Below are 121,896 nucleotides of genomic sequence, written 5' to 3'. Positions count from 1 at the left end.
AGTAATAATTATTTCAGTAAAATGCTTACTTTTCATCCAGTACTCCATTTATTTTCAAGATAAATGATATCTGTCCCTCAAAGAACTTCAGCCCGATCAGACAATTTGTGGCCTCTGTTTTCTCGGATATTATGTATCTGATCAAAGTCATTACAAACAAGAGGTTACCATGATGCTAGAAGCTCTGCGAGGCTGCACTTTGAGTTGAATGCTTACCTCAGCATGCTCACCATGACTATGCTAACATGCTGATGTTTAGTGTGTGTCATGCTCACTATCTAAGGTTAGCCTGTTAGCATGCTAACATTTTCTAACTAGCATTAAGTACAAAGTGCACTGCAGTCGATGCAGGTATTTGGTCTTAAGCCAAACTATTGGACAAATTAAATGTTAAAATGTCTGGTGATGAAAAGACAGAGGCTCAAGAGAGTTATCACGATTCCTCCTGAAGGAGAAAATGACCGTGGTCAATAAAAACCACAAATATGAACACTGTGGTGGAGTGAGATGAAACACCTGTTAATCACCAAAGTCAGGAGGCCATGAATATTGGTTCAAGTTTTTGTACCAAGCGTTTGAGATGTTGAGATGTTTCAGTTTCAACCAAAGTGGCTGACTGACAGTTTGCTATACCCACATCTCACACCACTAAGGGTAAAATCCTGTGATTCTCAGGATAATATACAGACCTTACCATTAACAGTTTTCTTAGGTCCTGTTTATAAGACAACGATTTTAACCGAAAACGGTAAACTTCAGTTGCGTTTTGGCTGATCGTTTACACGACAGTGGTGTTTTGGGTGCCTGAAAAGACAATCTTTTGAAAACAGGTTCCAGAGTGCAATTTTGTGGAAACAGCACCGCCTCCCTCGTCATGTAAACTTGCAATATGCAGTTCCTCTAAAAACACAGACTTTTCTCATATGTGCATTATGATTTCAGTCACTAGGCATGCACGAGAAAGTTGACCATCACAACAACAATGGCGGACTCCCGAGCTCTCTTTGTGCTGGTCACCCAATTGAATTTATCAACGCTTCTCCAGCAAAGTGTAGATTTACTGTAGCAACTCCACAACATTGTCTGTCCAGACAAATGTTTGTGTGGTTGGCATTTTGTTTGTTTATACATCGCCACTCTGTAGAAAGAAGCGCATGTGAGCAGGCGCATGTTGTTTCTTTATAAAGTCACACCGCCAACTACTGGCGGGGTATGTATACTTGAGCGTTTTTGGTCATATTTGCAGATCTGCGTGCACAGCGATTGATATCAAAACGTTGTTATCTGAACGTGGAACTTTTTTCAAAATGAAAAACGATTTAGTTTTCAGCAGATGGTTTTCATGTAATCATGGCCTTAGAGACAATTTCATTGGTAGATACAACGTAAACTGTCGACAGATGGGCCTGTTAAATATCCCCATATCAGAAAATGAACAAATTAAAACAAAGGAAATCAAGGAGGAGGTCCACTGTTAAGAGGGAAAACTTTATTGTGATTTTTACTCCGTTCAGTTGAAATGAAAGAACATGGAAAAGACTGAAATACTCTATGGAAGGCACAGCCACAATAATAGCCAGACAGATGACTGCCTCTTTCATTGTGTTAACACACAAGAGCAGCAGCAGCACCCAATCTAAGACAGACATTTCATTTCAACAAACATGTGCTTTTCACTTCTTGCAGTTATTGTGCAGATTTTGATTCACAGTTAGAATTCATGTATCTATGACTGCATATTTATTATGTATTTATGTGCATTTTAATGTGTTGTAACTAGATCTCCCTTTCACTCCTTTTAACTGAAAGGATTATCATTCTTAATAAGACGGCTCCTTCAGTCAAAGAGTACACTTCAAAGCTCCTTTCATTTGTTCCCTCCTGAAGTATCATTTAAAACCTTATACTAAACAGAGCAGTGGATTACAGTCTTTAAGGGAAACCTTTGACTACTCCCTGTAGATGCATCTGTCATTATACAGATTTTGTCTGCCTGCACATCTAAGAGTAGGAAACGAAACGTGGAGCAAGTAGCATACAGGCGAACAGCATATTAGATCTGCAGCCACGTCCCATTTCTTTCTTTACAGCCTCAACAAACTTTTACACTTTAAGTCTCCATGGTTACTATGTTTTTGAAGCATTCAGCGACAAAGAAAGCCTTATTTACAGCAGAAACATGTAAATCAGTAATCTGTTCAGTCAGTCAATCAGTTATCTAATGAGTGTTGTGCTTTATGGTGTGAAAGAGAGCAGGAGATGAAAGCAGCACGACAGAGGCAGCAGAACATTTAGCAGAAGAAGGTTAGATATTGTAAGTTATGAGTTATAGCATTCTATATGTTCGTTTACACCAGTAGTTACCACAGATAGGCACAACTAATAACAGTAAGCATCCTGACATTCATCAGGAACCGCTTGTGTAAATTTGACTGGAAGTGAAACAAATAACCACACTATGATTCATTCATTAAACAACACGTCATCAGTACATCCAAATCTCCAGTAAAAAGCCCAGTAAGAAGAGATAGTGGTTCAGAAAGAAAAAGAATAAAAAATAAAACACCTGTAGTGCTTTGGTGCCACGACTTCCAGTTTATCAGCTTCAGTTTCATTTGAACATCCATCCAGACAAATTCACAATTATACACACACACACGCACACACACACACACACAGGCACACATATGCAAAAAAACAGCTACCTACAGTATCTATCAATAGTTTGAAGCATTGTGTCAGATAGTGGAGAAGTCCGGCTTTGCTTTCTCAGTATTCCCAGAGGGTGGCGCTGTCCAGGGAGTCGGCGCTGGCCTTAAGCCCTCCAGCATGGTCTCCTTTAAGGTACTTCCCCCCCAGAGCGCAGATGGCCATCTTGTTGAGGTCACAGAACTCAAACAGAAACTGGACAGGTGTGGAGCTGCTGCACCCCACCGCCGTGTCGTCTCCAACACACCAATACTTCCCCTGGGAGTCTGGACAAACACAAACACACTTAATGACACCTGACTCTCATGCAGTACATATAACGCTGTGTTATGTGTTTATGTATTCAAAGTGACGAGTTATATAATCAAATGAATGCTCACTGCATTTAATTCCACAGTTTTCTGGTAATTTTAAGGGTGATATGAAAAGAAAACATTTCTTATTTTCATTTAAATGTTACAAGCCTCATTTTGCTTATTATCTACATCATGACATCACCATATCGTTATGGAGAGGAAAGTAAGCAGGTCATATTGATTCATTGTTCAGCTCTAAGTAAGAGTGCTGGTTGAAATGATAAAAGGTTTCAGATGATGGACAGATAGCCATAATATTTTTCCCATTAGATGTTTAAAGTAATGACTTTCTCTACAGCACAGTAAAATTAAAGGGCTGTGGTGAGTCTACACCAAGCCAAGAGCAGATAGGGATGTTGTTCACAATGTGAACAATGTAGATCTTAAATAGTTTCTTGCATTAAAAAACAGCTTCATACAGTCTCAGGTGTCTACGTGTTCACTGCGGTTGGAAAGCAGGCAAAAATATCTAAATACTGTACTGACATGAAACTTTTGACTACCTTCATTTAAGACACTTCGTGTAGGATTTGATCATTTCAGACTTTAGTGCCCTCAGTGGTAGAATAAAACTAGAATTACCACTTCGCAGTTCAATGTCTCTGCGTGCAAACCAGTCAAGTTTCTCTTACAGTTTACATTCATGTCTGTAAAAACATGTATGCTTTACACACAACCTCTTGCTGACAGCACAGATCGATACAATCAGCACAGTTTCATGGTGGGCACCCAAGATTAGATTCACCTATTCAGCATCTAATCAAATGTCTCCCCTTCTGTTCCTGAGTCATGATGTTAAATAATGGCCAGAAAAGTGTTTTATGCACATCATTATGATGTCACATTGAGGTTGACTTTTGACCTTTTAGATAAAAAATGTCAACACTTCATCATTTTATCCTGTCTGATAAGTGTGTGAAATTTTGTCAAAATTAGCTCAAGAATTCTTGAGTAATGGTCAAAAACATGTTTTGTAAGGTCACAGTGACCTTGACCTTTAACCTTTGACCACCAAATTCTAATCAGTTTAATGTTGAGTCCAAGTGGAAGTTTGTGCAAAATCTGAAGAAATTCCCTTAAGGTGCTCTTGCGATATTGCCAGACATGGTCACACTGACCTTGACCTTTGACCTCGACAATCTAATCAGTTCATCAGTAAAACAAAGTGAACTACGCCAGAAAAAATGAAAAATTCCCTCAAGGTGTTCTTGAGATTATGCAGTTAGAAGAATGAGACAGACAGGGTCACAGTGACCTTGACCATTGACCATTAAAATCTAATAAGTTCATTGTTGAGTCCAAATGGATGTTTGTACAAAATTTGACGACTTCCCTCAAGGGGTCCTTGAGATATCACCATTACAAGAATGGGATGGACAGGCAGATGACCTGAAAACATAATGCCTCTGGCCACAGCTGTCGTTCGCTAACATGTTCACTGGCCTCCATGCTGCTTTCTGCTGTTTACTAACCTGTGTAGTTTCTGGTAGTTGTAAATGTTGTGTTTACTACTTGTTTCTGTTGCCCCCAAGTGGCCAAAAAAAGTCACTGAACGCAGGTTTTGCGTCACTGCAGGATTTGAACATTACAGATTTTGGCACCCCCAAGTTCTTGTATACACTTTGGCAAACTGTCTCACTTTCCTACAGTTAAAACCTTCTGCCATTAGGATGCTAAAACATGCTATAAGCACATATTGTCTATACAACAGTCAACTGCCCACCTTTAAGGGAATAAGCGCCGTTGTGGAACTCCAGCTGGAAAACATCATATGATGCTCGATTGGAGTCCAGAGTCGCCATCCCAGCTTTACGAGCCCCAATGAAACCGTGCTCCCCACGAAGGACAATGATTGGACGGTTGATCAGCTTCATCAGGAACAGTTCAGCCTCCCCTGGAGAGACAGGATAAGGGTTGCATCAAACTGATCTGGGACTTGTTTCCCAGAAGCATCTTGAAGCTAAGATAATCATAACTCATCAACACACAAAGGTACTAAGATTATCTAAACTTGAAGGTGCTTTTGGGAAACAGGGTCCCTGGTCTGTTTTTCCTCCTCTTCAAGAATACAGTGTGCGCTAGGATTTCCTAATTGAGAAGAAGTACAGACACTTGTCTTAAAAAAACGGAACAATTCAGAACCCATTTTTTAAACTTAAAGTTAACACCTTTTGAATGCACTCAGAAAAGTGCATACACAAAAACTACTTGGTTACATTAACAAGTACCCTTAACTTTGTTACTTCCCACCCCTGCCTCACTTTTCATGTGTTCACGTCATTTCAGAAACATCAGAAACGTCACTGACCTGCATTGTCAACAGTAGCAGCTAGCTGCCCATTCCTCTTAGCGACCACATATTTGTTGTTAGCTGCACGAACACACACACGGCCGTCACGCCACTCCAGTTCAAAGAAACTGTTGGCTGATCTGTAAAACACGTTAACAAATTCTATGAGCAGACTGGGAAGGATGGGTATGTGTAGACTAGGGATGGGACGACTACACTAAAAAAGTTGACCTGTTGAATTTCTAATATCTGTATAATCATGACTATTGTGTCAAGCAGCACCTAAAGAGACGGCTGGGCAATCAGCAGTAAAAGAGACCTGCAAAAACAGGTTGCATAGACCCCAACCTCAAAAAACACGAGGTCTTAATCAATCATTGGCTTCATATCAAAAGATATAATGCCATTTACTTATCTGAAAAGCCTGGCTTTTTAAGATTGTTTGATTGTTTTTCAGTAAAAGGATGTGTACTAAAAATATGTGCCCTATCTGTAGCTCTTTTTACACAGAGATTGCGCTATAGGGCTGCGACAAAATCCTGTATTTTTGCTTCCTTTGCATTTTTACACAGAACCAAAAAACAGCGGCATCTTGCCACTCCAGTGTGTAATTTTAGAAAGCATGCTGGCATCGTGGAAGCAAAAGAAGCGCACTCGACATGTAAAACACCAGCATTGCCCTCTATTGTGACATAGAGGCCGTTGGCAGCACTTTATAAACAATAACAATGTCATGACCATGGCAATAACAATCATTTCCCGTTTGTGTTACATGGCAGTTAATCTTGTCCTCTACTTGAAGGGTAGGGAGCTCCCAGACCTCAATGTTTTCCCAATCAGTGGACATTTTCTGCTACTGTTCTTCTAATTTGAGTTAGCTGCCAACTGCTACAAACTCCTGTTTTTCTCCTGGCTGTGGGATGCACGCATAACACGTCATCAAAACGTCACAACCATGCTTCCCAGGATCCCATCCTGCCAGCTTTTCGCTGCCATTACTACCTCCAATGCTGGCTTAAAGACGAGACAACTCTGTCCCCTCATTCCACGATTGTACCTTTTACACAGCTTGGCGAGGTGTGAAATTCCCACCTTGAAGAGACAGTGTAAAAGGGGCTCCCATTATGTTTTAGTGCCATTTTAAAAGACGATTATCAGGATAATATTGTTTTTGGCCAGGATATTGCGGCAGGAAAATTTCATGTCGTCCGATACCAGTGTGGACAAAAGTGTGTGATATTCAACATGATGCAGTATACAGTACTGTGTGTTTGTGGTTACTTAGTGGAGGCAGTGCACTGCAGTCCTCCAGATGCTGTCAGAGTCCAGTACTTTCCAGCGGCGGTTCTGAAGGCACACTTCCTGTCCTCACGGCTCATCTCCAACTGGAAGACTTCCTGGTCCCCTTCCTCATCCTGATTGGCTGACAGGTCCATGCCTAGAAAAGTGGGGCAGTCTGTTGTCAGATTTCATTTGCCTCTCAAGGTTTTCCTCCTTCTCTGAAACTCTCCTTCCCTCTAATTCATGAAGTTGCCTCAACGGACTCTTAAAGGGACAGAACATGCTGAACTCTCAGTGCCCAGCTGTTTGAGGTGCGGTTACATGGGTTTGTTGTAATATGGCACACATGCAGGGAATGTGCCAGTCCTGAAAGGAGCGAACAAAAGCAAGATTTTCTGGATAAGAAAAAAAAGAGAATTGCAAGTATTGGACAAAAATGTCTTGCGACTGCATTCTTGTTTAATGACACTGTAGCTCTCTCATGGTGAATATCTGTAGGCTTGAATTCAAAACATACATGCTGTGAGTCCCAAAAAAGAGGACTTGAGACCTGACTCCCCAAAGACTTGACATGAAACTTGGGAGCAAAACCATTCAAGTCTCAAGTGTTAGCCTGCTAAAACTGCAGAATGGAAACAAGAACAGTTAAGCTTTGCATGGCCAAACGCTTTAAAGGCAACAATACTAGTGTTCTTGCATTGAGTAGGTCTCAGTTATGTAACAAGAACACTAGTAAAGCAGAATTAATTGATTTTCAGCCACTTGCAGAAGCGGAGAAAGCCGTAAATAACACTGACATATCATCCACTTATAAAGTTGATAGCTCCCTGTGTACACATTAAGCAGATACACAGCAACATAAGCAATTTTTCAGTCACCACAGTGTTTGGTGTTGGACAGGAATCTATGGTCAGTTTGGACAGGAATGTAGGGAGCTAGGAGAGCTTTGACAACGAAAACAGCTGCCTGCTTCATCTGAAGACAACGTTAATGAACATGATTATGGATCATAATATCAAAACAAAACTAAGAGCTGCAAGATGCTAAAATGCTCCGTAGGGCTGAAGGGATCAGCGGAGTCAGGCCACAACTCTCTGTGGGTTTGTCACTATAAGTAACACCTTTGCATCAAGGTAGATACAGTATGCACACAGGTCTTCATTTGACCCATTGTTAGATAAATGAAACCACTAATTAGTGCTGCTTTAACACAGCTTTGAAAGACACATTTTCAAATCAGAGACAGGAGATACTGTCATCGTGACGTGCAGGTTGCTTATCATCTCAGTTGCTGGAAAAACATGTTGGCATTGTTTCTGCAAACCACAAGTACATTACATTTGCCTATTTCATACATATCATATCACTCTCTAAAGTGACATAGTGTATGAGCTGACCTTGTCTTCACATGGAAGAGAGGATGATGGATTGCGTGTCACGTAGGCAAGATGCCAACCAAGCTGCGGACCAATGCAGACCACTGTTTGAGACCAACAAACAGCTAAACCGGTTGTGTTTTAACGAGTCATTGCTGTTTTTTTTTTCAGTGGCTTTTTAGGCACCAAACATAGGTGTTTTGTAGCGACCTCACACTGTTTTTCCAGCGGGGATAGTGGCACAAAATCTGGTTCATTTTATGGACACATCGCTACATTTGCTGCTAAAATAGGGGCACAAAAAAGCATTTTTTTAAAAAAGCTGAGACATTGCCGAGTGTCCTGCCGGAATAGTGGCATATAAAGCAGTTATTTTTACCAAGACATCATAGTGTTTCCTCATGGGATGGTGGCACAAGGCATTTTTTTTTCTTTACTGAGACATCGCTGCTTTTCTAGCAGGGATTCCATCCATCCATTTTCATCTGCTCATGTGGGGCTGGGTTGCAGGGGGCAGCAGGCCAAGCAAAGCACCCTAGACATCCCTCTCCCCAGCAACACTTTCCAGCTCCTCCTGGAGGACCCCAAGGTGTTCCCAGGCCAAATGAGATATGTAATCCCTCCAGTGTGTTCTGGGTCTGCCCCGGGGCCTCCTACCAGTGGGACGTGCCCGAAACACCTCCAGCAGGGGGCGTCCAGGAGGCATCCTGATCAGACGCCTGAACCACCTCAACTGACACCTTTCAACACCAAGGAGCAGCCACTCTACTCCAAGCTCCCTCTGAATGTTCAAGCTCCTTACCCTATCTCTAAGGCTGAGCCCAGCCACCCCACTGAGGAAACTCATTTCGACAATCCATGATCTCATTCTTTCAGTCACTACCCAGAGCTCATGACCATAGGTGAGGGTTGGGATGTGGATGGACCAGTAAATCGAAAGCTTCGCCTTCTGGCTGTGCTCCCTCTTTACCAAGACAGTCCTGCGCAACCCCACATCACTGCAGAAGCCGCACCAAACACCTGATCCATCTCACGCTTCATTCTACTCTCACTCATGAACAAGACCCTGAGATACTTGAACTCCCTCGCTTGAGGCAGGAACTCTCCCCCAACCTGGAGCTGACAATCCGGTTCCGGCAGGGAACCATGGCCTCAGATTTGGAGGTGCTGACTCTGATCCTGACCACTTCACACTCGGCTGCAAACCGCCCCAGTGCCTGCTAGAGGTCACGGTATGATGAAACCAACAGAACCAAATCATCTGCAAAAAGCAGAGATGCAATTCTGAGGTCCCCAAACCGGACTCCTCCCTCCACCCAGCTGTATCCTGTCCATGAATATCACAAACAGGATCGGTGACAAGGGACAACCCTGGCAAAGACCAACACCCACAGAGATGTTTAACTTGAATGCAGCTCTCACTTTGGTCATACAGGGACCGGATGGCTCGTAGCAGTGAGCCTGGTACCCCGTACTCTTGCAGTAACCCCTGCAAGACCCCCTAGGGACGCGGTCGTAAGCCTTCTCCAAGTCCACAAAGCACATGTAGACTGAATTGGCAAACTCCCACTACCCCTCCAGCAGGGGGGTCCTAACCATAACCAAATGGTTTTTGTGCCTAAACCTAACCACATGTTAACCACATCACTGTTGAAATGTAAAGTTTTAAAATACCTTCTACATAATAACAAGGAAATGCAACACATCAAGGGTTTGCAGAAACATACAATGCCACCATTTGGGTTGTGCTTATAAAGACTTGAAACTTGACAAGCCTCAAATGACTTAATGACAGCTGTTAATCTCTCTGCCATGGATAGAAGAAATCAGGGGAAAAAAGCTCTTGCTCTTCATTAAGAGACTTGACACAAAAACCTAATTTTTACTGTTGAGCGACCGGCTAACAAAATGTCTGTGCACGCCCACACTGAGCCTGCTGCCCCATCAGGAGATAGATGCAGAAGCACAGGCTAACCCCTAATATAATGTTTGAATGTCTACTACTTCAGTGAAAGACCAGGTCACGAGTCACTGCCCTACAACGACCTCATTCAAACATAATTATGTCTTCATTTGCAATCCATCTCTTCTGGAATGCGCACACACACACACACACACACACACAATTTCTGCATGCATTAAAGCATTTTGACTGCAGGGATGAACTGCTGTCAACGATCAGTCCCATGTGCATGGCAGCGTGCAGTCAGAGACAGAGTGGCGACCAGACAAAGAGGTTGCATGTGGCATGAAGCTCCACATTCAGCCTGAGTCACACCTCCCTCTGTTTTCTCTGCCTCTCCTCCATTTTATCCCTTTTGTCTCCAAAACAAATTCCTCCTTGTTTTCTGTCTTTATTCTCAGTCTATTCTGAGATAAAGAGAGATGGATAACTGTAGACTGGAGCTGACCCTGAAGCAGCAGCCACAATGCAGGGGTAGAATTACTGCAGAAAAATGTTAAGCTAGGCAGAGGCTGGCCAGCAAGGAGGGAGGGAGGGGGGGAGGAAAGGAGGGAGGAAGACAGGGGGAGAAAGTGAGAGCATGATAATGAAAAACACATGGTGTGAGGAAAAAGAAGTAACAGGAGTCTCTGATTCTCTCCTGTTCCTTCTCTCCTGTTCCTTCTCTTTGTCACACACACACACACACACACACAAACACACAGTAAAACCATGCAACAGCTGCATGTGGTGTGTGCCCAGTTATGCAGTGACTTCATCTGTACAGTGATATGTGATTTTTCTCTCTGGCTCTGTGTGGCTGCAGAGCCTCACCTTGCCTTGTGGAGACGTTTCTCTCGTTGCCTGCAGTCAGCACGACTTGCGCGTGGCTGCGCTCCAGGCCAAACAGTTCATCCTTGCCCACCTTGGTGCTCCTCCCAGACTTCATAGTGCCAGTTGGGCCCGTGGGGGCCAGGTAGCGGCCGTTGCAGTCACGGAATGCCACTTTTCCGGAGCGGAACTCCAGCATAAAGCCGGTGTCCTTGTCCGTTTTCGTGGACAGGCTGCCATCATTGCGGAGGAAGCGGTTGTCAGAAGTCTCGAGGTGGTAGCGCTGGTCACGGTAAACCAGTGTCACAAGGGAGTCCACCCCCCAGGGGACATCCCGGTCTATTGACACCTCGTCGTGCGCACTCAGGTGGGCGAAGCGTTTGCGCGCAAAGCTGTACAGGTTGACCTGCGGGTGCACAGCCAGATGCACGCTCCATCTCTCTGTCGGTGTGTCGGTTTGCGCAAAGCAAGTGATCCGGTCCTCGCTGCCGCTCAGGTACCGGCCATAGGGCTCGGACTGCAGAGACCACCGCCCGTCCTCGTGCGCGGTGATGACGAAGCGGCAGTCCCGGCCGCCGCGCGTCTCGCTGTCCGCGGTAACGTTGCCGTCTTTGTCCGTGGCGAGGTAGCGGCCCAGGTGGGAGCGGAGGAACACGGCGCTGCCGTCCTCCCCGGTCTGCTCCAGGGTCCAGGTCTGCTTCTTCTTCAGGCTGCTGGCCGAGGCGTTGATTTTAAAGCCGAAAGTCTCCGCCGTCAGATACTTGCCCTCGCTGTTGATGAGCCCCAGAGGGATCTGCAGCAGGTCCCCGTCGGCGCCGTTTGCGGACATGATTGCAGTGTGTCAAGAAGGGAAAAGAAAAGAGGAGATGCTCCTGTGCAGAGAGGACACGCGGACAGAGAGAGGAAGAGACAGAGTGAATGTGGGATGTGGGTGTCTGAGGGAGGGATAGAGAGATAGACAGAGAGAGAGAGCTGCTCTCTGCTGACTGATGATGATGATGATGATGATGATGATGAGTGTCCCCTGACTGCAAATCCAGACTGCCTTTGGAGCTGCAGGAGTTGCAGGACTGGGAGTCTTTTTTTTTTCTAAAGGCAGTACACGCCCCAGATACAGGCAAATGGAAAACCACCCACCCCTGTTCACACACACACACACACACACACGCACACACACACACACACACACACACACACACACACACATTTCAATATCATCCAAACTATTATCAATACATCCACGTGCCCCCCTACTTTCCCTCCCTCTAATTGAGATCTGCTCAGTTCCACATGGATAGAGCCATTCACCCACTGACAGAACACTGTTTGTCTTCAGGGCTGCGTGTGTGTGTGTGCTGGGCTATGAAGAAATCAAGTTAAAGTTTATTAGAACGAGATATCTGGCCAAAAGTCTTTCTGCTAACTTTTACTCTGTGGTGGAAGCAGTGCTCAGATCCTGTGCTGAAGTAGAAGTAGTGCCAAAAATACTGTAAAAGTCCTGCATCCAAAGGCCCACTCAAGTGAAAGTAGCAAAACTACTCAAAAGTACTGCAGAAAATCAGATTCTCCCTACAACTGACTGTCATATTGTTACAGCTGATACATTATGACATTATTATATTGTTAAAAGGCCCACGCATCAATGTGTAAGCAGCATTTCACTGTTGTAGCTAAGGTGGAGCTAGTTTTAACTACTTTCAGTCCAGTTATTCTCAGCCTGGGGCCCCATCTTAGTCAGACCTATCTCCACACCTGGCTGTAGCGCTGTGCCATCTCTGAAAAAAGTAGGGCTACTCCAAAGGTTCCACAAAATAAATCTGAAAAGGTCATGAGACGATGACCTATATGAAAGAAAAAAACAAAGTTGTTATGTGCAAGTATTTTAGTTTTCATTGCTCTTTTTGTGTGAAATGTTGAGTAATTTCACTTTTTTGAGCCAAAGATAGTTATTTAAATGATACCATGTGAGAAGTTTGCAGTCAGACTCATCAAGACGAACAACTCAGACATCTTAAATGGGACATGGGGCCTCTATAGGTACTGTTTTTTTCATTTGTAAAGGGTCACAAGCTCAAAAGGTTGGGATCCACTAGTTAAATCTTTAACAGTGTTTTGTATATTATAAACTTATCACGTTTTTTTAAATGTACAAATGTGACCTGAATAGTAACTAGTTCCTAAAGCTGTCGGATAAATGTAGTGAAAAGTACATTATTTCCCTCTGCACTGTAGTGGAGTAGAAGTGTAAAGTAGCATAATATGGAAATAGTCAAGTACAGGTAGTTCGAAATTAAATGTACTTCAACCACAGCTTTTACTTTTTATTTTGGTTTGTGGCTGTTTTCCTGGTTGAGATAGTTATAATTAAGGGGAATTTTGCTGTTATCATGGCAGATTATGAGACCATGCGCTCCTGGGCACAGATATGCAAAGGGCCCCACCACCTCTCCTACATAAAAGCAAGACACACAGACTTTGTGGTAATTTGTGTCTCATTGTAGTCGTTAAGCTGCTTTCACACCGCTGCGTGTTAACTCTCCACCTCCAGTCATTTCAAAGAGGGGACGGCAGTAGAGGGGATGAAGTTTCCAAAATGGCAGTAGGGGTATGAAGTGGTTGTTGGCCATGTGCACGGCACGCGCACTGATTTTGATCTGCTGCACTGACTTCAACATGATGAACCTCAGGCAGTTGCCGCCTAGCTTTGGTCGATCAAATAATGGGCATGATAGAAGCAGACAGAAGACAAGATGGAGGAGCCCTTAATGTTGGACAGCCAAAAGAAAAACTCGGTCTGGGATAACATTTCAACATTGTGTCTCTTTGTGGTCACTTTGAGTCTCTTCCTGGTTGGTAGGCCTACATGTCAAATTTACATTAAACATTTTGCAGGTGAAGGTTAGGGCCCCCCCTGACATTTTGGGCTCCTGGGTCTGTGCCTAGTAGGCTTGTTCAGTAATCCATCCTTGGTTGTAATCCTTTTTTAGTGCTTCCCACTTTGTGAGTTTGGAGAAGGCCCTTTCCCTTTCCAACATGACAGTGCCCTCACACACAAAGCCAGGTCCATAAAGACATAGTTTCTGCGTGACGTGTGCACAGACATCAACCCAATCCATCAACTTTTGAGTGAACAGTAAGAGACAGAGACACATCAAACTACTGAAGCTGTCTCTGCTGCAGGCAGTGAGGCCTCGTGTCTCCTTCTCTCTCCTGTTTCTGCATTTAATTGCCCCTGGTGACATCTTGTCATGGTAACTTTTGTGTGCTGTAGGGTGAGAGGGCATGTCTGTTATAACAATCTCCCTCTTTTTGTTTACACACACACACACAACCTATGTTTCTTCACTGCAGTATGAGTGCTGAAATGGAAGGATTGTGCTGTATTACTACTTGCAGCAGTGCAGGTAGCTACAGAAAAATACTGTGTTTTGGAATACACACACATAAGTTCAAAATGTAGCAGCTGTTTCCTGACCTTCAGCTGCTTCCTAACCTCGGTCCACCCATTTCCTCCTCCTCTGGACTGTGCCATGTCTCCTGCACATCCACCTTTATTTACACTGGACAGAGTGTTACTGGGTGTGTGCTTGTCTTTCCCTCACACCTAATACAATAATATTAGCAGGCTAATGCAAAGCCCCATAAAAAGCCAATTTATCCAGTTAAGCCTTCTGAGCCATGTTGTTTGTTTCTTCTCCTGCGGCAGTCTTTAAGTTTGAATCTGATTATGTTAATGAGGTGCTTTGACCGTGTTAAAGTGATTAGGCTGTTTTAAGTAACAGCCTTTTACAAAGTTAAAGTTAAATTTGGTGTCCTGTAATGTTTATTCTCCTCATCTATTTAGTTTCTTTATTCTTAAAGTTTAGAGGGTCAGACCTCCTTAGTGCAGCTAAAATAACTGCTGCACTGCTGAATGTAATTTGAGGAAGCATGACACACTTTTCCTCCCTGTTTTCAGTTAGTGGAAATTCCACCCAAACAGTGAAAGACAGGAAGGTTCATGAGTGGTTCACAGCATGCAAATTTGCACGTTTGCATGTTTCATGTCAATGATTATGCAAATGCTGTCCTGCAAAGCCAATACGACATTTGGACCGTGTGTTCAAGTGTGTGTGTGTGTGTGTGTGTGTGTGTGTGTGTGTGTGTGTACGCATGTTGTAGTGTCAATCAACTGAAAATTACTCAAGTAATTACTTGTTTAAGTCACATATTAAGTAATAACAACATACTTTATCTGATGAAAGCTTAGAGAATTTTGTTTTGCTTTCAAATCAGTGAAAAAACAAGTACTTTTGAGTTTTTTGACCATTATACAGACAAAATAACAAATATATAGATATATTCTTTGGGCTCTGGTAAGCCTGGGTGTTTGTCATTATATAAAAAATATATATAAATATATATATAATATGTATAAAGTAAAAAAAACAACTTCTTTTTGGTAAATTAAACCTATACACATCAGTTTGAGAGAGAATAATAGTGAGTGTGGAACTGACAATGGAAGCAGACCAGAGCTCTGAATAGGACTTGGGGCTGGGAGCAGGACTTGACCTCTGCCAGGACAATCTGGTGGCGCACAGGACATGAGGACTGGGCTGGAACAAGGTTCATGAGGGGCATGTGGAGCATGACCTGGGCTGCTTGTTGCTGGAGACCTTTCAGCTCAGACCACATCGCCCCCATCTGGGCAGTCAGAGAACATCAGCAAGGACATGGATCTGCATGCTACATGAAAAAGAACACTCAGCCTTCCTTTTATTATCATCAAACCTGAGTACAAACTGCAACTAAAACCTGTCATGTGCAGGCTTAGAAATGTACACGGTCATTCCTCAGGTTTCTCCCATTTCCAGTTGAAAAGACTTTGGGTGTTCTGTACAGCTTGACAGGAGGGTCCTTGACACAATCTGCCCTTCGCTGATATTGGCACTGTCCCCTGGACAAATGGAGAAAAGACAAGAAAGGTTCATTTCTCCACAGGGATTAAAACATATATTTACTTCCCCTGGATACAATCAATCATTCTCTCGTCAAAAATAATTATTAAAAACTATTAGAGAAGTTCTCTGCTGTAGTTTGAAGATCACCTATTCCACCTGTGTGAGGTTTTTAACACTTTTTTTCACAGCAGACATTATGACTGGTCACAGTAGGAAAAGCACAGGTGCTACTATTAACACTGATGATGGCCACCTTATAGCCGAGTATCAGTGAAAGCCAGCAGGCTACAATAGCATGTCTGAGTGTCCTCCATTAAAAAGGCTTGTTCATGTCAGTTTACACTGGTGTGATTTTACTCAGGGACACTGATGTCTGTGTTTGATACACTGAAGTGTTTTACATCATATTCTTGAATGGATGATACAGAAGCTGAAATGGAGGGAAATTATATTTAGTCATCTTTTGTCTTTTTTGGTCAAAGGTTATATTTGTAACAGTATGCATCCTTTACGTGTCTTGGGATTGTGTTATGTCAGGCTGTTTTGTTGTTCCTTGGTACAATAGGAATTTCCTCAGTCCTACTATTCATTTCTTATTTCACTAATCTTTTTCATGCAAGCTGTTGGGTTGTTGAGGTATTTTTCCTTTAAAATCTATGAAACTCTATGATTAAAATGGCGTCACAGTAGCTTTACAGTTTCATTATGTATTATATCTATAACCGAAATCTTTAAAAGAGCCGGTTATGATGAAAATTACATTTTTGGCCAACATTTGTATTTTGTATGATCGTTATAACTCAGTTAGTGCAATGATATTTCGATTCCCTTGCCCCATTTTGGATTTTAAAAGCTGGTTCAACAATAAATGTATAACATCCTTTCCTAAAAAAATGTTTTACAGTTGTTGTTTCCTCAACTCCTCCTTTGGATTTTAATTCTTGACTTTACAAAACATCTTCCCCACTGAGGAGCACAGGGCCGATTAGCGGTGTGTTTTTGAGACATTACACTTGGTGGCAGTGCGGATCTGTTATCCATGAGGTGAACTCTGGGTTGCACCTGCTCACATGACTTCTGACCCCAGTGACATATTTACTGATATTGAGGTAAAAATCCTTTGTTTGATACTTTTCCTTTTGAGCTTTTGAAATAAAGTGCTAACACTCTCCAGTATCAAACTGTAAAATGTATTTACAAAGCCCTGTGTCAGTCACCAGATGTGATTGCTGATGGTTTATCATTGTTTTCCTAACTTTGTGGACAATTTATGTTAGTGTTGTTTGTCTTATTGTCTCTTGGTTATTATTATTTGTAATTTTTTTTAATTCATTTTGAATTTATTCCATATTCTATTTTTCTCTCTTTTGCAAACAGGAATATGACCAAAAACCAAATGAATCAATTGGTTAAAAAAGCTATGTGGTGAAATCATGTTTGTTCTGTGTTATATCATCTCTGCAGATATGGTCAAAGGAAATGATAGGTTTTCTTTACTCTGGAGACAGCTTGTGTTTATAACCACATGTCCAGTAAATGACAAGATCCACAGCTGCAGCAGTGAGTGTGCCCGTCTGTTAATTCACAGAGTCAGGATGTAGTCTTGTCGACTCTGCTGTGCTCACAAAAAACATTTTGTTGAACCAGTTAATCCTTTTAGTAAGAAAACACGACTGTACTGTGTGTCTTAGATGAGATATCTGCAATGGGTTTATTTGCCCTGAACAAAAATATGCTGGTCTGCCTGGCTGTGTGTCTCTGGGGGTTCACCACCTGTATAAACAGCGTGTATGAGAATATGATACAATGACAAGAGGCCAGAGTGTTCCCTACAGAGTTTGAAGAAGAAGAGAGTGTAAGGAACAACGCAAAGGGAGAGAAGGGCAGTTTATTTTAGGAAGTTCACCTACATTTCTGGTCATCCGCATAATGTACATGACCAAATGTATCCAGTGTATGTGTGTATCATCTGTATGGTGTCTTTCGTTTGTCTTAATTTAACTCCCTGTTCCTGCATAAAGGGAGTTTCTACTTTATTCCAACAGGCTTGACAGCATCCACGCGGTGATAGCTTTTGTAAATAATCCCTTCTCCTATCCATTGTATTTTGCTGCTGTCTCTTACCTATAAGGGCACCAGGAGGATGATGGAGTTATAGAGAAAAAGGTAAAAGTGGGGAAATGAAGCAGGTTGCAAGATCTTGAAAGTAGGAAGAGAATAAAGGGGAGAGGATGTTCAACAGGACAGAAGACAAAGGAAAAAACAAATAAAGAACCCCACAAGAGGGAGCATTTACCCAAAAGCTTTTTTTCTGACAGGATACTGCTGGACATTTGTAACATTCCCCAAGTCTAGCTGAAAAAATACATAATATTCTAACTATTACAGTGTGTTGAATACGATACTGCATTTTAAGCATGTTTCAGAATATATTTAAATGTACAAAAATAAAAAAACAAGAAAAAAGTTGCAGGAAAAAGTAAGTTTTAAAGCTACTGGGAGGAAACTGTCTTTGACTTTGTGGGGGAAATCGCCATCTATGTATTAAAACTACATATTACATGCCTTTTTTATGGATTTCTTAAAATTATCCAAATATGTTCTGTATACGTAAAATGCTATGTCACATATTGTTCAGCATGGGAGTCCCATGTTGGCGGTGGTCAGGAGCTAACAAGCTCAACAGGGAACACTGGATCAGTCTCAAAAGTCTCTTCTACTTCCCCTTTGCTTTCCAGTCTTCTGTTATGCTATTGGAAGAAAACACTTTAAGTCCCGCCTTTTAGTATCTCTCAGCCAATGAGAAACGCGAGGGAATAAGGCGGAAGCAAAGATGGAGAGAAAAACTATTGACACTCAGCCCGGGGCTGTGGTTTCATTTATTAGCGCTGTCAAGCTAATCATAGCTGAAAATGTACAACCGGTTTGACTTTTCAAAATATATCTCTCATTGAAACAAGTGTTGCTATATTCTTTAGAATATTACAAGTATTTGCTTTATTTAAAACACATTTAATAAAAATGTGTAGGAAATACAAATGTTTGGTACTTTAGGTAATGTGATATAAGTTTGCGATCTTTTACCTCCTTTTGCTTTTATTTTGAAGCCACACTCACGTAGTTTCCGGTGCACCTCTGACGTTTTCTAGCTAGTTTGACGCAGCAGCTCATTAACAGCTGCCTGGTTGCTAGACGACTCAATCTGCAATGCTGACATGAAAACAGTAACCTCTGCATGGAAACAAAACAACATTTTAACGGTTTCCACCAGGATATGATCAACAGTTTTTACCACCGCATCACCGGCTCTTTACGACAGGAACCCGCAGTGTTGTGTACGAACATCCGAGTTGTAGTTTAGCTAACGTTTCTTTTGTTGCCCCATGTTTTTACTACTAACGTTAGCAAGAGGAGCAGCCTGAAGTGCGCCCTCTGACTTGGGGGAAAAAGATGAGAGGATTAACGTACACACAGAGAAAGTCAAGTTTTCCAACTTAACGTGACGGTTTGCCTTGTCAGCGATGTTTAACTCAACTGCTAAGATGTCTTTGGAGGCGAGTGACGTTCAAACTGATGAAGACTGTGAGGAGCTGGTGAGGCTTTAGCTTTGGTCTGGTCAATTGTACAACTGACTTTGTCCCTGAGTTTATATATTTGTCATTTAAGTAAGCGTTTAAAACTTATTTAAAGCCTTTAGTTGTGTCATTTATCACACGTGGGTGCCTACTGAGTCAACGCAACACAACACAACAGTTAATGGCAGTTGTTCCCAACACCTTTGGCTTGTGACCCCTGACATATCAGTGATGTCTAACAGTTACCTGTGGTGTGTTATTAGTTTGGATGTGTTGAGAGCCTTTTAGCCAAATCCTTTTTTTTTATACAAGTTGATTGTCTCATTTAAAATACTTTTGGAGGTCTGTGGGGCTGAAAGTGCTCATTATTTCACAAGAAAAGCAAACATTATAGAGAAATCAAACATGATTTTATTTTAACAGAATAGTTTGTGCAACAGAAATAGTTTTATTCAGGTCACTCTTAGGTTGGGCGCCATTGTTTTATGAAAAGTAATTTGACACAAATTAAACAAAGCTGATATTTTTGACAAACCTGCATTGTTTTTTATTATTACAGATTAATATAGTTTTTCTCCCCTCTTTTTCTGTGTTTCAAAATATGTCTCTCACTCCTGTGTCCCACCTAGGATGGTTTCTCGTTCTCTGCTGACTTTTTGGAAAAGGTAAACTAATCTTAGTAATGAATTTCATCTATGTTTGATTAATACACCTTTCTTTGCTTTAACACTTTGTATTTGCTCACCATCAGAGAACAAGAAAGAAGAGATCATCTGGCAAGCCTCCTCCTTCTCCAAGTAAGACCTGCTTAGCTGCTCTTGTTTTATTTTGTAGTAACTTTAACAAACCCACTTTCTGAATTCCATGATTGTTTATATGTAATATTCCTATGTGTAGGGTCTCCATACCTATCCAGTATGAATGTGAACCCCAGAAGAGCAGCAGTGGCGGCCTGGAGACTGCCGAGGGCCTCCCTTGGGGACACCAGAGGTGACACTCCTGGGGAGATTGGCTCAGCCCGCCTCACATCCCTCAGCAACGGCTTTGGTAGGCATCACACACGCACAGATGAAGTCAGCAGAGGGATGGTGGGAGTGGCTGCTGTGACAGAGATGGAAAAAAGATTGATAGAGCGAGAGAGACTCAGTTTATTCAGCTGATAATGGGTTTGCTGACATCATAGGAGTCCTGTTCAGTACTGATGTCTTAGGGAAACTGATGTTAAGCAACTCTGCAAGTGTTACGAAAATATTCCATTTGGCTCGATCTCTCTTTGATTTCATAAAGAGGAAATCTGTTCTTTTAAAGATGTATTAGCAGATTTTTTTCTGGCCAGAATAACTCTATAACAACCTAAAAACGTTGAGTCTAACATATTTTTTTTTTTACAAACTTGTTTTTTATACCATGTCTGCAAATACACTCAGTTGCCAGTTTATTACACCGGGCTATGACTAATCAAGTGTAATACAACAGTGCTGCAATAAATCCTCCATTAAGGCTGTAATGTTCACTTTTGTTGAAACTGTTCCAGAGAGATGTTGATATAGTGTTATGATAATTTTGGTGGCTGTAGTTTGTACTGCTGTTGAGCTGTATTACATTATACAGATACCCCTTTTTCACCAGCACAGTACTGGTTCCCCTCTGCTTTGCACATCTTGTTGTGAACCATTATGAAAATTTTGACCAAAAATAAATTTGTTCGGAACCTGAAAAGTTGCTTCCTAAAAAATAAACAAAAAATAGCAGGTTTTCCTTGTGACATGTGGACTTGTGGGTTTGTCATATTCTATCTTGAGTCTTGCACTTCGTAATCTTCTACGTCTTCTTATAATCAGTAGTTTGTCCTTTCATGTTTTTTGGATAGAAACAAATATCTGTAATAACGGAACAAACACTTGCAGGTCATCAATGCAATCTACCATCTTGCTGCGACTGTATACTTTCGCTGTGCATTGTGGAACACCCTCCTCTAATGACACATCCTTGATTGTAATGGCTCTGCTCTAAACTGGTGGAAATGTAGGCTGGTTCCTGAGATTACACCAAAGTTCCCATAATCTTGAACATAATCAGTTCACCCAGTTTGGTGGAAAAGGGGTAAGAGAGGTGTTTGTGTTATTCAACCTACCCTCATAGTAGAAACACCACAGTGCCTCCTGCTGGAAATAAGTTGTGAAGAGCTGACTTTGCATTGCTGCACAACTAATACAAAGAGCTAAAACGGGCTAAAGACTCTGTAGAGTTGCGGATTCTCTATGGTTTCAATAACTGCACTATGCATACTTTTTATCTGATCCCTTGTTATACAGAAACATTGGATTGGTGGAGTTTGAGGCAGTGCTCAAACTACAATGCTTTCTCAAAAGGTGTTAAATGCATGACTCAAATGGAGTCCTGACTTGTGTTGGGGGAAATATCTTTAACCTCTCTCTGTCTATCCCCAGATGTGTCCCAGACGCTGAGATCAGAGTGCGATGTCACACCAGAGTTTCTTAAGCAAACCTTGAGCATGAAGAAACACAAACATCTCCTCTCTGGACCCAATGGTGAGAGAATGTGTAGGTGTGTCAGAGTGAGAGATTAAGTGAGGATAAGATGAGACCGATGAAGTTGGAGCACAGATTTAGTGTTAAACCGAGGAGTTGTCTGAGGACAGGAGACAATATTATAAAAACAGACTGGATAGTGAGGGTGACATTTTGATATCACCACCACCAGGTGTTTCATAGCTGTAAGATGAGATTGCGGATAACTCTGTGTGAGTATGTGCCATCTCCCCATTTGTTCCTGTGTGTTGCAGGCTTCACTGTCAGCGCAGGTGACTACAGAGAGAAGGAGGACATGTACGATGAGATTATTCGCCTCAAGAAGGTAAAGATTTACTAAATTGATGTTGTGTATACAGCTTGCTCATGAGTTAATGTTATTAAAAAACACACTGATAGATAACATTGTGCATCAGGGAGATTTTCAGTTCAGCATCAAGCATCAGTGTAACATGATGTGTGCATCTCTGGTCTGTTGAAATAGCCTTGAGCAGGGCATTGAATGCCTAACAGGTCTAGTGTGGTGCTTTGTGGCTGACTCAGACTTTTATTCCTCTGCAGAAGACAGTTTTTCCCACGCAGATTAAAAGTTAATTTCGATTTGGCACCTCAGGATTTCTATATGCATACTCCTTTCCTTGTCTGTCTTGATGTGTGATCTATCACCGGTGTTGTTCTCTATAGAGTCTCCAGGCACAGAAGTCTGACAACCAACAAATGAAAGCCAAACTACGCCGCCTGGAGGAAGATAACGCCAAAAGAGAGAAACAGATAGAAGAACTGTTGGATCCCACCAAAGTACAATCACTAAATTTCTTCCATATTTTGGTCAAAGAAACATTAAACAACAAATACAGTTTAAAAATGTGTTTTTCTACAGGGATCTGAATATACTCGTAGTCTGGTGGATAAGAAAAAAGAAGGGAGTGTGGTGAGTGTGTCCTGTCTGTTGTCGAACATACCAAAGGATTTTTTTTTTTACATAGAATTTGTAAACTTTTATCTGTAAAGGTTCTCAATGGGCTGAAACAGAGAATCCTGAAGCTGGAGCAGCAGTGTAGGGAGAAAGAAAATGCCCTGAGGTAAAATACTCTCCTACTTTTGCTCAAGTTTATGTGTGAAGCAACATTAATGTTCAGGTTATTCGCTTTCTTGCCAGTAAGCTGCAAAGTGAGCTAAGGACCACCAACCTGGAAGAGCTGAAGATCACAGTAGCAACCTACTTTGACGAGGTAACATCTGCCTCTAGATCCAAAATGTCTGCTTCTTAGTGTTGCTTTTCTACCTGAATGTTAAAGTAAAGAATGATTTGGCATGTCACCTGTACACCTGAAACAACCACCATAGGAATGACAGAAAGAAGCTTACACTAAAAGTAGTGTCTGGATGAAGGAAGGGCTCCTCGACTGTTTTGTGTTTAGTTGCTGTGAAAGAGCTCATGTACGTCAATCTCACCTGGCTGGTAAAGTGTTGTTTGTGTGTCTCGTCTTTCAGATCCAGAGGCTGAGGATGCTTCTGGAAGCAGCAGAGAAAAGGTTTGCACCTGCTAATCAGTTCAGTGTCTATTTTTTATTTGTGCTCAGAAATAAGAATTTCAGAAACTGAAAACGTATTTCCTGTTTCGTCATATTATTTATCATAAGCAAGCACAGCTGTACAGTATACTGTAAGAATATGCAACAACTGTCTACATTAATGACATATGCAGCGCAACATAAATGACTGGCATTTTACTGAGACTTCATGTGGGTTCGCTGACAAATAAAATAATAAATACATTAAGGTTACTTGAGTACAACTGTGAGCACTGTAGTTAGTCGCTGGTGAATAATGGCTTATTAACTGCGGGTAATGTAGCTACGATGGCTGACAGTAGTGATGGTTGATTGATTAGCACTTGACACTTTTTTAACAAAATAGTATTTCTTTTCACAGTCGCAGTTGTTTTCATGCATGTCCTGGCTGAAGTGAAGTGTTATAATAGATAGAGTGTTACAAAAATTAGCTTCCCATCACAAACTGATGGGAACATTGACAGACTCTAAGTTAATGCAAATCTAGGGAGTGGAAATTGCATGGGCTGTTCACAAGCTCATGCACGAAATTTATGTTAGCTACACTTCTGACAGGAATTTAGCATAACTTTGTGAGGGGATAGCCATTCATAAGATCATCAATTTTATAACATCTTACAATCATAATAGACAGTGATATAGCCTTTTTTTAATCAATATTTTGGGGGATATTTGGAGTATATTTTAACATTGGGAGGAGGCATATCCCTCCCCAGAGGTGACACACCAAAAAATAAAAATAAATCCATACACAGAAATGCATTCTCGTCTGCTGCAAAGCCGTTCTCGTCTACTTGCAAAGGGAAAGAAGTCTTTTGCCTATCTTTAGTGGGTTTAAAAAACCTGCATATATGCTAATTTTGGTGGAAAATTTGGTGGAAACAGCATATATGATGGTATTACTGTAACCCTGTGGTTCTCAAACGTTTTATACTACGTTTAAGCTCTTCAGCTGCCACCACTGAAATACAGTTTCATTTTACCTTCACTTACTATGTTGCCAATATTATTACAAAATATAACAGGCATGGCCAAACTTACTTTAAATTACATTTCAAGCAACTCAAAATTTAATGTTGCAGTATTTTGATAGCATTGTATATATTAATATTAATATAATACATCTGAAAAAAATAAATAAAAATATTCTGGAGATTCCTCCATGTACCATAAGGATGAGCTCACGTACCACCAGTGGTGCACGTGCTGTAGTTTGAGAACCAGTGTTCTCTTCTAGTTGATTTTGGCTGTGACTTCAGGCCCTCTGCTGTTGTTTATCTCATGGGTACGTGAACATGATTGTAGGCTTTGTACTGGTTTCATTACGTTTATATAAGGCTGCCAAGTAAGCAAAAGAAATCTTATAACAATATTGTCCTTTTTTTGTCAATGTCATGTTGACATAGCAGTGTAAATATTGCAGAGTTCACGTGTTGCACGTGTGGTCGTTTCAAAAACCAAATCAGTCATTTTCCTTCCTTTTATCAACATTTAGAAGCCCTTGTCTGTGAATGGGGAGAGAAAACTGGATGTAAACAACAGCCACATTAATCAGTGGAAGGATAGGGTTGCAGGATTTCTTATGAATGTTAAAAAACTGCTGTACCTGCATTTTTTTTTTTTATCTTTCTCATGAAATCCCTCCCCCCCTTGTTCTGTCTACAGTAGTCGAGCAGAGAGTAAATGCTCCCAGAGGCAGCAGAAAGTTTTAAGCTCCACGGTTCACCGTCTGTCTGAGAACCTGAAGCAGCTCCAGCAGGAGAACACGGCGCTCAGAGAGGAGCTCAACACTGACAGTCCTGCAGGAGGACTCAAAGGTCTTTTTCTCACACACAGAAACCTCACTGACACCCAGTGCTTCCAAAACTGACAAGATTAAAAGACGTTACCTTTATATGTTCCTTTTATCAATTTATAGTTTTGCTTCTGCTGTATCTCCTCTAAATGTGCAAATGCATGTGTTTGGGAAGCACTGAGAACGGGACTGGATAAATAACACTTGGGTTATACTACAAGAGTTGTGTGTGACATAATGAACAGATGCTGATGAATAGTGTGTGTGTTTCTGTGTGTGTGTCCTAGGTTACAGAGAGTGGAGTAAACAGAGACTGTTGAGAAGGCTGTTGGAGGTGGAGAAGGTGAGAGAAAACTAACTAGTTGTCCATGTAAACACATGCAGTGGCCTGTGACAGACAGCAGGCTCATCATCACTCCTCTCTCCTCCAATCAGAGACTGGAGGACAGCAGAACACACGCCCAGTCAGCAAAACGCAGCAGGCAATTGGATCAGGAGGTCCAGGCCACACCCACGGAGATCCTGGGGTTTACCATGGCAACAGAGGCAGTGGTCTCCGTGGGAACAATCACTGAGGGAGGGGAGGAGGTTCCTGAGCTGAGAGAACGCCTCGGCCAATTGGAGAAGGAGAGGGCGGAGCTTCAAGAAATGCTGTCAAGTAGAGAGTGAGTGAGCAGCAACTCGAGAGAAGGTTTTTGACGTACAGTGTGTCAGATTTTTTCAAGCCATAATAAATGTTTATCTAATTCATGATGTACACCAGAGGGTTCACCAGACTAAAAGTGGGGTTTATTATGACATCAGTGACAGTTGCTCTGGGCATAAAACTGCTGAATTTGGCTCTTGAGACTGAATCTGTGTTGTGTTTTCAATTTCAGTAATGAATTGAGACAGCTGAGGACAGAAAGAGAAGAGCTGGAGACAGAGACAGAACGATGGAAAGCTGAGCAGGCAAATGAATGGGACAAAGAGAGACAGCAGCATAAGTATGCTCTATTTATGATGTACAATTAATATGATTAAATAATGTATATGATGACGATATAGTAAGACATGTTCTGCTTGTTTTCAAAATCAAAGACATCCATATACATGCACATATTTTCTGTATGCATCGTGGAATTTAAAAGAGCTGTCACCGTCTGCTGTTGGACTTACACGTGAAACAGTAGTTTTATGGGGAAATCTACGTACTTATGCCCATCGCACAGATCACAGCTGACGTCTCTGTCACACAGATGCTTTGTAGTTGCTTCAACAATGTCTCCGGGAACGCAGTTGGCATCATTATAAAGTTCCACTGGAGAATTGTCTGTATGCAAATAGTGTCTAAATATATAACAGCCAGATAGGAAACAGGAGATGTGGCAGTGTGGGAGATGGTCAAATCAATATTATAAGGAAACTGAATCATAAAGAAGTTTACAGATATAGTTTGCTCTTACAGACTAACATCTTCTCTGCCAGTGCTGTCAGCTGGAAAGAGTCACTTTCACAGTTTGTTTAACCTCAACGAGCTAGCTAACTAACAAGTCTACAGGCTGTTAGCAAAGAAACTGATATTAATGCCAACATGCAACTGCTAGCCAGTGCTAACGCTAACCTTTAGGCCGAGCCATGAAGTTGTTTACAGTAACTTCCAGGTAGAAAAGCTCTGCGTCATGTACATACAATTTAATTTAATGGCGCTTAGGTGGTGAGAAACAACTTCAGCAGACTTCACCTCATAATATGTGCTTACTTGGTAGGTTCCCTGTCGAAAACCACTTATAAAATGATATGTGTATTTAGCTCAAAACCAAAGTCATAGGTGTAGAAAGCCTCAGCTAACTGACTATGAGAGGATGTCCACTGGGCCTGCTAGTAGTGTTTTGTTGCTTGTTTATGTATCTTCTGTGTGCGTGTGTTTGTGTTTCCCAGACAGGAGTTGGAGCAGTTGAGGGCTAGGATCCAAACTCTGCAAGACAGCGGTAAACCTGCACAAGCAAAGCTCTCCTCTCCCTCTGCCACATCGCCAGGGGACCACGAGGACACTCAGCCTGTAGCAGGTCTGGAAGATGGAGTAGAGAGGGTCACGGGAGGTAAAGAGGAGAAGGAGGGGGAAGGAGATGAAGAGTTGAGTACAGATGCAGAGCTGAAAGACAGAGAGAAAGCAGCTTCGACCATCCAGGCGAGCTGGAGGAAGCACAGAAACAGGGTATGTAACACGCCACAATTATGTAAAAGAAGTTATTTATGTGTCAGAGAAATATTATGTAAAAAAAAAGATGTCCTGACACCAGATTTCTCTTATCTCCCCCTCTCTGCATTCTATCTTAAGGACATTGTGATGTTGCAGTCGGCATTAAGAGGCCACCTCCTCAGAGAGTCACAGCTCAAGGACCTGCTGAGAGACTCGCAGAATAAGGTTTCACCCACACACCAACACTTCCTTACAGACTCACAATCACTCTGGATCTGTAAAAACTAATCCTGTTACACCTCTGAGTCACTGTGCATCCGGATCTCTCTTAGTATCAATATTGCAAGTACTTTTTAAAACTAATGGCCACTGTAATAAAGAAAAATAATATTATCTTTAGTGTATATTAAAGTTATCATTCACACTTTTACAAGTGTGTAATTCTGGGATTGTTTTTTTTACAGTATTACACTACAGTTTGCGCTTTTCCTCACTAGGATCCTTGGTCTGTACTGTGTTGTCATTTGGTACCAAGAGTGAAGAAGTAATGTCAAATAAATCTTATTTCTATAATCTAATATCCCAAATCAGTGGGGAGAAAATGGAAGGAACTTCAGGAAGGGCAACAGAGAAGGAAACTCTCTACCAGAACAGGCAGATGTGCAATGGATTTTGTGCTTGCAGAATTGATCAACATAGCAAAACTACGGTGTGGACAACCAAGATGACAAAATTATAGATAGACTGTAAACATACAGACACATACACAGGCCAGTGTTGTCACAAATTTCATGAGAAAGTGATCTGACATTATAGATGTGATAGCAGAGACAGGGCAGAAACTATTGCCCCACATACTAGAATCAAGTCAAGGGTGTTACTGCAGTGAGTAGGTTGATGAACAGAGTGAAACTGAAAGTATCAAGACGCACCAGAATGGCTTTACTTAGAGGATCAAAAAAGTGTCATCAGAAATATCTGAGATAAAGTATCCATAATCCTCTCAAAGCTGGGAATAAGATGGCCTATAGAGTATCACAAGGGGGAATAACCTGAGTCTGTTGCCCTGGACAAAACAGTTCATATTTGACAGAGCTGGTTTTATTGCAAGAGCCTCAAATGAGTTGGATTCCATATCAAGTTTGAAGGTTAAATAGAAAAAAGATTTAGAGATTAAGGCAACTTCCCCACCTTGTATAGCAGCCCCAGCAACATGGGCATTGGCATTGTCAGGTGGCGAAGCCTTTTTAATGGAAAGAAAACATTTAGTTTCTGCCATGTTTCATATAAACCAATCATGTCCAGACTACGCTGAAGAATCGAATCATTTATCAGTGCGGCTTTGCTGGACAGTGATCTGATATTTGTAAAACCAAATACCGTAGTGCTGAGAAGTGGACAAATGTAAACAGACTACAGTGTGCAGAGATGTGACAGAAAGAGCTGTGATGGTGTTGCATCAGTATGCCTGTGAACAAGAGTTGCTGTTTTTGCCACCAAAATTTAAAGGTAGTACTTCAACAGAAAGTTTCACATCAACTGCAGCCATCATAGCTGTTTCTGAAAATACCTAATTGGCACTCCTTTGGTGATTCACCTGGTTCCTAGGCTACTCTGTCAGGGGCTTTGTGGGACACTTCACCACCACCAGTGGTAGGGGTGATATTTAGATTGTTCCAGGTTCCTAATGTCAAACTTACTCTGAACACCTGATCAAGTAAGGGCATCTATTCTCCAGTAGGATGAAGGTGAAGTCTGCCTAAAGGTCGGTGGCGGCATCAAAAGAAGGCCAGTTATCAACAAAACCAAATCCATGCCAACTACAATAAAGACTGAGCCAACATTATAAAGGCTTAGCACAGTGAGAGTGAGATAGTAAGTAGATACAAAGGCGAGTGGAGGTTAAGGACAGCAAGGAGATTAAAACAGAAAATTGGGAAGAGAGAAAGAAGAGAAGGTAGACAGCTGTTGACAGGACATGCATCACAGGAAACAGCAACGCAGTGTTGAATGGCTCAAACTCTCTCAAGCCCTGAGAGTAAAGGGTGTTGAAAATGAAGACTCATAAAGTTTCATGAATGCCCTTGTCCAGCCTTGGGCATTGTTGCTAGACATTATAGACAGAGTTGCAGTTTAGTCAAATTGCCACTAGATGTCTCTAAAATTCATTTTCCATGAGTCTCTCCCTCTGTCTAACCATGTTTTGTTTTTTTTGTTTTTTTGTCTCCCCTGCTGAACATCCGTCACCCCTCCTGTATTGTTTCTTCCTCCTCTTTGCTCTGTCTCTTCTTCATCTCCTCTTTTCAGGCTGTAGAAGCATCAAACTGCAATGATGCTGCATCTACCGCTGAAGGAGCGCTGGATGTGGTTGCCTTGACGATGATACAGTCTGCATTCAGGGGGCACCTGGCTCGCTGTAGTCATGCAATAGAGAGGTGACTCACAGTTTACTTGAAGGTGTTAAATTAAGTGATCCTGTGAAACATACAGTGCATTTGCAGCTTTATGTGTATGTGTGTGTGTTTGTGCATTAGCTCGGGGTTGTCTGTGCCTTCTCTAATGGGAAACAATTTACCCACGCTGGTACCAAGAAGACCACGCTCAACACACACACCCAGCAGAACAGGTGAGGTTCACACATACTTTTTTTCTGATCAGTTCCTTGTTGTATAAACGAACAAAAACACAGAACAAAGCCGGGAAAAAAAGTAATTTTGTCAGTCTAATTATAACGGTATAAAGCATCGCCCACAGAGACACTTAAAAAAAGAAGGAAAAAGTCTAAATACTTGTAGACAGAACTCTCTCCTGCTGCATTATCTTAGCCTTTCTTATATCCACGTAGCTAACCACCTATCTTCACTGAAGCTTTTTTAAAGTTAGCTTAAATTATTTCATGCTACTTTCCCAATATGTATAGAACACAACACACACTATTCAAACACTCACTCACAAATTATTACAGATGTGTTTATAGCTGCCAAATCAGATTTGACTGACATAATTCTGAATCGAGTACAGCCCTCCTTTAGTGTCACTTGTGTTTTGGATAATGATGTGGTGCATCTTTACGCTGGAGACAGAGAGAGTTATTTTACTTTAACAGTAAACATGCCATCAATACAACCACTCAGGAGTGTCCTTCAGGGTTTAGAATTGATGTTTGTCAAATATGCAGCAACACAGCATGGCCTTGCTCTCAATCCCAGAATCGCTCATCATGTCTGTCAGCAGCCCCATGGACCCGTGATGTTGTTACCTCACATGACCCCCTAAATATCTAGCCTTGTCCTAAGATTCCCCCTTACTGAAATGACCCTGTAAGACTCCACCAGCTTCTCCATCGCTTTCCCCTTCATCTCCTGACTTTCTAATAGGTTGACAGCGAAGGGGTGCAAAGAGCAGAGCAGCCATGTCAGCGTTTTTTCCCCAGCATACTCACAAGGCTGCCCCTGAGTTTGATGTGCAGCAGACTTCACTGACAGATTTCGGACTGCACCAGTTTTAGCTTCCTGATCTTGTCTTTTTCAAGGCTTTTTGCAAGGACATAGGGTTTCTCCTTTGTTGCAGTTTTGCTGAAAACATGCAATAATTTACACGGCACAGTGTCATTATATAAACTCAAGCATGACATGGCGAGGTCCACATATGCATCCTGGTAAAAGTACCATAGCTTCATCATCTGTATACACTGTATTTTTGAGGATGCATCTTAATGGCACCTTAATGACCGGTTACTGTATGCGTTGTGTTGTTGCACAGATGCTGCATCCCCCCATAAAGATGATAAAAAACAAACAGAGGAAGAAGACCCCTGGCTTGTCTCTAGCACGCACTCCTCCAGGATGACACCCACAACAGGTTAGAGATAGAGGACATGTTTTTGATTGTCAAAAGCATGTGAGATCTTTTGGTCAGCCCCAGTTTTGTGTGCGGATACAGTGTTGAAAACTACTTAATTTCACCTTTAATGACATGTTCATGTTGTTTTTAATTTATTGTTATGCGTTAATATCTCCTGCAGACCAAACAGAGCTACACTACACATCTGAGTCTGGCGGAGTCGCTGCAGCTGATTCTGACGACTCTGATGACATCATCGTGTCTCCGTCACGTCCTCTGAGAAGCAGAGAAGTCTTAATCTTATAGACCTTCTGGGTTGTTTGTGTGTGTGTGTGTGTGTGTGTGTGTGTGTGTGTGTGTGTGTGAAAGAGAGTGTGTGCAGGAAAAAAATGTGCCTGTTTCTACTCAGAGCCTGTATGTCAGAGACTTGCACAGTCACACAGTACCAAATCTTTACAGTATGGGTTCTTACTGAACCTGCGGGGATATTCCAATATTAGCCATCGTAACAGTGAACATACACTGCTGCCTGCAAAGCGCTTATTTTCTCTGCAGTAATAAGCAGAATATTCTCAGAAGCTGGGTGCAAGTTTATGACACCAAGTTAAGAAGCACATAAACACTTGTGTTGATCACGATCTTATAACGATACTGTCATAATACAACACGTTGATGCATCCCAGTGTTGACGTGAGGCCACTTTTAGCAAAGGAGAAAGCACTCACATGAGCATGAAATGAACATCCCCTTTAACTTCGAGCTATTATTCTTGTGGGTTATCATTTGTGCCAAAGTGCCTACTGCATGGTTATTCAAATTAAAGTTACAGTAATGAATTTATTTATTTCTCTTAACCTGACTGGCCCAAGTCCGCTGGATTTCACAGGCTTGAAATAATTAATGAATCCTATTTTGACATGCCTGATTTATAACACACAAACGACATCACACTAATCTGTCATGTGTGCTTAATAAATTATAGCTGATCCTGAGGTATGATTGAGGGATGATTCTCAGCCGATGCACTATTGAGTCAAACTGTGAATAAATTATAGATCAGTCTGCTGCAATACTAAACACTCAGTCAGTACAGTGGAGGATACGCAGGGAGTGTGTCTTAACGTTTGTGTTCTGCAATAGACAAATGATAACCTATAGGGAGGTCTACAGAGAATGGATGAGTGCTGTTTTCCCTACATGATGTGTGTAAATTAATTTCTGAGACAGTCAATAAAATGCTGTTTTTATAATGAAACCTCTCATGTCTGCAGTTCTTGTTAGAAAGCAGTGATGGAAAGTATCAAAGTACATTTACTTAAGTTCTGTACTTGAGAATTTCAACGATTAGTTTATGTTTTAGAATTCTACTCCACTATACTAACATAGGAAATATTCTACTCTTTTATCCAGTTATTCTCAAGAAAAGCAAAGATTAGACGAAAGATTTAAATACTCAGGAGGTGGCAGAACAGTCAAGTAAAATAAAGTTGGTTTCTTTAGAGTATAATCACCTGTAAATAAGAACCATTGTGCTTTTGTCACCTTAGAATAAGCTGTTTCTATCTACATTGGGAGCATGTCCTTGTTCACAGAGATCCTCGTGTTGCACTGCCATGTTTCTACAGTAGTCCAGAACAGCCAAACAAACACTAGCTCTAGATAGGCTAGATAGAGCCATTTGCATTTCTGCATCAGCCGCCATAGTTAACAGCACCTCTGCAACAAGAGGAGACCTTTGTGGATACTTCAGCTTCTGGTAAAAACCTCCTGAACATCTGGATTTAAGTTACAGGAAAAAATAGCTGTGACGTGTGGAAAAGCATTGAGAAAACACTGATTTGTAACATGAAACTGCTTTAGTAAAGTTTTTTACTAGTTTTAATCACCAGGTCTATTTGCTTTGGAGAGGAGGAGACCTCTGTAGATAATTTGCCTCCAACTATAAACCCCCTAAGCCATGAACACTGAAAGAATTCTAACTGGGATAAGTTTCAGCTGGTTGCAACTTGTAATCCTCAGCACTGAGATGCCACCAAATCCCCCTAAATCTTACACCCTTCTCCTTTGAATGGAAACTATTCCTATGGTCAAAGACAATCCAGAAATATTAGTAAAAATCAAAAACTCTCTCCCAGATCTGAAAACTAGAGCGCTAAACCTGAAATTTGTGATGTCATAAGGCATAAAGTCTGGAGCTGCTCCATAGACAGTGAATTGTGATAGACGTACGAGATGACAGTGAGCACCCAGGGGAATGTTCCGAGGATATGGGTACTTTTTCGGTTCACACCCGAGGACATTTCAATAGAATAAGGCTCATTTGGGTATAAAAAAGAAAACAAATATTCTGTAGGTCCACAAAATCAGCCTCCCTTTCACTGTCGATGGAGCAGCTACCCTATGACATGACAAGTTTGAGACTTAGAGTTGAGAGAGAGTACTGTGGTGGTGTTCCCATAAGAAACACTTGGCTATGTCTTTTATTTTTTACAACTCATTTTTGTCTGTTTTTCTTCTGTTGTGTTTTTTGTTGATTTCTATACATGACACAAATTTTCTTGAAGTATTGTATCCCTCTTTTCTTGATTGTAGGTGTTCCCCAGTTCTTCTGGGCTGTGGGTAATAAGCAAGCCACAACATTTGTATCTTCCTCTTTGTCTAATTATTACCAACACGGCATGACAGTACTAACACATCCCAACTTAGGGGGTACAGCAAGTTCTCTTCGCTGGTAATCATGAGGCACTCACTCTCTTGTTTGTCACCCATACCTGTCTCCACAAAACAAGGGCAGGTAGGAACCAATCAGCTCAGAACCAAGGGAACACACTGACTCCACTTAAACACCACACGTGAAAATAGAAATGAAACAATATAAAAAGAACTATAAATGACAATGAAATAATAATTTACCAGCAACTTAATGCTGAATCTATTACTACTTAAATATAAATAATGTACCCATTAATAAATAACACAGTAACTGAAGTAGTAAAAATAACCCCAAAATATAGTGTGTGCAGTAATTATGGTTACAGTATGTTATGCACAAGTGGGGGCAGGTGTCCTGTGTGTGTGTGTGTGTGTGTGTGTGTGTGGGTAGGGAGGTACAAGTTGTGATACAGTATAGATACCATATTGTACACATACCTCTGTGTAAGTTAAACATCAGTTAAATAATGAAATAAAAAAACAGTCAGGCTTCCCACTGTAACCTGTATTACCATCATTTTAACGATAGGGGGCGACCTCTTTGCACATTTGTTGTCCCTCATTTACACATACGGGCGTACACACGAATACACACTCTCTCTCTCTCTCTTTCTCTCTCTCACTCACACACACACACACACACACACACACGCTCTTGCAGAGCTGGAGCTGCCGCAAAGCCCCGTCCTCCAGGGCTTTTTAAACACCGTGTTTGCTTCACGCTCCAACAATATCATCCAACTGAAGAGCCGCAGCGCTAAATGCACTGAACCGACGGTCACCGTGGGAACAGCACCGACGAGCTCAACCCGTTATGGCATTAAGAAAGACAACGACGGCATAAACTATATAAAAAAAAGAAAGCTACTGGGTTGCGGGTCAACGAGTTTAACCCCTAATCTGCCGTGGCATTGTTGCACTCGTAGAAGGCAGTCAAACCAGGAGGGCGTCTCGGTGAAATGTGAGCGGACCGGGGTCGCTGACCGTTATTCCGTCGTTTTCAATGTGGTTGGGACTGCAGCCGACTCGGTCGTTGCAGCTAGCTCGGTACGGCCGCGTTGATGCAGCAGCGCACGGCTGTGGTGTTCAAATCCACCACCGGATCTGGGAAGACAATAGGTGAAATATACGCCGGCCTGGACTCCCAAGACTACGCTACACGAGAGTCTGCATCCGCTTTGGCTTCACAAGGTAGGTTGTAACACGGTCCCTATTCCCCGACACGGCGGAGGCTCTGATGTCCCACAGACATGCAGAGCCCCTGAAGCGGATTCTTGCCGTTTCTCCTCCTTGTTGCCTTGACGACTCTGTGAGAGACTGCGGTAGTTTCAACGGACAAAGCAGGATAAAGCTAGCAATTTATCGACACGATGTGTGAGAATAAATAAGGCTTGCGGCTTGAATATGTGAGGATACCCTCGACTGAGTTGACCTACATGCGGTGGTACAGTTAAGTCTGTGTAATAGAAAGAGTCGTGTTTGTGTGTGGGGTTTGATATAACGGCCATTTCACCGACCACAACACATTTATCTCACGAAGCCTGTGTTTTGCCGTATGGGCGTAAATTGGGTGATGCGAGGTAGCTGTCAGCCATGCTATTGTCTTGCTATAATTCATGTACAGCATGTCATATTACAGTATGACCTTAAAGGTTTAATATATGCGTACAATGGGCTGTTTAAAATGGCATTTTAGCACGAATATCATCATTATATTAATGCGTTTAATGGGTTGTTGTTGATGAGAGTGGGGATGACAGATTAGCTTTTTAATGATGCTAGTTTTGCCCATGTTATCGTGATACAGGCACAGTACATATAACAAAGCTGCCCATACAATAGGTTACACCAGGAGCTGTAAAGAAAAGCAGCCGCTAAATGGTAAAATAATCATATTGATCCAAGTCATTATGATGGACTCCAGTTGCACAGATTTTTAAAGACAACTGAAATGAAGTAATATGTCATATTGCAGCATTTTAGCCTATTTAATCACACGAAGTAGCATGTGCAGGTGTTTCATTGATAGATAAAGACATACAACTGCCAGATAATAGTGAAAAAAGGATGTGTTGCACAATTGATGAAAATTCACAGAAAAACAGGACATTATAATATGACAATGTGCAAGTGTATCTTCAGCAAAAGTCAAAAGAGCATGTGCAGTTTATTGGCATGTTGATATTGACTGGCATGTTTATCCCACCCTTGTCAGTGACTAATCACAGATAACTCATCAAATTGGCTTTATAATAATGTCAGTCATGAGTAATTTGCTCCAGTTGATAGATGCAGGTTGTGAAGTTTTGATGGTAAACAGTATTAAGGACTGTAGATACCGAGCCTTCATCTTGCCTAATATGTTTGGTGAGATGACATCAATACCAGCTGTTTCCTAGCTCCATCTATCATGGCAGTTGGTGTGATTTGAGCATGAAGTCATTTCTGTGCCCTGTTAACCCTTAACAGTCCTGAACTTCCCATTATGGTCCTGAATTTCTCTACAGTGTCCGTGTGAGGAATCAGGTTAGAGAGTGAAGTGACAGCCGGCAGGTAGTTGGATCAGGATGGCTGCCGTGGTGAACTACTCTCCGCCCTGGTGGGTGAATCTGCTCCACCGATTGCCTCATTTCAACATCGAATTCCAGCTTGTGAGCAGTGACTTCAGACCGGAGGACTCTGAGTACCAGAAGGTAAGACAAGTACAGGGGAATAATTACCTCCCACTCAGATTTCATCATCCAAGTCATCATGCAGCATCACCTTATCATCCCACCTCCTGCCACCTGCCCACACTGTAATTTCATAGCAGAGTGGCCAAATGGTGACTGAGGCTGTCACCCACAGAGTTGTGGGTTCCCTCACTGCATCGATCAATGCTTTGTGTGTGTGTGTGTGTGTGAGTGAGAGAGAGAGAGAGAGAGGGAGAGAGAAAGAGAGAGAGAGAGGGGGGAATGTCCTTGAATTAAGACACTGATCCCATACCTGCTCCATCATTGTTATGGATAAATATAAACAGGATTTATTGATTGATTAATCAATACTCAGGTGGTTCCCAGCCAGGGGGTTGGCACTCATAATTTCAATATAAATTACGCATAATTTCATTATAAATCTGCAAGCAACTACAAGACTAATAGCAAATAGGAAAGAAAAACACACAACATTTCTGCTAAACAAAATTATGCTTTTTTTTTACTGTTTTTTGGGGGAATGTTTCTCAGAGGTTTGCCTTTTCCTTTGAAAATACTGGACAGTTTCACCTCCTCTGGACTTTAGAAAGTATTAAAATGACACTTTGATGTACTGCTTGCAGCTCCTACTCGTCATCCTACCAAATCTGATGAGGGATAGTGAGGAGGCATTGCTTGCCTGGCTCTCCAATGGTCATGAGACAAAAAGTGGGAAGCACTGGTTCTGCCAGTGGACAGAAAATGATAGTGACGATGACAAGTTGGATAACTGATTAATAATAGTTCAAGCAATTTATAAAGCCAAAATGCCAGACATGTTCTGGTTCCAGTTTCTTAAATTTGAGATTTGTCCTGCTTTTATATCATTGTAAATTTACTACTACAGTATTGGCTTTGGACAAAACAGGTTATTTTAGGACACAAGCTTGGGCTTTGGGAACCTACAATGGACATTTCTTCTATTTCCTGACATTTTAATGGTTCACTGATTAATCAAATAATTGCAAAGATAATCAGAAAGAAAAACAATCATTACAAGTTGTTAAAAGCTGGAATTACTCAGTCGTTCTGTGATTGGGCTAGGTTATATGGAGGAAATCAAATATGATATTTTTGGCCAAATACCTTAATATCAATATGCAGCAATAGCCTATTGTAGGTGTTTGTATTGTATTGGTGCTTTTACAAAATATTTATTTTTGATACATGATCATGAGTAATGTAATGTAATGACTAAGTGGGTGAAGGCAAATAATAGAACAGCTGGAACAGCCAAAACAGTCCAAAATATGACATCACTTTACTGTAATGCAGCCTTTAAAACCAAGAAAAGACAAAGCTTATGATATTACAGTATCCAAATACTAAGGTGATATGTATATTGATATCATACTATCAATTTATTGTCAATATGTTGCCCTATTCTGTGATAAAACACTTACTGATTCTGCAGCGCTGCCTTAGAGAGCAGCTCTGTCTCAAAGAGGGGCTTTGGCCCAGTTTTGCTGCATTTCATTTGAATCTTCAAACAAGGTGACTTCCAGGTCTCTGCACCAGAAAACACAGACCCTGCGAACCCGCATAAAGCCGAGACACATCGTTTAGAATCCCACATTTCATGGGCTGCAGTCACCCCACAGTGTAGTTTGCTGACATGTTCGGGGGAGAGGAGGGAAGGCGTGCAAGTTCAAGAGCTGAGCGTGGGAAGGCACCCACGGCCATGAACAAGGGAGAGAGATGGGAACTGGAGAGGGAAGCAGGGAGAGAGGAGTGAGAAAGATAAAAAGAGACTGATTGGAGGCGAGCGGAGAGAGAGAAGGCTCGATGAGCCATGGGAGGTGCTTCTAAATTGCCAAATAGCCACTTCCTGCGAGCTATTCAGTGTTTCACTAAGGGCCTTTGTGAGTGTGTGTGTCAATGTGTGTGACCACTGGAATTTTAAGGACCCCCTTTTTAGACTAATTACATCCTGACATATTTTAGCAGACGGGGCTGTTTCTATGTCATTGAGCATCCTGCACCATGATCATGTGTTTGCACGTAATTTGTATGTACGGCAGTTGTGCATATCCTACAGTATGTGCTGTACGTATATGCCACATACAGTATGTTCACTTTCTGTGTCACTGCGTATTTAGCACTTAGTGTTGTTTGTCGAGGTGAGGTCACAGATCTCCCTCAGGGGCTGTGTGTGTGTGTGTGTGTGTGTGTGCGTGTTATTGTGTGTGTGTGGGTGAATATAGGGGTCCCATTCAGGGTGAAATCATTAATTCTGGCTAGACGGAGGGAGAGAGAGGGAGGGATAGAGGGTGAGAAGAACAAGAAGAGGGAGGTTGAATTGGATTGGGGGAGGGAGGGAGTTAGTGGGGAGGGAGGGAAGGGGGGTGAGAGTGGGAAGGGGAGGGCTGGAGTCTGTTGTGAAAGAATGCTCTCTTTCTTTCATTCTTTCTTTCTTTCTTTCACTCTTTCACTGAAGCCCGTCTTTAGATTGGCTCAGTATATCTGTCTCAAAGGCTTTCATGCATCCACTCATCCAGCTGAGAAACACACACACACACACACACACACACACACACACACTCACTCACTCACACACACATATAAACAAGGTCCTACACAGTGTCCTTCAGTGCACTGAGTCCGTCACCACAACACACACTCTCACACACCCCCACACAATAGAGAGAGATTCTTCTGTGTAGTGTTTTTCTTTCTGATGTGATTTGGCACAGGTTCATTTGTATTCAGCTCTTGAGCTCTCAAGCTGCTCAAAACTTTTTCTCACACAATGTCACTCACTCACTCACTCATGTTCTTGTTCGCTCCTGTGCAGAAGTTTTTGCTCTTAAACAAACACAATCAAAAAAACTGTTTAGCATTCACTCACAACGAGCAGTTGGTCTCTGATGACTTTGATTTTTATTTGGGATGCTGACTTTGTGGCTTTCTGCAAGAAAACTTTTTTATTTTTTTTTCCTGAGGAGCTGAAATTGGAGCTCTTATCCTGAGGTTCTGCAAGGCATTGGAATAGCTTGTGTGTCTATCTGTGTGTGTGTGTGTGTGTGTGTGTGTGTGCGTTCGTCTGTTTGTATTATGGTAGAATCGCAGAGTCAGCTACCAGCCGCAGTTAAAGCAGCTGCAGAACATTACAGAGGAATCATGTGACCTGTAATAACACATACTGTATTCCCAGCTGTGGAAAGTAAGACTGTAATTGGTATTTTGAAAAGTATGCTACAGTTTGCACAGTGGAAGACATTATCTCATCGCATTTTAAAGAAGGATCAAAGTGGATCGATGTCAAAAGGTACCACTCTTGAATCTCTTTTTTGTATTTAAAATTAGAAATATGTCACACAGGTCATCAAAGACTTTTGTCTGAGTACAGATTTTGAGGTTAAGTGTTCTGGTTGCCCTTTGACCTAGTAGCACAGGTGAATATTAGCAGAATGAACTTGAGGTCAGCCAATGCCTCGGGAAAGAAGTTGAGAGGATAGCAGGCGAGGCCCGACTGTAGAGTAACACACAGGCAGGGTTAGTGCAAGGACAACTTACTGAGGTGGAAGTGATTGATCCTGTCAGCTCAAACACACACGTACATTCACAGGCGTGCACGTACACACGCAAATGGACAGATTGAAAGTAGATCACTGTGCCTGGGCGTTTAACATTTAGCCCCTCCTCCAGCCTGCAAGCTGATCTCCAGTCGCATAGATGTGCGCGCACACACACACACACACACACACACACTTACATCTAAGTACACAGTACTACACACACATGCACAGTCAAGCTCACCATGCTTATTAGTAGCTAATTGATCCACGCTTAATCTGCTCTGATGGTTTGTCAGCCTGACAGTTAATCTAGCGGCCATCATACACAGTGGGGGTGCAGTGAAGTGGCTGCAGAGACCTGGTCCTCAATCAGATTACACGTTTAACATTAAACCCACACACCAGATATCAACAGTCCTGGATCAGCTGCTGTTGCTTTATATGCACATTAGCACTGACATGATAATGAGAATTTTTAGAGTCAATTTATTGTTAAAATAATTTGTCAGCACAAATGCCAGACCGTCATGGTTCCAGCTTCTCAAATGAGCATGCTTGTCTCTGTTTTGTCACAGTAAATTAAGTACTTTTGGGTTTTTGACTGGTTGTCGGATAAAAAACAAGCAATTTGAATACATCACCCTGGGTTTTGTGATATTGTGACAGGCATTTGCTTGATTTACTTGCAGAATGAAAAAAAAATAGTTTTGATTAAACAGTTTTTAGGGCTGCAACAATTACTTTTATCATTAATTTATTTAGTAATTATTTTCTCGACAATTAATGCACTTTTTTACATAAAATTTCAGAACATAAAAAAAGATTTCCCAAAGTCAAAAGTCAGATTGTTTCACCTGAGCAGGACTACAAGATCCAAAGACATTAAGTTGAATATCACATATGACAAAAAGTGCTTGATTAGTGACTGAAATAAGTCATTTATTATTAAAATAGTTGCCAAATAGTTTTCTGTTGATTGTATTATCAATTGACTAATTGTTTTAGCTCTACAGTTAAATTCATAATGAAATAACATACTTTCTTTATCATATCAGGTTCCTGTATATCTCTGTTTCTGTGTAATCCTGTTGTCATTTCTGTAGCATGATATATGGTGGATGGATGTCACGAAAACATCCATATAGCATGAGGTTTCATTCTTAAAGCTTAATGCATTTTACTCTATATGGTATTAAGCTCTGACGTTGATTTTAAAGACACAAGAGATCAAACAATGCATTAGTGCAGCACAGCAATCCTTTGCCATAGCAAAACGTCTCTAGCAGTAAGCCTGTAGATAATAACGTAGGATAATACCAGAGACAAGGAATCTGCAGAGCTTATCTCCCCCTCCTCTCCCATCAGGACCCTCTCCTCCCATCCTCCGTTTATCTTCTTTAACCTGTTGGGAGAATACCAGTCTGGGAAAAAGCAATCAGCTGATTTCCTCTCACTCAGCGAGGCTTTACCAACTGCTTTCCCATGAGAAAATAATAATGCGGTGGTGACAGAAACACAGAATTGACACATAAATGCAGGCTTTCCTCACTGAGTATTTCACAAGTTGCAGCATAGGTTTTAATTGGATGAAGGCTATTATCACTCTGTGATATTTAAACTAATATTATGTCCATCACCTGTGCAGTGTGAATATTTAAAGTTCATTTTAATGCTTGCAGTTAATATCTCCTAGCTGTGGGTGTGTGGTTAGAGAGCTCAGACAATAGAAGTACTTAGATGCCTCAGCAGGGACTGAGGGTTGTGGTTTGGACTGCTGAACGAAGATTAGCCCTCGTCTCTCCCTTCAGATGTCACATTACACCACTGCAGGTCACATCCTATTATATATCATATTGTATCCCTTCTACTGTAGTGTGCCACTGACCTACTAGCCTGGCTGGATTGGCTGTAGCCCTCAAGGTTTGATGCAGCGCCCTTTGCTGGCCTGGTTATACATCTGTCACAGCTCTCCCTTTACTTGGAAATGCTGACCTTATTAGGCTGCATTGTTTCTCACTGTGAAAAGAGATTTGTTGCGTCGAAGACAAGCCAGTGACAGCACATCAGCTGGCTCTAGTGTGACTAAACAGTCATTTCTGTGGTGTTTCTGAAGTTCAGGAATTTCCCAGGAAAAACAGCATGCTATATCAGGCTCCAGAGATGAGAGAATGTAGCACCTGAAATTGGTTTATGATCAAATACCTGCACAACAAAGGGCATTACGGTTAGCTTCAGCTGTACTTTGTGTTTAGTGCTCTTTAGCAAATCATCTAACACGCTAAACTACTATGGTGAATGTCTTCATCATGTAACCATTGTCTTTATGAGCATGTTAGCATGTTAAAGTTAGCATTTAGCTCTAACCCTGCTGTGTATATGTGCTACTGTGGTTGTAGACTTTTAAGGCCAAGACACACCCAACCACATCAAAGAACTAGTGGCGACGAAGGCTGACTGTTGCGTCGCCTCACGCCACCTGTGTCTCGGCCATCAAAGTTGCACCTGAACACACTGCAGTGACTACAGCCAATGAAATAACTCTCCATACCAGCCAGAGGCAGTAGTCTGTGTTTGTCATTCAAAAAAGGCAATTAAAAGACTGACAGGATGGATTCAAGACAGCAGTTCACCAGTTTGCACATTAACAACACAACCCCATGTCGAAAGTACAAATGATATTTACTGTGCACTACACAAACATCTACAAACTGTTTCTGCTAAGCAGCTCAATGGCTAAAAATAAAATCTTATTTCATGTAAAAAGTTTGTTTCGATCTCACACCCTCTTGACTTGAGCTGTTTGTTTGCTTTCCTCACTTCTGTTTCTCGTCTCGTGCGCGCAGTTGAACTGCCAATCAGAGCGATTTTTCTTACCGACAGGCTCTGATGCCGATTCAACCTGCTGAATTGGCCAAAAAACAAGTGACAATGGCCGACTTGTCCCAAAAGTGTGGAACACACCGCTGAAACTAGGGCTACAGACGGCCCGACATTGACCAAAGGTCGAGCATCAGCTAGGTGTGTCAGGGCCTTTAGTGTTGCTGCAGGGGTTCCCAGCCTTTTTGGCTCGTGACCCCTCCAAATAACCCTTCATCAACGGTTGTATATGTTGACTGATTGTGACCAGTTCAGTTATTTAAAAAAAAAATAAAGTTATCCCATAAATCACAAGAACAAAATTGCAAAGATTAGAGGAAAGTAATAAAAAAAAAAAAAATAATTGAAATAATTTTGTGTCACAAAATTATGTGGTTTTGTTATCGTGTTAATCATCTTGCAACTCCACAGATTTATCTTTTGGCCCATTTTGGGGGTCCAGGTTGGGATTCACTGCTCCAGACTATTATGCTTTCGTTGCATCCCCGATATATTTAAAAAAACAGAACATAATCCATTAAATGCATTTTTGAATATGATGTCAATTTTGGCACATACACACTCATTGAATATACGCGAATATTTACAGTAGAGGTGCATAAATTGCTGCAGGGTGAGGAAATTGCTGGCTGGCAGTGAGGAAAAATTGAGGTCAGCGCAAAAACCAGCAGTGAAGAAGCCTGGGAAGCCAGGAACTCTGTGAGGATCTTAGAGGTGGAGTCAGATTTTGTTATCATTCATGAAGGAGTCCCCAGAATCACAGTGTTGCTGTTTCAAGCAGAACTGTGGCACCAATCCTTTGTCTACTGTAAGTAGTCTAGCAGGTGGAGATTTTAGGTTTCCAGAAACGTGCCTTAGTCTCTCCATGGCCCTGCAGTACAATGACTTTTCCAGACATTCCCAGAGGGGAACAAAAAACTAACATTGCAGTGTGTGTGTGTGTGTGTGTGTGTGTGTGTGCTAAAAAAAGATTTCGTCAGTTCAAGGCAAATTGCTGTAACAGCCCTCATCTCTGTCTTTGCCCATTTCTCCCTTTTTAGTGTTCAGTTCAGACATCTTCTCTCACGTCTTCTTCCTTTTCTGTCTCTCCAGCCTCTTTTTTTTGTTCCAAATTTACCCCCCCTCACTTCTCCTTCTGTCTGCCCCCATCACCCCTACTGTCTTTTACACTTCAAAGCTTTTAGAGGGTGTGTGATCTGCGTGGTGGGTCTCTAGCGCACACAGCTCCCAAACTGCATTGCTTCCGTTTACTCCATGGAGGTGTGCGTGTTTGATGGTGTGCAAATGTGTTTTTCATGGTATCCATCAAACACCCATTTAACAGCCACTATTTTTTGTCCTCAAATAGCTGGAGAGAGGAACACAATTTGTGTATTTGTGTGCATCTGTCTATACAGGAAAACTAAATCATGTGGTCTGTCTTTGTATCTGGTTTCTGCTTATATCAGCTAATTTGCTTCCTGTATATTCAACCCACTTCCTAAATTGTCCCCTTCTGTGTGATAAGGACTGAATGAATCAAAATCAGGTTGACAGAAAAAAATCACAACATGAACTTTATTATGAAATCATACATTTCTTTTTCTCAATTTTCCCTTTTCTCTCCAGTCCATTTTGCTGCTTGGCGCTGTGGCGTTGCTGTGTTTGGGCCTGGACCTCCTCTTCCTCCTCTTCTACTCATTCTGGCTCTGCTGCCGGCGACGCAAGAGTGACGATTCCTCGCACTCCCATACGCACTCTCAGCAGCCCAGCGCTGACTGCTGCTGCACCGCCTGGTGCGTCATCATCGCCACGCTGGTCTGCAGGTGAGAGGTTATCCATATAAGAGTAACATGTCTGTACATTTATAATAAAGTCACATGTATTTGAAGGTGTCCTCCTGCAACTGCTGCAAGTGTAGGATCTGTTTTATTAAAAAGGGTTGAGTAAATTCTCCCTGAGTAAAGGAATTGCCCTGTAGCCACACGAGGAGTTTATAACTTTTCTCTCAACATTGATACAGGATGATTGGCGCCTGATTTGTTGGCTCTGTATAATACAGGGTATTACTGCACTGTAAAATCTGACAAATTGATTTCATCCAAAAATCTAGGAAACTGATTTTCTTGAAAAAGCTAAGTAAATTAACTATTAGTCTTAACTTATGTTTCATATTTAAATGTTAAGTTTACTTCAAATTTAGTTGTATTTGCTTACTTTTGTTACTGCAACTTATAAATGACAAGTGAAATTAGATTATTCTTTCAAAGTGTGTATAGTTGTTTAGACCATATAACTAAAACTGCGCAAGAGAGCCTCTATGTTTGTTCATGTAGTTACCCAATTAACAGTATGTGCTCCCAGGGCAATGTCACTTTCCTTTTATTAATAGTTATGTTTCCTTTCACCTGTTTTTATGCAATTTTAAAATGTGCACATAAAAAACTGTAAGGAAATGCCAGAGAAAAGGCAATTTCACAAAAAAAGCTTTTTACAATGCTAATGGGAACAATCTTTTCATGTTGAAGCATTCATGTCACCATTACGCTTCCACTCCACCAGCCGGAAAGGTAGAAAATAGAGGGGTGTGAGGGATCCAATATCTGCAGTCACCACTGTCCCTATCACCCTAGCAGCTGATTAACAGACTTCATTGTAAATATAGATGGTAACAAACAAATACAGGCCGTGCTGGCTTGGAAATAAAATGTTATATCAGTTACTGGAGCTCACTTATTTGTACAATCCTGTAATGTTTTATTTTGCAGAAATTTCAAACACTTGCTTAAAACTTACTCAACATTTTAATATATACAAAACTAGTCTGCCTGACGTATAGTAAACTGTGTTTTGCAGTTGTGTGGAATTACTAATTTTTAGTTCAGTAAAAGAGGGATGTGCTTATGTGTGAGTTTTGGGGAAAATAAGGGATACTGAACAGAAGGGAGGGTAGTCTGAGGAAACCCTTTAAAGACTGTTTGATAATGTCAAAAATGTACTTCTATCCAGCAGAAAACAGGGCTGCTTTTCTCTCTTTTTGCAAAGCCAACATTTTGAAGATACAAGGTTTTCACTGGGCAGCAGCCATATGCACTGCACATACTGTAATGACTGTAAATCTACCTACATTGCACCAATCAAGTCCACTCAGTCTTGTTTAGCAAGAGAGCCCATGTGGCGCGACTGGGAGCCAGCCAAGTGGTTACACTCCACTGTTAGTGTTTATCTGACTCTGAGGGCTGTGTACACTCAGAGATCTTTCACCCAATCGACCCGGTAACAAGCCGGAGTGTATTTTGACCACAAATACTGGGCTGCGTGGACTCTGCTCTTCATCACCCACACAAACATAAAAACCATTCCTCTTTCATTTACTCCCTCATCACTTCTCTATTTTCCCTCTCCAGACATTTTCACCCTCTCTTCCCCTTTTTCTTCATCTCTGTTAGTCTCCCTCCGTTATTTATTATTTCTCTCTGATCGGCCTTCTCCCTGGCCTAGAAAGGTTGCCATGGAGACAGAAGCAGATTTGATGCAGAGACGAGAAATGAATTATACAGTCAGGGGGAGCTATGTCTGTGTGTGTGTGTGTTCGCGTGACTCAGTGCTGAAGCCTGTTTTTTGCAGCTTTTAATATTTTATGATTAGCTATAATATTTCGTATTGAATATTTGATATGGATCTGCACGTGTGTGTGTGAGAGAGACAGAGAGAGAGAGTGTATGTGTGTGTGTGCTTGCGGGTGTGCTCATTTGATTCTTTGTCCACAATTTAATATGACATCATACTTTATTTTTGGCACCACACCAACCACATGTGGACTTCCTCCATTTGTGTGCAGGTGCAGTGTGTTTAGACAGAAGCTGTATCTTACTGGGTTGTTTACTGTTGTGTTACACATGTGCAGTATGTGTGCTGAAAAAAGGATTTTCAATTAATGGATTAGTTCATCAATGGAAAATTAATCAAAAGTTTTAATTATTAATATTAATAAAAAAAATCCCAGTTCCAGTTTCTCAGGAATAAATTGAACATATTTGGGTTTTAGATTGTTGTCACCTTTTATAGGCAGTTTTGTGACTTGTCATGTTACAGCACTATGTGAAAGAACTTACACGGGTACTCTGAAGTAACTTGGAATAGCTATCAGTATCTACTGCAGGAAACAAAAGCACTGCCATTCTTCTGTTTTGGCTGTGCAGTAGTTGATGCGCTTCCTGTGTGCTGTAAATCCACCCTTCATTTTCATAGTAGATCCTATCCGGTGGCAGACAAAATTGCACAGTGAAAGTGAGGCTTATAAGGAACCCAAGGAACCCACCATCTAAATGCAGATGGTGTCATTATTCTACAGCCATTACATTGTACAGTCAACATTTACTTCATAATGTTACATTAAAGGAAAAAACTTTACTATTTCTGCTTTAAAAAATGATAGAGATTACATACTAATGAAACCAATTAGGGATACATCAATTCAACTTTTTGTCTCCCAGTACTTATTCTGATACCTCAACCAGTGTTCATTTTCCCCCAAATTTAAAAACTGTATGTCACACTGCTCATTGTAGCTTATTGTAATCATTGTTAAGTGAGGTGACTACAATGAAAAAGAGAGTATTGGAAGTTATAATTTTCAAGATTTTGGTCCTGGTTGATTTGTGAACACCCATGGTTACTGGTGGTGCAGGTAGGGAATTTAAATCCGGCATGGGAACTGTGAACATCGCCAGTAATGATCAAGGCTACTAAACAGAGATGTTATCACAGAATGTAAATGCATTCATTAACTGTGAATAAATGTCAGCCATACTTAGTATTGACAACAGTGTTTGATATCGTAAAAACATAAAGGATTTTAACTTTGATGTGGATAGGCTATGAAATGACTGATACCTGACGTGCTAGTTAAAGTCAGTATGGGCCCCAATTCAGAACAGATTGGTGCATCCCTAAAGATAATCATTAGTATGCCACCCTCGTCTAACTGCTGATAACATTTTGTCACTTGTGTGTAGTCAGTAGTGAGGTTAAGTGTTAGTTAGTTAGTTTGTGTACTCTGAATGCGCTGAAGTACTGAGTAGGAAATAAAACATGTCATTTAGCTCTACCACTAATTGGATGCTTTTATTTTGGATTCAGATGAATCAATGTGGTGTGGACTTGAACTCACCATGGACCCAATTCTGACTGAATACAACATTTACTCTCTCGACTACTGAGCTCCAGCTGAGTGCATTTTAGTGTGCTCATTTAGGTAGAGCAAAGCATTTTTAGCATTGCGATGTCAGTCTGTTTCACCTGAAAATGGACTGAAGTAGAGACTCAAGCGGCGCTCAGTCTTCTTTAGTTAGCATCATTCAGAACAGGTTGCTGCTTCTCAAAGGAAAAATGATGTTGTAGTGATCTATGTGTGTTTTTCTATGTGGGAGCTGTTTTTAATCAGTGCTAAGCTGGACAATGTGTGCTGTCAGTCATTTGACTTATGAACCTTTGCCTTACTGCCCCCCGTCCCTTTCATATCTCATATCCTAAGCTGTTGGTTAATAAAGTCATGAAATCCCCCTGATAGGAGCAGCAGGTATTAAACCAGTGAGATGAAACTCATAGAGAGAGGAGGACAGAAAGGAGGGATGATGTGAAGTAGGGAGAGAAAGCTGTGGCAGGCAAGAAGAAAGAAGAGGATGAGCCAACAGGAGTGGAGGGAGATGATTTACTATTAAAACTGAGATGACATGGAGGATGGAGTAAGATGGTGGGAGGCAGGGATGGATGAGGAATGGACAGAAAACAAAGAAGATATTTATATTCCAGCACATTAGTATGCCTCCACGCCTTTATTCATCTTTATTCTGTCCTCTTGTCAAGTCCATTTCCCTCTGTATTTGTTGTTTTATGTCACATGTACACATAAAGTCCGTCGTAAAGCTCCGAAACACATCCACACACACCTAAACAATGGCGTGTGTGTGTGTAAACCAGCTGTAACGCGGGGCTACTCAAGATCTAATGGGCTAGAATGAATTGCCTTAACAATGGCCATAAATATCCCTCTACAAATCTGTCTGTTGTTAGTGTGCAGACAGAGACATCATCAATACAAAGAGTGCAGTCATACACACACATGCGCACATGCACTCATACAGTACACAAAGACAGAAGAGGGGGCTACAAGAGCTTTGCAGGGTGAGTGAGAAAATAGGAGCATGGTGAGGAGGGGCTGAGTGGGGAGGGAGGCTTAGATGTGAAGAAATAGAGAGTGTAAAGAAGATTGTATTGGGGGTGATGGTGGTGGTGCTGGTGGTGTTGGGTGGGCAAGGGGTTGGTTGTGGTGTGAACATGGTTAAGGAGTACAAGAGTTTGGAAGAAAGGGTGTTGAGGCCCCGAACCTCAGATATTGTAGCATGTGTCATGTGTGAATGTGGATGCAAAGCTGCAGAAGGATCATATTATGTGCGGTCTGGTGACCCAATTATTGTGTAGACTCTGAGTGTGTGTGTGTGTGTGTGTGTGTGTGTGTGTGTGTGTGTGAATCATTCCTGGTAGTCCTGTGCCTGCTGGAGGCCGGAGGGTGACACCAAAGCAAGGACCTCAGCACCGCCTGTTACTGGTTAAAAGGGGAACTGCACTTAATAACTTAAGGGGGAACACCACCTAAATTAAGAATTCTGATTGGCTTAGAAAAGGTGAAATGAGTATGAAATAAAATAGAAAAGTGAAATAAATATTTGTGAACATGAGGTACTCTCTCTCAAAGCCTGAAACCAGAGAAGTAAGTCTCAAACTTGTGATGTCATAGGGTATAAGGGCCAATCCCAATTCTCTTCCCTTAACCTTACCCCTTGGTTTCAAGTGCACTCGCCAGATAGATTCCCCTCAATGATGAAGGGGTAGTGTTGAGGGTTAGGGAATTAAACCTACAAATTGGGATGCCACTTCATGCAAATTAGCGTAACAGACATGTTCACCTACGTCACATGTATTGTCGATGTAGGCTTCTTACACAGAGAACTCTGTAGATATTCATGTCATCGTGAATTAGCGACTTTCAAGCATTCATATTCTAACTCAGCGCTTACAGATAACAATGCATTATGCAGAAACATAACACATTCCAACATAATTTGGAATTTTTGCATGCTTATTTGCGAAAATAGTACTTACAAATGTGCGATGGCTTTCTCATGGAGGCTGCCATCTTCCTGGAAAACTTGCCTGGCTGGATAGTTTTGCAATGCATCCTGGGAAATTCAGTCTTCCCCTCAGTTGAGATGGGTTCATAAGTATGCATCGCACGGTCCTTCAAATTAGGTGGGGGTTTTAAGGGCTGAAAAGCACTTCCCTAAAGTTTGCAACACCCTAGTCCTTCGCGGGAATGTGCAAAAACAAGGGCTAGGGCCAGTTTTGAGGGGAAGTGTGAGTATTGAGACGGACCCTTTAAGTCTTACCTTTATATCCTCCTGGAATTTTACCAGGGTATACGGTACATGATGGTATCAATGTGTGGTGCTACTCCCCCCACCCTCGCGTTGCAGAGGCTTACTTTATGCAAGCTCTCTTACTATTTTCAGTCTAATAAATACACAACACACTCACAAAATTTCAAGAAAGATAATATTCTTACATCTATTTTGCTTTTAAAACAGAGCAATACATCCATGCACCTTCTGAATTCAAGTTTCTCTCTTTCACCAAACTACTCCAAGTTTAATTGCCTCGTAACTCACAGGAAAAACACACTTTATTCAAACTCGGCAGAAACAGTGTAAAGCTCACAAAAACTGTCTTGGTTAGTCTTATTCGCAGTTTAGTTAGTTAGTTCATCGTTCCAACAATCACAAACTCTGGTTTGGGTGAAGTAGATCTGAAAATAAGAACATGGTGCGGGTCGGTGTTGTCTGGCTGTTAACAGTCTTTTAACCTTCTTGTCAGCTCAGCTGCCTGTTGCACCAGCCTGACCCCCTGTGTTGTGTGATGTGCACTACCTGCAAAACATCCTCATTACAGCCTCTCCAGTTTGAAGTTAATAGTAAGATGAGGGTCTGTATTTTTGAAGGTAGTGAAAATCATACCATTGGGGTTTCTTAATACCCTGGTATACCAAAATACAGTAACAACACCCAAGCCTAATCTGCAGCTGCTCCATAGACAATGAATGGGAGCCTAATTTTGTAGATGCACAGAATGTTTGTTTTCTTTTTCAAACCTGAATAGTCTTAATCTACTGTAATGTTCTCAGATCTGAAACAGAACATGTCCCCATATACGCAGAACATTCCCCTGGCTTTTACCATTTATTGTCTGTGGAGCAGCTCCAGACTTACTGTCTACCCTATGACATCACAAATTTGTGTTTTAGCATTCTAGGTTTTGTATTTGTGAGAGAGTTGTTCATTTTTACCAATATTTATAGACTGTCTGACTGTCTTAGACCACAGGAACGACATGTAGTAATTTTGAAAAAGGGCGTAGTTCCCCTTTAACTGTCTTTGCTGCTGCTTTGTTGTGTGTGTGCTTGTGTGTGTATCACTGTGAGAAAAGGAAAAAAAAAAATATTATTGGACTCATTCATCCATATTGATGACTTTGATGCCATCCGATGGCTGAATTAGTCATTGTGTTAACACTTGGCACTTTCTGTTTTCTGCCCCCCAGCGCTGGCATTGCTGTAGGATTCTATGGAAATGGGGAGTCGAGTGATGGAGCCAATCGTTTGGCATACTCCCTCCGTCATGCCAACCGCACTGTATCTGGGGTGGAGAAACTGGTGAGTTACCTGTTGTGTCCTTAAACTTTTCTTTTACAATACAATAAAAAAAAAAGTGATTTGTGGCACTTTCAAGGTTAATTCTCTTTCCTGTGAACATCCAGGTGTCAGAAAGTGCCCTAGCCTTAAACCAGACAGTGGAGGAGAGCTTGGTCCAGTTGGAGACAGCTTTCCAGGAGCAGACAGACTATGTGTCCATCGTCCAAAAGCTGCAGGGACAGCTGGACGAGCTGGTAAGGCTGATGGTGGATGTTCCCTTCTGGTCCAATACTGACATTTCCCTGGAGGACTTGGCCCGCAAGACGGAGGCTTTCGATTTTTACAGGTCGGTTCTAACAAGTAATGTTATGTGTTTTGTAATGCAAAAGTATTTGCTTGTTTAAGCTAAGCTGTTTGGAGGGAATTCAACCAACTTATAATATGATGTTTTTACAGTACACTACATACAGTATTATGCAAGAGTTTTGGTAGATAATCCTTTCAGAATAGCTGGAGGGTGTAAGTTAAAATCATTAAAATGAATCACTCTGACCCGAACATTAAGGTGTTGACCAATCATGGCATCAATGCTGAAACACTAGAAAGCCCAGATAATAAACTAATCGCCACTTTTCCTTGATAACCTTTTGATTCTGAGTCTAAAACCTTCAACAAAAACTAGCTAGTGATCCGACTGTGACCCTGGTATATGGGAAATGTCCTACATGGTGTATGTTAAAGGAACACTTCACCCACAAATTGATCATTTATATATATCACTTACTCACCCCATGTTACCTTATATTAGTGAAGAAAGTGAAGAAAGCCTTGTTTTTCTGGCATGCCTAGAGGGGGCCGTGTTTAACAACAGCAAAACTAAATCACAACATCTGTTTACAAACTCTCACACAACTCGTACAGTATAATCCAAATCTCATTTATCCAGTCGTGTGCTCAGTACTTTCCAAACACATGCATTTTTGCCAAAACCTTGTTGCTGTTTGTAACACTTAGGCATATCAGTAGCGCGTCCGGGCAAGCGAGTAAGTTTGAGCTCTGCCTGTACATTCCATTGACCATTCCATTGAGTTCAAACACACATGCTTGCCCAGGCGCGCTACTTGTTCATGCCTGAGACTCCTTATGGGTAAGTGTTTTAAATAGTAAGGTTTAAACAACAAAAAACATGTGTTTTGGAAGTACTGAGCATACAACTGGATAAATGAGACGTGGATTATACTGCACGAGTTGTGTGAGAGCTTAAAAACAGATGTTTTGATATAGTTTTGCTGTTGAAATTTCTCCATTTTTGGATTCTTTGTTCACTGTGGTGGCATGTAGGAAAAACATTTTCTCCACAAATTCAATGTAGTGCAGGATGATGATTGATATACAAATTCTAATTTTGTGGGTGACGTATTCCTTAAAAGGATTTATTAGCTCAGTCCCAAAAGACTACCACTGTCTGCGCTGTGGCTGATGTGTTTTGTTTCTGTGTAGCTAGCATGTTGAAAGTGTTGTCATGGCATATCCTCTGTTAGTATTATACACTGTGGTAAATCTGTTTACAGGTGGTTGGGGTATCTTGGCCTGCTGCTGTTTGATGTACTTATTTGTCTCCTGGTGCTCTTCGGCCTTATACGCAACTCAAGAGGCACTCTGATTGGGTGAGTTACCTACATCATACCCCAAAAGTTGCTCCTATTGGACAATGCGAATCCCTTTCTACACTGTGAATCTGTGTGTGTTATAACTGTGTAACACATGTCACGTTGGTAAGCTGAATCTTGACTTAAAAAATATGTATTTTCGTGTCCTTCAGAGTGTGTCTGCTGGGGGTTTTGACTCTGATAATCAGCTGGGGGTCTCTCGGCCTGGAACTGGCTGTCGCTGCTGTAAGTGTAACCATGGCAACATTGCCGAGCTCTCTGGCTCTGCAATGATGTAATCTTTTTCCCACTGCTTGAGCGAGTATGTTCAGTGTGGATGGTACTGTAGCCTGATGTGCCATGTGTGCTTACCCTCTTACAGTCAGCCAGCGACTTCTGCGTTTCCCCGGATACCTACATTACCAGGGTAACCAAGGAAAATGCTGTCATCAACCAAGGTATGCAGAGAAAAGAACACAGAGCCAGTAAACTGGTAGCAGTAAGGGTTTTATGCCAAGACACAGCGTTTCCAAACCTTTTAGGCCTGTGAATTAAAAATACAGACCTGTCATATGTTAAATATATCCAATTGATATTGGCAGTTCAACCAAAGGCACATTTTACTTATCAGTTGTTTTATTTAGATAATTTTGATTGATTTTCTTAAGAAAAAGCTCAAAGCTTCTGTGTACCATTCCCATTTCACAACTGCACATACTTATGAACACTGGGAATGATTTAAGTTCTCCACTGCTTTGGAAAGATGACACATTTCATAATGTATGATTAGAAGTAATAATAATAATGATGTGTGTTATTTATAGAGTGCTTCTTAGGGTACTCAGAGACACTCTACATAGGTGTTATTCAATACGATGCTGGAACATAATGGAGGAAGGAATAGTCGATTGGTCAACCATCAATTGACTGCTCACAGGCAGATACTGTAGTTTGACAAATAAGCAGAAGCATTTTGAATTGACTTCAGCTTTCACACTGACGGTTGAATCTCACCCTGACAAGTTGCTTCTATTTTAAGACACAAGTGTGTGTGTTTATGTGTGTATCCAAGGGGGTTGTGTTTGACTGACACTCTGGTATCTAAAAGCTCTTACTCTCTCTCTGCTGACTGCAATGCATCAGCAATCCTGCATCGCTCTCTTCCTCCCGCCTGTCCCAAATGTGAAAAAAAAAGCATATTCAGAGCACATTTTGGCTTTTTCGCTTAGGATCATTATCTGATTTGTTCTCTCTCTTCATCCTTTTATATCCCTCTTTACTTCTCAATTGCTCCCTTTCTTCCTCTCCCTCCCTCACTTCCCTCTTTGCACTCATCTAATGAGTTCTGTTGTCTGTCAGTTGTTTCCGCTCTGTAGAGCACAGATGTTGCCTCTGTAACACACACATATAATACGCAGACACACAAACACACACACAGCATTATGCCCGAGTAATACTGCTAACAAGCATCCATAGAGATTCTGGTTTCAGAAAGTCTTGGTACATACAGTGATAGTGTTTGCCTTTTGTTCATTAAACTGTAAGTTTTACAGGGTTCCTGCAGATCCTTAAAAAGTCTTAAAAGGCACTGAATTCATTAATATAAAAACTAGGCCTTAACTGGTATTAAAAAGACTCAAGGCAATCTTTCAAAGTACTTAAAATGCTAAGATATGGGAAGTTGGATTTATTTAAATTGTTTTTTTTTCCTGACATTGCATTGTAAAATCTTAAAATAAATGGTAACATCTATTTTTCTTAAATAATTTACTAAATGCCTCTCACATTAACACCACACAGATTAGGATAGTGGAGCCAACAACACTTGTATTTTATTGGTTGAGATGCTCAGAGCAGAGGATTCACTCTGTCTGCTACAGTAGCTAGCTGTTACCTTACTCCGGACGACACAGGGAGGTGCAAATTCAACAAAAATTGGCTATTTAACTAAACAGTAAACAGTTACAGTAAACACTATATGCAAAAATTTTCCCAACCCTACATAACTGATGTGGTTTATGTTTTTTGTTCTTCAGTTCTGGTTATTGTAAAACTGTATTTCAATTTCAAGTGGCACTAAAAACGTCTGAAGTCTAACTTGCCTCAAGTTGTAGGAAATTTAATTTTAAGTGTCTGTATTATCTTTTTATAAATGTGTATGTATTGGTTCATTCCCAGATATCCTGCAGTATTACCTGAGGTGCAACTCTGGACAAATTAACCCCTTCCAGCAGGTAACTCCACCCTCTTGTCTTTTGAATTTTAGATTTTTATAGAATGCATTCTGTTTGCTTCTTTTATTTCAGGCGATTCACCTGCTTAAACCTGTAAAACAACCAAAAGATGCATTTGTTTGTGTCTCTCTGTATGTTTTTTAGAGGCTGTCAGGGAGTCACAAAGCATTGGTGGAGATGCAGGATGATGTGGCAGAGCTACTGAGATCAGCAACACGTGATTATGCCAACACCAAGGTGTGTGTGCGCTTGTGTGTGCAATGATCTGTAGGTCTTTATTTTCACGGATGAGTGGATTTGCGTTAGTGGGAACGTGTCATGAAAGTGGCAGTTACAAAAGCACCACAGGTTTATGTGGTGTGTGAGGATTCACATGAAGGCGGATATCTATATTTGAATGTGCATGTGTAAACCTTACTTCTTGTGTCCAGGGGAGTCTCGACCAAATCCAGTTTGTGTTGAATTCCACTGAGGTTGGTCTTCACCAGCTGACTGCTCTGGTCGACTGTCGCAGCCTACACATGGTGAGTCAGTGTGTGTGTTGTGTTAGAGGAGAGAACTCAAAATCCACACTTTCTTAACAACTGACTCCTCTTCCTCTCTGTGTAGGACTACGTTCAGGCATTGACTGGGCTGTGTTATGACGGGGTGGAGGGTCTCATCTACCTGGTTCTTTTCTCTTTTGTCACTGCTCTGATGTTCTCCTCCATTGTGTGCAGTGTGCCACACACCTGGCCTGGCAAGAGGTAACACACACACATACAGTCTCTCTCACCAACACACACAAGACATGCACAAGCATTTGCATCGCTAAATCTCTCCTCAGTTAATCTGTACACTAACAGCTAACACGTTACTAGCTCTAACCTCTCTTAATTGTTGAGCTAAACTCATCTTATGACCTGAAAACAGTGGAAAGACCCATAAAGAATATATGGTGCCCATGCATGTCATTCTTTAAGTGTTTTTGCCTCCTGAGCTGTTTTATCCTTCCGTACGTCTTCCTGCCTGTCTTTGCATCCATCCAGTTTTCTCTGCAAGTTTTGTTTATTTTATTGTTTGCCGTTAGCACCGCCAGTCTGGCTGATTGTTTGTTTCCATGTTTGTACTTATCTCTCATTTTCTTTTCTCCGCTGTGGACTTGGAGCACCAGTGTTGTGTTAGATTGTGTATCACCACGTTATTTTTTTTTTTTTTTTTTTGTCCGTGCCCCACTTCCTCCTTCTGTTCCGTCCCTTCCTCCTCTTTCCCTGTCCTGATTTGGAAATGCTTTGGGCTTCAGCGAATGATGGTGGATATCGAGGAAATTAAACGACCCTATGGTCCGATAAAACAGCCTGTTTAAATAGCATTCAAGCAAACAATTATTTGGTAAAAATCAGTGCAAAAAGCTCTAGACTATTTCATGCGGTGATGGGTTTCACTCTGGTGAACGGTTTGAAGTATGAAACACCGCTGTGCCACAGTAGTGGTGTTTTACGCTTGTTTGTTGGGTGTGAATTACCAGCAATGCTAATGCATGGCCCAGCAGGTATAGAACAATAATCCCTAATGTCCCCGAATTCAGCAAGAACAACTGCTCATGGGGTTGGTTGCATATTAGGCTGACTGTGCTGCAACTGCTGAGTCTGTTTGATGGGCTGCACAGCTTAGCTCTTTTTTGGTTGCCTGAGTGAAACACCTCCATCTGGTGGCCAGTCAATGCAGTGACTACTTTTGTGCCCTGCAAAAAATGTTCTTTATACAGCTCCCTCCCTCTTCACTGATGTGACCCTGTTAGTATGTTGACAGCTGATATAGACTTCCCAAAAACAAGAAGGAAGATGAAAAAAATAGTCTTTAACAGACTCTACATATGCACATGTACATGTATTTTGTGGTTGACCCATACATCGTAGAAGCCAGTACATTTCTGTAGCCAGAGATCCAACTTCCAAATCAGCACATATCTTATTTGATACCTCATTCTGTTACGTTGCTGGCCGTTTTACATTTTGACCATTTTATGTCTGAAAATGGTTTGCCCAAACCAGCCATATTATCTCCTTTTTTCCTGACGTTTTTGCTTTAAGTTTCATGGAGCACTTAGTGATGCATGAAGTAATTTGAAGAAAATGGATCTTTGAAATTTGACTCCGCTCAGACACTTTGAAATGGACAGTAACCATCAGGACCGAATCCTCTATGTCAGTAGAGGATGTCTGCATGAAGAAAATGACTGCATGTTTCTACGTATTAAGAGAACTTTGAAAGTATTGAGGAATCTACTATTGTCATACAGTTTAATATTATGTAACCACACACAGCAACAAAAAATAGCTTCATGGGTCCACTCTGGGCTGTGTAGTAACACTAGAGACCTCGCTGTACTTGTAGTGGACCTGTTTGTAGATGAATGCTGCCCATGTTCCTTTTCTTCTTGTTCAGCTGCTTTGGTGCTGAAGGCATGGCCTTACCCAGTCTTTTGTATCAGGGGACTCATAGTACAAGTACACCTTCCCCTCTCCTAACCTCCTCTTCAACCACTTGTTTACACTATGTTGTCTCTCTCGGATCTCCCTCCCCTCTACCTTTTCCCCTCCTATCATCATGCCCTCTCGTGCCCTGCCCTTACCCTGACCAATTGAAGGACGGATGAGGAAGACGGAGAGGACGAGTCGGGTGCCTCACGGGGCGGTGTGCACGATAACCTGTACCGCGTTCACATGCCCAGTCTCTACAGCTGTGGCTCCAGCTACGGTAGCGAAGCTAGCCTGCCCGCTACAGCCCACACTGTCAGCAATGCCCCCGTCACTGAATACATGTGAGTTAGCACCTACCGCTAGCTAGAGGCTAGCAGGATCAATACACTGCCTGCCATAAGTAGCTGATGCTTGCCCCCTCGTGACTCAGACTAGCAGCATAGCAACGCTCACTGCCTGTGATACTGTGAGTTAGAATAGCTAGTTTTTTTTTGCTTTATATGGCTCGCATGTCCCTCGTGACACAGTGTCAGCAGTATTTCACTCAGTAAGTCAAAATCCTTCACTAGCTTTCCCTTTGATGACAGACAAAAAAAACGCTGCTTGCTGTATCAGCCAGCCTGCCTGTTTCAGTCCATAATGTTAGCAAAAACCCTTTTAAAAGAGAATTCACTCGCAGTAGTATAAGTTAATACTTTTACCCTGCTTGCTACATGTTACAGTCTGCCACAGGACTGCTTGCTCTGAATACAACAAAGAAGAGAAATAAGCATATACATCTTTAGTCTGCTACTGCTTGCTACTGTTTTAGCTGTGAGCTAATCAAGTACTATGTACTGTTTGGAAAGAACTGTAACTGCAGCAAGAAATAGACAGTACGTTTATTCTGAAAGTTATGTGGCATTTTGAGTTTTCTGGACCATTAAAGGACCATGTTTTCCATGATTTGGGCCATTAACAAAGCCTGTATGCTTAACAGTACTGATGATTATATTCTACAGGAGACAGCAGGGTTTTAGAGTGATTTATTCCCTAACATGTAGCCAGGTAGTCAGTTTGGTTTCATACCAAAATGGTTTCAGACTCGACGCTTGCCTGAGATAGGTAATCTCCTGCACTGAATGGCATATTTGGTAATATTTGCTTTTAAGCCAAAGTTAAGCTATGATTGCATGATTATACAGTTGTGAGCAGATATTTTTTCTTTGTCGTGCTTGTGGAATCTGACATATAAGAACAAGAGTCAGCTGCCAGACTACCAGCGGCCAAAAGACCATTTTCACTTAATCCTAGGAAATCATTTCAGTATTTGACAGTGGATGTATACTTTGGAAAATGATTTGGCAGTAATATAAACTATACATTTCTAGTTAATAGACCAAAACATAGAAAACCCCTTATTTGTCCTTAAAGTTAAAGATCTCACATTTTATCTTAAACAGAGCTGTAAATACTGAACAATGATTTATACATGTTTTTATATCAAGCTACCTGGGTAAAAATACAGTTTTAGTTTAAAAACTTTGGACTGTGTAAGCTAATTTTGATTTATTTTCCTTGTGGAAACTTTAGTCATATCCTCTAGGTATGTCTTTGCGTTCATACTGTAAGTTGAACTATGTGCCTTTACGTTTTCAGACACTTAAAATACCTACCTGAGGTTTGTAGCTGTGTGACTGTTAACATCAGTGATCAGTTGTGTTGTTAAAATAACAGAAATCAAGAAAATAGCCTTTATTTGGCTTTGAGCTTGCAAGGGACACTTGAAGCTTGATGACCAAATATGTTTAAAAGTCTACTTTTTTGAAAATTCCTTTATAGTTACACACTGCCATAATTTACTTCTATACTTCAGTTAATGCCTAAGACTTGTTTCCTGTGGGCACACACCCTGATAGAAGTACTGTTTTACTGAGCCTGTGTCCCATTGTGAGACTAAATGTTTGTCTTTTGTGCATTGTTAAGAAAGAATGTTAACTATGTTGGACTGTGGCAGAGGTGTTTAACCCCTGGCTATATGGTACCAAGCTTCAGCTTAAGGCCCTGACTTGTAATTATTACTGAGGCCATTTGTCAGAGAGTCATTAAGTCGCAGACCACAAATGGACAACAGATCAACAGCTCAGCAACTGAGCTGAACAGTGGCAGGGTGACCACATGCAGTAACCTCTTATTCTATAATGCAGGAGCCAGAACGCAAACTTTCAGAACCCTCGGTGTGAGAACACCCCCCTGATTGGCAGGGAGTCCCCTCCACCCTCTGTAAGTGCACACTTTCTAGAACACACTCTCCCTCCACTATCTTCCAATACCCACTGTGCAGCTGGGAAATAACCAAAACCGCAGAGCCCACAGAGATGGCATTTTGTAATTTTAGAATGTAACGAAGGAAGCACGGTGTTGACAAATGTACTTGTATCTTACGTCTGATGTTTTTATAGCATGCTAGTGTGGATATTGGAAGGTAGTCCCCTATCCCTACACCACTGCAAGTGTCCTCTGTGCTCAAACTAGACCGTGATCATGGATCGCCTCTATGAAGGTCATTTTGGCAGCCTGGGATAACTGGACGTTTGAAAAGAAGCCTATTGTTAGTAGGATTTGCACCTGCATCAAAAGAGAGGCCTGTCTCTTTTGATATAATTGTTGGGTCATGTTAGACACAAAGTTGTCCTCTATTTCTGATGTAAAAAGTCTGGTTGGTTTCACTGTGGCTGTCAATTCCATGTGAGGAGAATTTGTAGACCATGTAACAACAGATGATCAGCTTTGAGGGATTTTTTAAAATATTTAGAACTGTAATGCATAAACTTTTTTCTTCAAAACCAAAAGACATAATTCTGCCTTTCTTGCAGGTGTCTGAATTGCACCTCTTTTTGTAACTATTTGCCACAAACAGGTTGATTATTCTGGCTTTGACAAGGTGCTGCTGGGCCTGTAGTTGTGGATGTTGTACCATGCAGTATCAACTGTGTACATTTGGGGCTACAATACTGTGGACTGACAAATTTTAACTCACAAATCTAGCAATATGTATTCTCCTAGGATACATTCCTTGCTCCATGTCAACTGGCCGTACTCTGCAGTGAAGATGAAAAATTTTGAGCCCAAACCTCTAAACTTCCTGCTCCCCCCTCCCCCCCCTGTTCCCACAGTGTGTCTATGTGTGCATTTTCTTGTCGAGGTGTATGTGTCCTCTGTTTCTGTGCCCCCTCACCCTTCACCATTAAACAGTAACAGGAGCACACGTCTCCCACCTCCACTGTTGAACCGTAGCGGCCGCCAAAATGGCCACGATTCATCACTCTTAGGCAGGGCTGTCGACCCCCGGGCTGCTGTCCAGAGTGCTCGCCCATCATCAGTGATCTGCAGTGATGTGGAAACCAGAGATCCTCCAACAGTAAAAAGCTAGCTGCTCAACGAGAGACCACTAACTCATACCAGGCTAACCTGCTACATCAGAACTAGAGCACTAACTACAAACCACTGACAAAATGAACCACATCTGCTAATTTACAATAACATCATCCAGACCTAATCAGCTGTTATATGATGAATGACTGTTGTAATCAAACCCCCGGCTGTCCAAATGACTGGTCAAAGTATTTCTGCTGTAACTGTTTGTGTTTGTTTGCCTCACGTCGTCATACCATCTATCTGTCTATCTATCTATCTGTCTATCTATCTATCTATCTATCTATCACTTACAACCATTTATATTGCCTGATCCAATGTACATAATTTAACTGTTAATCTGTTTCTACTTTATTCTCCACTGTAAATAAGGCTTAATTGTAATACATGCATGTTTTCCCTTCTTCTCTTGTTGTCTTTATGTGATCTTCCCTCGTGCTTCTAATTGTCTCTTCCTCTCCCGACATATTTCCCTCTGTCACCCACTTCTCTTCACTCCTCCTCCACACCCCCTCTCTCCTGTGTTCTTCGCTGTCCTCCGTCTCTCCAGTACACCTCCAGTATGAGAGCGAAGTACCTAGCCACCAACCGACCGGACCAGAACCGACGCTCCGTTCCCAACGACCAACTGGACCCGGCTAGCCGGCCTCACCCCGCTGCCCGACCACAGTCCTCAGTCCACTAGAGACCAGAACCACACCAGTCCATCCCAGTACTGCCTGAATCCAGTTTTCACAGCCAATAACAACATCTCAGTGTTCACCAGAGCTCAACCAGAGCTGTTTAAAGCACCAACAGGACCCCAGGTTTTTCAAGGTCCACTGAATTTCACCTACACTAACCGGTTCACCAGAAACAACACAGCACGTCACAACTCATCAACCGAGCACCTCAGCAAAGGACTGCACTTTGAAGGTCAACCTCTACTTCTCATCCACAGTCATCCAAAAGCCAAAGCCCATCCCGGTAGATCACGACTTCTGCTCCTCATCTTACTGGACACACACACACCCCAAGCTGCTCGTTTCACCATTGCTGTGATGGAGTAGCCCTCATACCCACAATGCACAGCAACTAAAGCGCCTTGGCTCTGTCTACAGTTTCCTCTTCTGCTTTTCAACCCTCTCTCCCTCCGCTGGTTTCCGTACGCCGCCCTCCAGTGGAGACAGCTCTCACCACTCAATTCCCTGACACTGAAACATTCAGACCACACAGTCACACACAGACAAGTGCACACACACACACACAAACACACACACACACACACACACAAACACAAGCACACACACACACACACACAAGCACACACACACGCTGTACAGACCTGTAAATAGTAAACATGTGCTTTACTCTGATTTCATGAGAAGTAGACTGTTGAATTATTACTGGTAATGTGGTGTGCTGCGTGTTTATCATGGAAATTTTTGCTGTATCTCACATACACACACACACACACACACACACACACACACACACACACACATAAGTAGGCAAACGCATCTGTATAAATACTAAGCCAGTGAATCAGAAAGCCATGTTTAGATAGAAACAGTACCACCACATCCTCTTTAGCTTAACATTGTCGTCTAACTAAGACTTGAATCGTGAGCTCGAAAAGTGTGTCCACATCTCTCTCTCTCTCTCTCGTGTTGGTTTACGTGCACATACAGTACACGTGTCGATTAATGCAGTTTGAACACGAGCCAGGAATCCTGTTGTGGAATAGCTGATTTGAATTTTGGGAATTGGAGCGAGACACAAGGGACATATAGAAGGCTCAACCTGTGCCAAAAAACTCTGAATATGAGGGATGCCTGATTCTGTCCTCCTCTTCTGCTGCCTCCATGTGTCTCAAAAAAGGGAAAAAAAAAACTCACATTGAATGTTTTCCCTGTGACTGTAAACGCAAAGGGATGGAAAAGACACTTGAAAAAGGAAAACAATGGGCAGAAATTGATTAAGACTCACTGAAAACTGCGACTACACATTTGCCAGGTGCTATGGAAGCCAGTCAGAGTCCCAGGAGATGATGAGGACCGAGGGGGGACGGAATTTTTGTTTTTTTTACTTAAATGTTTTGTTTTTATTCAGGGATGTGATCAGGAATATAAAAAGCAGTAAAAATAAAACAGCTGTCCGTTATTACCGAATGGAAGTTGTGTCCCGAATCCTGAAAAGGTAATTTCCCTGATAAATAATGTTACGTAAAAGTGTTACAAAATGAAGGAAAGTGGGTGTTTTTTTTATTTTTAAAGCTTAAATTCAGGATGTGATACTGTGACCAAGTAGTATTCTGTTTCTTATTCTTTACTGTTCTGTACTTCCTTTGCTTTTATTTTGTCAACTGGTGACCTTGGAGCGACCTTTAGCCACCAGTAGTGAGTCTGTTTTTCTTTAACTTTTTTTTTTTTACACACGAGCACAAATTCTCTTCAAGGTGACTTTGCGAGACGGAGAAGTGATACACACTGCCTGGGACACTGCCAGTGGTTTTCCCTCCCGCTCTTAAACTCTCTGTACAGTGTATAAAAACTGTATTCGTGAACCCGTGTGTGTGACATCACTGCAGCGTGATTGGCTATTGCTCTATCTCAGTGTTACTGTGTGTAAGTACAGTGATGTACTGTGTCTGACTGGCATCAAGCAAGGGCCAGCCTATCTAGCCTGAGTCATTTCTACACAGATGCCACGCATGCCCTCATAAACACGCATCGAAACACACACACACATACACATGCTGTACAGACATACATACTCAATACACACACACACACACACACACACAAAACACAGTTTGTTACAAAAATCCATCCCTCCCTACTTTTGTCCTGTTTACATTCACATCTAGAGCTGTAATAACTGCACGCCCTCCCACAGCTGTGACATCCCGCTGACAACCATTTGCATTAGGGGTGATGTAGTAGATAGAAAGAGCATTTCAGAGAAACCTGGAATCTAGTGATTATTAGCTGAGTGAGCAGAGCCCTAACATCCAAACACCTTTCAACCACCATCACTGTACAGCATTTTAATAATTTTATTATTAATCAATGACCACTTCTCGTATTAGCGAGACAATCTTACATGTGTGATTTTACTAGAAAGAAAATGTCCATGTTATGGTAACAATGCTACCTATGGTCTAGTACTTTACAGTGTTTTTTGCACCATAAATGCAAACAGTGTTAAGATCTGTGGGACTAGTCACTGATTAATGGCCTTTCATAATGTTTTTAAACTCTTACAACACTCTTCATATCACAACATGTTTTTTTTATTTTTCTCTGTCTTGTAAAAATCAAACTTTAAAGATAAAATAATAGCTAGCTGTTTTGTAGGAGAATAAAGGCAAGAGCAGCGTTTTTCCTCTCTTATTAATGGTGAATGACTCTCTGTCTTGCAATGTTTTAATAAAACTATTCCAGTGTAGTCTGCGCACCTGACTGAAAGTTGTATTTGAATTCCTGTGCGAAGCTGTTTTGGTTTTAAACGGCCTGGTACAGTCTGTCTTGATGGGATAAAAAAAAAAGATCTGTGGTCATGTTGAAGAGTCAGCAGTGTTTGTGTGTTCATGTGGTATTTACAGGACTTCAAGTACAGCTCCGTCCAGATGTGACAGACAAACAATGTTTTCTATGGCTGTTTTTATTTTCTGATGGTTAACTAAGATATTAATGATGTACATGTCAAAACTGTGGTAATGATATCATTCAGCCTGGAATAAATGTTTTAAAAAAAGAAATTAAAGCAACTTTAACGTACTGATCAAGACTGCGGGTTCTTTTCAATGAGTGAATGGACAGAGGCGTCCACTTGGTGTTCATCTCTTTATTGACGTCATTGTCAGTGTTTTATTGGAGCTGAGTGCACCCGAAAAGCCAAGGGGATACACAATAACAAATGTCAACTGAAAGATTAGAAAGAAACAGTTGAATCCTGGCTCGGACGTCGCCCAGGTCAGTGAGGTTTTTACACAACCATCTCTAGGGTTTACAGATGATGGTCCCAAAAAGAGAAAACATCCAGTGAGCAGCAGTTCTCTGGGTGAAAATGCCTTGTTGATGCCAGAGGTCAGAGGAGAATGGCCAGACTGGTTCAAGATGATAGAAAGGCAACAGTAACTCAAATAACCATTGGTTACAACCAAGGTCTGCAGAAGACCATCCCTGAACCAACAACACGTCCAACCTTGAAGCAGATGGGCTACAGCAGCAGAAGACCACACCAGGTGCCACTCCTGTCAGCTAACAACAGGAAACTGAGGCTACAGTTCACACAGGCTCACCAAAACTGGACAATAGAAGATTAGAAAAAGAGAGAGTCTTGATTTCTGCTGCGACATTCAGATGGTAGGGTCAGAATTTGGCGTGAACAACATGACAGCATGGATCCATCCTGCCTTGTATCAATGGTTCAGGCTGGTGCTGGTGGTGTAATGGTGTGGGGATATTTCCTTGGCACACTTTGGGCCCCTTAGTACCACCTGAGCATGGTTTAAACACCATAGCCTACCTGAGTATTGTTGCTGACTGTGTCCATCCCTTTATGACCACAGTGTACCCATCTTCTGATGGCTACTTCCAGCAGGATAACGCGCAATGTCACAAAGCTCAAATCATCTCAAACTGGTTTCTTGAACATGACAATGAGTTCACTGTACTCCAGTGGCCTCCACAGTCACCAGATCTCAATCCAATAGAGCACCTTTGGAATGTGGTGGAACGGGAGATTCGCATCATGAATATGCAGCAGACAAATCTGCAGCAACTGTGTGATGCTATCATGTCAATATGGACCAAAATCTCTGAGGAATGTTTCCAGCACCTTGTTGAATCTGTGCCACCAAGAATTAAGGCAGTTCTGAAGGCAAAAGGGGGTCCAACCTGGTACTAGCAAGGTGTACCTAATAAAGTGGCCGGTGAGTGTATATCAGGCGATAAAGGTGATATTTAAAAATGAAATATTGATATGATAATATTACACATATGATACTGTGTAAATAAGACAGGGCCTCTTTAATCATTTCCATTTTTGCTTTGTCGCCTTTCTTCAGTGCCAGCAGGTCACCTTTTCCCTATGCATCAAGTGTAATAGCTCTTTTTGTACAATTTGGTACACTTATGGTCACAGACTCTCTCTCATCCTCCCTACACATGCATTTTGAGTGTAATTCATTTCCCGGGAAAAGAGACAAAACCTATAATTAACAAAGTTGATGATGATTTCGACTGATAGCATTATTATTTTGATTATTGTCCAAATTTTCTATAGATGTCACGATAATATCATTATTGTGAACTCTTTGGTTATGATAATCATGTAGTGAAAATATGACATCATGCCTGCCCCAACTATGCATCACCAATTATGTCAAGTAGAGAAATGACTGATGGTGATGAAATGAGGGAAACACCTCCATTAATCTGGACTCAGTCTTCACAGTGATGGTGCATTTAATGTGATGTCTTAAGGTTCAGTTTATTTTACTGCAGCTGTTAGATGTAAGTATCATGTTGGGAAATCAGAACAATGTGTTATCAGTGTATTGTTTGCTAATTACCTCTCCGATGTTTATTATCAGCAGTGTTAACAGATTTTGATAGAAAAGAAGTGTCTCTGACTGATTACAGTTGCATTTTGGACCCCTGAACTGTGAATAATTCGTCCTCAGCCTCAGTCCTGTGATTCATTTAAATATACATACAGTTTCTAGTCTAAGCGTGGACTCAACCACATGACTTGGACTCAAGTCCAACTTGAGTCACAACTTTGAATGCTTTAGACTCAACTTGACAAAATCATAAAAGACTTGCAACTGAAGTTGAACTTTAACGGCAATGACCTGTGACTTCCCTTGGACTTGAACCTTTTGACTTGAAAATACTTGATACCTTCCACCCAAGACCAAAAAATTTGTGTTTAAAAAACTTTGTCACAAGTTCTATCTTTGTAGAAAATGTCTTACAAATTTGGGAAGAGAAAGTCATAGACATTTTTCATATATGAAATGAATCAAATACAAGACAGGACAGAATATACAAAATTCATTCTGTTGTAGTAATGGTTAAAAGTGCTGTATGAAAGTGCTATGTCGGCACTACGTTTTTATGATTAAGTTCAGTTGGACTTGTTTGACTAAACTTGTTTAAACAAATAAGTCCAAAGTTTTAAAAGCATCCATGATTTTTGTGAATTTAATATATTGTTACTCTGTTGTCAAAATGGCATTACATTTGCTGAAGAGCGTGTTAATGCTTGTTCAGGACTTAAATCTTTAAGTGTAGGACTTGGGACTTATCAGTCTTGATTTGTGACTTGCCTTTCTTAACTTGGGACTTGAGTGCAAAGACTTGAGACTTGCAAAACAAAGACTTCGTCCCACCTCAGTTATATTGAGAGTTCAGTTTTTAAGTATGAAAGCAGAGTCCAGAAGGAATCGCATTCAAATGAACTCTCAGCTGATGGAGAGATATAAAATGTGATCAAAAGAACATCAGACATACTTAAAATATAATTCTAAGGTTTAGTTGTAGGTGTGATATCAGGAGTGAACAATATTTTACCAACCTACACTGAACCTCACACTCTGAGAAATTGCCCTGTTGTCTCCACCTAGTGGTATTTACATGCAATTACATCACCCAGCAGCCACACTACTGCACATCCATCCTTCTGTAATATGGAAGGACTGTTTCAGACTGTATGTGTGTGCAGTAGCACTGGATCTAATCAGGGTCAGTTCAGTAACAAAAATGTGAATTCAGGTTGTTCAGGTTACTGCCACCATGTTTGTTTCCACTGACAGACGGTAATTACACAAGATGTCTGAAAATAGTCGTCTCAGTGTAATCGCTCTGGATTTATCCAACCACAACAGTGAACCCCAAATCTATCACCTAAACATTTCACCTACAGAAGGTACAAACATGAACAAGACACTCAGAGTGGATCTGTGAAACTTGAGACTGACACTGTAGATCTCATTTACAGTAAGAAGTGTGCAGGTTGATCTCAGCCTCCAACATCAAATTCTCCACCTCTAGATATGTACTGCATTATGGACTACACTGGACTGCTCTTAAAGTTTTTTTGGTATTGCCAACAACAAGAACAAAGTCACACACACACACACACACACACACACACACACACACAGAGCATCTACTACACTGATTGCAAAAGAGCTGATTTTGTGGCATATTAGTGTAACAGCACATTTCATTTGCTGTCAACTGCACCTCACACAACACATGCTTCACTCTGTTTAAATGCTGTACAGTCAAACAAAATGTCACTGACTCAGACATTCATATATCACAGCAGCTATCTGGACTTTAAAACTTTACATTTGTACTCTCACAGACAGAGCAAAAAGCCTCAGTCAAGAAAGTCTCCACACCATGACTCAGCATACAAAGCTTTTTCACACAGGTAATCATGCTTGTCAGGCTATTTCTGGTGATGGTAACCTACTTCTGAAATGCAGAAACAGCAGGAAAAGAGGGCAGGTAGTTACACCATGTGTGCTTTACAGTTAGAGGACTACCTGGACTAATTTAATCTTGACTTGACCCTTTTAATAAAAGTGAAAAAAAAGGAAATATGGAAAATGAAGCTCATGTATTGTGAATGGGAGGGATGTTGAATATCATTTCCATCTTTGTCCCTGGTGTTTAACACAGTCCATGGACCCTTACGAAGATGTCACACCTTTAAATTACCTACGTCTAAAGGAGCATGATAACAGGTCTGTGTGTAGGTCAACAGCTGAATTTACAGCTAGCTATAAAAATGGCTCAAGACAAGCACCAGTGACTTTTAATAGACAAAACTACTCGTTGCAGTACCACATGCAGCCAGCAGGTGTCACTCAGACGCACGTTAAACCTCAGAATAACATCACAAAATCACTACTGTGTGTGACTTTGTCTAAACACTCCCAATGGTCCACACAGTCCGACATCTCTGAGTTCACAGTAGGAGAGAGGCCGTGACACACACACACACACACACACACACACACAAACAGAGGCATGCAGCTAATGTTTTGGTTCTGCCTTTATCTCTCCAGGGCCTTGCGTATGGCTCCATCAGATAAGACAACAACTCTTGTTTCAGCGTTCCAGATGCAGGAGGGGGGACGGGGGGGGGTCTCCAGACAGGAACCCAGCAGTTCATAAACAAGGTCAGAGGTCAAAGATGGAAGCTGTGTCCCTTACAACCCGATTTAAAATCCCCCCACAGTGCAACAGCACAAACTCTCACACACACACATTCAAATATTACAGGCCAAAACCTTTTTATTATTACATGTCTACATACAGTCCAGATACTGGAGAGAGCATGTACGCTTCAGAAGCAACAGTTCATCATATACATTCATTTAACAAGGGACAGAATTTAACTTAATAACTTTCCTTCAGTTGTAACAACTGCTTTCAATTCACAGAAAGATAGAAGACGACCCAACATGAGTCATTTGGGGAAATCCTTGTCACACTGCTACTGTGTAACCAATGAAAAGCAGTCTAACATCACTTACATTTATTATCCACCTGTGTAAACGGATCAAGGCGGGTGATGTGCACCTTTTTCGAAGGGTATTTTGTAACAGAGGCCTCACTGGATGAGTTCAGATTGTGAAATAGTTTGGGGAATACCCGTTTTTGTTTTCTTGCCATGCGTCAGATGAGAAGATTGATACCACGCTCACATTTCACAGCGGGATCAATCATTTCATCTACCTTTCATCAAGAAAACAAATGAGCATGTTTTCCCATAACGTGAAACCTTTTTTTCGGGATGTGTTTTGAAAATATGATGAATAGCAAACAGCGGAAATAAAACAGCAAAGTGCTCAGTCATGATGATATACTTCAGAGAAAAGATAATACTGAACACTGACATGATAAAACTTAAGATCAAAATCCCCCACGCCTAGTCACGCTGACGACTAATGAATGTTGTTCCTTCATCTGTTCACTGTAACAGCGTCATGTATTGAAACCAACCTGATAAACACTGGAGCATGGAAGAGGCGCAGGGTGGGAGACCAAGTAACTTACATTCAAAAAAATTAATCTTTCACAGCAGAGAAAGTGGAGACAGGACAGTGACAATGTAGGAGAGTGTGAAGGAAAGCAGAACAAGCTACATTAAACAGCAGCAGGGGATATTAATCTTAATCTGTCTGCTCGTCTGTTGGTCCAGCACTTTAGTTTATAGTCAAATATCACAAAAACTATCAGGTTTAATGTCAATAAACTGACATTTACGGTCCCACAGGATGAATGCTGGGGATTCTTTGACTTATCCCGCCCCACAGGATGAGGGTAATCCCAGGTTAGTACAATGTGGGTCTTACTTTCATGGTTTGGGCCATCATTTCTTTCCCCAGTAATAAAATTGTCACTCAACATAGTAATAACAAAAATCTGAGATTGTGGCAACATTGCTAAAAAAGTTTTGGAGTGACTCAGGTTTTAACTGTACCCTTTCAAGATTAGTCGATCCTCCCTGGAAGAGCAAATGAAGGCGAACAGCGTGTTCACGGTAGTTTACGATGACTTCATGGTTCAGCTTTGACCTGTTCTATTTACTGTAGTTGTGCGATGGAATATTAACATTTCAGCTTGCACACTTTCAGTTTCACTTACACATAAACTAGTTTAGAAAATTTGACTTAAAGGAATAATCTGACATCTTGAGAAATAGGCCTTTTCGCAATCTTGCCAAGAGTTGGATGAGAAGATTGATTCCACTTTCATGTTTGTACGATAAACATGCAGCTACAGCAGGCAGTGGGTTAGCTTAGCTTAGCTTAGCACAAAGTCTGGAAACAGCGGGAAACAGCTATTCTGGCTCTGTCACAAAATCTGCCTTCCAGCACCTCTAAAGCTCTCTAATTCAATATCTTACATCTTGTTTGTTTGGTCCCTATAAAAAGTGTAAAAATGACAGTGTCATCAACAAACAGCCTGACTGCTCAAGTTTCTTGTCATGCCTGACTTTGTTGTAGCTTCGTCACCTTGTTCAAGGATCTCAGCAAATTACTGGAGAGTACAATCTTATAATAACTTATAAAAAGATGGCCAAAATATTAAAACAAGCTGCAATAGACCAGAATAACCCTGTTAGCCGCAATATTAAAGGTTACATATTGTGATAGCAGTTAAGGGTCAGTTCATCCCAAAATTAAAATTTCTACTTTTACCTGGAGTGCTATTTATCAATCTAGAATGTTTTGGTGTGAGTTGTGAAGTGTTGAGATGTCTGCCTTCTCTAGTGTATAACAGATGGCACTTAACTTGTGGTACTTAAAGTACCTTAAAAAAAGACTCAACAGCAATAGTAGAAATAGCAGAAATCACAACCTGATTACTCTAGATAATCCACAGACCTTGTTGTGAGCAGTTTCATGTGGGAACTATTTTCTTTTTATCAAAGTACATCCGCCAACGGCATCACTGGGCAGAAGGAAGCGTTTGTCTACTGCTAGCTCACCTAGCACTGGGCTAGCTAATGTTACAGCTCTACCGGGGAGGATGCCTTTAATGTTTACATCCTGTGCTGTTATGAACTCAAGCCTCTCGTCCATGAGTAGATGCACACTTCCTTCAGCACAGTGATATGGCTGACGCGTGGAGTTCAATAGAAAGAAAATAGTTCCTACATGAAACTGCTCACAACAAGGTCTGTGGATTATCTTGAGTAACTGGGTCATGATTTCTGGAAAGAGACATTGCTGTTGAGTTCTTCAAATGTATTTTTTTGGCACTTTGAGCACCACAAGCCGAGTGCCATTTAATTCCATTATACTGAAGAGAGGGCAGACATCTCTAGGTCTGATAACTCCAACACTCTGCAACTCACACCAAAACAATCTAGTCTGATAAATAGCTTTATAGGTGAGAGGAACGAATATGTATTTTTGATTTGCGGGTGAACTGTCCCTTTAACCTCAATACACAGCTGAGCCTGAGTGCAGCTGAAGGTAACAAACAAGAACTGAAACTGACAAAGGACAGCTGAGTGTGAGACAGAGGAAAGATAAGGCAGGTCTGACAGGGCTACAATAGGGCTTTCCCTCTTGTGCCACCCTCAGGAAATGAAAATATGTAAAAAGTAAAATAAGTCGTCTCCATTTTTCATCTGTCCAAGAACTGTGACCTTAAGTCTTCTTTTGGTGCAATTTTTGCCATTCTGACACCAGACAGGGTCAGAGTTCAGGTGTCAAACTAATAAAATGATAGTTCCACATAAAGGAAAACATTTATGTTTAAATGTTCCACAGATTCTTCAGCACTTAAAGGCCAGAGGTGGGCAGCAGTGACACTCCCTTTTTTCCTGGATGTCTGCAATGATTTCCTCCTCCATCAGAGAGAATCGAGTTACGCCAGACATTAACTTGTTCTCCTCCACCAGTCTGCCTGAGCCTGTGGATGGGTGTTAAAGTCGCCGGGGGCTCGGGCACCAAGCAGTGTCTGGGTACAGCAAACAATGGACTGACCTGAACCTGAGAAAGAGAGGGAAACAAGTGTCACAATGCCTGGAAGCCACCAACTGGGGATGTCAAAATAAAACCGCGAATACAATTAGCCGTGTACATACATTCATACACACACAATGAACAAAGACAGGAAGCTTGTCGTAGTAGTAAAACATACATGACGAGAGGCGCTTACATAAAGGAGAATTGTAGTACACGTTTAAAAGCTTTTCCTGAAACACGCTGAGCAGCTGCAGGACTGTGTTGAAAATATTTTTAAAATTACAATAAACAGTATCTGTTATTGATTGTTCAAAACCATTTTTAATCTTTTTCAATTAACCCGTCCACCAATAGGTCAACAAGCTTATCTCATTACCTCCAGCCCACCCCCCGCCCCCCCTGGGCACACCGCCACCAGTGTCTGTTGACAAGCTATAGAAATAATGACAATTAGCCCAATTCAGCACACAGTAACACAATTACTGAGAAGAGGACAAAGCAAAGCAGAAAGACAAAGAATGGAAGCTGGACAAATAAAAAAACAAATCCCCTTAATGTCAGGAAGGCTTAAGATAAGATCAGTTTGATGTTCTGTTTCATTGTTGTGTCGGCATGAATGGCGTTCCTCTCAGAGCTGTGTTAAGTACTGTTAATATTCACAGAGAAGGTTGCCTTGTGTGTTAGACTTTCAGAATTCTTTTATAGGGATGGGAATAGAGAACTGGTTCCAAATTGTATGATGAATCCAAGCTTATCAATGCCTTTTGTCAATGCTGGCATGTTTTTCTGACAGTTTTGCAAAACATTATGCCAAACCCCTGCGTCTACGCTGCTGGAAATCTGCAACAAGAGGGAGTCATAGCAGAGAGGGTGAAACAGTCCAATGTGTGGCTTCAGTTCATGAAGTAAGATGACAACAGTGCTGCTTGTAATGTCTGTCAAATGATCATTTTGTGTCACACCGGCAAAATGCTGAAACATCTTTCCCCGCAGCATGGGGAATGACACTCCACATACAAGTGTCACTGCTCCCCAACTGAGCAGCATGTCTGTTACCGAGGGTAAATATCCTGCTATAATAAAAAGGACGGCAGGCTTAGCAGATTTTTTTTGACTAAGAAACACTAAATGAAAACAAGAATTCTACAAAATTCTCTCATTTCATCCATTTTCGATGATCACAGACTGTATCATCCATCCATCCATTTTCATCCACTTATCCAGGGCCGGGTCAGAGGGGCAGCAGGCCAAGCAAAGCACCCCAGACATCCCTCTCCCCAGCAACGCTTTTCAGCTCCTCCTGGGGGAACCCAAGGCGTTCTGGGCCAGATGAGACTGTCATGCGTGGCTTTTTTTCTAATCTGTTTCTACACTGTGCTCAGACTCACAGACTCACAAAACAGTTGTGTTGATATTGAAAAATCTTATCAATTCCCATCCCTTATCTTTCACTTAGCATTTAGAATACGTCTATTTAAAGAGCCAAAATAAAAGCTAAAAGCAAATTACTGACAGAAGCTTTGTTGATAATTGATTAATTAGGCATTAAACCTTTTTAATTCCAGCTTCTTAATTGTGAAGATTTGATGCTTTTCTTTGTCTTGTGTAATACTAAACTGATTATCTTTGCTTTTAGTATTGTCGGGCAAACAAAAGCAATTTGATGCCATCGGCTGGCTTTTGGATTTTTTTTAAATTTTTTCTAACACTTTATAGACCAAACAGTTAATCCACAACTACCTATTATAGCCTTAGCCTCATTGTTTGTCGAAGGAATAAACTAAACTGATACACTCAGATATTTTACCTCGTAGGATCTTCATTTATTGAAAATGGTCCTTTCACGTTGACAGTGTTCCTGCTGTTTTCCACTGTGCCGTAGCTGAGAGTCACCTAAGGGGGGCATGACAAAAACACGCGCTGATTAGACAGATGCAGATCAGTGAGTCAGTTTGTGTGAGTGTGAGAGTGTGTGTGTGTGTGTGTGTGTGTGTACCTGGTTGTGTATGTCTGACACCAGTCCCAGGTTCTCCAGGTGGGAGTGGAACAACGCTGAGCGGATGAGGCTCACGCCAAGCAGCGCTTCCACGATGTAACCGATGGTGCAGTCGTCCGGGAGGCGAATGTGCTCAGCTGTTGCCATGAAGGCGCCATCGCTAGACAGAGAAAGTAGGAGAGAGAGTAAGCAAACTAGGATTACCGCCTCGTGGTTGTATCTCTCCACCAACCAGTCAGGTAACAGTTTAACTGCATGGCTATTCACACCCAAGATTAGTGTCATCAATTCAATTAAATTTTGTCAAAATCAGCGAATAAATTCTTGGGATGAATTCTTGACTTATGGCCAATTAATGTTTTGTTAGGTCACAGGGACATCTGACCACTGAAAAATAATCTAGTTCATGTGCTAAACTAGTTCATCCTTAAATCCAAGTGGACATTTGTGCCAAATTTGAGGACATTCCCTCAAGGAGCTCCTGAAATACTGCATTCATGAGAGTGGGACAGACAACCTGAAAACAGAACGCCTCCAGCCACGGCTGTCGTCAGCACAGAGGCATAAAAATATCTCATAATAATCTGAAATAAAATGGAGATTTACCTCGCCCAGGGTTTCATCTTGAGAGCGAGGCCACGGCTCAGACAGAATCCTGCTCCTCCTGTGGCGAACCAGAAATGCACCTGTTTCTGCACACAAACACACAGCATGAGTGAAGGAGCTGTAATCATAATTGTGCTTCTTGGGACCAGTGAAGGATGGACTAATGTTGATCTCACTCTGTGGGGAGCTAAGCTCAGGAGAAAACCTGTGTAAATATATATTTCTATAATCACTTTTGCAACTTTAAGAATGTTTTTACAGTAAGAAGTGAGGGACTATACCGAGACTGAGATATAGATGCATGTTTTAGTTATGGGACACTGAATAAGGATGTGAAACTGCAGAATTCTAGTTGGAATCAAAGCTGCTGTCTGAGCAGCGGCAACGTGAATCATCAACCACTTTAAGTTTACCATGTCAGTGGTGCCGAGACTCTCTGTGGCTTCTATTGGTCGCTCCAAGCTGGGCCGTCCGATGTAAACGTCCTGTGTGTGACTGTACTGAGACAAGAGCTTCAGGAGGGAGCCGACGTTCAGGTAGTTATCATCATCGACGTGACAGAACCACCTGCAACAGAGGAGAGTTAGTGAAAAGCTCTTTGTGCATGTTTATGACAAGTGTTACTTTGTGTGTGTGAGGAGTGTGACTTACTTCTTCCCAGAGTTAATAAAAGTGTCGTATTCCAGAGCCATCTTACAGGAGAGGGCCTGACGATTGTGAGCCGCTGAGCAGTTGGTGTTGATCAGGTGAGCTCCTGAGGATCAATGACAAAAAAAATCAATTGCTAGCACTAAAACAGTGATAGTTGAGGTTATAATAGGAAAGGAAAGATGTTTACTCGATGTAGCAACTTTGATTAAACATTCGTTGCAGAAGCAAGAAAGGTATTCTCACAAGAATAAATGCAAGAATTTTTGCAATTTGGCGTCCCCGCAGTTTCAGAGTGGTACACCATGTTGCTGGATTGCAAACTGCACTGTCCTGGCGTAAGCTGTAGTGATCTGTCTCATGCCTTAAAAGAAAACAGCAACAATCCAACAGCATACGTCCTTGTCAATGTTAGTATAAAAGACTGCATCGTAGTGTGTAACCTCACTCTCCTGGACAAATGTACACATGTATTTGTTGACAAGCTGAAAGATTTGAATCCGGCAATTACAAAGTCAAAAGCCAAAGAACCATGTCGACTGACAGGTAGAGTAAGGGCTCATTCATACTCCCTTTATGTACGAAAATAGATAAATGTCACTGCCCTCATACTTTCTTGCGCCATTTAGGATAACATAGATACAGCCAACAGATGGCACTAGAGGGCAGGGTCAAAGAGTTCACACAACAACAAACGAGACTACCATAGAGGAGGTTGTTATAATGTACCCTCTGATGGTGGCAACGTTGTAGACAACGGCTCTCCGTGAGGCCATTAAATACACAGGGACAGGTGAACGGAGAGTTCTTTTCACTGTATTAGCGATTTGTTCCATTTTAAAATGTCTTTTTCGTCTCCTACAGTCTTATCTCGCTTGAATTACACTACACTGCCCCCATGATTTGCTGTGGAATTGCTCTGTTTTGTCTGTAACTGTATAGAAAACATGCACAACTATGGATGAAATGAAGGCAGAGTATGGACAGAAGGCTATTTCAAATATAAGGTTGGCAGGGATTTACACTCTGCTGTCGGATTGCCGTTATTCTCCCATTAGCTGGGAAACAAATCACCACAGCTTAGATCAGGCCAATAACAGTTTGCAACTGCCATTAGTTTGTTTGTTAGTTTACTCTTGTCCAACCACTCGCTCTGTCACTCTCTCTTGTTCTCTTACTCTCTGCCTCCATCAGCGTTCTCTTCGCCTCGGTCCTTTGAGAGCACTGAGCTAGCTTCTGTTTTTTAATCGTTATTTCAGTGTCAACATACATACTATTAAAGGAGGCCATCAGAATCACACACACACACAGATGAAGCACTGATAAAAAAAATAATGAATAGCAGTGCCAAACAGCTGAGCTAGCTCGTGCCATGAAACATCATGCTTTGGTTATCCGACCCCCCCCTACCACAGTTACATGGGGCAAGAACAGGTGTCTGGGGAGTGGAGTGGGCACGAGAGAGAAAATTATATTGCTATTACAAGTGTACCGTCAAAATGATATTCCAAGGTAAAAAAAAAAGTTGCATAAGCTGCACAAGTGTTTCTGCGCTGAGTTGCACAATGTGTCCAAAAGTAAGAAGAATACCTCATTGAAAGTAAAACAATTCCATGAGTAAGATGAGGAAAGGCCTGTTGATTAGACTGACATGACTTCCTGCACTTCATGGAAACACAGTATTGCCCAGTCAGCAGCCTGGTTCCTGCTTTCCTGCTCACACACTGCAGATAACACTGCTGCTACTCAGCGAAACAGCTCCGTGTGTGTGTGTGTGTGTGTGTGTGTGTGTGTGTGTGTGTGTTTATTTATGTGTGCAACTCACCCATCCTTTTCCTCAGCTTCTCGTCCTCTCCATCAGTGAACACGAACGTCTGTGGAAAAAAACACACAGTTCAAGTTATTCCAGCGGCCTTCAGTGACCAGCGGGGAAACAAAAACACCAGCGTACAGAAGCTCTCACTGTTTCACCATCATTGTTCGTGGATGATTGTTTTTGATCTCAGGTGAGTCTCCACCTGTTTCCTCGGTCACACACAGCGATACACACAGCAGCAGCAAGCGATGCTAATTTTGGATGGAGGCCAAGACAAAGGTAAGCCTCATGTCTATCAGCAGCAGAGCAGCTGGCCCCAACTCTGTGACTGTGTGTGTGTACATGTATGTTTATGTGACGAGTGACAGGGTCGAGGGTCACTGTGCGCTCAGGAAGCCGTGTAGACCCCTCAACTTTCCACAGGAAGTAAACGTGCACCCTGGGTGCACACATGCAGAGCGGAGTCTGTAAATATTGTCTCAGCTCTGTGTTCCAGGACAATAGATTTGGAATGAAACAATGACACTGAGGTTAAACTGCTGAATCGTAGCTTTAATTAAAGGCTGTTTACATCCACACTGAGTCCACAAATTTTGGGATAATGCAGCAGGACAATGATCCTGAACATATTAGACAACATATCCAAAGAGTTATTATGGCCAAACAGTGTAGGGCTGCAGCTAATGAATATTTTCATTGCTGATTAATTATTTTCTAGATGAATCGATTAGTTGTTTGGTCTATGAAAATGTCTTGTTTTGTCCTCAACCTAAAAATATTCAGTTTGCTGCATAGAATGTAAAGAATAATGGATGTAGCCACCATGACGTCACCCATTGGTTTGTGGAGTCCTGTTTTGAAGGCTTGAGTTTGGCATTTCAGCCGTCGCCATCTTGTTTTTGGGGGGTTAGAAGTGATCATATTTGGACGAGAGATGGATCTGACTGAGAAACTGAGGAAACTTCTCGCAGGCAGCCTGTTGCTCAAAGCAGCTGCCCTTAATTATGCCTAATTTAAAGCCTTAATAAAATCTAAATGAGTGATTATATTAAAAGTCACCCCCGTCCAATTGTCATGAATGTTGAAATTAGCTGTAGAGACCAAAAATGTTTTTTTCTACCAAGCTGTAGACATGATATTCTACATTTTACTTCAAGTGGTCATTCAGTGAACTGCAGTTTTTGGTGCTTCGATATTGGCTATATTTTAAAGCTTCAGAGGTTGTCGCTTGGCTTGCTGTCATAGAGGAGAAAAGAAACCACAAAATGTTTACATTTAAGAAGCTAGAATCGGAGAATTTTGACTTTATCTTTTCCTAAAAAAACGACTCAGACTTCTATTATCACATTAATATTGATTAATTAAGTGGTTGACAACTTATCAATGAATCGCTGCAGCTCTGAAAAAGTGAAATGTTCTTGTCCAATTCAGTCACATTGCCTCTTTCCAGTTGAGAGGCAGTTCTACTTGCTGAAGACCAAAGTGAAAGCAAAAAATCCCCTGAAACAACCAAAAGGTAGTGATGCCCAGTAAACATGATTTGGGTGATTTAAGAAGTGGCTGGTTGGTTGTAGAGTAAAGACACTGAAATATAGTCATTTAAGTGCTGTTAAAACAATAGCAGCATGTGTCCTTGAAGTCTATGAAGCTTTTACTTTAGAGACATCGATGCCAAGACGACTTTCGACCTGCAGATCAATATTTAATGGGCTGCTGCAGTGCAGGCCTGGCAGAGCATCAGCAGGGAGGATGCCAAGAGTCCGCTTATGTTTATGCATTGTAGTCTTCAGGCATTAATTAACTGTAAAGGACTTTACACCAAATAAATATATAATGACTTAAAAGTCAAGTATGTAGGATTTAGGGGCATCTATTGGAAGAAGTGGATTATATTAGTCATAACTATGTTTTTATTAGCTTATACCTGAAAATGAGACTGTTGTGTGTTTGTTAGCTTAAGGCCCAGACAAACCAAACTGACATCAAAGAAATGGTGGTGACGAAGGCCAACTGTAGCATCATCTCATGTCACCTGTGAACTTGATGCACTGCAAGGACTAAAGCCGACGCCCAACTTTAACATAGATTTTGCGCCTGTGTGAGAGGAACCTCTTCATACCAGCAGGCGATGATAATCTGATCTCACTCCCTCTTGACCTTAGCCGTTTGTTTGCTTTCTTTACCTCAGGTGCGCTGAGCTGAACTACCCCTCAGAGTGATTTCATTCACCGACGGGCTCCACTGTCGATTCAACATGCTGAATTGGCTGAAAAAAAGCTGACACGGGCCAACTAGTGCCAACGGTGCAGGACATACCACCAAAAGTATGGCAACAGACACTCACCAACAGCTGATGGTTGGCTCTATATCTACATACGGAGCAGATCCTCTGGACCACACTAGACCTTTCATTTTAAATTTGTGTAATTTGTCTTTTTGGTCTCAGTGCCCTAAGAAATCTGAAATTCATATTTTGTTCATCTGATTGTAAACACACCCACATTCAAGCTAGAAATCAGCACTGTAACCTCATAGTCATTGTTTCATTTCATATCAAATATGCTGCAGTAAAGAGGCAATAAAAAATGTGGCCTCATATTGTTCGACTTCAATGAATGCACCCCCCAAGTCAGCAGACCAGGCTTAGAGGGTTTCCACTCTGCAACCTTCCCGCCATGCAGCACAAATTCAATAATAAATCTCTGGTGCAAGTGCTGTGTGATCACATCACTGCCTGTGGTAGAGAGAGAAAAACATATCTGTGTGTCCGGCCAGCTGTTGGCTTTTGTCAGCCTTTTTTTCTCACTCTGAGCCTCTTAAGCCTCTGGAGAGCAGTCAGCTTCTGAGTCTGCCTCAGTGTGTGTCATAGCAGTGTGTGCACGGGCCAAGCTGGGAAGGCAAGAGGAGGAGGAGGAGGAGGAGGAGGAGGAGGAGGAGGAGGAGGAGGAGGGTGAGGGGGGTTAGAGTGAAGAGAAAATGTGGATTTGAAGTGGGGGTGGGGGGTCGGTGGTTCGTCAGGAGTTGAGCTTTACAACACAGGAAACAGCAGCAACAACAACAACCAAGGAAGGAGAAAGTGGTGTGTGTGTGTGTGTGGGGGGGGGGGGGGGGGGGGGGGGGGGGTGTTTACTCTTGTGATCAGACACATTTTTAACTTCCCATGAGAAATCTGGTGAGCTCCCAGGGCATCTGGGTATGTGAAGGTAACACTGTGAGAATGTGTGTGTTGCTGTATTTCCATTACTCAGCAGTCTCACAGTATAGAGGTGTGTCTGGGAAACAGGTAGAGTTACACACACACCTGACCGTGAGAGCAGATGCAGGAATGCGTCACACACACACACACACACACACACACACACACAAACATGCACACCAGCTGATTTCCCCTCCATAAGCTCTATTTACATGTCAACAGTCTCTGTGCAGCATGAGATGAGACTTGAACGAGGTCTTCCTCAAACACTGAGGTTTAAATGGAAATCAGAGCGACCGCCGTTCGCCCCACAGTCATGTCTGCATTCGATTACGACCTTTGAAGCTGCTGGGTGCAGTTTACCACAGTCCCATGTGTTTGACAGCAGCAGATTCATCTTTGACTCACTCACCGCTGTGATTCAGACCAAACTGCTGTCTGCTCATACCGTTTGATCTCAAATATTCATCTGTGAGGCTCAACGTCTCTCTTTCAAATCCAGTAGGCATGTTAAAACTCCTCCAGATCACAGGATGGCTGGTTTAATGACTAGGAAAAGATGGTTTCTAAATGGGCTGCCCTGTGAAAGTCAAAGATTCGCATCATCAGTCGGAGACCCCTCTGTGGAGATTCTTTAAGTTGAGCAGTGTGTTATTTTTTGTCAGTGTACTTTCTGTCCCCAGATTCAGCTGCAGAGTGAGCGCTCTCACTTTCATGCTGCTCTCTGGTACAAGCAGCTGCAGACCCAGACCCAGTGTGAGTAAGTCTGAGACAGCTGCCCAGAGGAAGAGGGGCGTTGCCTGGTCGGGCTCCGAGATGATGTCATCTTGTCTTCTGCCCAGAGGTGGTGAATTTATAGCTCACAGCAACTTAATACGATACAGCCTCTGGCATTTGTTTGATATCTAGTGTCTTGTTGCACATTGCCGATCCATTTTAGTGTTGTTAGCACCCATTAGCTCGGAGGGATTGTTTGGCTCGTTTACTAGGTTATATTATGTGAACGTCCCTGTCACCCTGAGGCCCTGTTTAGACGACAACGGTTTCTCTAAAAACGGAAAAGTCTGTCCTTTGCGTTTTAAAAAACTACTGCGTTTATATGCCGACGTTATTGAAACGATCTCCGTTCACACGGAACCGCAAAATCTACTGGAAACGCTGTAGTATGCACGCTAGGCCAATGGGTGGCAGTGTAAATTTGCAAAGCAACACCATGGCATGACGCCATGAGCCTGCGCTGAAGCACCTTCCTTTACAACAACCAAAACAAAGACAACAAACAAACACAATGGCGAAAGCATGCACAGATAACTTTGTCTGGATGGACAACGAGGTGGAGTTGCTACAGTAACAGATCTACACTTCACTTCAAATCAACAGGGTGAGCAGTACAATCGATGATTGGCATGCCTAGTGACTTAAACCGTAATGCGCATGTGCGAAAAGTCTTCAGAGGAACTGCATATTGCAAGTTTATATGACAACGAAGGCACTGCCGTTTCCAAAAAGTTGCACTCTGGAACCCGTTTTCGAAATTGAAATTGAAATCGTTGTCGTATAAATGGGGCCTGAATGTCTTGCCGAGGCCTGTTCAAACTCTTTAACTCTATAAGGTGAAAAGGAACAAATAGTTAAGTATTCGTATTAAACAGCCACATCTGATTTGACTGACATACTTCTAAATTGGGTACAGCTATAGATTCTAATATGATCAGTGGGGGAGGAAGAATTCAGATTTAGTGCTGCAATGTATTAGTTGATTAATACACATTATTTCAACGATTGTTAAGGTCATTTTTAAAGCAAAAATGGCTAAAACAATCAGCTTCCACCTTCTCAAATGTCAATATGTTGTGGTTTTCTTGACTCTCTGTGAAGCTGGAGTGAATATCTTTGACTTTTAAACTGTTGGCTGGATAAAATCTGAAGTCAGCAGCTTGGACACTGGGAACTTGACAGACATATTTCACAAAATTTAAGCAATTAATCAAACAAATAATTGGTATATTAATCAAAAATGAAAACAATTATTAGTTGCAGCCCTATTCAGCACTACTTACTTGATTGAATAAACAAGGACACAACAGAAAAATACTACATGAATGAGCAGTAAAGTATAAAAGGTCAAAGTAGAGAATGGCTCCTCTTTAATTAGTGGGTTAGGATTCCAATAATTAAGGTGCAAGATGTTGAACCTGTTCCAGATGAGGCATAATCTCAACTTCTTTATCTGCTGTTGGGTCATTTTTTCCACAATGAATCATATCCTATGAGCTTACAGCAAATGTTTCACATGAAAATCTAACTGCGGAAATAACTAGTAACTACAGCTGCAGTCTCATAACTCTATGAAGTAAAACATTTGATTCTTAATGTAGTGGAATACAAGTAGAAAGATGAACAAAAAGTACAAGCACCTTCAAACTTTATTACTTTCTACATCAGAAGCACTTTGAAATTTAACTTTCTCTTTTATTTCAGAGCTGTGTCATCTCAGTTTTAACCATGTTTGAAGCGTGGCTGTTAAAACGCAGACTACACGGAGTCCCTGCATGTCGATGACAGTCTGAACTACAGCTGAACAATAGTGTCATTGTATTTGCAGCCTTGAAACAAATCTGCATCTCATATTCTCATCGACACTATTTAATAAGATGCAGGGCTCACTCATGCATCTACAGTATAGTCTTTCCTCCTCTTTATGCCCCCTGCTTGAGTCATGTCAACACATTAGCAACAGTGTGGTTGACCTCAGATCTCCCTCTCATACATTACAAAGGCATCTATCTTTGTTTTACAGTTCACTGGCAGGCTGGATCAAAGAGCCGGTGGACCCTGTCATGACAGGGGGGTTAGTGCTCTCTTGCAACTGCAGCAGGAGATGAGGGAAAACTACTATACATAAAACTTTCCTTCATATAGGAACTATTCACACACTGTATAAGGTCTCATAATGTGCATTTGAGCTCTTACAGCACTGAAATACAAGGTTTCCTCCATGTGACCCTTCACCAGCTGATGAATCTCATGAACACAACTTAGGATCTCAATGGGTTACAAGTTAATTCAATTTACTATCTGGTAACTTTGCTATTGTGTGACTAGAAATTGCACATAAATGCTGCTCTGCACTCTGAATGGTTCGGAGCAGCATTAATGTAGTTTCTAACAGCTGTAACAGTCATGTTCAAGTCATGTTTTTGTTGAGTTGTTGTTAAATTAAATTCACATGTCTGATTTTAACAGTATCTGTGTCACCTGTGTGAGATTCAGCTGAATTGTTTCCATTAACAGGTATCAGGTAACCTCTAATAACGCGCCCACTGGCTCACCTGTTGCATGTTCCTGGAGATCCAGGTGTCCAGCAGGAGCTCCAGTCTCTGCCGGTGGTATCTCCCAGTGGTCTTCACCGCTATGAACAGGTCAGCCGGGGAGAGATGCTCCACCGGCCCGGGGGGAGCGCTTCTCCGCGGATGGTCGCTCACCGCTCGCCTCTCCCGGGTGAGTTTCCGGAAATACGCCGAGAAAACTTTTCCGCTGGTGGTCGCAGCAGCAGCTGGAGGCTCCACCGGGTCTCCTGTGCTCGGCTGTCCCACAGTGACGACCAGCATGCCGGTCACGAGCAGACAGGTGACCGCGGCGGCAGCAGCGCGCGGTCCCGCGGCAGAGCTGAAGGAGCTCTTTGGTTCACCGGTAAGTCTCCACATTGTGACGGTGAGGACGGTTTACAGCTTCACTCATGGACTGAAACACTTCTCTTCAGTTTACAACATCTCCACAGTGGAGACACAAGTTACAGACACCCTGCTGTTCTCCTTCAGTGGGTGACCTCCCGCTGTGTGACTCTCTGCTTTATCCCAGTGAAGTTATAAACTCCACCAGTGGGCAGGACGGTCCCGTGTTGGACCAATGGGAGGTTTGAGCGCTCAGTGTGGGCGGGGCTAAGCAGCAATGAGGCGGTGAGGTCTCTGGATGAACATGCACATGGCAGTACAGACCGACTCCAGCAAACAAGCAAACCTCTAAGATCTATATGTGACATCCAGAGCAATAATACTGCAGCAAACCACTGCCTGTTATCTTTTTTTTTTTGGCAAAGATTTGTTTTCATTAATAGTTGCTCAACTTACAGTGCAGGAGCAGTCCCAAAAATGTGACAGGTTTCCATTTGTGCATTTGAAAATATTCTTTTAAAAAGAAAAAGTAAAACTAAAAGGACAAATATCCTTACCCAAAAACAAAGAAAAACATTGAAATTAAATATGAGGATACTATTCCCTAAATATATACAGAGAGGATGTACTAACACTAAATCTTAGGACATTTTGACGTACAAACATATATTAGGCTACTAAATTCACAGATGGATCAGAAATGATCAAAGTCCGGAAAAAATAAGAAGCTGTTCAGCATCAGACCCCCAAGTTTGATATCGAATACACAAGACCAATTTTAGTGACAGTAACAAGATAAGATGCTATTAATTAGGAAGCACTCGTCTGAGGACACTGGGACTTAATTATTATTGACAGTGTTTTATACTAATCAGGTCTCTGATCCCAAATAGCTAGGATAAATTAAAGATGCATACCGAGCAAAGGTCTGGGTCTCAGGAGGATATATAATGAAATCACAATGAAAGCTTAAGATAAGGTTGGTCCAGGAAGAGTTGCATCCCTCTGGTTGGTTAAATCGAAAGAAAGCAGAGTGCTAATAAAGGGACCCCAAATTTTCTGAAAGGTTGAGGGGTTTTTCCTTACATTATATAATATTTTTTCAGGTGTGCAATTCCACAAATGGCCACTGATAAAAATTGGCTGCAAGGCTGAGCTCATCCAGTGGTTACCGCTCATATTGTGATGGCCTTATTGTGTCAGTATAGCGCACAACACTGTTAGCTCTGTTGTTTACCGCTGCTTATGGAGTTAGCACTGTTAGCCGCAGGGTTGGAAATTAGCTCCAGCCAACTGCAGCTAAATGCTGGTAAAATATGCAAGTGTCTGGTAGATGTGCTTCACTCACCAGCCAGACAAACAATGGTAGTCTACTGAGTAGCTGGTAGATTTTGAAATCCACCAGCTACAGTGGCAGGTGGACATACAAGTCAATTTCCAACCCTGGCTGTTCTCTGCTGGCTTTGTTCTCCATGTTGAGATTCAAGTCTAGACAACTCATACACTCTGAATTTTCCATCAAACCCCTTTAATTACTGGAGCCTATATAGCAATTTTCAAAACAGGTGTTACAAAGTGCTCTGCGGAGAGGAAAAATGACCGAGAAGACAATATAGGCTACTGTATAAAACCAACAGAATTATGGCATATAATTGAAACAGTAGCCTAAAAGATAAAAAATACAAAAAAGGCTAAATAAAACAAGATTTATTGTCAGTCATAGGTATTATAACTTTGTGCACTGATTTGTGTTCTGTGAGATTTTGCAGGAGGCTTCAGTTTTCAGCTCTGATCTTGAAACAGCAAGACGTCCCTACGCTTTCTAAAATTCTGCTGAGTAAAGTTGCTCACTTCCTCTATAAACCTGTGTGAATATCTGCAACAACCTTATTTTACGGTGATATTTTAGCTTAATATGGCTATTTAAAGATTCCTTTTTTGGTCTCTTTTTGGGTTTGGTCCTGTATAAACCTACAGGGGGATGTATTTGCTCTCTGACTGTATATTTACACAGATGCGTGACAAATTAAAGGAAAAAAAATAACAACAAAAGTTTTTTAGTATTCAGGTTTTTCCTTTAATTTAGCACCTGTCTGTGTTCACGTGTGTGGTGGTGTTTTTAACCACAGAAAACTGGTTCGTAAAGGGAACACAGGGGTGATATAAGCCTGTATCTCAATGCTACTAATGCACTCACAGCCTTATACGACTAGGATTAAAATATGACTGTTATTGCAGGTTTTTCATTTGCAAAGTAATGCGTATAATAACTCACCGCATTAAAGCAGTTTGGAGTCACTGAAGTTGAAAGCAGCAGTTCTTCTTGTTGGAGAGCAACATGCCCGCAGCTCCTCTCTGTGAGAGCCTGGCAGGTCATCCTCCAAGTGGACAGATGTTGAAGACGACCGTGACATCGGAGTGTGTGTAGTGCTGCCAACCACACACGCACACACATGCAAACACACAGAGGACAGGCGTGCCAAGCAGCCAGGTTGCCAGATCCACCAACCATTTGAGGAATGCTTCCTCTCTAATAATGTGCAGTTTGTCTGTGCTGCATAATCTGTGCTGATCCCTCAAGCAAAGTCAGTATAATATTACATTTTAAGACACTCCCTGACCTCTGAAGGATGGCTGGGAGTGTGGAGGGTTACATTATGCTTTATTGCGCTCAAACAAAGTATGTGTCAGACTTTTGACAGCTCTGGTCCTTATAAACCACAGAAAACTGGTGCACTAACACTGACATGGATAAAATATTTAATTTGACAAAGCAATTCAAACCCAAGGTCGCTTTTTAGTTTGCTAGTTTTGCAGACTTGCTCATGTTGTCTTATTATTTCAACATTAAAATGAATTCTTGACCTTGAAAACAACACTTTGAGTTGCACATTTTGTCACTGAGAATGACCTGTTTACACATGATCTCCAGAAAAAGCCAGTGAGTGGACCTTCAGCTGGGGTTGAGAAGTCTTAAAGGTGGTGTGAACGGGATCACAACAACAGCTCCTGAGCTTGTATGTCAACAGGTTCAGCTCTGTGTTCTGATGACCATGTGAAATGACTCAGTGCTGTGGAAAATGCAGGTAGGTGAACCATTCTTAAAATGTATTGCAACATACCTTAAAGCGAAGCATACAAACATTGTAACATAAAATCATTTCTTCACATCCTGTAGTTTCACATCTTCAAGATAAACAACATGTTACCAGAAACTCTTTACTGATAGTAAAGTTTACCAGGAAACACATTGAGCTTGTTAGCACACTTCTCATTTTCTGTCACATGAAACTAAAACTTCAAAGCTTCTCAATATGGAAACTCTGCAAGTTCCAATATGACTAAACATTCATGACCTTTGGTGTAAAGAAACCTGTTTGATGGCCTTATATTTGTGCATCATTAAAATACTTTATATGGGTAGTTTATGTCAGAGGTCACATTATCTCACACAATCTGATCATCAGTTAGGGTGGCGCATTAGTCACCATCCTGTTGATCACATTAAAGAAGATGGCTTCAGGCATTCTTTGAAAATTATATGCATACGTGTAGGTGCATATCAATTAAAAGTGCTTTCCCTAGCTGCATTTGGTTTATATTTGTTTTACCCCCCCCCATTTTCCATGTATAGACATCAGTGGTTCTCAGCCTTCTTTATGTCAAGCACCCCTTAATTGATACACATTAGGTCAAGGACCCCCATTTGATGAGATTTTGCTTCAGGGGCCTCCATGTAAAAAGATTTTGGTTGTCAGATATGATTAAGACTAGGATTCTGTCATTGTTAACTTTAGTTGAGAAGATAACTGAAAAGGAAGTGAAACCAATGACCAGAATAATCCCTCTCATGACTCTTTCTCACAGTGGGCTTACTTCCGTAGTGAATTAAAAAGTGAAAATAGTTTGAAAAGTCTGTTTGTCTGACACTACATACATCCTCTGTAATCTGTCTAGTTTAAAAGTTTAGTATCAACAATGGCCTAGCAGTTGTGTGTACGTAGGAATAGTTGTACTTTGAGCTAAATGATAACACTCAGGTACTTTTAACTTCGCTTAAGTGTTTCCATTTTACGGTACGTCCACTCCACTACTTTTTTGTAGATTTTTTTTGTATGTACAGAGACATACTTTGTGATATCAAAATATAATAAACATTGACTCAAAAACATTTGAGAGAGAAATAGTGTACTACATTTATTTGTCACTTATAGTTACTTTTCTTTACATATAAAAACATAATATATGATATGATGCAGCACACATAAAGGTGCATAACATCTCAAGGGTTTCACCGATCACCACGCAACTTTGTAGGCATATGACCACACATAATCTGAGGGGACCCCTCCATTATTGACCCCATCAAACAAAATGGGGGCGCTAAAGAGCTAATTTCTTATCTAGGCCTAACCGCCATATGGATTTTTACTAAATTTGGTAGATATGTAGAACAGGACGCCTCAAGGTGACTGAAGAAATTTAACTCTAATTGGCAACTGGGTGGCGCTATAACAACAGAAAGATGCTTAAAAATGGCTAAAATGCGACTGATCGCTGTGGCTCCCCCTGTGGCCAAATGTTGTTGTTTTTTTTTCTAATTTTTGGTATGACTAAGTCATGGTATGGTATGCTATACATAATCACGGAAACTGTCAGTCAGTCATTCTGTCTGTCCCACGTTTTTCTACTCACTGACGTGGTCAATCTATGTGAAACTGCACATAGGCATTGAGGTTTGGCATAGGTAGAAGGTGACAAAGCTACCAATGGGTATGGACTAGTAATGCCTAATTTTGCTTTTTGATACCTCAAGTACATTCTGATTCTGATTTCTGATAATACTTCAACACTTTTCCATACAGGTATACTATGCAGGCTTGTGGGTTACTGTTTGTAAATGAGCTCACCAGTGAAAGTGAAAGTAAAAGCCAACCCCATGTTCACTCTTGTTTGGTGTTTGGCCCCACTTTGTGTTTCTTCATGCTGTGTCTCTTGGATGTCTGCTGCTTACAGTCTGGCACCTAGTTGCTAAATTTTTCATAAAACCCCAACCTCACCTGAGCGCTGCGGACGACACGCCCATAAACTTCCCGAACACTGAAAATAAGAATAAAATAAGAACATACAGGGTGAGGGCAGAGTCTCTGCAGAGATATACACCACCACACACCTGTTGTGGGTCATAAGTGATGATTGAGAGGGATTACTTTTGTATAAGTCTATACATTATATTTAGGAACTATTTTTAAATAACATTTGGACTCTTATATTTCTACTTTTTCTCAAGCAAAGGATCTGAGTACTTTGCCCACCACTGCAGAAACAATGAAACTACCACAGCATAATTGCAGCACTTTCTTTTTCTTGAACACTTTACCAGATTTAAACTGATAAGATTAGGTATGTAAATTTTGGCCCAATAAAGGGGGTTTGCTTCTGTATTTCTTATCGCAGAGGCAGATTTCCTGCTCTGCACGACATATAGAGGAAACACTACTGATATCTTAAAGAAACAGACACATATTGAGAGAATCAGCAGCAGAAGAGCAAAGCCAGGCCTCCCATTATTTCCCCTTCTGTCTGTGTGTCTGTCCTCTGTTTCTTTGTCATGAAAAACTACTTTATTTCCTCCCTTCAAAGATAAGAGCAGCTTACTGCCTTCGCTTTCATCCTACTGCAGATCACGTGGAGCACAACAGCTGAACTGCACATGCACTTACACACAAGTCCCCCTTCTTTATGATGGCTTTAATTTCCTCTCAAACCATATGAGTGCAGCCGCAGTGTGAGCTGGAGCTGTGTTTGTGTGTGTGAGTGTGTATATGGAGAATGTTGTGGTTGCTGAATAGACATGGATTGAAGAATCCCTATTTATAGTCCTGTCAGATGCTGTGTGTATGTGTGTGTATGTGTGCGTGCTGCTCCTTTTCCCTTTTGTCTGTGTGTTTACAGCGCAGAGGGTCTCTTTGGCTCTGTGTGTGTGCGATATGTGCAACAGTAACATACAAGGACAGTCGAGCGAGCTCAGTTTTTCCCCTTGCTTAATCCCTTTCTCTTTGATTCCTGCCTCTCAAATCTCCCTCCTCTCTCCCCTTCTTTCTTTGTTTTCCCTCCTGTCTTTCTCCCCCCCTCTTGTTTCATCTTGTCGTCAATATGTTGCGGGATTCAGAGTGCAAGGTCACAGTTTTCCAAGCCTCAAGTTGGGACTTTTCCCCCGTTTCCTCTCACTCTCTCCAAACGGCACAAATGGACAAGGAGAAAAAAAATCCCTACACATTCTTGAGTTTTAAATGTGCCTTTCATCCCTCTGTTGAATTAATCGAAGTTCAACCGCTGCTTAAATGTGGTTATCCCCGTGAAAAGAGAAACTGTAGAGCTGTGTGATTGCGAGTGGGAAGGAGAACAAACAACAGGGACGTTTTCATCCTTTCTTCTTGCCAGAGCGAGGGATCGCTCTCAGACCACATCTAGAGCAGAGAAGGATGCAGTGATGAGGGGGGAGGAAGCAAGTGATCAGAGATGGGGGAGAAAGGAGGAGGGGGAGGAGTTAGATATGCCATAGGTCACAGTCTGGGACAGAGCTTTGTGGCTATCGTGGCGTCAGTCACGATTTCAGGGGATTCTGGTCCACAATGTGATATTGATTAAAGTTTTTCTCTGCCCTCCAAAAATCACGAGGATCAGGAAACAATTCATCTGCTTGTGGATTTGAGCCTGTGTGTGTGTATTAAGGAATTCTGTGTTTTTGGAGCTGGCTATGTTGCTTCTTAGCGTTGTAGAAGACAGCAGCTGTAGTCAGTTTGTATTCACAGCAGCTACAATCGATTCTAATAAAGATCCACTGTAATATCAAGAAATACCTTGCAAACGGCTCCAGCAACATAATCCACGTCTCTGGTCTTCATCCAAAGGCTCAGTACACAAAGCTGAATTACAACCAGGTAAAGCTGGAAGCTTCCCTGGAACCTCAGGCCTTTGTAGAGGCTCTGCACTGTGTGTCAGCTGGTTCTCAGCCATGCTGGTGTCTCAGCTTTAAAAAACTGGAATTTCCCAACAAATACAGAAGGGATTGCAATCAAACTTGTGCGATCCCCAGATGATGAATCCTGCTCACTCTGGTGACTAGCATGGCTGGAGACTCTTAAACACCTTTAACACTTGCAGTGCAACTCTGAGCTGTATGTGAGAACACAAATGTCTGAACGTTGGACTGTACATTAGATGGACTTTATTCAAACGGCTCTGTCACACAAAGTCTGTGTAACGTCCAATTAAGCCTGTGTACAAATAGAGCATATCACAGGCCGATTCACTGTGACATCACCAATCACTTTCAGGTTAACAGCTGGCAGCTGATTACAATTGCGGAGATATATAAAACCTGCAAACTTGTTGATCTCTGTCATCATTTTTAACATTTTTGTAACGTTTAAAGATGTTAAGTTAAACGCCGGTGTCAGACCTATCACATGTTTCTGCTGTGCTTATTTTATGTACTTTGTTGCCCTGCCAGTGGCTTTGATAAACCAAATCTACCAGCATGAAAGCTAAACAATGTGCTGCTTTGAGTGTACGCTGTATTTGAATATTTGCTGTGTTTTACCACACTAACCAATAAATGCTGCAGCAGACCAGCAACCTCTGTGTTCTGCTAAGTTAAATCACTGTTTTTTACAGTCTGGTAGCTTTGATTTAATTTAATAGCTTCAGCTGTCTGATGGCAATGAAAATATTCTAAATATATGTCCACTTAAACTGATACTGATTTTTTTTGTGGGCCTTTTTTAGGTGGCTGAAAACTAATGTGAGGCATGTTTGCCCAGTGCCATTTGATTTTATATATGTGGTGCAAGGATTTTCTACCCAGAAGTTGTTGTGAATAAATATTGTGATTCAGCCTATTGTCCACAGTGTGTTGATGACATTTATGCCATGTGACTGGTGTGAAACCAGACGAATACAAACATCTGAGGATGAAGAAGAAGGATCATTTACATAAAGATGCCAATGAAAATGTCAAACTAGAGAGACGACGAGATTCAGGAACTTCTGTCGGTAAGGGCCAGAGACGAAATTGCAGACAACTTCAAGGGATGGCAAGAGACTCAATTGTTTATGACCAAATTTCAACCAGCTTCATAAACAAAATACTGGGATTTCCACAGTTTAGTTTATGTGTCATGTCCTGCCTCCTGTATGCTCTACCAAGGCACCAACCCTCGTCTAAACAAACAGTATGTCCAGTAGGTGAGAACACTTTTGATATGGACAGTCTCCTGTTGCGTGCTGCATGTGTGGAAGGGCAACTCCAGACATTGTCTGGACTTCATATGAGAAAACTGCTTCAGCCTGTTTGGCATTGGAATATGTGCAAATGTGTTAGGTAATTAAAACTACTAAAGCACAATATCAACTAAGACGGCTTCTACATTATTGCCTACAGTATAAGTCAGTATTATGGGAAATACACGTACTTACTTTCTTCCCAAGAGTTAGATGAGATGAGTGATATATACAGTATCTTGTGCCTGTGAGTTAAGTACAGAGCTGGAAACAGGACAGGGACAACCTAGCCAAGCACAAAGCAAAAATAGTAGTTACCTGGATGTAACTCCAGTTCTATGGATCTGTGCTTCGCCCTCTAGCCAATAGCAGAGGGTGAAGCACATACAAAATAGTACTAAAGAGTTGCATGGTTAGTACCTTTGATGCACTTGAAGCCATGATAATACAGTAGGTGGGTTTTAAAGGAATAGTTCGACATTTTGGGGAATACACTTCCATTGCTTTCTTGCCAAGAGTTAGAAAAGAAGATTGTTACCACTGTTGTATCGGTCCACTGAATATAAAGTAACAGCCACCAGCTAGATAGCATAGCATAAAGACATGAGGCAGGGGGTCAATTAGGACCCAAAAGCAAAGTTGTACTCCCAGGCCCCCATATAACAGGTTAACTGGGCCATTTAAGGCCACAAACAATCATTATTTTGTCAAGTATGCTACTTCCTATTGTGTTTCTAAGTTTGACAAGGCAAATGTGTGACAAGGAAGAAACCTATGTATGTGCAGAGAGTGTCTGGAGCATATTAATCCTATTAATCAACAGCAGAGAGGTGGATTGTCTTCAGGTGTGGTTTGCAAAGATCCTCTTTTGACTCTTGGTCCTATTAGAATTAATTAGCTGCTGTGAATCTGTACTGTTGTCCCCTACAAAAAGTGAGCTACACAACTTTTTCACGCCACCTTTCTAACTAAAGGATCAGCCTAGTGAAAAGATAGATTTTTGTATTCCTTAACAGCGCGGCTTCTTTCGATACTGCACAATCATGATAAGAGGCAGCATAGATGTAGACGGGGCCAGACAGATACTTAACTCATTAGGCTGAGTTCAGTGTCGCTTTATTGATGATGGAAAGCCTGCACAGCCTTTAAAAGAGGGAGAGAATAAGATTAACATTTAAAAGAAAGCTGTGTTTCAGCCTCAAGGACGGCCAAATGAGTACAATCTGGATGGAGCGCTTTTTTTTCATTCTCTAATTTCTCTATTTTTATCCATCCTGCTCTCTTTTCTTGCTTCCCTCCATCCACTCACTTCGGTTCAGCACATTCATTATCTCATTCTGAGTCTGGGCTTCACCATCTCTCTGGTTCTGTGCCACGGTAGGTATTTTCCACTGTGAACCACCCAAACAGAGGAGGGATGCAGACGACTGTGTGGTCATGCCAAATGTTCCCTGTTGGCTGCTTGTGTTTCTCATCACTCGCCTGTTTTCATACTGTAATGCAATTAAAACCACATTAGCAGTGAAATATGTGTGTGTTTTAATCTGAGACCTTCTGTTTCTTCTCCTGAACAAATAAACCCACAGACAAGAGACATTTCCTTCTGCTACATGGGATGTCTGACTATTTCCAGTGTGTGTGTGTGTGTGTGTGCGCGCGCACAGCTACAACAAGAGGTCTTGTCATCTTAACCAGGATTGTACAGTCATGTGCTTCTCATTAAAATGCTTTCCTCAGTTTTGGATAGAAGGACTGATACTGCACAGTCAATATGTTAATGAAAAGTAAGGCTGTGTCTGTGTGTGTGTGTGTGTGTGCGTGTGTGGTCTTTGTATTATCTTACTGCTGCTGTTGGTTAAAGTCCTAATGAAAAGCTTGACTGGTGTTTCAGCCCCAGTGGAATAATGAACTGTGTCAATACTACTTAGCCTGACATGGTGTTATATTTGGTAGATGATAGTATGCTAAGGCGGATGATGATAATGATGGTAACGATGATTATAAAATGCTCAGAGCAGCATAAATTTCCAGACTGAAAGAAAAAAAGGGAGTCACAATCATATGATTAATCGAAAACAGGAATAAATCTTCATGGATGACCTACCAGCTACTTACGCAAAGCAGATTAACTTGGACCATGTGAGTCCATTAAATGATATCGTAACTGCGCATACCACCCAGTGTGTGTGTGTGTGTGTGTGTGTGTGTGTGTGTGTGTGGTGGTGGGGGGGGGGGGGGGGGGGGGGTCAAAGGCGCCTCCCATGAGCAGTTGGAGACAGTGTATGATCCGCGGGCAATTGAAGCATAGAATCTTTGATCACAAGATTTCACAGATGTTAACTTAATGAGTCTGTTGTGTGCTTTGTGTGTGTTACACTGTGTGTGTGTGTGTGTGTGTGTGTGTGTGTGTGTATGTGTGTGTGTCTGTCTGTTTGAGGGGCAAAGTGAAATGGAGACAGGCGAATGATGTGAGAGATTGACATCTGTGACTTTTACAAGCTTGCTGGTGTGTTGAGTGTGTTCAACTTTGATATACAAAGACAGAGTATGAGATGCACAGAAGACTGAGATGGAGAGACAGAGAGGAAATGGCTGCTTACAGATCTTAAAATAAAAATCCCCAAATCTTCAATTTGTCTGGTTTTGAGCGATTCATTTCTGAGATTTCTTTTTACAATGGATGAGTCAGGGAGTCTGTATCTGGTACAGGGAGAAAGCAACAAGCTGTCACAAAACACAAAACTGACATATTATCACCTTATGAAGTTTGCATGACAATCATGTTGGCAAACAGTTTACACCATTAGCAGTTACAAAATAACATTAGCATTCATTTGGATTCATGTTTCAGGTCACCCACTTCCAATATTCTCTAATGTTTTTGCTCTGTTTTGGCTTCCACTATATCCTGAGGGATATATCTGACTCTTTACCTGCTAAATGCTCCACTATGTTCACCAGCTCGTCTGTATCTGTGCAAGCTGTTCTCATACACTGTTCCTACATATACTTATGAAAAGTAATGCACCACAATGTGTATAACACGCATAATCATGAGCCAGTAATCTATATATAACCCTAATATAATTGCAAAGGTCAATGTGATCAATGTGCTGACAGGTGCAAAGAAGGGAGTAGTATGACGAGCAAAAGCCCGCTTAAGGATGCAGGTTGGGCTGGTGGATGGGACAGACAGCACATGACTTTTCCTCAGGAGACTGGTGTTTGAAACTGTGTGAAACCATATGAAATTTGCATTATTTTTAGGTAGATCCTCGCCATTTTCTTTTGCTGAGCCTAACCTAGATAACTTTACGTGAAGAGCATCATTTGTGGGGAAATTCATTAGATAGATAGATAGATGTTGTATGGGATATGTTGAACTATGTCTGTCTGCTCTACTGAGCAGGTAGTGTACACTTGGGTTTTTAGAGCATTTCATCTTTCACATTGTCGCATTGTTTTCATATTGTTTTCTTTGCTTAATTAGCATGTATCGTGATCTTTTAACTTCAGTTATGGTCATTGCCAATTGCCTAAAGTACCCTGACTCCACCCATAGCAGTCTTTTGCACCATAAAGTGGAAACAGACAACTCTTCAACTTTTCCTCCCCTAGCAACAATAAGATTGCTTTCCATTTTATCAGAGCCAACAACCACAATTTTCACAGTTGCTTTGGTTGTTTTGCCACTGGATCTGCCATTGGATCATTGCCACTACTGGGGATAGTAACTGCAAAGAACTTACTTAAATAACTGGCAATAGCTACTGATCACTACTGGGAAAACAAAGGCAGTATCCTCTCCCAGTTTTGGTTGAACAATGGTTGATGCACTTCCTTTGTGTTGTAAATCAAGCCTTCATGTTCCCGGGAGATTGAACCCAGTGGCAGACAAAATTGCACAGTGAAAATGAAGCTTGTAGGGAACCAATTGTAACATAAGTGGTGTCATTATTCTATAGCCATGACATTGTGCATCAACATTTACTTCATAATGATGAGTTTAAAGCAAACAACATGCCTATTTCCATTTAAACAGCTGAGGTTAAATCCAATTTGTCCTTTAAAATTCATCGCCAATGATGATTGGCCTTGGTCTATTAGACCTGGTGGGCAAATTTGCGTAAAAATATGTGCTTTTTTCCCAATTGGAATCTGTAACTTCAACCTCAGCAGTACTAGTAGCTGCGCTATCTGCTGGTGTTGTGCTGTGTTGTGTCAGCATGCCATGTGCTTTAAATCCTAAGGGGTGCATTCATGTTCAGAAGTTGCAAACTGATGTCCTCAGTTCACCATTCACCAGAAATATGAACATGTTTTGTTGAGTTCTGTACACATGCCATTTATTGCATGTCTGTCCATCTAGGGAGAGAGATCACTCTTTAGCTGCTGTTGTTTTTTTCTTTTCTAATTTTTTCCCCTTTTGGGGGAGTTGATCCTGATCTGAATTGGGGGCCTAAGGATAGATGGTGTCATATGCTGTACAGATTGTAAAGCCCTTGAAAGCAAATTTGTGATACTGATATAAATCAAATTGGCTCGGCAGATTTCTGTAGTACATCTAAAGGCATGTGTGTCTCTGAACAAGCATATGAGGCTGTTTAGATTCTGAACAGTGTGCGTGATCCAATAAAACAAGCTATTGCGAGAGACTCAGGAGTCACGAAAATCGAACCTCTGGGTGAGAAATGTAGCAGAGGAGTTGTAAAGGTTGACAGAGCCGTTATGAGGACAGGTCTGATCATTCAGTGTTACAGTAATAGTTAGACTGATGACCCTGTAATGCAGTACATGACACCAGAGAGAGTCAAATAGGATTTTGTTTCCCTTCATCACCTTTCACTTCCTGCCATCACCTCTCCCACGATCGCACCACAGGCTGCACTGAACCCCCACTGCACATCAACTCGACATTATCACACACATCAAAGGCAGCATGATAACATGATAAAGCCCACTGTGTGTGTGTGTGTGTGTGTGTGTTTGAGTCTAACAGTGGGGGCGAGAGAACCCAAACAGGGCTGAAGAAGACTAATAATGAAGGGGAAGATGGGGGGTAAATTAACTGCTGTTTGATTTGGGTCTGAGCCAAAAGACATCTAATCAGTCTGGATTAATATCACCACACACACACATGTGTACAGAGACACACACATGGACACACACAGAAAGGGTAAGGGGTGAAGGGAAAATAACAAATGAATTAAAAGAAAACAGATGAATATGAAGGCGAGAGGTTCATATGTCTGGTGGTGACGAATCCAAACACTTTCCCAGGGTGAGGGTGAGATAGATAGATAGATAGATAGATAGATAAAAAAAACTTACAAATAACCACTTTTTCTCAGAGGGCTAAGATGCATGACTGATAAGGGATAAGGTTGGGAAAATCATCCAAACCCTCACTGTGACAGTGTGGCATTCATGGTCTGTATTCAACCCGGTCTCACTCTGTAGTCGTCGAAATCTAGTGACTGGGCAGTGACTTGCGGCGTCAGACACTGACGAAAAAAAAAAACATCCTTTAACATTGGCATGATACGTGGCCGGTCGCTGTTATAGTTTAATAGCGCTCCAACAGACACGGACTTTCACATGGGAGACCGGTATTTGCATCCCATAAGATTCCAAAGCCAAACCCTATTCTGTTTTCCTAAACCTAACCATGTGTTTTTGTTGCCTAGACCCAACTATGTGTGTTAGTTGTGGGAGGAAAAAAATATCAATTCGTGGTGTTGTACTGACGTAGTGCATTTATTTTGAAAGAGACTGTATGTAAACGTTAAATTTGCTGTGAAAACACAAGTGTATTTTGAAAGAAGACAATGTATGTAACAGGCAGAACTTGACACAGTGTCCCAGAACGTCAACAACCAACGCACTCAGGGTACCTTGCATGTCATATCTGGACGTGAAAGGTCCATGACCAAACATTGTTATGTAACTAGGTTGGAGTGAGAATGTGTTGCTTTACTGGCTCTTTACTGAGTTAAATATTCTGCCCAATTGCCAGAATAAATGTTGGTATTGTACTTTTCTGCAAACCACAGATATGCTACATTTGTACATTTCATATGTGAATATGTTGAAACTTCATGTTTCTTTATGTTTCAGTTTTGAATTTAATGGGTAACACTTTCTTTGGATAGTCTGCCTACAGATAGTTTACAGAGTATTTGTGACATTTTAACAGCTTAATAGTTGAGATTCAACAATTCAACAGTTTGACTCCATCGGTTTGTGTATATGACATTTCATGAACATACCTGCACATTCTCAGAGTAATTTAGTTGAACTTGAACTATTCACTCAGCCAATGCAACATAGCTTGAGTGAATAGTTCAAGTTTAACCAAATATTCTGAGATAATAATATAAACTTTATTTAATTAGGAAGTCACACTGAGGTTAAAACCTCTTTTGCAAGTGAGATCAAGCCAAGACAGGGTCGTGTAGCAGCATAAAACAAACGGGACATCAAACCACAGCAGCAACAATAGGTTATGTAGTGTTCTACATTATTTTATGTTGCGTCAACACTGTGGTTATTGTGTGGTTAGGTTTAGGCACAAAAACTACTCAGTTCCGGTTGGGAAAACATTATGTTTTGGTCTAAAAATACCCTGTTAAGTTGCCAAAAACACTTCTGGAAATGCCCAATGTTGGTGAGAAATACCCGCATTTGTTGGTCTTGGACAGCAGTCTGCTGCTTGGCAGCTGTCTCCCCTGGTGTCACACCTTCCATCATTTCCTCATCCTTCTGATGAGAAACTTAGCTCATATAGCCTACATATAATCTGATTTACAGCACTTTAGAAATGTGGATATGATATATATGAAATGTATAAATGTAACAAATCTGTGGTTTTCAGAAACATACAATACCAACATTTTATTCTGGCGGCTAGGAGGAAATATTACAAATCCAAAACCCTGTGTTTTTAATTGCTGATCCATTCCATCAAATATGAATATTCCTAATGTTTTGTGCATAATTTTATTCACATTTACCCAAAATATGAGCTCACATATTGGCACCATTGGAAACTCTTGCATTTCTATGAGGAATAGAAATAAAGTTCTTTGTGTTGTTTGCCTGCGTATGTTTGTAATTACCCACCAGCTGGTCATTGAGGTTTTAGAGGTTAAACTTGTTTTCGTTACCTCTAACTAAAAGCTTCGACCTTGCTGCCTTTACCTCAGCGAGCCTGTGCCCTCAGTGCCCATCCTCCAACCCTCGAAATCTAACGGCTGATTTGTTCCCCCACCCCCGGTGATTCACCCTTAACCCCTGCCTTTCCTGGTCCCTGAAATCCATACCTCCAGTCCTGACCTCCCTCAACACACACTGACTTCCACATACACACATCTAACAACTTTAACCTCATCCTCAGGCTCTGTGAAATCCAGCCAACCAGCTCTAAGCCATGACAAATGCAGGGGAGCCTCTGGTCTGTGTGTGGAGCCTCAGTACGGTCACGGTGTCACAGCCATCATCTTAAACTAGAAAGTGAATCTGCTTAACTGATATGAGACTGAAACAGATAAAAGACCTTTTCAACGTCTGTGGTGATGAGGGTAAAGCTGCGTTATCTCTGCTTTGAAACAAAATCTTTTTATGATATTAGAATTTAAGGACAGGAGGATGATGGTGGGGTAAAAGGAGAAAAATGAAGCAGCAGATCGGGTTTTGTTTGCCTCCACAGAGTGATAAATCTATAGCTGTTATTCAATCTTAAACATACATATCTTTTTTGACTGGACCAGAGTGTGTGAGAACTAAAGTTTACTTGCTTAAAGAAACTTTCCATTTTACAGTGCATGACACTTATGGCAACTGGTGACCTCCCTGTCAGTGTGTGTGTTGTAAATGTAGCTGCATGGGAACATGGATTCATTTTCATATATAGTATGTCATGCTATAAAATGCAATACTATAAAAACTCCCTCCACAAATCACCCAGCCCAGTATGTAAAAACAGAGACAACAAATAAAACAAAACTAGGCAGCTACAAATAAACTATAATTCACACTTGTAGCAGCAGGAGTCCTGACATCTGCGTTCTGCCAAAATACTCAGCTATATCTCTTAGTTCTTAAATTGTGTTTGATGCTGAGATCTGTCACAGACACAGAGACAAAGTCACTGTCTTAATAAATCATATGTCACTTGTGATAAATGAGCTGTGGAGTCAGAGTTAGTGTTAAAGTTAGTGCTTAGTATAGGGTGAATTTTGCTTTGACAGTTAAGGGATGAACGTAAAATAAGTTAATAAAATCAGCATCATTGGAAAGTTGAACCAAAAGTTAAAGAAAAAGCTGAATGTTCAGGCTTGCCAATGGTTTCACATTACTTCCCTGACCTACAGGTGGAGGTAATGCACCAAGAAACGCACCAGTGTGCCAACAAAGGCAGGGAAGAAGAAGACTGCCAGAACAAAACATGGATGCACTTAAAAGTGCCAAAGTTTTGAGCAGAATTAACTTTGCAAAAGTTTAATTAGGAACATGCTAGACCTCAAGATTTCGCACCGTGTGCCTGTAAGTAACACTAGACGTAAACTTTTTGCAGTCATATTGGCCACACATAATGCCACCTCAAACATTTCACGCCCATAGAGCCAATAAATAGAGCAACGCTGGTGTCTGAGAAACACATGTGGTAAAAGTGCTATTATCAGCACAAAATTCCAGCATCACATATTTAATTTTACGGGATTATATTATAAAGGATTCAATTAAATTCATCAAATGGAGTGTGTCCCAGTACTATTAAAACAGCTTTGAAAGAAAACAAAATCGAAATCCTCTAGAAGTAGTGCCATGTTATTAATGAGCATGACGAAGCCTGCCCACACTCGCATTGTTTGTTGTTGTCTTGTGAAGACTTGAAATATAATTTGGATTTATCTTAAAGGACTTGAGACTTGGACTGGACTTGTCCCAGGAGACTTAAAAAGAATACATGTCGTGATATTCTCTTTTATTTTAGTGTCTAAGTGTTGTCTGTGTAGCCAAAACCTTATACAGCTTGTTCCTCTGTGCCATAAACCTCCATTGTTGTTCTGGAACTTATTAAATCACATAAATAAGTTCCCGCGAGCAACGTCATACGTCATATGGAGCGAAGGAGAGAATCTGCTGTGTGGAGGTATTTCACACATTTCAACTGCTGTTGCACAATTGTTTATTTTTATTAAAAATATGTAGTTCATCATTGCATTAATCTGTTTCATCTTGTTTAATTTTATCTTAGGAAAGAACTGTGTGGTCATCAATGCCTGATGCCTCTAGACTTTTTTGTTCTACATGTAAAGGTATATAGCTTTTTAGGTCAACCATGGTATCGGATTGGTATCGGGATTCGGCTGATACTCAAAGCCACAGCATTCGGAACGGTATCGGACAGAGTTCTCGCGAGAGCACAATTTGAATTTGCTCAGCGAGTCACTCTGGCAATCAGTAATGATGCTCATTACCCATGCCCTTGGAGCCGAGCTGCACCAACCACATCGGTGTATCTGATATAGGCAGGCCAGAGGCGAGCTAAACAGATGACGACAGCGCTGTGACAACAAAGTCTGGAATCAGTCAGTAAACATTGCAAGATGGCTACAGATGAACACCAGCTGTTTGAAATGGCTTTGGCTGCTACAATGAACGAGTTAGACTTGGCTTTTTCTCTAAAAGAGGAACAGAAGACGGCACTCGAATCTATCCTTTGTAAGATGGACGTTTTTGCTGTTTTGCCGATCGGATACGGCAAGAGTCTAGCGCTCTGGATACGTCACCCCGTGTATTGTTCTGATTGGTTGTAGTGTTATCCAATTGCGTGCAGTGATGTTTTGAAATGCATGCTTGGTGCCGCCCCTCAAGTTGGGCCATTTGCATACTCATACCCTAAATCTTTCTAGATTTGGGTCTGGATTTCCAGGCTACCTCTAATACTGTTAATGTGCCAACTGGCTAACCAGCATATTGAACCAGTCTTCCAGTTTACCTTTTTTAATGAATGAATACAGACTTTCTCTAGCCTGCTAGTATTGAGTGTTATTTTCTCTTACACGGGCACAGAAGGTACATGCTAGTTGGCTGTCAGCTGCAGTCTTTGTGTTGTGTTGAAGCGCAACTTTTTGGCAGAAACACAGGCGACATGAGGCGATGCAACAGTCGGCCTTTGTTGCCGCGAGTTCTTTGATGTTGGTTGGGTGTGTCTGGGCCTGTTGCTCATTGACACAAAATGATTATGGTATCTGATTGCAAAAATCTTTCCGTGTAGTTATGAATCCTAATAACTCTTTCATCCTGATAAATGACAGTGACAATCAGTGAATTCAGTGATTCATCAGTGAATCAGTTTGAAGTGTTAATTCATCGTCCTGTTCCGCGCAGCCCTGATGAAGCTGCCCTTTGAACAAAATGAGGTGAAGCCCAATATAGGGCAAGGAAATCAAAGTAATGTCCTCATAAGCATAGACAAACAAGAACTTGTGTTAGTGTCTGGCATGCATGAGGTTTGCGAGTGATAATAATACTTCAAATATGGCGGCACATTAATCTGGCAGGATAAAAGGAGCTGACACCTTTCAGTTTGTGTGAATGTGATAGTGACAGCCCCCGAGTCTTATCTTATCAGCGAGGTACAAACAGGCCTGCAGCAGAGGTGTGTCGCATCAGTCTGACACCTGCAAATCTGCTCACAGACACTTCCAATTACATCCTCGTTAGGCACTGATCTGTCACACGCACACACACACACACACACACACACACACACACACACACACAGACTCATCTTCATATCTACACACAGTAGACCTACATACACAAGTTTTATTTTTACACACCAGTCTATATTTGTACTGTACTCAATTTCTTTCTTTTTTTTTTTTATTGTGTTGTATCCCTCCAGTCATCATTATACAGCAGTTTATAATAGAAAAAGGAGGCACACAACTGATTAACATCTTCCTGAAGTTATGCTACATGCAAAATAAAATTTTTATGCCTCTGTGCCAGCAACAGTCGTGGCTGGAGGCACTGTGTTGGTTGTTGGTTCTTCCATCCCATTCTCCTGAATGCAATATCTAAATGCATCGAAGGACCTGCCTCAAATTTGGCACAAACGTCCATTAGGACTCAGCGACAAAGTAATTAGAATCTGGTGGTCAAAGGTCACTGTGACCTCACAAAACATGCTTTTGCCACAACTCAAGATTTTATATGCTAATTATGACAAAATTTCACAGGTGTCTAATTGGATAAATGAAATGGTGACATTTTATATCCAAAAGGTCAAAGGTCAACTTCACTGTAACATCATGACAAACATTTTTCTGGCCATTATTCAGCACTATAACTCAGACACATTTGGTCCGCTACTGAACTGGTGACCCTAATCTTGGGTGCCTATCTTGAAACTGTTCTTATTGTATAGATCTTCTGTTCGGCCAGGTGGAAAATGTCTTAGAATTTGCAGCTTCTTTGCAGCAACATATTGAAAGCATTGACTACTGTCAAGGCTACACATGAGTCTAGTCAGACATGGATATAAACTGTAACTGCAACTTGACTGGTTCACTGCGGCACACAACCATGAGGCAGTAATTCTAGTTTGAATACCGGATGTGGCTGTAAAAAATTTCCAGATCATCATGGCTGTGGTTAGCTCAGATCACATGGTTGTGGAGAAATATTTAAAGTCACAGGTCTCTAAAGTTGTGCTACGAGTTATAATTTAGGTCATTTTTCATGAAAACTACAATGTATTGTGTATTTGGAGGACATGAAATACAGTGAATCGTATTAAGGCCTGTTTTGACAGGTTTTTATCTGTTGAAAATTTTGAAAGAAAGAGTTTGAAAGTCTAGGAAATATGCTCTTGACTTTCTTGCTGAAAGTTATGTGAGAAGATCAACATCCCCTCATGTCCATGTGTCCGTTGTATCCTGTTTGTGTAATCTGCACAAAAACCAAAGAGTAAAAACAACACAATATGATTTTTTTGGGCTTTACATGCTGGAGGTATTTCTTGACTGGACCATTGACCTCCTGGAGTCTTCTTGTCACCTTGTAAATTAGTTTTACCTTTGTTTTACCTCTGCCTCCAGTCTTTATGCTAAGCTAAGCTAAGCTAAGCTAAGTGAACCAGCTGCTGGCTGTAGCGCTGTATTTAACGCACAGACATGACAGTGATAGAAATTTTTTCATCTAACTCCTGGCGAGGAAGCCAATACACACATTTCCCCAAAATGTCAAACTGTCCCTTTAAGCCACTGCTGCAACATAATCCACAGTCCTCCACTGTATATCAATTTGGTCAGTATAAGCCAAAAAGTCATAATTCCATCAAAAATATTGCTAAATACATGTCGTCTAAACCCCTTTTTGTCGTGCTGCCAGCCTTTCCTGATGCCCTGAAGTTCCAGAGGAAGCTGTTAAATACTAAGCACAGAAATGGACAAGTAGTTTAGTAGAAGTTTCTATTGATTTGTTATTTTGTCTGCCATGAAATAATGACACCATCTCAGCCCTCGTTCTTTATCCAGGAGCAAGCTGCCATCTTTTTATAGCCACCTCACAAATTGTACAGAAGGGGAGTGGCTGTTACTCAGAGGCTTAAGTGGAAAATCACTCGCGTGAAAGATATGGAGCCCACTAGCTCCCTTGCAGCATTCAGAAGTAAAGTACAAAACCTTTTATACTGTTGATTCATATGTGATTTAATAAAGTCCTTTATGTGTGGCATAAAAGGGAAGGCTTTGTGAATGTGCTAAATGTTAAGATCTTTAACAATAACATACTTCACTCAAGGGCATTGTGTTTTCATTGAATTTAACTAGTAACTATTTTTGTACATTTACATACACTCTAATATTCCACTATTATTCCAAATATGATAGTATTCTGAATTTGATAGGGGCAATGTAAGCAGTATAATTCATTTGGATATCCCAAATTCTTTTTCAGTTTGGACATGTATACAGCACAATTGGAATATGCATCTCAATTGGGGTTTTTAACTGCAGTTTGTGACACAGGGAGTCTTACCTGTTTACTGTCATCTCTGTCCGTTGCGATGGATACGTTTCACACAAACCAACTCGCCAACAGTTTGCAAAGCTGAGTAGAAATGCATGAGGGAGAAACACGCCTATTTTTAAACATTATGAAAGACTATCAGCAGGTTTTTGAATATGCATGAATTTTGCAACATTGACCTTTTCAAGAAAGTGAAGGAATGAAAGAGGGAGGCTGTGTTTGCACGGTTGAACAAGTCCACCTCTGGAAGGAAACTTAAAAAAAAATATTTTGATGCACACGCAGCTCCAGCCGTTCCACTTTTCTATATTCTGATGTGCTAAACGTCATGCTAGTGAATTCTAATCGGAGTGTGCACTGCAATGGGAACATGTGTGGAATATTCATTTTCATTAGCCATGTAAACAGCTTAATAGAAACATTTCTTTTTCAGAATAAGGGCAAAAAACTAAGTATTTTGTGCATGTAAGCGTAGTCATTGTTGCGGGATAAAAGATACTGTAGGTTATTTATGCTGAAATGTTGAATTAAACATTAAACAAGTGAATGAGTGAGTGAATCTGATAGTTACAACATGTGTGTTTGTGTGTGTAAGGGCATGTTGTAAGGACATAAATCTGTTTGCACAATATTCCTGGAGGGGTGTTGACTTGCCTTTGGGGGCAAGACACAAGTCCTCATAAAGTAAATCATAAATCTCAGGGTGAAGACTTGAGTTAGGGTGAGGTTAAAGTTAGGGGAGTAGTGGTTAAGGGTAGTCTCAAGGCAATGAATGTAAGTTAATGTAATGTCCTCTGAAGCAATGGAAACATAGCTGTGTGTGTGTGTGTGTGTGTGTGTGTGTGTGTGTGTGTGTGTGTGTGTGTGTGGGTGTGTGTGGGTGTGAGATCTTCTAGAGAGACCAAATCAAATCAAGGATAAGTGATACCAAAATAAATCAGAACAGTGTCACCACCAGTGAGTCATCGTAGTGTGAGAAGAACAGCTTTCTCTCACACACGCACACGCAGACACACACACACACACACACACACATAAAAGTAGTTGCCCTTATAGTGCAACACTTTCCACTGACACTGATAAGCAAACAACCCCCGGGACATGCAGCATCATTTTTAGCACTGCTGTAGCATTCTGTGCATATTTGATTGACTATCTGTGAATTTTCACATACATATTCTGGGAGTGTGTTGCAGGCATGTGTGCCTATTAAGCCCTAAAACTCTTAATAGTAACAAAGCAAAGTTTCTCCTAAATACCCCACGCCTAGGACCTAGAGCTCTGTGAATGTAGCCATCTATGGGTTTAATTCTCCTCCGGGCTCAAACATGACATGAGGAATCAGTGGAAGCCAATCAAAGGATGACTGTGAACTCCAGACCAGATCTACAGGCGAACCTCTGGTCAGATTAAACTAATCCACACTGAAACTGAGACCATATCTGGAGTTTGCCCTCGGCACTTTACAGTCTTGTAGACAAAAGCTGCTTCAATCCTCTGAAATACTTTGAGTGTTTTTATTTGAACTGGCCTCAGAGAGCTACGTGGGTTTTCCAGCTGACTCCTTCAAGTTGGAGCTGTAGACAAGCTCATCTCACCGGCCTGTTGAACAAGACGAGCAGTGTTATTTGAACAGCATTCCTGTTGAACTGATCAAACTCTGGTGACTCAACTGATTATAAAATGCAAAGTGTCAGATAACAGTGGTGCTGGAAGCTTGGTAACAGTGAAATCTTGAGCTCTTGGTTAATATTCAGAGAATAAGATAATTCAGGGGAATGTTTTAGAACCATCCGCTGCTGTCTCACAACTGACTGCAACACATGGTGTATCGCTTTCCTGACACAGTTAATGCTCCAGCAGAGCAGGGGTTTGGCTCCATGTTCCCTAAAAAGGTCAGCACTGTCAAGACGTGTTGCAGTTGGTCAATAGTGTAAATTCATGTGTCAGAAGTGCCCCAAATTTGAACTCCATGCAAAGGCTAAGCACTTATTTATCACAGCTACCAGTCCAATTGATTTCATAAAATTCTGTCTGAAGTAAAGCAGCTAAATACAGATTAGAGTCTAAAGCCTCAGTATGCTTCAAACAAAGATTGTATATTACCTACATTTATTTGGCTGACATTTTTATCCACAGTGACCTACAATTAGTGCATTCAACCATGTGGGTACACCAACAAACACTGCAAGAATCATGCAAGTACATCAAATTTGCTGATCTTTTGATTTCATTTCATGGGCCAAGACGAGTCTTCAGTCTTCAGTGAAAGGTGTGTCGACATGCTGATGTGTATTGTCTAACAGCGTCTGTAACCTCCCTTTGTAATTTCTTGAAACAGACTGTCAGCCACTCTCTCGTCATGCTCATTTGGCGAAGTGTGCAGTGGTTTTAAAAGTATGCAGGGTTTGGACGTCTCTCAAATTCTTTTTCTTTCCTTATTTCATTCTTTATTATCATTATTGTAGTTCATTTTATTGCCCCCTTTTTACGATTTATCGCTGCTCTTTAGCTCCTTAGAAGTAGTCCGACAACACGTCATACTAGCTAATTCGTTTAAAGCATAGAGACCTTACATGTTGTGTTTTATCCTTCCTAAATTGATTCAGTACTTGAATCCATCACCTAAATAATACACACATAATTAAGCATGTAGAGGCCACCTGTCACTGTGTTAAAGAACTGACACAACAACTGCTTACGCCTATTTAATGTCATTGTATCAAACCAAACAACAGATAAGATGGGTGTTCTCATTGTTAGATTGGTGGTGTGATTCAGCAAAGTCACACAATAACACAAACAAACTAACTGATTGAGGCGGTGATAGACCAGCAGTTCTTTTGTTCAGGAAGGTAAAATTACTGTTTTGGCAAAGGAGTCTGGCTTTCAAGAGAGCATTAGCCCCTTTTCCACCAACATTTCCAGGAACTTTTATTACCAGGAATTTATTTACCCGGTTAAAAGAATTCCTGGTAATCTGTGTGGTTTGCGTTTCCACCGCACCTCAAAGTTCTGGAAAAAGTATTCAAATTAGTGTGATGACGTAGATGATTCAGCGTGTGCCCTATCTTCAGCTCCGCAAGCTTATTGGCTGATAACATAGTAACATTAGTGCTGGTGTAGAGAGTAGAGGCTATTTGTCTCAGCCAGCAGCTAAATTTAAAAGTCTTTTGAGATACGTGTCAAACTGAGTTAGTCTACATACAGACAGCTGTCATTTGAGCTTATTAGGAACAAGTCACTATCAGCTGAACTAGTGTGCTGTCCTTGTGTAAGACATAACATTAGTGACGGTGGATGAGAGACTGTGGACGGAGCATATTGAATATCACTGTCTATATGTTTACGCTTGCTGAACACATGTATTGATAAAGTATTGGCTTCTAACTCGCTAAGGGTTAATGTCACTTACAGTAACGAGTGTAGCTACAGTCAACTCAAGTCATTTTCGAGTTATCTTCACTTTGTCTCCACCACGGCCGCTTGGCTGTTCACCGGTTACTGTGTCGTGTAGGCGTGTGAGATTGGATGTGTGTGTGGAGGAGTTCAGCGCCGGCACAAAAGAACCGATACCATTATCAATACTACAGTCTTTGATAATTAGTATGGGGTTTGGTACCCATCCTTAATCAAAACACAAATGAAGTGAAACTTGTAGAAATGAAATAAAGTTTGCAGCGGCTGCCTGTGCCAGGAAGTGTGGAACACTGCAAGTACATGTTCCACCAATCAGCATGCCTCGGCACACAGCCCTGCACCTCAAGAATTCCTGGTAGTCTGAAAACTCCTACCCCCCTACTAGGTACTTTTTTCAGGGAAAGTTTGGGGTTGGGGGAAAGTTTTTTCCCCGAGTAATTTCGATGGAAACGTGTGGAGGTTTTTCAAAATCCCGGGTAAATGAGAAAAGTTTCTGCGGTGGAAAAGGGGCTATTGATATGTTTCACTTTTAGCTCAGTTCCTCATCGGAAAGGGCTGTCTGTTTGCGAAATACTGATCGACTGGATAAATGAGACATGGATTATGCTGCACGAGTTGTGTGAGAGTTTGCAGACACGGACCCCGATGACTGCAATTCAGCAAGAATGTTCTCTGTTTTTGGATTCTTCATTCACCATGGAGGCGTTCGAAATAATGAATATTTTCTTTACAAATCCAATGTAACTCGGGGTGACAAACTGATATACATGTCATTTGGGGCATGAAGTGTTCCTTTAATCCACATCTTGCAATCATTTCTGTAATTCAGTTCTCAGGCAATTCCAGCTTGTTCCATAAACATGTAACAGGGTACCACTCTTGCATGCAAGTCAGTTTGGTATGATTGGAGCTTGTGCCACTGCTGTTTGACACATGTGGAATGTGACAGAACATTTCCCCCCACTAGATGGTGCTGTAGCCTCTTTCTATAGCATGTCACATTTATGTTTTCTTTTAAGTCCCACACACACACTAGACAAACAAACACACACGCACACACACACACACACACACACACGCACACACTCATGCAGAGACAAATGCATGTACTGAAGGGCATTAGTGGATCCATTTTTATTACTCTGAAAATGCAACAGAGAGGAAGCTAGTGGCTCACACAGGCTGGGAGTGATGGATGATGCAGCTGATGTGATGTACTTATCATGCAGCTCACATGTCTCCCCCATGAAACAGACAGAGACTCATTGAAGTGTCAGTGTGTAACAAAAAGTCTCAAGTGAAAAATTCATTTGGTGATGCCGTGGGGAATTACACTCGCACAGTTTGTCTGTCCTCCTCTTTCACACATGTGCATGCACATCCATACCACCCCCCCACCCCTTCCCTTCCCTCCTCTTCTCCATCCTCCCTCCATCCTTTCTCTTGTAACTACGCCCCCTGGCTGTTTGTGTCAGTGTTCTTCCAGAAACTGCCTGGTGAAATGAGGGTGGAAAAACCTATAGCCTGTAGCAAACACATAAAAGAGGCTTGTGCTGTTCTTGTGACGTCGTTGGTAACTTGTCTTATGTCCTATAGGACAGAGTGAGGGTGTAGAGTTGAGAGATGAGTCAGAGCAGAATATGAGGCTCCTTGTGTTTCCATATTACCCTCGTTATTGCACAGCAGGTGACCGCACAGCATGAAAAACAACAGTGATGCGTATAAAAGAGTCACCTTGCAGAATGACGTGATCACTGGGTAAGTGCCAACAAAAGTAGCTGCCGTTAAACAATTCAATTTCATATTTCTGGAACCTGCAAAGTAATGTATTCATATATTCACTTTAACACCAGTGTACAGATGTAGGACCTGGATATGACACAAGCACTGTATGTACCAAGTAACACTTGAAATGTTGTATGGATGAAATAGATGATGGGAGCCAACTACAATGAAATGACCCTGAGAGACGCTGTGGATGTTAGAGAGGTGCTTGGAAAGAACTGGATGACAAAAAGGAGAAGAGAATAAAAGCAGAAAGAAGACAGAAAATCGAGTCCACTGGGATTCCCTCACACAGAATTAGATTTGTTTTTTTAGTCTCCTCTCTGCCAAAATCTATGAGCTCACAGGATGATTAATCACCAAAACTGGTGTCCAACAAACAAGCTGTCTGTAAGTCAATTTAAGTTTTGTTTACAAAGCCTGGTTTGCTTGTAACTGTAGCATCAACAGGGAGTGGGCCAACATGCAAGAGGAGGCTATTTTTTACATTATAGTGCAGTGGAAACTGGATGTGATTGCACCCTACAGGTATTGTCAGTTATTGTTCTTCTCATACCTTCTAACTTCCACTCTATGAGCTCCCCAAGCTAAATCTCCTGCAGCTTCCCAGGTCAGAGTTGGGAATCCACAAATTCAGTCAGTCCGTCATGCCCACTTATCTTTTTGGCAGCACCTGGAATTTGCTTGACAACTGCTATCAGTATTATTCGTATGTGTTTGCACCGTGTTTACCTAATTCTGTCATTGTGTTTCTCCATAGTGTGATTTTTTTTTTATTGCTATTTCTATCTACTCTGTTTCCTCATGCAATGTTTTTATAATATTTTATAAGTTAGTGCCCCTACCAGATAATTTAGGTTCAGTAAAAGAATCATGTTTGGATGTTGGCACGTTCAGTACCTAATGTAACGTAACAACATGACGTGATGCTACATTACATATGGTACTTAACTTAAAATGTCGACTTTTGTTTTTGACATGTTTGTTTGACCCATCCATCCACCCTGACTGCCATATGCAGATTTTGGTGCTCTTTCTACGATGTCACTTGACTTCCTCCTTTGCTTCTGTCAGATAAAGGAGGACTGCCTCCAGCGTTTGAACAACTCTATGACTCGAGGTCGGTCTTACAGCCTTGGCGGGTTTATTGAAGGCACAGCATACAACTTCACATACTACCGCAACAATGACACAGCAGTGCAGAACAGTTCACCAAACATTCTTATACTCCTCCTCACATAGACATCATACCTAACTGTGTGTGTGTATGTGTGTGTGGGTGTGATTTCCTGCCGTTTCCAGAGCTTGCACTTATTTTATCTTAATACAGCTTGTTCTGCCCCATTGTCACACAATAATTGTTTTGCAACACTCTGCTCTTGTTACTCTGCACCAGTCAATCTAAGCAAACATGTTTTGCTTCTAACCTGACCTGAACTGTCAGACATTTCTAGGTCTTTTCACCACCACATGATCACATGATCACGTGATCACAGTGTCCTGGCCCATTATTACAAGGGTCCATGTACCCTCATACTATGGTTTATATGGTACACTATAAAAATGCAAATACAATAGTTCGTATGATATCTTATAAATTAGCGGCCCACAAATTAAGTTGTGTACTTAATGTAAAGTTACATAGTTGCCGTAAAGTAACGGCGGTGTTCAGACAAAAAAGCATGGTGATGACGTACTTGAAATTAACTAAAGGTTCACTTGGTTTTGCACGTTTCCAAACAACAGTCTCCTGGGGGAGAGTCCTGTGTTTGTTTGACCCACCCCCTACACCAATCAGTCTTCTTCAGGGGACTTTTGGTCTTTATAATAATTCATTCTTAACTCCCCTCAGTTTTCACGATTGCAGCCTGGATTATACACAAATTACTGGCCCATGATTACATGGGTTACATACGAATTATAGTACATGACTTTTGTAGGTATAAGTACAAACAGTGAATGAGCGCAGCCTGAATCTGCATATATTTCATCTAAGATCTATTTTAATTGTGGTATCAAAAATAGCTCAATTCATCTTTACGCTGATGATTCAATCATATATTCTTTTGCTCCCTCTGTTGAAATAGCTCTGAGTAATTTACAAGATGACTTCTGTTGTATCCAAAGCACTCTGACTGATCTTAAATTGGTTTTAAATCCAGGAAAATCAAAGTACATGATTTTCACAAAAAAACGCACTGCTGACTTAAATAAGATCAGCCTTGCTACTGCTGATGGGACTCCCTTGGAAAGGGTTTCCTGTTATAAGTACTTGGGTATCTGGATCGATGACAAATTGTCTTTTAATTTACATGTTGCAGAACTTTTAAAGAAGCTGAAGCCTTTATTGGCATTCTTTTATAGAAATAAATCCTGTCTACCTCAGGACTGTAGAAAACAATTAGTACTTGCTACCTTTTTATCGGTTTTAGATTATGGTGATATTATTTATATGCATGCTTCTCCCTCTATTCTTAAACCACTTGACACAATTTATCATTCTGCTATTAGATTTATTACTGGCGATGGGTTCATGACCCATCACTGCCAACTCTATCAGAATGTAGGCTGGACTTCCCTGGCTCTGAGAAGGGAGCAACACTGTATATTGTTTATCTATAAGGCATTGCTTAAAAAACTTCCTCTCTATTTATCGAGCTTACTGAGTTTTCGATCTTTTAACTACCCCACTCCTGCACAAAACTCACTGGCTCTTAATATCCAAACTGTTAGAACAGAGGTAGGAAAAATTGCTTTTGGTTATTTCGCTCCTCTTAAATGGAATAATCTGCTGTCTCAGCTTCAGTTGGATACGTTGATTCCTTTTAATCATTTTAAACGCATTCTTATTGACCTCATGCTTTCTGAATGTACATGTACTTGTTGATTTTATTATATGCTTCTGTTGTGTGTATATTATTGTTATTGATACGTATTGTAATGTGTATTGAATTGTATTTTATTGTACTGTAATCAGGGCGCCATTGGAAATGAGAGCTCGCTCTCAATTGGCCCTCCCTGAATAAATAAAGGTGATATATTAGACTCATCCTTCCTCAGTTCCTCTTCCTGTGGTTTCCTCCTTGATTTTTCTGTTAAAGGGTTTTTTGGGGGTGAGTATTTTCATATCTTTATCTAGCATCTTGGCGGGTATTCAGACTGAAAGCAGCCCTGCGCTAAGAAAAACAACCCAAGGGGCTGCGTTGGTGGGAGCTGTGTTGCTTCAGGCACTGGTGAGACAATAATATAAAATCCAGGAAATTTGAGTAACAGGTCTGTGAATTTAAAGGCCTCTCAGATGCCAGATTTTACACTGGAAAGTTATCATGGTGGCAATTAGCTTTCCTTGCAGAGATTGCAAGGTACGTAGAATTATGATATTCTTTAACAGCTGAATTAGATGCGGTATGGATGCGACAAATCACATAAGTGGGGCTTTTTTACCTAATATATAGACTCTGTCTTTGTAGCGTGTGGTTGATGCCAGCGCCACTGGATGCATATTGAGTTTTGCCAAATGATACAACCCTTTGGTTTGTGCAGGGTTTGCAAGCATACAGGCTATATTTACTGGCACTGAATTAATTAAATGGGTCATTTCAACTACAGGATACATTGATTTCATTTATTTATTTGAATGTGAAATGTAAAAACACCCACAATGTTGCTCTGCTGCTTCTCATTGCCTCTGGTACAATGCTATAATGTGTTACTTAAAATATTTTTGAAACAGGAAATTCTATGTAGTTTTTACCTGATGGAGGGCCGCAGAGCTGTGGGTAGAGAGCTTTGGGTAGAGAGCTGTGGGTAGAGAAAAACTAATAGACTAGCAGTGTAAAAATGACATTGAGCAGCACGGTGCCCATCTAGGCAAAGCAAGGCTTCCTTGTTCAGCATAGCAGCTTTAGTTGATTATAATGGATGCACTCTGCTGCAGGCATGCTGCTGCAGAAGGGTTACACCTCGTCTGTGACCCGTGTACACTGAACAAAACACTGTGTACACTTTTGCTTTTGGTCCCATTTTTCACAGGTTTAAGTTAAAAAGCTAAGACTTTTTTTCATGCACTTAACAAATGTGTTTCTCTAAAACTTTGAGAGCACTTCTCCTTTTCCAAGATAATCCATCCATTAACAGGGGTGGCACATAAAGATGCTGATTAAACAGCATCATTACTACACAGGTGTGCCTTGGGCTGGTCACAAGAAAAGGTCACACAAAAAAGTGGAGTTGATCACACATCACAATGCCACAGATGTCCCAAGTTTTGAGGGAGTGGCCATTGGCATGCTGAATGCAGGAATGTCCACCCTGTAATCTGATTGATCATTTCACTACCATAAACTGTCTCCAATACTGTTTCTATGAATTTGACAGTACATCCAACCAGCCTCACAACTGCATAAGTCAGTTACAACAATAAATTGCTGTTAGGTCAAGACCCTGGTGAAGATGATGAGCATACAAATGTGTTTGTGCAAAAATGTTTTGGTTGTGCAAAGCATTTGTTACATCAGTTGTTTGTGGCTGGGTTCAGTCAATATTGCAGGTGAAGACGCATGTTGAGGTTGTTTAGACGTACTGCCAGAATCACAGAAACAGCATTGGAGGTGGTCTAAGGCAGGGTAGTGAAATAAACATTCAGTTCAAGAAAACAGCTCTGGTGGACATTCCTGCAGTCAGCATGCCAATGGCACATTCCCTCAAAACTTTGGAGCGGCATTGTGCTGTGTGATCAAACTGCAGATTTTAGAGTGGCCTTTTACCGTGACCATCCCAAGGCACACCTAATGATGCTGTTTATCAGCATCCTAAAATGCCACACCTGTCAGGTGGAAAAGGAGAAGTACTCTCTAACTTGAATTGATAACACATTTGCAACCAAATTTTGTCAGAAATACATATTGATTGCATAAAATATCCGTAGATCTTTAACTTAAACCTGTGAAAAATGGGAACAAAAGGTGTTGCATTTAAATTTTTGTTATTTCTGTTACAAAGCAATCTACCAAGAATGTGCACTTGCATGTGTTTGATTAGCTGCTGCAGTGTCTTGTAAGTCAGACTGGTCTCACTCAAATGAATGAAGAGGCTCCATTTTTTCACACACTGTTACTGTTGCTCTGAACTGGCCCAGAGGATAGAGGGTGTTGTTTACTGCACTGACTGTGAGGTCCTGTGAGGTAAATTCATAATATTTGATTTTGACCCTAAAAGTAAAATGGCCTTGACTTGGCAGACAGCCACCTTTTCAACCACAGTAGTTTCCAGTTCACCTAACCTGCAGGTCTTAGATCTGTGGGAGAGGAAAATGTCCAACCAGGAGGAAAGCTGCGCAGACCAAGCCCCAAAGAAGAGGAACAGGTTGTGCAACCACGGTCACAGTTTTTTTGTATGCAACCTCTGGAAAAAACATAACAACTGTAAAGCAATAAAGACAGTTTACTGAGCATCACACACATTCAAAAATTAAGCATCGTGTTAGTTCAAGCAGGCCACAAAGTCAAGCTCAGATGTCAAGCTCAGCTCACATACGAGCTACATCAGCTGATCTCAAGCACCCTAATCAATGACTTCAGAGAGAAACTCATTGGATTTTTAAAGTTGAAGCTTCAGTGTATCCAGGCCTTAATGAGGAAATTGATTTCTGATCCTTTGTGTAATCTGTCTTAGACTTTTTATTGTTGCCTTGGAAGATAATTTTATTGTAACGGTTATAATTTTTACTGTGTAAAAATAGCCCACTTGGGGTATATTTATCGTATGATATGCTGCTGATATAGCCTCCTGGCCGCCACTATTCCACATAAGGGATCACAACTTTCCACTCTGGTTGGCACCTTTTTACAGGAAGACTCAGTGTGGGTGTTCTCCTTTTGTGATTTTTAAATTTGAAGCAAGCCCATTGGCCTCCCTTTTTCTTTTTTGCTTTTTCAATCAGCTGATGGATTAGCAGTTCCCCTTCTATGCATCCAATTGGCAAATCTCATACAGGGCGCCCTTGCTGCTTCCTCTGCAAGCTGCTTGCAATCCACCTCCACCCCAGCTCCTTCTTTTCATGCTGTGTCTGACTAATCAGTGTCATATCTGTTGTCCTTCATGCTGGCTCTGTTCTGTGCCCTTACAGCTGCTCTCCCTCCATGTATACACATGGAAGGGCAGAGAGGTCCCAGAGCAGAGCCATACTGCCAAATATCTTACTGTAAATAGAAATAAAAGTTTTCTTTGACCAGTGTGGTCCTGACTGAAATGGTTAGCCATGTTTCGACCCTGGCTGAGACAAACATAAAGGAGAAAATGTTTGGATGAAACTAAATTTTACCACGTACAAGGACAGTGCAGTAAAAACAGAAAAGTTGCAAAAGAATTCAGATTCAGATTCAGATTCAGATTCAGAATAATCTGAATCTGAATCTGAATAACATACATTGACCTGTCTTGGCCCACACAAATAGACTGCAGAACTCCTCCTAGGCAAACCTAGTCAACCCTCACCGCACACTTAAACAGCACCAATGCTTTTGCAACTTTTCTGTTTTTACTGCACTGTCCTTGTACGTGGTAAAATTAATGTTATATAACCCACAATCACATATTTGTCTGTGACTGCACCCTGCAAGAATGGGCTTTACAATTTGTACAACATATCACACCCTTCTATCCTCAGACCCTTGATTCATAGACCTTGTGGCACTGGAATCAGTGGGGCACCATACATTATTTTCTTTAATACATCTGTGGACAAGAGGATAATAGACACACTCCACACAGAAGGACTCCAGTCTGCTGATGGATTCCCGTGAGACACCACAACTAATCAGTGCACCACCATAACTGACTAATTGAAACACAGTTTTTGTTATAATTTTGCTAAAAAAAAATGTAAGAGTTATTGATCCCAGCAGCCTGCTGTCATGATATTTTATATTACACTGTGCTGCTCCAAAAACTGCAGCATAAAGCAGCCCGGCTCACAGTCACTCGCAAGGCAGAAACTCAGTACACCACACTATCACTGTTCTTGTCTAAATATCCGCTTTTTCTCAGTGACACCATTGTTGTGCTTTGCTCCATATTTCCTGAATACCTGGACCAAAAACTTCAGAGTGCATCCTGTTTTTGTGGGTTAAACTGAACTCAAATGTGACCTGAAGGGATGAAAGTTAGATGAAGGAGATATGGGGATATAAATCATAGTGAGAGGAGGATGTTTTGAGTTTTATAGCTGCAGATATATAGTGACTGACACTGCTGGAGGGAAAAAGATAAAGGCCAAACTGAGGGATGACCGGGTTACCTCAGTGCAGGCACAGCAAAGCGTGCAAGTCTGGCATACAACGTCTGATAATGCTGGATGTATGAGAGTCAATTGGTAGCCTTGTATGCCAGCCGCAAGGTTTTGAATGTGACACGAGCGGCTCTGTCATCTCACGTTTGTGGCCCCTCCTTTTCGTGTAGTGCTAGAGTGCAGAGGCTGCAAGGAGAACACTCCTTCATACATGCATGGGAAGATTATTTGAGCCGTGGGTGCTGCCACTAAATACGCAAAAAATGTTACATCACTTTATTCAATAACCGCTCTTCAGTTTTAATTTAGCTCAGTGGCACTCTCTCGCCACTTACAGTTTGTAACCTACAAATGTACAGCAAGAAAGATTGTGTCGATGGTCTGTTTCTGGAGCTGACTGTAAAGAATGTCCACATGAGGCATGATATGGTGGAACAATCCCAGGAACAAACAGAAATTGTCAACCTCTAGCAGCCACACAAAGCCTCCAGCTTCTCTCGTTGCGGCAGGATCAAACTGGCCCAAGTCCCTGATGGATGGGAAACACTGGAGCACGTCATCCTTGTGCTCAAAGTGTTCACAACAGATGCGTAGAATTCAGAGGGATGGTGGGAACATGCCCTCACAAATATGCAGCGACTACTGAAATGTCCCTTGCAATACTTTTGATCTACAAATTAAAATATAACCGCTGTTACCCATCATTGTCCAGTCAGTGTATTTGCCACACAAACGGTTAACAGATCTTGTTCTCTACAATAAGTCCCACCTCCCTAATCCAATATCACTAACAGGATTGATTTTGCCATTTCTTGCTAATGTGTGAGAGGCTGTAGCTACACCTGGTTCTAAGAACCGCAGAAGCTCCATCAGCTGGATGTGCATGTCGGCTAAGTGAGAACAACACCAACCTTTAAACTAACAAATTCTACATGAAAATATGGGTCAAATCTGTCACGGTCCTGCTCTACATCTAGAGGCCTTCAGACTTTAAGACTGTTTGACTATTTATCTGTTAATGTTTTTGGTAATCTGTCTTTTTTTTCACATGAAGGATTTGTTTTCTACGTTTTGGGTTTTTCTTTGTTGCATTTATTCAGTTACTCATGTTTCCTGTTCTGTTGGTTTCACTTCCTACCTTTGTGTGTTTTCCCTCCAGTCTTGAGTGTCTGCCCTGCCCTGATAAGTTTCACCTGTCCCTCACCTCCTGCATAACTATTTCCTCTTCGCAAACAGTTACTTCCTACATATAGCTTACCTGCCCAGTTCTTTTGTGTTTTTGTCAGTTTGTTGTCTGACCCTCCCCCTGTGAGTATTTCTAGTATACGTGGAATTTCTAGTAGTTAGTTTTCCTGTGTGCTGGTTTAGTTTGGGATTTTGTGCTGTTTTCTGTTACATGCCTACCTCTAGACTCTTTCATTTCTTGATAAATCACCCCAATCCTCCTGCTTCCTCCTCATCTATTCATCCTGCATCTGGGTCTAACTCTGCGACAAAATTGCATCTCGTATTGATTCAGTAAGGGACAGTGCTTTTTTTTTTTTTAAATATATGGGATGATCTGGTAATATAATGTAACATATCACAACCCTAAACATTAGTGTCTGTGACAATGTCTGTGTTTCTAGCCTCATTATTGCGTAGATACGCTGTATTTTCACATGCAGTTGTTAATTCAGATTGGCTAATTGTACACTGTGGTGTATTCCTATGGAAACTGGTCCAGCTGTAGACAGCAACAGAGAGAGTAGCGCTAAGAGTGATGACAATAAGGAACACTGTAGAACTGGAGATTCTCTGGACATTGAAGTCAAGCCAAACCAACCTCGCCCAAATACACTGCAGTTCAAAAGCTGCCATATACTGTAGGGTGAGGGTCCTCCATTTTCAGAATAGTTGGTAAAGGCAGTTTCCATGGCTTCACTGTAGCCCCACCGTGATGGAAACTACTGTATACACATTACAGATAACTGATGATTACTGCAATGCTTCTCTTGCTGCTCCATTGGGTTATAAATAAACTATAGATCATACAGAATGCAGCAGCACATGTACTGACCAAGACCAGAGGGAGAGCACACATCTCATCTGTCCTGAAGTCCTCTCATTGGCTGCCTGTCGGTTTGAGAATAGATTATATCCTTTTTATTGGTGTTCCAATCACTCATTAGGTGTTAACATCTGAATACTTGTCATACATGCTCAAGTCAGATAAGCTCCCCTGTGATTACTCAGGTCCACTGACACTGTCCTTTTAGTTGCTCTCTGGGTGAAGACGTACTACAGGGAGGCGGCAATTAGTATTTATGGTCCTTGCCTCTGGAATAGTCTGCCAGAAGAGCTGAGGGCAGCACAATCTGTAAATACCTTCTGAGGTATGAAGTGAACCTTCAAACGTTCCCTTTCAGTGTAGCATTCTCTTCATCTTGATCCATTTTTATTCTTTAAAAAATGTACCAAAATTTTTAATCTTCAACCTTCTAGTTCCTATGGGTATATTATCTTTTCCTTATACTGCCTTTTATCCATTGTTCTGCTGTGTGTTTCTTGTATGGTTATATTTCAATTGTAATGTTGTATTTTCCTTTGTATTGCAAAATTTAAATTGACAGAAAAGCATGCTGTCCAAAATGCCGACCCAGCATTCTCCATAAAGGAATACAGTAATTGGAAGGATGCTCTTGTTTGCTTTGGATGCCACCAGAATAGTAAATACCCCTTACCCTAATGGATTCACAACTTGTAAGTGCCTTAACAAAACAACAAAAAGGTGATAGGCACTGCCTGCAAAATATTGTAGGTTCCATACAGTACCTCGCTAGGCGGTTATACCACTGCAAGGCCATGAGACGCACAATGGGAATCTATCTTGGCAAATCCAAGGATGAGGTCTGTCTCTCTCGTTGGCTATACCGTTGTCATGACTATAACTCTGCCACAATGCAAAATGAGATTTTGCAGAGACATTGTATTGTCAGAAGTGCTGCACTATCCATGATATGTGGAAAATTACCATTTACCACAGGAGGTTGTGATTGGTTTGTATGAGGTACTGGAAAGGAATTGACTGGAGT

General features: G+C 41.4%; 4 protein-coding genes across 9 annotated transcripts; 2 read left to right on the top strand and 2 right to left on the bottom strand.

The window, feature by feature from the left end:
* Positions 1-1,471: 1,471 nt before the first annotated feature.
* On the bottom strand, positions 1,472-11,952 carry LOC117254589 (fascin-like). The gene is made up of 5 exons (XM_033622943.2): positions 10,789-11,952; positions 6,637-6,793; positions 5,374-5,495; positions 4,789-4,959; positions 1,472-2,975 (listed from the first exon to the last, which is right to left on the bottom strand). Exons 1-5 carry the CDS (start codon positions 11,612-11,614, stop codon positions 2,770-2,772), a joined length of 1,482 nt encoding a protein of 493 aa, XP_033478834.1. The 5' UTR covers positions 11,615-11,952; the 3' UTR covers positions 1,472-2,769.
* A 6,939-nt stretch (positions 11,953-18,891) lies between these two features.
* On the top strand, positions 18,892-32,496 carry iqce (IQ motif containing E). Its single transcript, XM_033625328.2, has 21 exons — positions 18,892-19,321; positions 19,933-19,968; positions 20,055-20,100; positions 20,201-20,350; positions 21,754-21,855; positions 22,110-22,180; positions 22,540-22,653; positions 22,736-22,786; positions 22,867-22,937; positions 23,015-23,087; positions 23,350-23,390; positions 25,095-25,246; positions 25,512-25,567; positions 25,660-25,889; positions 26,103-26,210; positions 27,145-27,421; positions 27,545-27,631; positions 29,714-29,841; positions 29,941-30,032; positions 31,169-31,267; positions 31,431-32,496. The coding sequence occupies exons 1-21, from the start codon at positions 19,250-19,252 to the stop codon at positions 31,553-31,555; spliced, it is 2,181 nt and encodes a 726-aa protein (XP_033481219.2). The 5' UTR covers positions 18,892-19,249; the 3' UTR covers positions 31,556-32,496.
* A 2,157-nt stretch (positions 32,497-34,653) lies between these two features.
* LOC117255201 (protein tweety homolog 3) lies at positions 34,654-63,506 on the top strand. 6 transcript variants are annotated; one of them, XM_033623851.2, is made up of 15 exons: positions 34,654-35,152; positions 36,469-36,654; positions 44,697-44,893; positions 51,723-51,834; positions 51,939-52,159; positions 53,385-53,480; positions 53,636-53,708; positions 53,845-53,920; positions 55,641-55,696; positions 55,841-55,933; positions 56,128-56,220; positions 56,306-56,442; positions 58,326-58,499; positions 60,345-60,420; positions 62,123-63,506. In XM_033623851.2, exons 2-15 carry the CDS (start codon positions 36,529-36,531, stop codon positions 62,255-62,257), a joined length of 1,665 nt encoding a protein of 554 aa, XP_033479742.1. In that variant the 5' UTR covers positions 34,654-35,152; positions 36,469-36,528; the 3' UTR covers positions 62,258-63,506. The 6 variants fall into 6 exon arrangements, with proteins under 6 accessions (XP_033479742.1, XP_078022264.1, XP_033479743.1 ...); XM_033623852.2 differs by lacking the exon at positions 34,654-35,152 and adding an exon at positions 35,270-35,410; XM_033623853.2 differs by lacking the exon at positions 34,654-35,152 and adding an exon at positions 35,295-35,405.
* A 6,340-nt stretch (positions 63,507-69,846) lies between these two features.
* On the bottom strand, positions 69,847-85,154 carry LOC117254949 (beta-1,3-N-acetylglucosaminyltransferase lunatic fringe-like). The gene is made up of 8 exons (XM_033623427.2): positions 84,658-85,154; positions 78,139-78,187; positions 76,317-76,419; positions 76,079-76,232; positions 75,666-75,751; positions 75,060-75,219; positions 74,871-74,956; positions 69,847-73,087 (listed from the first exon to the last, which is right to left on the bottom strand). Exons 1-8 carry the CDS (start codon positions 85,030-85,032, stop codon positions 73,021-73,023), a joined length of 1,080 nt encoding a protein of 359 aa, XP_033479318.2. The 5' UTR covers positions 85,033-85,154; the 3' UTR covers positions 69,847-73,020.
* Between the last annotated feature and the right edge of the window lie 36,742 nt (positions 85,155-121,896).

Source organism: Epinephelus lanceolatus, chromosome 3, assembly GCF_041903045.1.
Source record: "Epinephelus lanceolatus isolate andai-2023 chromosome 3, ASM4190304v1, whole genome shotgun sequence".
NCBI lineage: Eukaryota > Metazoa > Chordata > Actinopteri > Perciformes > Serranidae > Epinephelus > Epinephelus lanceolatus.
Note: the sequence above shows the minus strand (reverse complement) of the source record. Positions and strands in the feature narration are given on the sequence as shown.

Coding starts and splice junctions, on each gene's coding strand:
- LOC117254589 (XM_033622943.2), bottom strand. CDS start 11,614: ATGTCCGCAAACGGCGCCGACGGGGACCTGCTGCAGATCCCTCTGGGG. Junction 5,496..6,636: donor CAGTGCACTGCCTCCACTAA/GTAACCACAAAC, acceptor CGTGTTTTACAG/ATCAGCCAACAGTTTCTTTG. Junction 4,960..5,373: donor TGCTACTGTTGACAATGCAG/GTCAGTGACGTT, acceptor CTGTCTCTCCAG/GGGAGGCTGAACTGTTCCTG.
- LOC117254949 (XM_033623427.2), bottom strand. CDS start 85,032: ATGTGGAGACTTACCGGTGAACCAAAGAGCTCCTTCAGCTCTGCCGCG. Junction 76,420..78,138: donor GAAGCTGAGGAAAAGGATGG/GTGAGTTGCACA, acceptor ATTGATCCTCAG/GAGCTCACCTGATCAACACC. Junction 75,752..76,078: donor GTCTCGGCACCACTGACATG/GTAAACTTAAAG, acceptor GTTTGTGTGCAG/AAACAGGTGCATTTCTGGTT.
- LOC117255201 (XM_033623851.2), top strand. CDS start 36,529: ATGGCTGCCGTGGTGAACTACTCTCCGCCCTGGTGGGTGAATCTGCTC. Junction 36,655..44,696: donor AGGACTCTGAGTACCAGAAG/GTAAGACAAGTA, acceptor TTTTCTCTCCAG/TCCATTTTGCTGCTTGGCGC. Junction 55,934..56,127: donor GTGATTATGCCAACACCAAG/GTGTGTGTGCGC, acceptor TCTTGTGTCCAG/GGGAGTCTCGACCAAATCCA.
- iqce (XM_033625328.2), top strand. CDS start 19,250: ATGTTTAACTCAACTGCTAAGATGTCTTTGGAGGCGAGTGACGTTCAA. Junction 23,391..25,094: donor CTGGAAGCAGCAGAGAAAAG/GTTTGCACCTGC, acceptor TTCTGTCTACAG/TAGTCGAGCAGAGAGTAAAT. Junction 25,890..26,102: donor GAAATGCTGTCAAGTAGAGA/GTGAGTGAGCAG, acceptor TTTCAATTTCAG/TAATGAATTGAGACAGCTGA.